Source organism: Alexandromys fortis, unplaced genomic scaffold, assembly GCF_014885135.2.
Source record: "Alexandromys fortis isolate MF-2015 unplaced genomic scaffold, M_Fortis_MF-2015_v1.1 scaffold_38, whole genome shotgun sequence".
Lineage (NCBI taxonomy): Eukaryota > Metazoa > Chordata > Mammalia > Rodentia > Cricetidae > Alexandromys > Alexandromys fortis.
The window spans coordinates 3,984,264-4,128,442 of NW_026067916.1; the positions used below are offsets into that span (position 1 = coordinate 3,984,264).

The 144,179-nt window shown below is 41.1% G+C and overlaps 2 protein-coding genes and 1 non-coding gene across 6 annotated transcripts; 1 reads left to right on the top strand and 2 right to left on the bottom strand.

Moving 5' to 3' along the window:
- Window positions 1-1,874: 1,874 nt before the first annotated feature.
- Tmem243 (transmembrane protein 243) lies at window positions 1,875-19,291 on the top strand. Of its 2 annotated transcripts, XM_050139726.1 has the most exons (5): window positions 1,875-2,016; window positions 2,395-2,575; window positions 16,479-16,529; window positions 17,455-17,559; window positions 18,743-19,291. In XM_050139726.1, the coding sequence occupies exons 2-5, from the start codon at window positions 2,498-2,500 to the stop codon at window positions 18,863-18,865; spliced, it is 357 nt and encodes a 118-aa protein (XP_049995683.1). In that variant the 5' UTR covers window positions 1,875-2,016; window positions 2,395-2,497; the 3' UTR covers window positions 18,866-19,291. The 2 variants fall into 2 exon arrangements, with proteins under 2 accessions (XP_049995683.1, XP_049995684.1); XM_050139727.1 differs by lacking the exon at window positions 1,875-2,016 and having other exon boundaries at window positions 2,290-2,575.
- Window positions 19,116-67,256, bottom strand: Dmtf1 (cyclin D binding myb like transcription factor 1). 3 transcript variants are annotated; one of them, XM_050139722.1, is made up of 18 exons: window positions 67,116-67,256; window positions 57,865-57,987; window positions 56,218-56,334; window positions 54,154-54,276; window positions 47,947-48,041; window positions 39,094-39,208; window positions 38,226-38,302; window positions 34,004-34,161; window positions 32,817-32,849; window positions 31,933-32,042; window positions 30,100-30,328; window positions 28,656-28,807; window positions 27,170-27,379; window positions 25,105-25,190; window positions 22,306-22,461; window positions 21,610-21,984; window positions 20,753-20,897; window positions 19,116-20,376 (listed from the first exon to the last, which is right to left on the bottom strand). In XM_050139722.1, the coding sequence occupies exons 3-18, from the start codon at window positions 56,324-56,326 to the stop codon at window positions 20,267-20,269; spliced, it is 2,283 nt and encodes a 760-aa protein (XP_049995679.1). In that variant the 5' UTR covers window positions 56,327-56,334; window positions 57,865-57,987; window positions 67,116-67,256; the 3' UTR covers window positions 19,116-20,266. The 3 variants fall into 3 exon arrangements, with proteins under 3 accessions (XP_049995679.1, XP_049995680.1, XP_049995681.1); XM_050139723.1 differs by lacking the exon at window positions 67,116-67,256 and adding an exon at window positions 59,303-66,675; XM_050139724.1 differs by lacking the exon at window positions 27,170-27,379.
- Window positions 67,257-142,825: 75,569 nt separating this feature from the next.
- LOC126500180 (U1 spliceosomal RNA) lies at window positions 142,826-142,987 on the bottom strand. Its single transcript, XR_007591266.1, has one exon. It is a non-coding gene; the product is annotated as a U1 spliceosomal RNA (small nuclear RNA).
- Window positions 142,988-144,179: the final 1,192 nt, after the last annotated feature.

A 144,179-nucleotide genomic window follows, 5' to 3' on the forward strand; every position in this document is an offset into this window, starting at 1 on the left:
TCAGTGTCTGGAACTCTTTCTGCCCAACCTGTGCCCCTTAGATGAGTGTATTCTAGACGCCTCCTCCTCCACAGTCCAAGCATCTCAGCGGCATGGCACTGAGGTGAACATTTAATAGCAAATTCTCATGTCCACGGAGTGTATATGATTTCAACATATGAATGTTTTTGTCTATTTTACCATAAAAAGTTGCCTACGAAATGTCTTCTTATGTTTTTGAAACAGATTCTCTTTTAATAATCTGCCGCCCCCTGCTGCTGCGGCGGCATCGAGCGAGTAGGGGCAGGGCTGGAGAGCTCGCCCTGGTGTTGAGGATTGGGGAGAACTGGCCAACTGACCAGCCCTAGCTACTACCAGCTCCAGAATCTGGACTGCGCGTGGTCCCACTCCACCATCCACCCCATCAGTGAACTGCTCGAGCATGTGAAGGGGCCAGTCCTGCAGCTCCAGGGCTGTAGAATCTCCATGACACCGCAACAATAGGGTACCCGAGAGGAGTCCGGTGGGGCCCAGGAGCGACAGTGTAGCCAGAGGCCTTGAACCTCCTGCAATGAACACTTACAGATGTGTGGGCTAAAGGGTGTACTTTAACCCACTACGTCACACAGCTTCCATGATGAGTAATTGTTTTCTCTTTTACATTTTCTTTTTTTATTTTCGGGGTGAGCTTGCATAGGAAGGCATGGGGAGATGAATGGGATTGGGGTGCATGATGTGAAATCCACAAAGATTCAAAAAAAAAGTTCAAGCGTATATATTTACTCATCTAAAGTTTTTAATTTTTCAGACTTGTATTTTCAGAAATTTGACCTTTCAGAATTTTAGACTTTAAGGATTTTGATTGTCCAGTAATTGAAGTTTGGTTTTATCGCCTCAAAGAGTGACTTTTTCCGCGATTGTTGTCCAAGCCTATAACTGTCACAACAGATTTTCGAAGTATTATTGATTTTATTATTATTTTTTGAGACCGGGTCTTGCTATGTAGGCTAGATTGAACTGAAACTAATGTTCCTCCGGCCTTTAAGGGATTGCAGGTGAGAGCCTCCGGAACTGTTTTGTTGACTGTAGCCGAATATTTGTAGGGCCAGTGGAACTTTTTAACAGAATTGGGTGCCAAATTATGTAGTATTGCTGTTAAGGAAAAGTCGTGGGCAAATAGTTAATTTGTAAAACACGTATGGCAGACTGGGACACGCATAATTCTTAAGTGTACTCAGCGCTGGAGATTCTTGGTGGTTGTTATCCCATCCCTTGTTCTAAACTGTTGCGTGGTCTCTGGAACCCGTGTCTACATTCTAAGCGTTGTGTGGCTCTACGGCGTCTACCCCCTCTTCCGCGTGCCAACAGTTTCAGAGCTCCCTTGAATCTAGGGGTCATAGAGTGTCCGGACAATCTCGGGTAGGTGTTTGGTTTTCAGTGTTTGTAAAGGACTCCAGACGTAGAGCGACTCCAACACTTCCATCCAGCTCTCTAAGCCCAGGATGCGAAGCTCCGGCCTGTTTGGCGGCCAACGCGTTTACTCAGCTCCTTCACTGGACCAGTCGAAGAAATAAATATCCAGCACCGTTTCTTCCCGTTTATGTCAACTTGGACCTCTAAAGCTGTATGTAATGCGGAATAAAACGAGCAGACACCGTGCCAGTGCCTCCCGAAAGTGTCAAAGCAGGCCACTTTTAGGGGGACGCCAAATTCGAGGTGTCTTCGGAACCGTGCTTCGGCCACGTGCACCGCGCAGCCGCTCGCGGCCCAGAGGCGGAGAGACCCGCGTGGGGCGGAGGGGAACCCGCACCTCTGCAAATAAAGCTCCGCAGCCGAGGCGGCGCCTCTGCCCGTGGGATTGGCTGCCCGAGTCGTGACGCGGTCTGGGCGGGCCCGACCGGTTTGCGACAGCGGCCGCGGTCCGGGGACCCGAGAGAGCCCAGGGCAGTCGCCGCGCGGTGCGGTGCGGTGCGGTGCGGTGCGGTGCGGTGCGGGGGTCCCGTCGGCGTCTGGGAGCCGTGGCTCGGGGTCGCGGAGGTCTGGCCTGCGGGGAGCGTGGGGGGGACCGGACGGGGGGGACGCGGAGCTGGCGGGTGCCGAGCTCTCCGCGGAGCCGGGGAGGTGTGCGGGGGCGCTCGCTCCGCAACTTCGCCCGCCCGCCCGCCCGCCCGCCGCGCGGGGACTCGGGCCGGGAAAACTTTGCCCCCGCGGAACCGAGCAGAGATTGGGGGGCGGCGGGAGCGGGCGGGGGGCGGCCGGCGGGGCGTCGGCCAAGCGCTGTTTGTTTCTTTTCACTTCCTGCGGCAGCCGCTGGAGATGAGGAGGAGGACGGCGGGGCTGAGGCGGAGCGGCCGCGGCCCCCGGGAGTGACGGTCGCCCCGTCGGGATTTCCCGCTCCCCCCCCCCCCCCCCCAGGGCCCGGGCCCTGCGTGCGCCGTGAGGGGCGGGCGTCCCGACTTGGCGAGCTGATGCGGACTCGCTTTTGAGCGGCTAAGGGACGAGAGGAGCAGCCCTAAACATGGAGGACTTTAGTACCAGGACCTACGGGACCAGCGGCCTGGACAACAGACCTCTGTTCGGGGAGACGTCTGCCAAGGTGAGTGCCGGAGGGGGGGTGCCGAGTCGGGGTGCGCCTGTCCCGCCTCCCTCCATCCCGCTTGGGCCTGGAGTGGACTTGGAAGTGCCAAGAAGCTGGTCCTGCAGTTCCGCCTCCCTCTTGGGTTGTTTTCCCTGCACTCGTCTCCAAGAGCAGGTTGGAGAAAAGTTCAGAAAGTTCCGGGCGGTTTGTGGGAAGCCCTTCACGAGAGTGCGGAAAGAAACCCCGCCTGGAGGGAGAGTCCTGCGAGGGTTGCACAACCGCACTTTGAAGCTGTGCTTCAGGTGTGCGTGCGGCGAGCGTCCGCCCAGAGAGAGGCCCAGGGTTGCACCTGATGATAATTGTGTGCCTAGAGCCCTTAACGGGAGGTTGTGCAGCAGTTGTGTGAGGGGAAATGTAGGTCACCATTCCGGGAGGCGATCAGAGGGGTCTCCGGCCCTCAAGTAAGCAAAGTCTCAGGACAGACAGGTCCTGGAAAAGAGTTTAACACTTTCCAAAGAGCTTGATTGGGTCATTGGTCTGGCCAACAACCGAAGAGAGAGAAGCCTTTCTTTCTCTGTGCTCAGCATGAACTTCCTGAGAGGCCTGGGCAAGATTAACCTGCTGTTGGTTCCCCCACTTGTAAATGGCATTGGTGACCATTGACCCCTGATAAGGGCTGTCAGTCTTTCAGAAGTTACTGCAGTAAGTGCTGAGCTGGGATTTCTTCTTACATTTGGGGAAGAGCCTGTAAGTGCACACAGGGAACTTCTCCACCTGGCCGTCAGGGGCACCGCCCTGAATTTGGAAGCTGCCAGCCTGCCTAAATTCCACATAGATTTTTTTTTTTTTTTTGCTTTATCTTGGAATGTTTTAATAAAACATTTTAAGCTCGATGTCCAGAGCCTTGTGACTTTACATAATCTCAGCTGGCTGTGCTCTGGGAACTCTAGTTCAGTAATGTTCCTATCAGTGCAGACATAACTAAGCGTTCGCTATGAACCAGGTCCTGGGTATTGAAGGGTAGTGGTCAGGAATAGAAGATGTGTATATAGATATATTCAGATCTAGGTGGATGTGGCCTAGGTCACAGCACAGGGGAAATGTGTTTTGGCTACAAAGAGAAACTGGCTGCATTTATATAGAAAATTCATCCAACTGTCCCCAAATCGCTGTCTCCTGCACCACCTCTTTCTTTGAGTACTGATTGGGAATCTGAGCGACTGAGACAACTTTGAACTCCTTGGACCTGGTAATGCAGTGGTACCAGTCTTCCCGATGGACTTGTTGACTCGTGCAGACACACAGAACCTGAGGCCATTCACTGTGTTAGTCTGGGCTGTTGGGAGGCCTTGGCGGAAGGGGAAGGAACACCTGATCTCAGGCGTTCAAGGTCAACCTGGGGTGCGCAGTGCAACTGTGACCCCAAAACTTGAAAAGCAAAACAGCCAAGCCTCCTAACAACTCTGTAGAGAAATGATTGATGATGTTATTGACCAGCCCACTGCCTAATGCTTGCCAGTGTCCTACCGTCCCTCATCCATTTGAAACCCATCCAAGGACATCAGTATCCAAATATAGCCCTATTCATGACACACCTGAGTCCGAGTGTGCAGTGAGTGGAATGGGCCGTGCTGCTTTGGTGACTCAAGGAAAAAGTTGAGACTGATATATAATTATATATGTAATTGCACCTCCCTTTCAGCTGCACCGCTCAGCTTGCCCTGTGAAGTGGGCAGGACCATTGCATATAAATTCCGTGGAATGGAGAAAGGAAAGAAATCCATGGTTTGGCACGGGGCAAAACGTGTCTCAAATAAATCGAGTTGCTTAGCCTGGAGGAAAAACCATCTGTTTTTGTTTAAAGACTTTGCTTGTAGGCCAGAGGGGGCAAGGAACCAGAATGGGACCTCAGTGATGACAGGACACATTGCAGTCCAGCCACTCCCTTGGACAGTAGGACCTGCTGGAACTGATGGAGACTTGGAGATTGTGAGAAGTCTCATTCTCCCCTTTGTATCCGGGCGTCTCTGACTTACCGCCTTTCAGAGGCCAGCAAACTAGACGTAGGAGCCGCAAAGCCACAAGTGGAAACTTGGTAACTGTGAACGACCGTTTACGAGGGAAAAATCTAGAGGACAAAGCCCGCCTTCCTGTGACAGATTCTCAGAGCGTTGTGTGATCTTGTGTCTTTAGAACAACCAAGTGTATAGGTTCGCAGTTACAGGTGCAATCCCTAGTTCTCCAGGTAAAGCTGTGTTCTCAGTGCTGGGCACAGCCGGCCCGTGCTCAGCTTCTCCTGATTTGATCATCAGGCTCCTTTCTAAGATGGAGGTTTTATTTTGGGTGTACAACTAAGGAAGTGAGCTTCGCGGAGTTATTTGTTCAGCCACGCATTACTTCTCTAGGTCTTTTGCCAGTTCCCTTTTGTGAGCCGAACAGTGTGGGGAGTCGTAACTTAATCAGGTAGCCTGCGTGGAATAGTCTCCACACACCAGGACCTGCGCATGCTTGATGGCGTTTCCCAGCATGTAGGGGTCAGGTGGGGAGTTTGTACCCAGGGCCCTGGAATCTGCTGTAGAGGAAGAAATGTGTGACCTGGTGGACTGTGAGCAGCGCGCTAGTGGGCAGGCCCGAAGGATCGTCCGCCCTCTGTACTGAGTGATCCCAGTGATTCCAGTGACTGGAATTAGGAATTTATTCGGTCTTCAGTGTGATACTTAGGGAACAGCTGCATAGATGGAGCCATCCGAACAGTTCTTGTTACATTTGAGGGACGCTGCCAGAGGGAATGGTGGTCACATTTTATAAGACACTATACCTCACTGATACCTTTAAAAATGTTATACATACTGGTGAAGATATCAGAATGTTATTTTCATGTTTTAAACCATTTCTCCCCAGCAAGGAGACAGTAAGATGGCTGTGAGCCTGAGACCAACTTAGGCTGTGTAGTTCCAGGCCAGTCTGAGATGTGAGACCTTGTTTAAAAAAGAACCAAAAACATTTACATTCTGTTCCATAGTACATTTCTTTCAGACAGAGAGCAAAATAATATCTGCTGTTTCTCTGCCCACGTTGTAGTTTTTGATATGCTGATTCTTCTCTCTGATGCTAATTTGAGGAGGGTGGGAGTGGTCCTTCTGCTTTGGTGGTGTGGCCTTTGACCCGAATGGCACCTTACCCAGCTCTCTCCCCACTGTGGCTCTATGGAATGCTGTCTGCTGGACCTAAGCTTCTTTCTTTGCTCCTCCCTCTCCTTCCCTGATGCAGTGTGAACTAAAACCTGGAGACAGTCCCTCTGCTTCTTAGTGCTTGGTTTTAGGAAAAACACCCATCTCACCTGGTGGTAGTGGCACATGCCTTTAAACTCAGCACTAGAGAGGCATGGGAAGGCCTGTGAGTTCCAGGCCAGCCTGGTGTACAAAGTGAGTTCAGGACAGCTAGAGCTATTAAACAGAGAAACCCTGTTTCAAAAAAAATAAAAAAACCACACCCATCTCTACAGGAGACGGGCACGAAATTGTTGCCCAGAGTTGAGTGTCATTTCTTGACTTTGTCGTTGGGTGCAAGGTCTCTGAAATCAGTTTCCATTGTGTAGGCTGGGTGGACCTGGGTGTGAAGACGATGGTGATTCTTCCGGTGGAGGAGAGCAAAGGGTTCCCCACAGCGAAGGCAGATGGCAGAGGACACCGCTTCACTTGATGGGGCTTAACAGAAAATGGTTTCCAGAGGAGTGTGTGCCAGAGATGGCCACTGGTCACAAAGTACGTAGTTAAACACTTCCAAGTGACATTCTGTTACGCATGTTGGAAACTGTGCGTGAGGAGTTGCTTCAGTGGACTCTGTAGCAGACAGCAAGGGGAAGGGAATGCCCTCTGTGGAGGTTAGTAGACTCTGAGGCTTACCTAGCTTCTAAGAGCAAAATCCTCTCCCTACATCTCCCAGTAAAATAAGTAAACAAACAAGTAACACAGCCAAGATCGTTTTCATTACCTGCACTTTTCCTAATCGTTTGCACTGGGAGTATTCAAATGTAGGAGGAGAATTAAGGTCTCCGCGGCCCCTCGGCCTCTTGTCTATTGGCTGCCAAGTGTCCGCGATGCTGTGAGCCCAGCTCTGTCTCCCTCGAAGGAGAGCTAGTTGCCAACAGACTGCAGACAGCTCTCTCTTCTCTTCTCACCCTCCAAATCGCTTTCACTTCCTTGTGCTGGTTGCAGTTCTGAACACACAGCTGCAGTGGCGTTTCCCTTTCTGCTCTGCATGGTTTTCTTCCTCCTTTCTCGGGATCAGAGGACTTGGCATCTCTGGGGATGGGCCTCTGCCAGGCATCGAATGTTTGGAAGGCTCTGCAGAAGACATCCATCCGGAGAAGGTTGGGACAGACGTGCTGGTCATACCCTCCTTGGTGCCACGTCCATCCAAGGTCACATTTCTCCTCTGACCTTTGGAGCTGTCTCCTTTTCCCCTCTCTTCTGGGGATTGAACTCAGGATGTCAGGCTTGTATGGCGAGTGATTTTTTTTTTTTTTTTTACTCAGTGAGCCATCTTGTTGGCCTTGCAGCTAACCGCTTCTCAATATTTGTGATCTTTGTGTAGTGCTGCCTCTGCCCCCACCCAGGAGTCCTGTCCCGTCGCCTAATTTGGAACCTCACAGCTCCACTTTTGTCATTGCTTCTCGTCAACAAACCTGGCTCTTAAGAGGATTACCCTGGCACTGATTTGTGTACCGTGAGGAACTTAGCTAGATGTGGCTTCTTCTAGAGTATGGTCCCTAAGCAAAGGGGCCGTTGACTGATTGTGTATGGTTTTAAGTATATTAAGTTTTAAGTGATCACCTGTATTCTTGGGCGATTCTAAAACAACAGAAGGCAAAGGCTTCTGTTCGGAAGCTCGGGTACACTGGCTGCCCAAGCAGGAAGTGGTGTTTTCAACTCTCAGGCAATTCAATTACTGCCTCTCTTCCTGTTGAGGAATACACAGCAGAGGCTGGTAGAAAATGGATTGTGTAAGAAACAAACGGAGCCCAGCCTCGCAGACACTTTAATGGTTTACTTTCTCTGGGAAGACTGGAGTTCTGCTCAGGTGTGGTAATTGCCTGATTCTCATGAACTGAATCATCATTTTTCTTATGGTCGGGGGCAGGTTGTGGTAATGGTATTTTCTGAGCTCAGATTGTTGACAGTCTTGAATGTCCTTATGGGAGTGAAATGAGCGGAAAGTTGCTGGCGACTTTAGAAATTGTGGCCAAGCATGGAGGAGTCAGCTCAGTTCCTAGTCAGCTCCGAGGAGTCTAATCAATCATTAAAGACTTCCCATTAGACATGGCCACCTGAATAGGCCACCATTTACCATGGGATGACAACTGTTGTCTTCTAAGGACTTTTATTTCCTAATCCTTGCAATAACCTAGCAAGTTGTACACAATTGGAAGGCTGCATTTTAAAAGTGAAGTGATTTATGAAGGTAGTAGTAGGTGCATGCTGAAGAGGTTTGTGAGTCTGATCTGTCAGGCTCCGCCTAGTGTTTCCTCTGCCTGCCATTCTAAGTCTCGGGTGCGCATCATCAGTGTGCTTCTGTGCGTACCAAACATGGAGACTGTTTGTGCTCCACCTTTACTTTGATTTCCACAAATGGTGCTTCAGTGAACCTCATCTATTTCAGTTATCTGTGAGGAGTCTCTGGTTGGATGGATGTACAAAAATAGAACCTAATTATGCTTCAGAGTATGAATATGATGAAATCAGGGGGCATTAATAAATGTCTGTGAAGTAACTTTTTCGTGATCAAAATAGAGAGGGAATTTTGTATTCCTGTTCACGCGTAGCAGTGCAAAACGTGTGAAGGTGTCAGAGGGGTTGCATTTTTATTTTACTCTTTTGAGACAGGATCTGCATAGCTTTGGCTGTGGTCAAACTATGAGGAACAGGCTTGCTCCAAACTCAGAGAGATCAGCCTGCCTCTGCCCCCTGAGCCTGTTAAAGGAATGTCCACCATACCTGGCCATCTGCATTCTTGAAACCCCTCTTCCATCCCCCTTGCTTACAGTTCTGTTCAGAGTTCGCTGTCTCTCTGGGAAGTCTCAGAAAGGCTGCACCAACGGGCAGAGGTCACTATTCCCTGGAGTTAGGAATGAGTTAGAGTGAGGCGGGAAGTCTCATCTTCTCCTGCATGTCCTTTGCCCCTCTGCTTGGCTCTCTGACCATACAAGGGGAAGATCCCACTTAGGTAGAGATCACTGACGGGCACCAGGACTCTTCCACCGTCCTGTAGCAGGAGCCCTCTCCTCAGGGCTTTTCCCCTCAGGGCTGTCTAACCTTGTCTTCGATATCACCCTGCAGCAGGAGCCCTCTCCTCAGGGATTTTCCCCTCAGGGCTGTCTTACCAAGCCCTTTCTAGAGCTTGAGTGACAGGAAGTTTTCCTCAGCAACTGGAAGAAAGCCAAGTAATTTCTGAAAATCCATCTCTAACCTACAGCCTGAAAGTCCTCAAGTTTGAGAACCGTGAAAGGAGGCTGTGGCTTAGGTCTGCCTTCCTCACTCTGGGTAAGCAGTGCAAGGTTCTGCTAGTGGGCTCTGCATGTTGACGCCTTGCTCTGCTTCCTTACTAGAAAGATACCCAGCATTCAGAGGTATTGATGGAGGTGTGGGATAGGCAGCTAAGTACTGATAGGTGTCAGAATGCACCCTTTCCTAGCTGGAGTTCTCAAGGATGTCAGGTCAGACTGTTGAGTCCTGACCTAGAAGCATGAGTAGGGTTTTAACTGGGCGTGGTGATAGCTGATCTCAAGAAGAGTCCAGTGCATATCCGTGAAGTTCACGACTGCGTCCTAGAAAGTGCGCTGGGCCAGGGAAGATCGAATCTTTTCTTCTCTGTTGCTTATTAGACTCTACGAGGTCCTTTTGTTCTTAGTACACGGGTGCTCCTGGAACAAGATGCCACTGGTATGTAATTTGTAAAGGACAGAAACTTATTTTCTCACTGTTCTGAAAGGTTGGGAAATCCCAGACAAAGGCAGCAGTAAGATTGGGGTGCTTCCCCAAGAGGGGAGCAATGCTATGTTCTCAACATAGTGAAGACTTGGAGGGCAAGAGAAAGCTTTGAGGGTTGCTGATCCCATGCAGGATGGCACCTGCACCTTCCCGAAGATGATATCCCCCCTTTTCCTCCCTGCCCCTCTCCTCTTTTCCCCCCAGACAGCGTTTCTCAGTATCCCCGGCTGTCCTGGAACTTGCTCTGTAGTTCTCAGAGATCCACTAGCCTCTGCCTCTCAAGAGCAGGGAGTAAAGGCGTGCACCACCATGCCAGATTCTAAAGAGGATACTTCTTATATCAGCCCTGGGGGTTGTTTCCACCTTAACTTTGAAGAGGATGCTGCTCTCCAAACTTCACAGCTCTTTGGCCATTGCTGCATAGATTTGTTTGCAACACCCCTCTCTGGCTCCTTGCGTTGCCTTGCTTTTCCTTGAAAAGGGCTTTTCACAGCCCACACCCCAGAGTGATGCTCTGCCCCCCAGGGGGGTGCTCATGCCCCCGTACCACACTCCGTTCACTCTCCATTTACTGTTACATATTCTTAGTCAGTAGAAAAAGCAGAACGAGAAATCTGAAAACCCAAGCAGGAAGCATGGTAGAATGAAGGTCCTCTGATGATGGAGGGACTTGAGATTTTAAGGCCAGCAGTGTTCCTCAGTGAGAACAAGTGAACGGATTAAATGGAGGTGATGGGCTAAGGAAGGGAACGGGTTCCGCCACTTCCACTGAGGCAGGAATGGAGGTGGGGGCATTCCTTTCTCTGCAAGCATCTTGTTTTCTGGGGGTGACTGATAACTGGGTTCAAGAATAAGACTGAGAATCTGAGTGGGGGGAGAGCTTCCAGGCACTTTCTGGAGAGGTCAGAAGCAGTCAGCTCAAAAGGCTGGTGGACCACAGTGAAGGACTAGCTGAGGATAGACGACACGAATCTGTAGTCAGCCCAGGGACTGCCTTTAGCATGTAATAGCCATCTTGATAAGTCCTGGGTATTGTGCTTGGCAGAGGAATCCGATGAACTACAAGGAAGGTGCTCTGACCACTGCAGCCCCCTCAGGGACATGGCTTGGTTTGTTTTGAATTAGAAAAAGGTGCTCTTCTCAGAGTGGTGAGTGTGTGCCATGGTACAGACTTGGGCTGGACTTCCGTTCTATAAAGTGGCTCTGTGTCAGAGTGAAAAAGGCTTGGCCTTACCAACTTTGACACGTGGAGGAAGAGATGAGTCTAGTTCTTAGGTAGTTTAGACATATCCAGAGCAAGGCTTAGTGCCAGTGCCCAGTGGTTGGTGGGGGGCGGGTTTGGGTCACATGACCCAGGCTTCCCAAGGTGCATCCTCCAGGGAGTAATCTGTGCATTTTGAAGTTACTAAGCCCACAGTTAGTCTGAAGGAGGTCCTCAAGTCAGTGTTGCAGCAGCAGATTGGTTATGTTCTGGTTAGTGAATGTGGTCCAGTTTCGGGGGCAGGAGGAGGGGGAAAGGATTTGGCACAGCTAGTAGTTGAAATGAGGAAGGGAGGAAGTTGTTATGATTGAAAGCTATGCTACTCCAAATTGGGATCATGGGGACTTTGGGGGAGGGCTGGAGCGGGGAGAGGATAGGCAGGGAGGGGAGCAGAGAAAAGTATAAAGCTCAATAAAAATCAATTAAAAAAAGTTATGCTACTCCAAAAAAACAAAACGTCTGGCCCCGTGAAGCCTTGCCTCTCCGAGTCAAGGATTAGTACACTGAGTAGTGACGTGTTCTGCCGAGGTTTGGAGACCAGCAGCATCTCCGAGAGCCTTGAGTGGTTGGCAGAGAAGTTAGTTTGTATCACACAGTTTTGAGGTGGAGAAAAAGGAAGAGTGTGGAGACACACCCTGGGAAAGCGGGTCACTACAGGGCAACCCCCAGCCCTGCCCGACCTCCAAGAGTGTGTGGAGAATGTGTGTTCTTGTTCTCTTCCTTTCCTGTAGTTTCCTCCCCCACACACTGAGACACTGCATAAGGATGAGCCTGTGGATGCAGCCTTCCTGGTCACTGCCTTTTCCTGCTCCAGCAGACTGACCTTGTAATAAAGCCAGGAGGATGTTGACCCATGTGATCCCCAGAGTTTGTTACTGCTGTTTCCTTGAGAACAATAGCATATTCTGGAAGCACTTGAGAGGATACTGGGCCTGAGGGCAGGACCAGGCCACAGCGTCCGCTGTTCTGCTATATGCTCATCCCACAGGCAAGGAGGCTGCATTTAGTTGTGACAGGTTCGGTCCCAGCCGAGAGAGATGCGCACTCAGGCACTAAGGGAATGGCTGAAGGAGAGGACTTCTCTCCCACTGTTAGTAACTGTCGATCTCGGGGAAGCACACAGGTAGTGTATCTTACTTTGATGTAGGAAGTGTAGAGTCTGGGTGATATGTGGGAGTCTTGAAGTGGGAATCTCTCTCCTGAGAGTTAATAGTGGAAGTGATGCTTGGGGTTTAGCTCTAGAGGACAGGCAGTCGGATGGAGGAGTGGCATTTCACCTCCCAATTTACAGTTCACTAATTTGGGAATGTAGCTGTCACGTCTTTAGCCGACTTTATGGACCAACATGAGAGCTGTTTACGAAATACTGCATCTCCTATGTCCATGTGTTTATCATGCAAAAAATTGGCCTAGGGCCACAAGTCTGCCTCACTCAACGATCTAGCATGATGGCTACTTTGACTAGTGAGAATTAAAACCCCGAACGGCAGAACAATCTCAGAACAGTGTGTCGTTTGTCTTGAAGATACCCGATACCCGAATCAGGTAGCTACTGTGGCTGGACCTTCCCGCTGGAGGTGCAACAGTAAACGAACACCATCTTTCCCCTTTGCAGAGCTTGGCACAGGTGTTTCTACCGTGACGTCACTAATTGTAGTAACCCCCCCCCCCCGGAAGTTCTAGCATCTCTGGCTTTTCTGTGACAGCATCTAAATTGTCAGCTTCGCTCTGTTAAGTAAAAGTGTTGAACACAAATGCTGCAGCTCTGTTGCCGATGTCAGACAGCATGGGTATTATGTGGTCTCAGCACCATGGAAAGTATATATATATATATTCATCCACACACACGGAGCTACATGTGATTCTATCATGTTGCTCAGAATATTCAGTTGAAAAAATAAATTGCTTATTTTGGTATTTCCCTTTTTTTTAATAAATTAACCCATTTCTATTAATCCGCGTTCTGGCACATGGTATTACCTCTCTTCTATCTTTTTTTTAATATTTATTTATTTATTATGTATACAATACTCTGTCTTGTGTGTATGTCTGCTGGCCAGAAGGGGCACCAGACCTCTTTACAGATGGTTGTGAGCCACCATGTGGTTGCCGGGAATTGAACTCAGGACCTTTGGAAGAGCAGACAATGCTCTTAACCACTGAGCCATCTCTCCAGCCCCTCCCTTTTGATATTTTTGGATTGTTGACCACAGGTAACTGCAGCCATGGACAAAAGAGTAAAGGAAGATGATCGCACTAGACTTAAATTTAAACCAGAAACGATCGCACAGGCAATGTCCTTCTCAATTCTCTTGCCCCTTCCCACCTTTTGATGTTCTCTAAGCCCCTTTAGAATTCTTGCCTTCATCTTCTTATTGTTACTTGTCTTTAGGGGTTAGGACCAAATCTGCCTTGGGAGTAGATAAAGCATGATTTACCATGGAAACGAAGACTGAACACAGTGCTTGCCAGCATTCTGAACTCTATAGCAACGGGCAAGGCCAGCCAGAGGGGATGGCAGCCGCTGGCTACTGGTTCCTCAGGATGTGACTGCCAATGTCCTGAGGGCCTTTGCCGTTTTGATCCGTGCGCTTGCTGGACGATGACTGACCAGGCAAGATTGGGGACTTTTCAGTCACAAGGTGACTGGCCCTGCTCTGACCCGAGTGTAGGCTGAAGCGGATTCACAACTGTCAGTTGTGGAAACGATCACTGCCCATGTTGGTCTATCAAACAAGATAGGGCTTTAAGGGGTCTCCATGTAGGGTTACATAGCTAGACAGTGTCAGAGTAAGCTAAGACATAGGATAAAAATAAAACTGGGGGGTGGGGGTGGCGTGGGGGAAAGGTGGTTTCTGGTGAAACTTAATACCCGCTTCAGACCCAGAAAAACTTTTGAGTTTGTTTCTCTTATAAATGACAAAGCTGAAATGCAACGTTCATCTCTCTGTACAATTTAGCTCAATTTGGGGGCATACTCTGCTTTAAATGTCCCGTGACGCCGTAAATCACTAGTGGGTGAATTGTTCTGTCCTTTGAGATTGGAACCTAGAACATGCTGGGCTCTGGAATATCTGTCTCAAGCAATGGATTGGACTCTCAAAATGGTTAGTTCAAGGTTCATACCAGGAGATCTTGTTAAAAATATTTTCTGACTCAGCATATCTGAAGCAGGGTTTGATTTTTGCATTTAAATGGATTCTTACTTAGGGGAGGCTAATGTAGCTGGACCACATTCCATATCAGAGTAGCCAGGGTTTGGATATGGCATTACAGGTGAAAGTTTCAAATGAACTCGGTGGTTCTGACCAGCACCTATAGTTGTCTGTAGCAGGGGACCTGAAGGCCACGTACTGGCTGGGAGAAAGAACACTGTTAAGAAGCCTTTCTGCCACACCCTGAGTAGTTTATCTACTTCTAGGAACAACCGAGAGTACTGCTTTTTAGCTGAGTAATTGTTAATTCAGGGAGATACACAAGATGATGTTGATTGACTATCTAGAAGCCAGGCGGGGAAATTTAGGTGTATTCTCATTACCGTGAACAAAGCAGTTATGCTATTCTTAATAGGCTGATAGGATATGCTACTAATAGGCTTTGTGAGGCGCCATCTGTCACTTGACAGCTTTGTCTACAACAGTAGTGGACTATAGGATATTCTGTGTAGCAAGGAATGTTAAGATCAGTAGAAGCTTTTTGGGGTGTACAGGCTTGACAACCTGTTTCTTTACCTTAGAATTACAGACCTTGGTATTTTGATTTTCCTGAGCCTCCTTCCCCATGTACAAGTCATACTGCAATTTCGTCCTTAGATGTATGTGTGGTGTATGTAGTATGCACACACTGGAGGCCAGATGTTTGATGTTCAATGCTTATCATTCTGTATATTCTTTTGAAATAAGGTCTCTTAATTCAGCTGCTCTGGCTGGCCATTGAACTCTACAGACCCACCTGCCTCTACATCCCAAAAAACTCCTGGGAGAGGACGTACAGATATATTCATTCCATAACAACCAAGTGTGTAATCTGTACCCGTGGGTGACCAGAGGCCAGCAGGGGGTGTCAAATCGCCTGGAGCTACAGTTACAGGTCCTTGTGAGCTCATCTCTCCAGGCAGCTCGTCCAGCTTTTTATGTGAGTGCTGGGGTTTGAGCCAAACTCAGTTCCTCTGGCTTCTACGTCAGGCACTTTACGGACTAAAACATCTCCCCGGTCATCCCTAGTTTCAGAAGCTTTGTGAGAGTCTGGTCAGTTCCCTCCATTGGTTGTTTTTGTTACCCCTGGTTTTGGCAGACAAGCTGCTGTGACAACATTTGGAAACTGTGACTTACCTTGGCTGTTTACACCTCTGTTGGTGACAGCTGTTGGGCGTAAAGACCTAAATGTGTGCAAATCTCTAAGAGCAGATACTCTGAGTAGACAGGTGAAACGTTCACATAGTTGTACGGACACAAGTGTGTGGCAGGAAGGTAAGTGATTAATGAGCTGCTCCCAGGTCTCGTCCTTAAGGAACGGTATTAATTTCTGATGGGCTGCGGTTGTAAGATCTCTTGAGTTCTTAGTGTAGTTAGGGTGTTTGTACTTTAGCTTTCCCTTCCAACCTTTGATCACTGGCCTTCATCTGGAGAGGTGTGGTTTGTCCTTGCATGGGTCAGGCCTACCGCAGACCTGATTTCCCTGCTCTCCAGCTTTGCCTACCACTTTAATTTGTAGTTTTTCAAAAGTAGAGAATTTGGAAGAGAGGTTGTAGTTTGTGGCTGTTTCCGCCTTTTCTGTTAATGCTAAAACAGTCTTTCAAGGGCCAGAGTGAAGGCTGAATCCCAGTAGCCCCTGCTCCATAAATACAAGTTCATGCCTCAGCTTTGGCTAATCACAAATGAGTTGTTCTCAGTGACTATGTTTTCTGGTCAAGTCTTAGCCCCAACCTTGTTTTATATACAATTTCTTTTCTCTTGCAATGGGGGTGTTGGGGAATGAAGCCTAGGGCCCTGTACATGCCAGGCAGGTGTGTGCTACTGAGTGATAAGTCTAGCCCTTTGTTCTGTAATTCTACAAAACTCACGGACCTTATGACTTTGTAACATAGTTACGCTTGGTTTCCGAGTTACCTCTAATTTTTGGCAAGTGGTTTAAAACACACTGGCCCAAGTTTACATTGACCTGTAAAATTTAGGTTCTCCCCGCTTTAGATATTCTATAGAATTGGTTGGCTTAGGGCTGAAAACCACAAGATAACTTAATGGATAGGGCGCTTGGCTCTTCAAACAGTTCTTTGTTTATATTACTGAAGTCTTACTAAGTTCGAGGAAAATAGTAAAAACTGGACTAGATAGCCTTTGTCCAGCATGGCACTCCGTCCTTTCTAACAATACCAAGTATTTTCAGGTAGACAAACCACCTCCTTTGTCACTTACATACGTCTAGACCAGTCTGGTGCCAAGGCTAAGGCTGGCAACCTGAACACCATTCTTCCTGATAGGTTCCCAGTAGTACATGCGCTCCTCAGTTGGCCTCATTGCCCAGAACCTTTTGTACGTTTCTACTAGCACAGCTTTCTTTGGTGGACGTCAGAGGCCCAGCTCTTGGTGTCTTGATTCTATAAGACTCCGGCTTCCATTCTGGCCGCAGCCGAATCCAAGTTATGTGGCTAACAAGCTCTTGTCTCTTTCAGGATCGAATCATCAATTTAGTTGTTGGCAGCTTAACCACCTTATTGATTCTAGTAAGTATCTTCTTTTTGCATTTATACTCCTGGCCAGTTTTGAGACTTTACTATCAATCTTCCCCAAACAAAAGACGTATGAACATATAGATATTCCAATCATAGTTAAGTTCGAAAGAGTAAATTAGTCAATTGAGTTGGCCATGATTTCCTGCCTAAGTAAATCTGTAAAACGGATCGTGGCAATGGCTGACTGTCACCTCTTCCGTTTCTTTTAGTACCTTAGCTTTACTCTGACCAGGTTTGCAAAGATTCATACAGTAGATGTTAATTTTTAAAATTCTGCATAGCACATCTGAGTATGTATGATACACATTCTCTATCTGCCTATCAAAGGAAAAAAGCTACAGTTTACAAAATGTGATAACCAAGACTAAAATTTGCTAAGAGAACAATTTTCCATTGCTTTTTTATACAAGGTAGAAACAAAATGGGGATTAGAAACCTATCTTTTGGTATTTTTTTCATAAAACTAAGTCAAACCAGTGTATATTCACTTTTTTCCTAATTTTGTAATTTAGTTTCCCCTGGCATTTTGGCAATGCTGAAAACAAATACAAAGGTATCAACAGTTTATGCATGAGTGTGTTCCACACTATTTCATCGGGGACATTGTGAACGATTCTCAGATTTGCAGGGGCCATCCTAATTTGCATACTGTCCCAATTTTAGTGTTTGTTCTGCCAAAGCAAGCCCTACTCACTTTAGGTAGGGAAAATTACAATTCCAATATAATCAGATCTTTTCCTAGTTAATTACTAAGCTTGGGAACGGGGTTTATATGACTGCTAATCTCTGTTAATGGAGAGGTTTCTTTTTGAGGCCAGTTTGCCTTCTTCTGTACTTGCTGGGAAAGTGTCGAATACTTGGACCTGCTGCAGTCTGACCACACCTGGGAATTACTCTTACGTGTCTCTCCATACAGGTGACACTGATCAGCGCTTTTGTTTTCCCTCAACTACCTCCCAAACCTCTGAATGTATTTTTTGCTGTCTGCATCTTTTTGAGTAGTATTACTGCCTGCATACTTGTGAGTACCATAGAATTTAAATGTTTGTAAGAGCCGAATATGGTTGTGCTTAGGACAGATTTCTAGCTCCTGGGTCTATATAAAAGGGCATCCCTCCTTTTACCCCACATCTCCAAGGATTTACCAAGGGTAATCAGAATTACCCTTTTCCAGAATTATCCTTTCTCCTCAATCCCAAAGTTAAAAAGCCTGAAGAAAACTGTTTCCTCGATAAGTAGACATGAAAGTTTAAGAATTGCCATAATACTTCAAATTGTGCAAAGTCAGATGGGACTCGCCTGTACACAGCAACTATACATAGGGTTCAACAGTCTTGCACAACACCCTAGATTACTTCTGGTAATATGGGTCCACTTGGATTTGTGTTCTTCCCAAAATGAAGACAATTAACATCACGTTTCCCCGGAAACATGATTATCAAGTTGTAGTTCTATCTGTAATAAGATGGCTATAATACAGACCCAGCATGTACTAAAACACCCACCCCTAAAAGATGGCTATTTGGAGGTATCTGTTGGTTTTGCCTTTCAATTCATGAAACCTCACTTGGGGTGAAGTTGTATTTCAGTGGGAGAGATTCTCTCACAAGCAAGAAGACCCTGGGTTTGAGCTCCAACACTATTTTTTAAAAAGTACGAAGTTTTTAAAGTAAATCCTTAAATTGTTCAAAACCCACGTAACTTTTAAGCCATATCACTTAAGTAGAACTAGTCACAGATGGAATCTACGTGTAAGTGTTCTTATCGCCTGTGTTCTGCAGTCCTGAGCGACCAAGGTTGAGATAATTAAATTATGTATTTACTTACATAAGCTCTCTCCTATCTGAACTGATCACAGAAATCTAAGAACTCTCCTCTCTAGTAATTAAAATATATTAAAAATATATCCAGATAACATGTTTTTACCTAGTGTGATTGGTAAAATACTTTGATCACAGGACCAACCAAATACATCACCAAAAATAGGAATATATACGATCTTGTATCATGGAAACAATACAATACAATGTAGTGTAGTACTATCCGAATCATAAAGAATTATGGATGCATTGGCCTCAGGAATGAGTAACTGAAGACTATGCCAGGACAATAAGTTCTATGATATCCATATAAAAAGAATTAGTTGTATTTTACATTGCAAGAGTTGGTCATTACTTAAATTTGTATTTCGATCCTTCTTTTAGATCTACTGGTATCGGCAAGGAGATTTAGAACCGAAATTTAGAAATCTAATTTACTACATCTTATTTTCTATCGTCATGTTGTGTATATGTGCGAACTTGTACTTCCACAACGTGGGAAGGTGAAGCAGCCCAGAGTACTCACCAGGACTCTATCTATGGGAATCAACGGCTGGACAAGTATGCTGAAAGAATCCTCTCCGAAGTCTGCACATGATTTTCATGTTAACTGTAACTCTGAACTCCCTCTTGCAAAGGAGCTGTATCCTAGATCTCCGCTTTCCTTTAAGAAGCTGAAACATTCCAGCCCTCAAATGACAAAGTATTTTCACTTTGAAAATAATTTTTTTTACACTTTAAGTGCACGGCTCAAATCTTTCATTTTAAGACAAATACTCTTTTATTTCTGTTAAACTGAATATACAATTATTGTTCCCTAGGCAACCAACTTTTGCTTATTACTACAGTTTCACATTAATAAAACAGATAGTGAAAAGACAACTCTGATTGTGAAGATCTAATTACAATAATAAATAAAATAATTTATACAAGGCTCTTTTTTTTTGACTTTTCTGTAAGACCATATCATTAAAGCCCTCTCGGCTTGTTTTGGCGGTGCCCTTAGGAATGACTCTTTTGATACAGAAGCAAATTCTGTTTGTCGAAAGTGCCTGAGGGAGAAGCTATCCTGTACCCCCAACAGGTAATGCACTAAGTGAACATCAAACTCTAATACCCCTCAACTATCTTCTGGGCAGTTGATAGAGTAAACCATGTAGTAAAGTCATGGTTCTCAAACACAGGTGATACCCCTCCCCTCACTGACTTCAAAGTGCTAACTGTAGAGTACTGGCTGTCTCTGAGGGGAGATAACTGCTTTGCTACAGTGGGTTTCGTTACTTCACTACCTTCCCTTTAAGAGTTAAAGATCAAAGACCTGTAGTGAATTTTCTGGACTCTTTAATTAATGCTTTCCTCTTCATCCTGCCTCTCAGCCCCCACTGCCAGCAATGGTAACCAGAGTAACCTTCACAACCACTTCCCATGTTCTCATATAAATGCTGGTCTTGTCTTAAACGCCTAAGACAATCTTCCTGAAGGTCACTGCTGACTAAGCTGGACCATGTTGATAATATAACCTGAACTATAACCAGGCCAAATTGAGTCTGGACAGAATACAGTGTCTAACTGCAGAGATGAGTGTTACTGCGTGTAAAAAACCAGAGCAGGTAAGCTTTGGTGGTTTAAGTAGCTACAGTGAATGCAACTCCCTCTTGATATAAAACTGAACAGATCTGGGCAATTAAAACTTCCTATACTGCATAACACACTGTCATAAATTGGACCTCAGATGATAACCTTAACGGAGGTAAAAAGTAACAGCAGCAACAATGTGCACGGCTTAAGCACAGCAGCTACGTACAAGCCAGAGGAATGGCAACCAAAACTCTTGGGACTGCTCCTGTCTTTGGAGAAAATATAATCAGCAGTGCGGCTTCTTTTACTTGAAGTGCTGTCCCTGATAACCTAGTGACAGTTCACCAAGTCCTCAGCATCCTTGGAGTCTTCAGAGACAGGACTGCCTAAAGACGACCCTATCATATTTGGTTCTTCCTGGTGATGCTGAAATATGGGATCTGAAATAGTTTAAATAAAGTTAGTATTAAATGTATTTGCTTATTATCCAGTCTAAGTCTTTTACTAACATAGCCTGCAAGGAACACCGAGAGATCAAGACATTAACATGACTGGATAAAGCCGTCTGAGTTTTCTCATTATTATTTACCAGGCTCATGATTAAGTCTTAGTACAGGGGCTGGAGAGATGGCTCAGAGGTTAAGAGCATGGCCTGCTCTTCCAAAGGTCCTGAGTTCAATTCCCAGCAACCACATGGTGGCTCACAACCATCTGTAATGAGGTCTGGTGTCCTCTCCTGGCCTGCAGGCATACACACAGAATATTGTATACATAATAAATAAACAAATATTAAAAAAAAAGGTCTTAGTACAGTACCTGTTAGTGTTGTCAAAGGCAAGACAGACTCAGTATCTATGACGTCAGATGCTTGGATAAAGCCATGTGGTGAAGGAACGATAAGTATTGTTTCATCATCAATTGTTTGGTGAACTTGGTGTACTATGGTGGGAGATTCTAAATCCTAAATAATAATTAAAAAAAAAAAAGGAAACAAAAAAGATAAGACTTATATTCCCCAAGTACATCCAGGTCTGTTAGCACTTAGCGCTCAAATGTCCTTCATTTAAAAATTAGAACATCATAAACATCAAGACCCTAAGAAGATGAGGGTCTATGAACCTCAATACTCTCATAATGTAATGAATATTGATAAAAAGGATCTTAAACCAATCAATTGTCCAATGTCACTGACATATAGAGGAAATTATATTGCACTGTGGGATGTATTTGGAATCTATTATTACCCATACCACCCAAAGGTGCTCCAGGAGAGGATGTTAACAAAGGCCGCTCACTCTGTTGCCTGTGGAAAGGGTGCACTCCAGCGAGGAACTATGCTCAGGCACATCCAGCAACAAAAGCTAGTCCACTGATACCTTCTGAGTTTGCACTTTGTGATTTTAAAGAGAAAAGGCTACGGGAGTAGTGGTTCTCAAACTGGGTGGTTGCGAACCCTGTGGGGTCACGTATCAGATATTACATTTAGATTCATAGCAGTAGCAAAATGAGTTATGACGTAGCAATGCAATAATGTTATGGTTGGGGTCACCACAACAGGAGGAACTGTTATTAAAGGGTCGCAGCATGAGGAAGGCCGAGAACCTCTCCTTATAGTACCTGTGAGGGCCAAGGCAAAACTTGTATCATAGGCTGCAGTCACCTACACAGCTTACCTCAGAAACGTAAGCACTGGCTAAGTCAGAAGGCGGTTCTTCCTGCTTGAGGTCAGTGTCGGCCATTTCTTCCTCTGTTCTGACCATAACGCTGTTCATCAGTTCTGTGCTATTCTGGTTGCTGAACTTAGACACGTGAGTATTAAATGATGGCTGTATAGTCATCTTGGGCCGAGGAATTTCATCTGGGAACGTGTCTGCTTCTAGTGCGTCTGGAGGCTCAGGAAAATCGGACGCGTGCAGGTCGCCATCGGCTGTCAGTTCTGCTTGGGGGATGGAAGAAGTGAAGTCTTCAGCAGCAACAGTCTGAATAATAACTCTGGGGGTGTGACACTGCACGGTGACATTGTCACTGGTGTTCAACACATGTTCTGGCTGTAAAATAGTGAAGGACACTGTCAGTGACAGGAGCGAGTAACCTCCCTTCCCACACCTTTCACCTCTGCAACTACTTCCTCACTTTCTACAATCTGTTACTTCCCATGGAGTCCCTTCCTCTTGTAAATTCCCTGCTTGGATGGATGTGCATCTAGTAAGAGACAATCGTGGAGACTCGACATGTACCCAGTGAAGAATTCGGTGCAAAATACTGCATCCAAATCAAACAAGAAGTACTCTGATACCCAACCCCAATGGCTTCAGATTTCTATCAACTAATCCTGACCCACAATAGGCCCTGGAAATCACATGACATACGGATAAAGCATGAACAATGATCTGTTCAGGAGAAGCAGGAGCAGCCGCTGCCAGGGTTACTGTGGGACTTGTGGTCAGAGTTAGGGGAAGGCCTTGGCTTGAGCTTGTCTGAAGAAGGTAGGTGCCCGGAGTACCAGTGGGCTGTAAATGGAAAGACTAAAGAAGAAAAAGAGGCTCAACACAGGTACAAAACCTATGGATTTAGTTTACATCTGCATTTAGAATTAATTTTAATTTAGTAGCTAGCAGCATACTAACCAATCAGGAAGGTACACAAAGAGAATACTCTTCATTATATACTGTTTGAAATATCTGAGTAAAACATTTATCATGTCTTTTGTTCCCTGCATTTCTAGTTCTGGTTTCAACTAAGCACCAACACAGTAGGTTCTACCTAGAACTACCATAGGCAATGCAGGATCTCAATTCTCAATCATCTTTTTAAACTTTCCTCTGTGGTAAATAAAAAAACAGCAAAATGTCTCAGTGGGTCAAGGCACTTGCCACCGAACTTGAGTTGGATCCCCAGGCCCCACAAAGTGGAAGAGAACAAAGTCTCGCAAGCTATCCTTGGACCTCAGTCAGCACTAAGGCATGCACCACCCCACCCAACAGTGAGCTGCACTGACAGACGGACAGCACGGTTTTCAAAAGGAACACTGTGCTGTTTATTTACTTGAAATGTTTTTGTTGTGGAATAATTGTAGGAAACATTCATGTATTAAGGAAAATGAAGATGCCATTTGAATAGGTTGTCAACTAGCAATATATTTATCCTTTGAGATTTTATAGTGATAGAATAGGATTTAAACTGTTTAAGTGTCTCTATTAGTCCAGGTTATCTTAATAAGCTGCAGATTAAGTATTTTGTACTTTAGGGAGGGCTGGGGAAGTCTGTTTTTCAGTTCAATATTATCTTGGCCAAAATGTCTTTCCTGTGTCCTGGATCCCTACAGGATTTCTTACTGCTAACAAGGAAATAATACATGTTTCATGGGAAGGGTTGGTAGAATTAGAAATGACTATTAAAGTGTCCACCACCAATGGGAACTCAGTTTTTCTCTGCTTTCCCCAAAGTGAAAACCAAGCCTTTTTCTAAAGGTTACCAGTATTTATCATAGATAGCTAGGAATCAGTGCTAATACTGTATATAATCACAGACACTTCAAGTGTTTGAATACACTTAAGTCTATATAGTTCAAAATTACGTGTATTGCCTGCTGTTTGTGCATTCAGTCTGTGCCTGGTGCCCACAGAGGGTGCCAAATCCCCTGGAACTTAATTTATAGACGGTTGTGTTGGGAACTGAACTTGGGTCTTTTGGAAGAGCAGCGAGTCCCCTTCTGCTGAGCAATGTCTCCAGCCCCCGGCTATTTGTTGGGACTTTGTAAGTAAACAGCCTTAACAGCCTTTCTCCAAGACAAAATAAACAAGCATAAAGTTGTCCCAATCAGTATTAACACACTGTGTATTCCTACTATGAGGTCACTAATCTCAAGTCCAAAGAAGTTCTATCTGCTATCAGTGTTTAGTATACTGTACATTCCTACTGTGAGATCACCATGGTCTCAAGTCCAAAGATGGAAACAGAATCTTCAAGGGATTTAGCTAAAGGATGTTGACTAAACTATTGTATTAATACATGATTGAAAATAAATCTTGAAGTAACATGAGTGCTTATATTTTCTTAACAAAATAGGAACCAACTCTGGGCTTGCTTTAGGAAGGAGGACACGAACTGGCACTTTTGCTTCTTGAGTTTTCACTGCCCCTAAAAGAAAGCCTGTACATTTAAGTCATGACCCATTTCCCCTACCACTTATAAGCAACCAAAATTTACTTGAATCACATCCAGATATCCCTTTATTTAGGGAATTTCAAGTATGTGAGAACCAAGAGATTTTCTTTCACGTCTGGAGCTACATAAATCCATTGTTCAGCCTTAAAATGTACTGTAATATACTTGACTCATTGAAAAGCAAGTTAGTACACCGTGGATGAATGCTTGTTTATCTACCAACTGTATGGCTGCTTCAGCTTCTGCTACCTCCCAGTACAGTAATCACACCGCTAGCTCCAATCCCAAATTGAGCATTCAGGCATGAGTTCTGTGTTATTTTAGATAAACTTGCAGTTAGAATTTGGTCACTGATAACGAGTACGTAGTGTGTGCACATGTGTGCAAATGCATGTGCAGGCCAGAGGTCGACATAGGTGTCTTCCTCAATCTCTGTCCAGTCTCACTGAAACACAGCTCACTGATTTGGTGGACTCTTGGTCTACCCACAGTGGGGCAATACAGTTACGCTGCCGCTCCCAGATTCTTTACAAGGGTGCTGGGAATCCAAGGTCCTTTGTGCTTACAAAACAAACACTTCATCTACAGAGCCGGCTCCCCAGTTCCTGATAACTGGTAACATTTTTACAGCTAACAAAATTTGCAGAACTATAACCATTAAGGACTGGAACTGAACATTTTGTATACAGTGACTAGCATAAGAGCTATTCAACATACTCAGATATTACCAACAGCTCATGAAGTAAGTGCCCACTAATTTTTCGTAATAATCAGTTTGACTGAGCCAATACAAATCAATACCATTTACCCATTACTGTCATTTTCAGATGAAAAAAACTGCCTTATGTACATACAGAGAAAAAGCATGACAATGACATAAAAGTGGAAGTCCAATTTATGTCCAGTCTGTCCAGTTGGCCTCTGAATTCTAACTCCATCTAGATACCTCATCTTTCTTTTGCATAAAAAGAGCCAATAGCTATTATCTGAAGATTACTCACTGGAAGAATCTCAAATGTCTGTAGTGTTCCACTGTTTAGTGTTATTGTTTCTGAGTCAACAGAAGCAGCAGGGGAGTCTGTGGAAGCTGTAGTAAGAACAAGGACAATAATAAAATGCTGTGTGAAATTTCTCCAATGGAATCAGCTGTCATGAAGGAAATCACATACTGAACAATTTGCCTGCGAACCTGAAGTTATATACTGGGCTCATCTGGGATGGCACAGAGATCAGACAAACACAAGAGCTAACTTCAGCCCACTGTCAGCTCTACTAGACAGTCATGCCCACCCATAGCTTAATATGGTTGCTTTCACACGCCACAGAAAGCAATAATGACACCAGAGGGCTCATAAAGCATAAGAAAGATATTATCAGAACCTACAAGAGGTTTGCTAATAACTCTTGGTGTGTATCTGAAAGTGTTTCAAGAGTTAGGAAGCAAGAAAAATACACCAAGGCTAATCTGGAAAGAGAAAAAGAAACAGAGTAACAAAATTTTCTGGAAATTTTAGTAAGTACTATAGATGTGGACTAGAGGTCTCTAACATTAGGTATTAGTTCTAGAAACACTGCCTCCTCCATGGCCCCTGTAGTGATTTAATTCAAATTAATATTCAAACGTTTTATCTGTACTTCCTATAGAGTTGTTATGAGGAGCAAAAGCAATTTTAAAACCAAAAGAATATATTATAGTAATTCTTTTCAGAAGACCATATTTGATGGGGTCTAACGAGCACAATCAAGAGGCTGGGGTCAGAATGCTAACAAAAATGAATGGGGTGGAGAACTCTTGCTATACTCACACATCTTGTCGGAAGTAATAAAATACTCTTAAGAAGCTATTAAAAAGAGATGGTATGAATGAGTACTAAGGTTCCATTCATGAAATATTTGCTGTTTTCCTAATGGATAGTGTCATCCTAATGGTGGCTAATCTTTTCCATGTACAATTTATACTCATTAACAGCTCATCTATTTAGACTAGGAACTTCTGCTATTTTATAATTCTAAAACTATAAAATAAAAAAAAAAATGGGGGGTCAAATAAAGAGTAAGGCATGTCATTAGTTCAAATGTCTCCAAAACAGCTTTGTTTTGTGGTGCACGTGATCAAATCCAGGGCTTCACCACCCCCACAAAGGTACCTTGGATAGTCGCTGCATATACAGATATATGGTGCTCATGGTATCAACAGGTGCCCAGTGTTGTGTGTGTGCATGTCTGTTTGTCCTACTGACGGAAAGCACTATTAGCATCTTATAGATGAGGTCAAGAAACACTAAGCATATTGTAATAGGAGGGTATTCTGTAAAGACTCAGAATGCCTGGATGTGAACAAAAAAGTGCATACTGTGGGCAACAATCTTTTCACAGGCAAACAGCATCACGTAGGACCACCACCACCACCAAAAAAAGGGGGGAGGGGGCTAATGGTAAATAAAGACAGTTCCAAGAATTGGAACTCATTTCTTTTCTGTCACTAAAAGCAAAGAAATGTCAGAAAGGGGGAGGAAGGTAAACATGGAGCTGAAGTGAGAAACCTTTTCTCTATATCGCTGGGTTACTGAAATCTTCTAAGCATAAATCTGTGACAAGCAAAGATAACTGGGATTAAAAACACTTCCCTAAAGTAAACTGGCCCTTTACTACCTTAATTTTTTTTTTCAATCTTTTATAAAGATCCCATTTTTAAAATATACTACCTCAGAGATCCAAGCCTGTGTTGTTTTCATTCTGGATAAATTACAAATGACACGTCACACTGAAAACAATTTCTCTCCTAATCATTGATTTAGATGCCTATTTGATTAATGTCTATAAAAATCCCTATCATTAATTATAAAATCTAGAAAGATGACTTAGAAATACTTGAAACTGTTAGGTGCTTGAAGTTCCTCCTGTTACACATTCATTCTTGTGCAAATGTTAACTGAGTCAAACATAAAATTCCTTAGATCTCACAATTCATCAATTTTCACCAACACTCTAGAAGACTAAGGCACTGGAGCCGTTAACTAGATGGTAACGCCCAATGGCAAGGAGTCTTGAGGTGCCAACACTTACAGACGTGGGTGATCTGGACTGGAATCTGCAACGCTGCCATGGGGCTTGGAGAGATGGCTGTATTATCTTCCAAGCGGGCGACTCTGATCTGAACATGCTGTACACTGGAATTGCAATTACTGTTTGGAACTCCAGCTCCTGATTTAGTCTCCAAAAGCACTGGGTTGTTTTTTTGGTTCTCATGTAACTGTTTAAGACCTTTTATTAAGACTGAAGGGAGATGGGTAGACAAAAAGAACATGACTCTCCGACAGACCACCAGCTAAGCATCAAGGGAAGTAGGGTGGGAGGAGGGCAAGGAGGGAAAGTATTTGGAGTAAAGAGTTGTACACTGCACATGAGAACTGTCAAAATCATAAAAAAAGATTCCAACTAAAACCTGTCTAAATCTTTGGAAATATCCGTAAGAAATTAAAAAGGGATTAATTTTTTTTTTTTTTTTTGGAGATGGGAGTGGTCTTGCTATGTTGCCCAAGTTGGTCTCCAAATTTAGTCCTGTGATCCTGTAATTCTGCCCCTCAAGCAGCCTGGACTTAGAGACATATGCCACCATGCCTGCCCAGACTTTAAAATCACTAAAGTATACTGTTCTTGTCATCAGAATTGGAACAAAATGCAAGAGTGGGTAGACACTGTTAGGGGCATGGGAATAAACATCTGTGTTCCGGGGCTTCAGGCAGAACGGTGCAGGAGAACTACTTCCTAACGAGGCTAGCACACTGCTTCTATTTTTACACAACAACGCAGTCTTCTACCAATCACAGGTACTCAAGGTCCTCTCGTGGGCTTGCTTACTCTAGAACTTGCTCTCTTTGGCGGGTGTGAGGCGACAGTGTCTCGGTCTGTAGTGATCTGCCTGCCTTTGCTTTCTAAGCGCTGGGATTACAGGTGTGAACCACGATGCCCAGCCTCTGCTCTCACGATAACCAAAACCAACCCTCTGTAACGGGAATTCAAGTCAAGTCCCTCACCACTGAATTCTGCTTTGAAAACTGGAGTTAGAGTGCCATAAGAGAAATGAGTTTGGTAACCTAAAGGAGACTCTGTAACTCAGATTAGCACCTAAATGCAAAAAGGCAGTGAATGACAAACCTCTAAGCAAATCCCATTTAAGATCCCTGGAAACCCTGAGAGCCTAGTTTCTTAAAAAAAGGACAAAGAAAAGAAAAATGTAGGGTACCAGATTTTTCTCTAAATAATAAATATAGCCAAGGTATTTAAAATTAATCAACTTGTTTTTGAGGACAGTTTCTACTAAAGGAAACCATGTACAATTTATTTCCTTTTCGCAGTTGATGTGGAAGATGAACATGTGTAAGTGTGCCCTCCCCTACGGGTTCTGGACTTACAAATCACATGGACTCTCTACAAAAGGAAACAGGGCAGCTGAAATGAAATCTGCCATAATAGCCTACTAGCCTGTACATGAGGCAAAGACTCTAACCACTAACTTTCTAGGAGCAACTATAAGCAAGTAGTACATTACCAGGAAATGAAACATCTTTATGGTTTGCAATTTGCCTTTTGATGGTCCACCATTTACTGCGAAGCCACTGCGGTGAGCGGACACTGCTCCATCCCTCAGCTAGCAGATCCCAGTTGATGTCATTTTCATCGGCTACGTCAAGCTCTGCTATCCTACAGATTACAAAATAAATCGGTTAGACCTTAAATTTATTTACAAATCCTCCTCTTAGTACAGGTAAAGGGAATGGTAGGGAGCGGCAATGAGGGGCCGTGGCAGAGAAAGGACTCAAGCAGTCTAAGTGTGTAAGAGCTAAGGAATGAGACGCTGGCGAGAAGCGGAAGCAGCGCTGAGAAGGGAAGTGAGCAGACCAGAAATCACAACTGGATGGAGAACAGGCTGAGTTGTACAGTGCTGCCATGTTTTACAGTTTGGTTTCCTATTTTTGTTTCAACATAGGGTCTCTCTGTAACCCTGGCTGTCCTGGAACTCGCTCTATGTATCAAGCTGTCCTGAAGTCAGAGATCCAACTCTCAGACTCCCAAGTCCTGGCTATAGTTTGTTTTTAGAGTAAGTTATTTCTTGGCTGGGCTTTCCATTTACAAAGAAATCAACTTGTTTAGAAATTCACCATATATAAAAATAACTTAAGTTGAGAAAAACTTATAGCCGTGTGGTGGCGGCGTACATCTTTAATCCCAGCACTTGGGAGGCAGAGGCAGGCGGATCTCTGTGAGTTCGAGGCCAGCCTGGTCTACAAGAGCTAGTTCCAGAACAGGATCCAAAAGCTACAGAGAAACCCTGTCTCGAAAATCAAAAAAAAAAAAAAAAAAAAAAAAAAAAAAAAAACAAAACAAAAAAACAAACAAACAAAAAAACCCCCCAAAACCTTATAGAACAAAAGAAAAACAATAAATGTGAGGTTTTAATAGTCTGTATTTCCTTGCCTTGACTGATGATTTTGATGTTTAGCATGGACTAGTGTAACTCCTAACTTTAACGTTCTGTTTGTTCATTAGTTTCCATGGCTGAAACAAAGTGAAAACCAACTTGTCCCACCCTCTCCCCAGTGTCTTAAAGCTGCAGAAGTGTTTCCTTTGATGGAAGCCGATGGTGTGTGACTGTTAGACTAAGTCTCCATGGCCACCTCTCGCACAGTACCCAGGGACTGAAGAGACCCTTGCTCTGGCTTTCCCACAGGCCGCTGCTGAGGCACGCTGGTGGGACAATGAGAACCTCACTGCCACTGCCTTTGTCTCTGCACCTTGAGTCTGGCACTCTGCCTGGGCACTAAATCAACCATCAGGAACAAAAAAAGCTCAATAAGGTACTCAGGGTTTTGCACGTAGCTTTCCATGGCAAGGCTGTTTTTCACTAGGCATTCAAGGAAATCAAGAGCGAAGTCCATCAAGACATCTACAGAAATGAAGCAGGCTTTTGTTGTTAAAAGATTTGGAACCCAAACCTTAGGATGAGATTTATTTCATCTTCCTTGGTCCATTCAGTACCCCCACTCTGTTTCCAATTCAGGTAGTTGAGCCACTTAGAACGGCACTGCTTTTCTGAGCGGGTACCCACTCTTTCAGCTACAGCTGCCCAAGACACGCCCTGTGTGACGGTGTCACCTGGCTCCGTGCTTGTTAACTCATGAACCACCTCCGCAAGTCTCTTTTCTTCTTCTTCTGTCCATTTCCCTGAAAAGGAAATCACCCAGATTACAGCGTTATCTTTCAGCCATTACTGAATCTAGCCCTCTATGTCCAAGTTCAAATTCAAAGGATGAAGGAGCTCAGCTGATCGGTTTACTTTGTAACAGAACTCAGTTAGAAACCACATATACTCACTAGAATTATATTCTACTGGCTTTCATTTTATTACCTAAAACAACAACAAAGAATTATATCCTCAAGTTACATCAAGTCCTTTATATCGAAATAATAAAGTGGGAAGAACTTTACTGATGGCCCCACTGATAGGATAATAATTCTCACCACTTGCCAGCAGCACTGGAATAAACTTCAGAGGCTGTCTTATTAAGAGGGAAAGATACCGAATACACGCAGTGACATCTGTGCGCTCATCTACTCCAGAGAAAGTGCGGTTCATACCGCCATTTGTACAGCCCACCCCCAAGCCACTGTGACGATGACACTGACTTCATAGGCATTTTCATTCCATCTTTTCCAAATCTCTGAGCTGATTAACAACTAATGTTTCTCTTGCCTTTTTATGTAATGAAGCTTGAGCAGAAAAACAGAAAGGAACTTTAAAAAGAAGCCATGTTGTAAGGCCAGAGGGAAGCTGGCAGGCCCACCTCTCACGCTGCTCTCACGGAAGGGTACTGTTCCCCCAAACTGTGCTAACAAGTGAGTTCTGTACCCACAGAAGCAAACAGAACCTCTGGAGCTTCAAATAAAGCTTCTGCTTCATTCCGTACGCTAGCCACACCCAAGAATGAATGCCAGTTGGTGAAATTCATGGTCTTGCTGTCTTACTGGTAGCAATGACATCAGGGAGTAGAGGACATGGTCTTGATTTCACTTTAATTTTAAAGTAAGGGGTAAAGAAAAAGATGGTTTAGAATCTTAAGTTAAACTTGAGAACTTTTTTTTTTTTAATTAAAGACCTGAACATGTATTATTGTTTAGGAACATTAAGACCAAAGGAGATTTAGAGTGTCTGCTCTAACCTGTTTTACAGAGGAATTAAAGCTCGTGGAAATATTGGCAGAGTTTCTACAAACCACTGTTTATCACAAACTAGCTTGATACTTATCATCAATACATTTGTATATATTAAGAACTATATGTAGCCTGGCCAAGACACCAAAATACTAATAATCATAAATTTATGAAAAATAAAATTCAAGTTGGAGATCCACAGAAATATTCTTAACCTCTGAAACACACGCAGGTTCTTTCTGAGCTGTCACAAACACAGGCTGATGTTTTAAGTTCAGTTAGATGGGCTTACATCAAAATGACTTCTGTATGTCTTAAACTACAAAGCTTTCCCCAGTGGAGCCGTTCTGAACTGATACAAAACTGCAGCATACTAAACTTAAATGGTCTGAAAACCTAGTGTCGCTATGTCCTTGTTAACAATGTTCAGTGACACTGGATTTAAAAGCACAAATCCCAGTTGGCTTCATCTATCTAACTAGATAGAGAGATAGAAAGATCAGGAAATGACTGTTCAAATAAAGGTGACCGGCACACAGCCCCTGCAGGGCCAGACGGTCCGCGCAGCGCAGCGCAACGCAGCGCAACGCAACGCAACGCAACGCAGCACGCAGTACCTGTGTTGCAGGTGTCCTTCATCAGCCGGCAGCGGTCTTTGACAGAAGAGGCACTTCTTCCTAGGGCCGCCCCTATGGTTGCCCAGTCATTGCCGTGCTTTATCCGGAGCCTAGAACAAGAGTCTGCCAATCAGCAATTGGTTCAACTATTTCCTCCCTTTTAATCTCATCATTTATTCTTCATTCTCCTTCTTCCCTTTTGGAAGTTTGGTGGTTTGGAAGTTGTGGGCAGCAATACTTTTGAGAGCCAAAGTTTGAAAGAATGGCCTTTTATTGGGGTCCACAGTTGTCTGTGGGTGAAAAAAAAAAAAAAAAAACAGGCAGCAATTGCCCTTTTCCTGGGTCAGAGAAGAAATAGGTAACTTGGATATGGGTTTTAAAAAAGACCAAATTTCCCTCCGATTATTAACACTTCCCAGGCAAGTCCCAGAGTTTTTCCTTTGGAGCACATTCCTAACAAGCTCTCCTTAAAATCCCAACACAACTTTATAACAAGGATCTACTTTCAGTCTTCAGACTGTACTAACAGCCTTCAGTCAATGAAGCAACATTCATGCATCTGGAGAGTCACAGCCCTTACCAGACGGAGTCAACACTCACCAGATCCTGGTAATAAATTCCCTAAATTAAGTGTCCAGGCCACCGAAAACATTCATTTAATTCCTTTTGGAATCCCTATTGGTGATCTCAGCAAGCACCTAGTGACTGACAACAGGAAACTAATCTGTCTATTATGGGAATAGCTAATCTATAACTTCTAACAGAAATTCATCTTTTAACTGCCAAATAAAATTATGCCAGTCCGACAAAAAAGTTCAAAATTTCAGATTTAAAAGTTAAAAATAAGACAAAAAGCCAAATAATTATAATCAATAAAAACTTACTCCTTGAGCTTCTCAATTTCTTCAGGAGTGTATCTAGAAATTCAGAACAGTGGAAAAGAAATCAATGAAATATACACTGCTAAAAACATTACCAAAAACCAGTTTTATTTAGTGATCTGAACACGAAACAAAATAGCATATGGGTAATATTTGTCAAGTGTTTTAAAGTGAGTTAAAAGTTAAAATAAATGCTTCTAATTCTTAGAAAAAAAATAGTAATTACTTTTAGCTATAGTACACATATAAGCTATCATTTTCTCATGGAAATCCAACATTTAAAGTATCTACCTGCCTCATTTATTTCAGTTAGGTCTAGGAATTCTGAAATTACAACTGTTCCAAATAGACTTATGGATAACACAGTGCATAGTAAAGAGAAAAAAAAATCTTATTTTCTCTAGCTAGGCATAGAAACTCTAACAATCTTTTTCTTTATTGCCACAGCCAATGCAATGTTCTGTTTTATGTTTAAAAAATACATTTATCTGAAAATTCTATAAGGCTGTTCACTTTTTAACCAGTTGTACTGCATGGAAAGTTTCTGAAAGTTAGCCAAGCCATTCACTCTTGAGCCAACAAGTTCTTTCTGTCCAACTTCCTAACGCCTTCAGTTGATTCCCTTCAGGTTTCGGGTGTATTTTCTCGGGTAGCCTGCTAACAGGCTAGAGGAAACCAGCATTGGGAACTCACCAGTGTCTTTCAGGTCACACTGATGCCACCTGAAATCCCAGCGACAAAGCATCAGCAATATCACAAAATCACTCAACTATTTTGATACCTTTCCATAAATGCTACTGTTAGCAGAAATCTACTCATCATGGCTAAGCTATTTTCTACTCTGGTTTTATTTAAAAATAAATGAAGTCATTAACCTGGCATACTATATTCCTAAATCAAATAGGAAACAAATACTATCCATGAATCTAGAGTTTTTTTTTTTTTAACACTCCCTACATTTTTAACCACCCCAATTCTTAATTTCTACAAGGTAAACCCTGACAGAGTAAATTCAATCAAGTTAATCTACGTAAAGTAGTTCAGCTTTCTAATTTCTAAGGAAGTCCTATTCTGAGGTTTCTCCACATACTAACACTTGTAGGATAAAATTACCAATAAGAATCCACTTCAAGAAATAAATCAAAAAGCGGGGGTTCCCCATCTCCTTCCCCAGCTATGAGCGTTCGTACTTCCCCACGTGGTTCCTGTCGTCATACATGCGCAGCACTCTTCTGTAGACTGCGAACAAAGGCCGGTTCAGCCCCCATGCTATCGTCCTGTAGAAGTCTTTCCTTTCGTCTTTTGACATCTCAAAGATGATTTCTGTAGCATCTTTTATTCCGTGTGCCTGAATGGGTTACAGTTCTTTGGTTTAGGGATTGCTGAGATAATGCATGTGGATACACTCTGCTTGACAGCAGCTTTAACACTACCAGTCCACAGTGACCCTCAGAGAAAGACCACTGCTAGTCAGTCTACACTCTAAATAAACCTTAAGGTACTGCAGTAGTTATTCAAGCGTTACTGAAGGACACCAGAAATAAACTATCCAATTAAAACAACTCAATTTCAGTTTAAATTTTAAACTTCTGTTTAAATTTCATTTTAAATTTATAAAAAAATTAAAAATAAACTCAAAACAAGTACAAGGAAATCAAAACAAAATGAAGGTAAGTTTCAAATGGTTCTTTGAAAGGATGAATTAAAAATAAATTTTGAAATGATACATTTCTGGCAAAAATAAAAGGCACACATACTAGAGATGAAAGAAATGTGGCCTAAGTAGAGACACTACAGAGACTGAACATATGATCAATATGAACAATTTTATAATTCTGAATTTACATAAAGTGACCACACTCCTAAAAACAGTCAACTTACCAAAACGGATTCTGGAAAAGGTAGAAAATCAAAGACACATAAACAGAAAACTTAAAAAAAACCAAAAAACTGGTACCATAATCTCACCATAATAAAAGTTCCAGACCTAGGTGGTATTATGAATAAACACTACCAAACATTTAGGAGAAAGTAACTGGAGATAATTTCTGATTTTATTAGGCTAACATACCCTCAGTAACAAAACCCAATGAGGAACATTTCAGAAAATCATCTGGGGCAACAAGGCTTAAAGCCAACTCATCGTGACAGCCCTGGAGTCCCACTAGTTTAGGGTAGAACTGAGAGCTGATGAGCAGAAGCTGGTGTATGTTTTCAGAAACAATCATTACTGATGACTGATATCAGCACATTTACAGAAAACATGTAAAATTTCAAAATAGGTAAAAATACTCTAAATGATAAAACTCATACTGAATCAGGGTAAGCTGCAGACCTGATAAAAGAACATTTCGGAAATATATACTTAAGAGAATTATTTATAGGGAATATCATATATATAGTTAGCCACAAAGGTTTAGAGAAAAACAAACAAACAAGCACTGTATCAAGTTGCTGAATACCAAATCAATAAATAGACATTTGCATTTCTATACAAAGCTTATGTCTTCTATGGACAATATAGAATTTTAAAAAATATAATTCTTTTACAAAGAGAGTCGGTATAATTCCAATAAAAATTCTCTTAGGATTTCATTCTCTAAAAACTAAGTTTTTAAGAAAAGAGGGCTAAAAATAGCCAAGAAATCCACAAAGGGGCTTGCCCTGTCAGGTATTAGACTGTTCAAGCTTGTGTTAACCTGGTACAGGTTAAGGTAATAACAAGATAAAACTAGAAAGAACTTGGGAGAAGGACTTTCACCCTATACAAAATGCTGGGGAAACTGCCATCCATATATAAAAAGAACTGAAGACCTATTTCATATTAGTTGGGGAGGGAGATATTAAGTATAAAATTATAAAATATAATCAGGACAATAAATAAGAATAGATTCATACCTATGAGATGCTATTTTACACAAGCATGAAAAATCAAGTTTAAAATACTGAAATTAAGAATGTTTGTCCATTATATGTTATTCAAAAGGAAAGAAAAGAAAGACCCTAAATTATGAAAAGGTTTCTGTGATGAATTACCTATAAACCCTTGAGATACACCAAACATCATGAACATCTAGCAGGAGACAAAACAAAACCCATAGCAAAATGGGGAGAAAATACAAAGAGGAATTTAAAAAGGAATACAACGGCCAATAACCATCTAAAATTGTTTTACTTCAAAAATCAACCTAAAAAGAATGAAAATAATAATTCCTGTGTAATGAGCAACCTGAAATATATTTGTATAGTAAAATACAATGAAACAAGTCAATAGCAAAAAAAAAAATCACAATACTGAGCAAGAGAAACAATTTATGAAATACCAGCTTCTTATATAAATGTCAAAATCAAGTAAAACTGCAGTGGTACATCGTTTCCAAAAGTTTAGACTCTTCTCATTCATAGTTTCAGAATCGCAATTAAGCGCAGGTAAAGGCAAGCACTCTGTGCTTGGCACTGCGGGACAGCACGGACCAAGCATGCTGTCCTCGTTTCTGCTGTAGCAGTTTCATTATCATTTTGCCCAGTATTTGGGCTATCTGACACTTACCCAATGAGAATGCCCTGTTAAAATGTGGCTCCTAAGCATCTGATAAGATGAACTAAAAACAATGTTATCTTTCCTCCTTCCCAAGACTCCGGACCCCCCACACTGCCCACTCGTGTCAACCCCACATCAGTCTGCACACGAGCGCGTCAGTGATCCCATCTCCCTTCGCCAGGACTCCCAGCACTTGTCTATCTGCCTCCCCCTAGTCTGCTGTGCCTTGCAGACCATCTACTCAGAGCTGCTAGGTCAGACAGCATTTTTCTAATTCTCCAAATCTGGCCATCCATGCCGTCCCCACCAGGTAAGCACTGAGTCACTGTCTGTAGCATCCTCAGTTCCTCAGTGTATGGAACCAGGGGACAACTGCATTTTTCAACACTTATTGACTTGTTTCTTCAAAACAGCCTTGGTAAAAGAACTTTCGTCCATCATTTGTAGAGAATTTATAATAAAGAATGGAAGGGGTTTTTGTTTTGTTTTTTTGAGACAGGGTTTTGCTGTAGCTTTGGAGTCTGTCCTGGAACTAGCTCTTGTAGACCAAGCTGGACTTGAACACACAGAGATCTGCCTGCCTCTGCCTCCCGAGTGCTGGGATTAAGGGAGTGTGCCACCACCACCCTGTGGAAGTTTTTTTTAAGCTTACAGTTTACAAAGCTTACCTTAGCAAGAAAATTCAGCTTACGAACAAATGTGGTAGGCGACAATGTATTTATTATATATGTCAAATGATGCTAATAGCTAAATAAAGAATGCATACTCCCCTAGCCCAAGCCACGCTAACAATCGACACTTAAAATATCTGAATTATACCGCCTCAAAGGCATGCAGCAAGGCTCTGATGAGGATTCTGTAAGAAGTGTATAGGTCTCCACTACCAATCTACCATCTAACTAAGCTATCAGATTTTCTTTAAGGTTTTATTACTTCCCACTTCCTGTACAATATAGTTCTACTTATCTGACTTGTTCTTTGTGTCAGCTGCGGCAAGGCTACTTTTCTTGTTTCCAGCTATAGGGCTACAGTAATGTCCTGGGCTTGCCACTTAGCATTCATGCACAATGTAAGCTACACTTGGCCACTCTTAGCTCATAGCCTTTCAAGACTCAGCACATACCTTGGTACAGACAGGAACTGTCTGTAGTCATAGCACCACAAGGCTATGAGAAGGACTGCCACAAGCCCAAAGCTGGCCAGGATTGCAAGTCAACCCAGGCAACAGAGTAAGAAAGACCCTGCCTCAAAAAGCAAATCAAGTTCTTATTTTTGCTTAATTGTTCCAATCCTGGGAAACAACTCTTCCCTGAACTCTTAAGGTCCGTCCCTTGCACATCATTTGCAGGGTAGAAACCTTGCGTGTCATTTCTTGTTTCCTTTTTTGCTCAGAGAGATAGTACAATAGTACGGACTGAGAGGATTCCTGTTTCTGTTAACTCCTCAAACATTTAGTGAGGATGACAAGGATCACAAGCCTATGCTAACGAACTTAAAGTTGTTTTTGTTTGTCTGTTTAAAAAGCAATAGCACTAGCATGAGTTAAGCTGGGAAAAGAAGCAAACCCCCAGGCACGGACAAGCTAAACTCACAGCCTGCCTGAAAAGACAAGGGAGGCCTTGCTTACAAGTCGAGAAGCAATGAACATTTTTGTCCTAATTTCAGCAACTAAGGTTACTTTGTGATAAAAATTCAAAATCTGTTTTAAAAATAGAAAAATATAGTCACGGATTTTGAAATTATTAAGGCATCAATCTTCTGTTATGAAAATTAGTGAGACATTCATAGTAATTACACAAACTACTACCTGGCTATCCTTGCAATCACCTGTGAACCAATTACTGAACTGTGAAAACTGTATCATGGGGTACCTTCAGATAGCGCTCGATGTTGTTCATCAAAATATCGATTTCTTCCTTGGACCACATTCCCTGCTTCCATTTATGTCCTTTAAAAGAAATTAGTGTAATACAAATAAAACAACTATTACACAAAATATTACCCTTTGAGAGGAATAAAATATAACATATTTCTCTTTTGATAAAATTGCCACTGAGAACAGAACTGGGTTAAGCGAGTACTCTATTCATCTGAAATGTCCTCGAGTGCAGTAACTATTGTAACCTTACTGAATAAACCGATTTCTAAAGTACTACTTCTCTTGTGGAAGTGTAATATTGCGTAGATAAGAGGAGAGTCAAATCGTACTCAAAAGATTTTGGAAAAGTTTCTTTCATAAAAAATTAATGTTATAGGCCAAAAAAAAAAAAAAAGTACTGAAGATTCTAGAGCTAAACATAAAAAGCCAGCTCCCAGGCAAACTGTCAGGAGTATTTACTGTACTGTGGCTGAGGTTATTCGCTCATCTCTGTGTCTTTGCACTGGAGTAGCACAGTGCATCCCACAGTCCTTTGTTTTGATAACAGCTTCCCCAGATGCGCTGGTGCTCAGCATAGCAATGTAAACGTTCTCATGTCTAAGCTTCTAAGAGACTCTCAAAAACACAAGAAAAGCTCACTCTCTCCTCTTACACCTCTTAAATGCCACCGCAGCGTATCTGTTCAAAAATAACACGTAAAACTGAATCTGTATCAGAAATACAAGGGTAACAGTTACTGTAAAATAAGTGGTATTATGGTATCATCCATGGTGAAATTTAAATCTAACAGAAAGTTCAATCACATTACTTGTTCCACCAAGGACGTCTGATATTAGGATCCAATATTCAACTTATCTTACCTTTGTTAGTGAGAGAATCCTTATCTTCTTTAGTTGTAAACCATGCTTGGCTAACTGCTGAAACTTCCTCAGTGCCCAATGGAGATATTTCATCTAGTTGATCATTCTGTAAAATCTTTAAAAAGAAAAGGGGGAGGGGGGGTTAGAAGCTTGATTAGTGCCCAAGTGGATTTACATTTGTTGAGGCTAGGAATTATAAAATTCTAATATAATTCAATTTCATGTGTACACTGGCTGCAGCTTTTTATACATTAGGTGAATACAATCATTTGGGGAAGCTGGGTGTTGAGGCATATATCTAGAATCCTGGCATCGGGAGGCTGAAGCAGGATGTTGGTTTCCCAGCCTGGGTCATACACCTTCTGTCTCAGAAAATAATAACGAGATATTCCAAGCTGGGCACGCCTTTAACCCCAGCACTTGGGAGGCAGAGGCGGTCAGGCAGATCTCTGGGAGTTCAAGGCCAGTTTGGTCTAAAAGTGAGTTCCAAGACAGCTGGAGTTACATAATAAGACCCTACCTCAAAAGAAAAGGAAAAACAATCAACCTAACAACAACAACAACAAAAATCATTTGGGCATTTTGTATACAAAATGAACTTTTCTATCCAGTTGCTGTGAGCTTTCTTGGTTGGATAGCAGTCTCCATTCCTTGGTTGTTAAGACTGGCTAATGTCCTCAGGGGTGATTTCCTCTCAATATAGTTTCTTCATAAAAGATTATCAGAGTAAATTATATCACCGCAAAATCACTGCTTCACTTAACTGGTAATGTTGCCTTAGCCCTGTGAAGACGATTTGCAGCCTTGAATGGTGCATGCTCCTCTCAAAGAACTAAGACAGTGTTAGCGGTCACCTACAGAGATCCTTCTGCACTCACACTAAGTAGGGAGGAACAAAGCTACACAGAACAGTCTTGACCCTGGGCATGTTTTAAAAGATTTACTACCTGTTGTTAAAAACCACACTGCTCTGGATGTGACCAAAGACAGAATAACTTCTACAGATACAACAAGAAGTGCAGGAGAGATCACAAAACAAGTATTTTGATAAACTGCTATAAATGACCAGAGACCAAAACAAAAAGCATACATAAAAATGGCATTGAAATTGAGGGTTTGGTAGACACAGGTGCAGACATAGTAATTTCACCAAAATCTTGGCATCCACACTAGCCTTTTAGGATGTAAATGTCCAGCTTCTTGGGATTGGAACTTTATCTCAGGTAAAACATGTGCAACATGGATCAAGTATATACAGTCAGAAGGACAGACAGGACATATGGCTAACACAGCAATGAATTTATGGGGATGCATGTTGCAGCGATGTTCCTCCAATCTCGAAAACAAACCACAAAATAATGCTTCTGAGAGAAATATTAGAATGTATTGTAGGGCTGGAGAGGTGGCGCAGAGGTTAAGAGCATGGGCTGCTCTTCCAGAGGTCCTGAGTTCAAGTCCCAGCACCAGCATGGTGCCTCACAGCCCTTCCTACTGAGATCTGGCGCCCTCTGCTGGCCTCCAGGCAGACACACAGGGAGAACAGTGTGCACATAATAAAAGAAATCCTGTCAAGGAAAACCAAAATGGAAAAAAAAGGTACTATAAAGAACAGTCACAAATTCCTGAAAAAATAGGAAGAGAAGACCCTATTAGTCATTTAGGATAAAATATAGGCCTTAAAAAAATTCAACCAGAGAAAGTATAAATCAGGAGAGATTGATGACAATCTCTTAATGATTTTCAAAAATTGTTAGGAGATATTAACTGGCTACAGCCCAACTGGATTGACAACTCAAGTAATTTTTTAAAACCCGACAAGGTGAAAACAACTTAAATAGTCCAAGAAAATTATCAGCTGAGGCCGAGAGAGAACCGGGTTTGTTAGAAATAAAATTACAGGATGTGCATGTGGATCGTCTGGACCCAGAGCTGTATTGTATTCTGGTTCTTTTTACCATCTATCAACACACTCTTCCACAGGAATTCTTATGCAGAAAGAAGACAATATTTTAGAATGGACAGTTTTACCACACAGAGCAAAAAATTAAAGAGCTATGTAGAAAAGGTTTCTAAATTGATTCTAAAGGAAAATTGAGATTTCATAAACTATGGTGCCTTTTACTAATGCTGAAATTGCCTCATGGGCAGAAAATGAACATTTTCTTGCAGTATTTTTTTCAGGGAGAGATTAGCAACAAATATCACAAAAGCAAGAGATTTCATTTTACAGAAAGAACTAATTAGGATTCTCCCTCATATAATAAAAGAAATACCAACTTCTGGAGCCCCTACACTCTATACCGATGCAAATAAATAGGGAAAAACAGGCTCTAAGTCAAAAAAGTCAAGTAAAATAGCTCAAAGCCCTTATGATTCAGTTTAAAAGTCAGAATTACATGGGACTCTGATGGTATCATTAGATTTTTCCAGAACCTCTTAAAATAGTTACTGACTCTCAATATGCTCAAATTTTAAATATTAAAACTGTTGAACTTATTCCAGATGCTTCAGAATTAACTGTAACAAAGTAATCAGAAATAGAAATCTTTCCTTGTACACAACACATTATCAGACCCCATAGGGGTCTACCAGGCTCTCGAGCACAGGTAATGACGGAATGGACCAGCTATTGGTAGGAAATGTACCAGACGGCTCAGAATTTCTGAAGGAACACCATGTTAACAGCAACAAGCCAAGGGAATTATAACGAAGTGCCCTACTTGCTCTGTGTATAATGAAACTCTATTACCTATAGGAAGTAACTAAAAAATACTTCAAGAATTTATATTTCAGGATGGAGAGATGGCTCAGTGGTTAAGAGCACTGACTGCTCTTCCAGAGGTCCTGAGTTCAATTCCCAGCAACCACATGGTGGCTCACAACAGCCTATAATGAGATCTGGTGCCCTCTTCTGGCCTACAGGCAGGATACTGCATAAATAAATAAAAATCTTTTTTAAAAAATTGATATTTGGCAAAAATAAATGTTTTATTTTACAGTTTTGAAAACTAAAATATGTGCACTGCACCATAGCTACATATTTAGGATCTCAATGAGCAACCACTGATTCTATAATTACACGTTTATTAGAAGTCATGGCCATTATGGGTACATCTGTACAAATTAAGACTGGCGATGCTGTAGCACATGTCTCTAGTAAAATGAAAGTTTTCGCATATTGCAATGTAACACATATTACAAGTCTACCACACACTCCTATGGGATAAGCAGTTGTAGAAAGATCAAATTGTACTTTAAAGGATATGCTTAATAAACAGAAAGCAGTAATAAAGATTCCCAGAGATAGATTACATGGTACTTGTTGGGGAAAGATTTTGCTTGTGTTTCCACAGAATCAGAAATGCTATGGATACTATCAAGATTGATAAGAGATTAGATTCATACAGGAGAGACCTCATGATGAGGAGAGGTGACAGTTCATCAAAAGACTTGGTCATTCAATCAAAAAACTACCTTATAAGACTAACAAATGCCTTTCATCTGATCAGATTAGAAAAAAAAGAACCATTTCCAACAGGCTAAAATTTCAGACATCTTCCCAAATCCTTGTTTTTGCTGTAACCTATAGACATGTAAACCAAATGATCTATTTGTAGTCTCAACTCAATCAAAAACTAAGCTGGCTTTGGAGGTGGAGTATTGCTCTCTTTCTATAAACCCAAGCATGCTTGCTAAAGAAAAATCTAAAGTCTCTGTCTCATGTCAGAAGAGCCACCTGGTATGGAACAGAAGAAAAAAAAATTAAGTAACTATTCTATTGTCACTAATCTCATAATCTCTTGGATTTATTTTGATTCTTCAAAACTTTTCTTAAGGCATAAACATCTCAAAGTTTATTATAAATATACTATATATGTAGTATATATAAAATAAACTTTTTGTTGCGATAGTAATGGTTATATAGCATAACTAATTTTAGATCTAGGCTTCTAGCTTCCTGAAAATGATTTTAGACCTAAGTCTAAAGCAAGTAATTAGGAACTAAGCTTGTGTATCCCAGACGTATTTAATAAACTGGGGTCCTTTAACCTCTCCGAGATCTGCTGCATATGACATTTAAAATGTTGAGTTTCCCGCAGTGAACTGTGACCATTTCTAACAGCGACTATTGAATCCAAAAGAATGATGGGGCCCCACAATGACGATTATACCTGGATTGTGGTAAAGCCACTAAGCTGACAAACATTCAAAGATCAGCTTTGGACTGCAAACTGCTCAGGAAATTTCAAGGTGACTGCCAGGCCAGCCTAATAGACTACTCAGTCAAGTCTTCAGATGGGCCCTGCATTATGGACAATAGCAAGATGAACAACAGCTAGTTCTCTCAGGACTTGACCATTATCTTAGTTTCCCCAGACACCAGGAAGTAATTTTAGGAACACAATACCCACATTCCCAATAGGTAGGGTAAGTAGCTTTTGGTCAGTTGATGAGTTTGGGATGTTTGTCATTACAGGGGAATTGATTATAAGTTGCCATTGGTCATAAACAAGGAAAAACTAAACAAAGGAGATCAGATTTAAGGATCTCGTTCTGAAAAGAAAAAAGGGAACATAGATTTGATAAGATAAAAGGGTATATTATTGAATTTTCTTTAAATTAAAAAAGCAGCCGGGCGATGGTGGCGCACACCTTTAATCCCAGCACTCGGGAGGCAGAGGCAGACGGATCTCTGGGAGTTCGAGACCAGCCTGGTCTACAGAGCTAGTTCCAGGACAGACTCCAAAGCCACAGAGAAACCCTGTCTCGAAAAAAAACAAAACAAAAAAGCAAATATTAGTCTCAAACATTTATATTGGTATATTTTTTGTATGTTGATACAAATTTAAGGTTATTGATCTTATACTGTATACATGTTTCTACTCTTGTTTAAGTTATTGTACCTATGCAGCTCACTTAGCAATCTAATATAAATTTCTAGCCATTGAAAGTTATTATTAAAAACTATACAGGATTATTAAGAAATATAGATTAGTAGTTAGTCATCAAGGAATCAAATTGATAACCATGCTAGAAATGTTTTCAAGATCAAACATATATTCTAGATAGACAGATGGTCTTCAAATATTTCAGAGATCTACAGAATATCCATTTAAGATATTTTCATAACATAAGGCCTATTCTTGATAGTGAGACACATCTGCTCCTGGCAGCACCTATTTACTTCAAAAAAGGACTGGGCATCAAAGAACCTCCACTGGAGTTTGTTTTCATTGCTGGCAAAGGAAGTCACTTTTGAAAGAAACTGCCCTTGCCTCAATTGCTGACAAGCATGCTATCCATACTGGACAAGAAGAACACAGGTGACTGCTGAGCTTTGCCAGGACAAGACGAGACAATTCTTCAAAATTTCCTGCTTCACAAAAGTCTGTCAGATAATCTTGGGGTGACTGTCCAGGCAACCAGTTATCTCCATTATTTCTACAGTTTTGGAAGCTGTTTGCTCTGCAGTTCCTGTTTACTCAGGTAATATTGTATACATTTCGGGTTTCTGATGGATGAGGTTGAAGACTACATGATTACAGTAAGTTTTCATTAGTTACTATAGAAAGTAAGTTAGGTACAAAACTTTGGACACACCAAGAGAGGATAGATAACGTATTTTCTCTGAGTTTGCCAAATACAAATGGACTAGACATTGTGAATTTAATTCTTGCTTGAATATTGTTCTTACTGTATATGGTTTTACTTTTTTTTAAGTTAATACCTTTTCTTTTTATTTAGACAATACCTTATTGCATCTAATTTTATTATGTTAAGAGTTAAAACCTTATCTTATTATTTAGACAAAAAGGGGGAAATTTCCCAAGAGAACTTTCCCCTCTGTCCCCTGAAACTGTCAATAAATTGAATCCTAATTCAGAGGACAGAGTTCATGCTCAGGTGACCAGAATAAGCCAGAGTTTTTTTGGCTGACTCAGGTGGAAAGGGGACACAGGGAGGAAAGAGGAGGGGCTTAGGAGTTTTGCAGACCTTCCTGGATCTTGGAAAAGCATAGAGGAAGGTGAACTGGGCTTTTCTCTGTTGCTTTTGGGTTTAAGAGATTCATACTCTACTATCTGACTCCTGGATTTTTATTAATAATAGAATAATTTAGATAACTGTCACAATGAATCCCATTTTTCTTTGAAATAGATAAGCTGTCAAGTGAAAGAGCAGAACACAATGAGAACAGCCATGTCTCCATGGCTATACCTTTTTAAGGGCCTATTTGTGGACAAGATTTTAGTCTAGCTAGAAATCATCAGATAGCTAGTGAGAAGGCTCCGAAGGTAATGACTGACTGCCATCAATCTTGGCGACCTGAATTCAATGCCCAGAATGCATACTGTGGAAGGAGAGAATCCACTTCTTCTGACTTTCACACATATGTTGTAGCATGTACATGTGCACACATGCATACACATACACGGACACACATGAGAAACCACTGGAACAAGTATAACAAGTCTTAATCGTTTCATCTTGTGTTATACATTTAAGACTTTTTAACACGACTAAACGAAATGGTTATGAACTGAGACAAACTAGATGTCATCTAAGGCAATTACAATTCTGTAGGATCTGACATACATATTATATATTAATGAAATACCTATCAAGATGCAGGTAATGCCCAGTTTTAACACTGTCCACGCCTGTAATCCCAGCATGTGAGAGCCTGAGGGAAGAGAGCTCCTCCTACTAGTCTGAAGTCAGCCTAAGCTACGGGATGAGACCCCATCTGAGACAAGAACACAAAACAAAACTCTTACAGCTGATCACTTGAGTTCATCAATTTCATAAGACAGTAAACCCCACTCTAAAAACTAACTGTTGGGCAGAACCCAGTCTCAGCTGCTGATGCTTGGGGCTAGTTCCTGTGCAATGATGTTCTAGTCAAAACCTCTTTCCTACCATACTATCTTGAAAGGCATCTCCTATGTTTTCTTCTAGATTTATCAGGTCTTTTTAAATAGAGTTTTGTAGAAGGTGAAAGAATAGAATTGAATTTCACTCTTTTACCAGCAACATTGATGAGTAAGCTACCTTCTTTTCTAAAGTATACTTTTGGCATCTTTGTGAAACATTAAGTGGGCACAGCTTTGTTACTTAACTAGGTCCCCTATCTGTCTGTTTTTCTGTCAGCAGCAGGCCGTCTTTATCGTTATAGTTGTACAGATTAATTTGAGGTCTGGTATTGTAATGACTCCAGCATTGTTCTTACTCCTTAGGACTGAGGTTCCATAGGAATTCTTGTATTGCTTTTTATGATCCTGTGAAATATGACATCGGAGGTCAGATAGGTATTGCATAATTCTATGAATTGACTGTGGTTATAAAGTCACTTTCATGATATTGAACTATCTTTCCATTGTCTAGCTTCTTTTGTGATTTCCTTTTCTCACATCTTAATGTCTTTTGTTGTAGAAGTCTTCTACTACTTTAGCACTGGAGACACAGTCTACTCATAAGGTCTATAAATGGAGAGTTTGATTTCTTCTCTTCCTATTTTTGTCCTTTTATGTTTTTCTCTTGTCTAACTGCTATAGTTAATGCTTCAAGCATTCTAAGGAAAAATAGAGGGAAATGTACGTCCTTCTTTCATTCCTGACTTCAGAGGAAATGATCTCAGTTTGTCTCCACTTAATATAAAGTTAGCTATAGGACTGTTGTATACAGCCTCTATCTATCTATCTATCTATCTATCTATCTATCTATCTATCTATCTATCTATCTATCTATCTATCTATGTTCCATTTATTTCTAAAGTCTCTAGGACTTTTACCATGGAGGCACACTGGACTTTGTCAAATGCCCTTTTGACATCAACTAAAATAGTCCTAGATAATGAAAATTATAAAATAGATATTGTTCAGCTCTAAAGAAAATGAAGTAACAAAATATGCAGGAAAATGGATAGAACACATGTTAAAGAGAGATCATACAATCTCAGAGAGAAGAAAATTGCCCTTTCTCTCATATATATGCAGTGTTAGTCAGAAATATACATTGAAGACTGGAGGTGGCACACACCTTTAATCCCAGCACTCAGGAGACAGAGGCATGTGGATCTCTGTGTGTTTGAAGCTGGCCTGGTCTACAGAGTGAGTTCCAGGACAGCCAAAGCTATTACACAGAGAAACACTGTCTTAAAAAAACAAAAATAAAATGAAAACCAGGGGAATGATTTGACAATCCCTGTTCAGAAGAAAGGATTTTTCTACTGCTTTAGGAGAACTGAAAAAAGTCCTACCCACTGAAATAGGACACATGTCTGAGGTGTTCTCAGCTCTTGATGCTACATATCAACCTGGAACGCTTGTATTTCTTAAGTGAAAGGCCACTGAGATGTGCTTCATAAAAATGTTCTGATGCTTCTAATTAAAAAAAAAATACCAAGTAGTTTATGAAATGATGACATGAAGCAAAAGGCACAATCGGGCAGACATAAATTTAGAATACACACACATTTGAGATTTGGCCCACAATAAGACAGCACATTAAGAACGCTAAGGCCTGGCCACCAGTCATCCTCACAACACATGTGAAAACTTACCTAGTTCTACAAGCACCAAACAGTAGGACCACAATCACTGCTGTTAACAGCTCAAGTAAGGTCTCTGGACACAGACGAATGCAGACCCACCATTTCCCATTTTAACAGCCATGCACCACTCTACGGCGAACAAATATCTAATTCTGCTTACAGCATGTGGGGACTGGAAACCCGAATGACTTACACTAATTTCATTGCTGCAATGCTGTAGAAGTATACGCTTTTCATTTCTTACATAAGCTGCGCGTAATAACCATGTCCCTCACCGAGGCCAGTTTAAGGATGTACTATACCTGAATTTGTGTCACAGTTCCCTCAGAAAGTTCATCATCTGCCACCTCTGTGGTTGCCGTCATGGTCACCTCAAAGCTCTGCTCATTTTCTGAAACTTCAAGAAAATAATGATTCATCTCCGCAATAATAATCGTAGAAACTAATTATCCTAACGAAATCCACGGGGTGATTGTGATCATCTAATTTCCTAACACGCTTCTTAACAATACAGTGCACATTAATTTGCTTAATAGACACGGATGGCAGGTAGGAAGGTCCTTCCATGGGGCCTATATTCTAATAATAAACAAGATACGATAGTGGGTGAGTCTTATAAGCCAGGGACAAAATAAAGCAGGAAAAGGAATGGGGTGAAGCGAAGCAGTATGTCTGAATTTTAGGTGAGAGCTGGGGGAGGAGACCTGGGACAAAGGAAGAAGGCTGGTCCTGGCGGTGTCTTGCAGGGGGCGTCTGAAGGAACGAAAAGCCGAAGGCTCTGCGATAGGGCATGCGGAGAATGGCACAACACAACCAAGTCTACTGCGACAGCAGATGCGGTAAGAACAGAAGGAGACCGTGAGACCTTGTAGGCAACTGCAGAGATGACAACTTCACCTCGGAGACTAGAAAGCACAGGATGATTCTGAGCAGAGAAATGACAGACACTTTGATTTCAACAGCACTGCTCTTGTTGGGAGGAGAACACCTGAAGGGCAGAAGGGCTAGAGACATCTGAAAGAGGCTAATGCTCTAATGTAAGAGAGAACAGGGGTTTGGACTAGGTGGAACCATAAGTAGATCAAATTCTGAATAGTGATGATAGAACCAATGAGATTTGAAGACACACTAGACGTGTGGGAAACCGAAAAGTCAAGGATGACAGGTGCTTGTCCCCCTTCTTTAAATACAAGCAACAAGAAGAACAGACTACTACTAAGCATTCGTGAATATTCAGGAAGTCAGTTTTAAATAAATAACTGAGATATTTACCAAATATCAAGAATTCAGGAAAACCCTGAAGGTGACTCTACTGTAACAGGCATGTCTAAGATAAGTCTGGTTAAAATAAGTGGGGCTGTCATTACCAGAGAGAAAACCACCAAATAAGATTGCCTAGGTAAGGAGTAAGAACAGAAGAGGCAATCTAAGCGCCAGGTCTGAGTGCTGGAGTGTTCTGTATTTAAGAGTTTGGTGGATGCGCACAAGTCAAACTAAAACATGGACATGTAGAAAGAAAACCAGAGAGAGGTGTTTCTAGAAGCCAGTAACGAGAAAAGCTTTTGACAGATAAGACAAAAATCACAAGATCTCTGGAGACCCAGGAAAAAGTTTTGGTAAAAGATGAAACCCTGGGATGTGTTAAGGAAAAAAAAGACATGGCGGCAAGGACAGGCTATTGGGCTTCAGGGATTCCGTTTACAAACAAATGTGTTTATACTGAGGGGAGTCATCCAGGCAGAGGATGAGCCACTAGTGATTCAGAAATCAGACATAAGAACTACATCTGAGTACGCAAAGATGTGGAGCTGGTACATTGGAAAAGCCGCAGCTGGCCGGTGAAGACCAGGATACACGGACACAGGTAAAGACAGGTGTGGCAATGGGATGTACAGTTAATTTCTCACTAGTTCAATTTCCTCTGAAAGAGAAAGCAAGGATGCCTCTGAGTAAGAAAGGTGAAGTATCAGATTTTGGGACATGAAACACTGATCTCAGAGTGAACAAGAGTTGTTGTGACTTGTCCTGATAAATCACATATCCCATTTGTGAGGGCTACAAAGCCAAGCCAGCTTGTTCATTCTGCCTTTCTCTAAGACCATTTGATTAGCTGTGTTAATCATCAATAGGCTAAACCAAATTTAGATGGGGTTATAGCTTAAGCAAAGAACAACAAAAGAAAAGAAGGGAAAGGCATCTGAAGGTAAACTGCAAGACTGAATATAATAAGCAGTCACAACACCACCACTGGGCGAGGAGAAAGGAAGGACACGGTGCAGAAAGAACAATGAGAAAGTGGCATGACCGTGGGCCCAGAGCTGAACAGGATCACAGAGCACCACTACAGAGGGACTGAGCTGGAGTCGGGGAGCAATAGTAGGACATAGGTCTGAAAGATCACAAATGCACAGCAGCAAGTGACTCAAGAGTGGTGACAATGGTGAACAAAGAGCGAGGGACCGGGGTCTCAAAAGAATCACCGAACACACAGTAATCATCGTGACCATGAGTAAGAAAGGACATACATAGCCTGGCATACATGCACCGGCAGGCTGCACAGAAGCAGTGAGCTAGTGACTAAACTGAGGTGATTTTAGCTTCTGCTTTAGAAGGACGTAAAACTTGCCTCTCTAGTTAGATATAGATCTTAATGCTAATCAACCTATCAACCTGCACGAAGTCTAACACATAAGTATTTGTTTAGTGAGATGTAGCATTTCAGGTTTCTACCCTAGCCTTTATCTCTAAGTTATCCACTCCCCTGCACAGGGAACAGCAGTCTTCCTCATCACAAAACACTGCAGTCTGCCCCCTCCCCACTCCATCCACCACCGCTTTACTCCCTCCCTCCAAAAACTCAATCTCTTCAGTTTCCTGGGCCTGGCTTACTTCACCTAAGACATGCTGTTGCTTTAGCCGCAGCACTTTATTCTTTTACGTCCAGATTAATATTCCACACTGTCCATGAGCCACACCTCCTTCCTCTGTGGGTGGACCCAGGCTAAAGCCACATCCTGGCGACTGTGGACAGTGCTATGCGAAATGCAGGCATTTCCTGATAGATTACCTATCAACTCTACCCCAGGAGCCATCCTCCTGCTGTTTGCTAGAATGGCTGTACTTATACTTCCACCAACAGTGTGCAAGCGGCCTTCTTTTTCTGCACTTTTATAAACATTTTAAGTACAGCCATTCTATTTGGCCTGAGATGATCTATCTCATTACCCATTATTGGTCTGTTCAAATGTTCTGTCTTCAATGCTTCAACTTTGGTATTGATATATGTGTTCATAAAACTTATTCACTTGGAGGTTTTCCCATTTATTAACTAGAGTCCTTTAAAAATATTGGTATCTCTAATTCTTCATATTTCTCTTGTATCAATTATAATTTTTCATTTTGGTCTGATTTTTGAGTGTCTTTTTATGATTACTCTAGTGATTTATCAATTCAAGCCATATATATGCTTTCCCCAAATGAGCTTTTATATTGGCTTTTCAGGATCTTTTTTTTTTTTTTAAAGATTTTTTTAAAGATAGATGGCCTTCTGATTGTGGTGAAGGAGTCTCTCAGCACTACAAAGCTGCAGTGGCCGACAGAAATGGACTGTCTCGTTTATCTTGTTTGGGAAGGCACTTTTCATTTCTGAATGCTAGGACTTTGCTGAACAACGTATTCATGTTGTTACTGATCACACATATTTATTTATTTGTACAATTTAAATGTCTATTCTTTTTCTGGCCTTTAAGAGTTCTGCTGAGAAGTCTGCAGCTAGTTTAGAGAAGATCCCATATACGCTGGCGCTCTCGTCTTGGGCCTTTGTTAGCCTGACATAACATACCTCAAAAAAGATTTTTCTTGAATGAATCTACTAGAGATCTCTGAGGTTCTTGGACCTGGATGTATATACTAATTGAAGACTTGAAAAATATTCAACTATTGCTTTGCCAAATCCATTTGTATATATCCATTTCCTTCTATTATAAAATACTAATAATAATATCATTTGTTTAACCACAAGTCTTACAGCCACTTTCTTCTTTTAATCTAAGTTATTTCTAAACAACTACTATAACTTCAAGCTCAGAAATATGGACTCAGGGGTCCTTCCTCTGTTTGATATAGTTTGTTTAAGTTCTATTATATTCTAAAATTTCATTTATTATATTCTTTAGCTCCAAAGTTTACATATTTTAATAATACACCTTTGCTGAATTTTTTATTTAGAACAAAAGGTACCTTCCTAATTTCATTCTCTTATGTTTTACTGAATTAGGATTATTATTTAAACTATCAAAAAGGCAGTTTTTTTTCTTTGAACTTGCTTTCTTTAGCTATGTTCTTTTGGCAGTAACGTGTTACCTTACTTTTCATGTCTTTGTACCTATATCCATTACATTTGTAAATCTGCACATTAAGTTGTTCTTACCAGAGTTACAGGTAGTGGAAATTTTTCCCCCCTGGAGATGTACCCTAAGGCACTGGATGGGTGGACTACTTTGGTTTGGGTTCCAGGGAGATACAGTAGTTAAATGTTTATGTAACTTCTTCAACTGTAACCAGTATTTGTAATACCTATGGGTGACTTGGTGACCTAGACCACAGGGTATAAGTGGGATTACCCTACCTGCTAACACACAGGTAGTGATAAGTTTGCCAGTGAACCGAGGCACCATGAGCTGCTCTCAGTTTTTGTGGGTGGATGCAGTCAACTATGATGAAGACACTACGGTCCCTTCTAAGCAAGATGCAGCCAGAGTGGTTATGGAGGGAAAGCACCTGCTAATTTCTAAAGGTCACACGGAAACACATCTACTCCTGTAGGCCAACATAGACTTGGTGGTGTGGCAGAGTGCTCACTGATGACAGATAAGTGTACCCTGGCGAGCACAAGGAAAAGAATGCCCATCATTGTATACAAACTACAGTTACCTTCACAAAACTACAGGGGGCGACCTGCTTGCTTTCTGGGATGGTGGGTAGGACCAGCTGGCTGCTTTTGTGCCTCAGCTTCTTAGGACAGGCAGCTTAGCTACTCTCAGAGCCAAAGGCTGAGGGGCCAATGGCTAAACTTTGTGACTTTACTGTAGCTCTTACTATTTTTCTTTTAAAGAGAAACCTTCCTAAATTAACTTTATCAACGATTCTTACAAATATGGAGAACATATACTCAGAGACCAGCTTATTAAGTTCTCCTATTAGACTCCCAATTATGTTCCATGAGAGGAACAAATTGAGTATCACATGCATGATAGTGTCAACATCTCCATGTTTATCAGGTGATGAACAAAGACGTAATATCACAAAAATGGAACACAGTGCCAAGTACAGAGTGAACTTATGATTATGAACAAAGTATTTAAATAATGAACTAACTAGTCATAATTTCGCACAAAAGATTGTTCAAAAACTTTGCCTTATAAAATATCCACATAGGATTGTATCTGTGTAGATAGGCCAACTAAGCTTTAAAATCCAGTGACAGACACAGTAGGAGCTATTTAAAAACACGAATCGACAGGAAGAAACTTCATTTAGTTCCAAATTTTAGTCATGTTATACTTAAAAACTAATACTAGCCTTAACAGTTTTTTAATCCATAGTAAACTGAAATAAAATGATTTATTTTCTGTTCAATTCAAGAAATGATTAGCTCTGTGCATACAACTTGCTAAGATATAATTTTCCATGCTAAAACCTAGTCTTAATTTAAATCTAGGTAAAGATACTTCATTTGATGCTGATATGTAAAATCAGAAATCTCAATAATGGCAATTTGTGTTAAAAGTGGCATCAACAGATGAAGGCATCGCTCTGGCTTTATAGGGACAGGACTCCGATTCTTTCCTAGGCAAATCAGAAACATGATCTAGTGCTGTTGCTGGTATGCCTCTGCCAATGGCACTCCGTCTGGAATATAGCCTGCCTTAAAGGCTGTTAAGACTCTAACCATACTAAACCACACTAGGATTAAGTAAATGAGGTACCTACCAAACTTCTGTGCAGGTGGGCAAGAGGCTAAAGCATGTGCTAGAGGAAGCAGACTATCTGCAAATGTCTGACCGTGCTCTCTCTGAGCCTCGCTTTCTGCATCCCCATGTGTGAGTGAATGGTAAGAGTATCTGTTGTACAGCATGATGGCTGGGGGAAGATGCCGTTTAAAACACCTTATACTCTTGAACAAAGCAGGGAAACATACATATTCATGGCCGTTTAAAAATGAAGAGACTCTCAGGATAGTTAAGACAGAATACTCCGTAAAATTATTTCTTTAAAAGGCTCATTATAAAGCCTACAGCAGCAGGTTGAGAGGAAAGAAGTGTTGAAAAGATTGGACAATAGGTAAAGGCATCTACTTAGCGGTTGGTATATAATGAACACTCTTTAAGCATTTGTTTAAAAATAGATTTTTTTTGACTAAGTAGAGTTCAAGTCTCCCTAGAGATGCCAACTGACTGGTGCAAGTTAATATCTAATTCAGAAGGTACCTCTGTTATTAGCAGACTTACGTGGGAGTGCAACAACTGATATGCAAGGCGTAGAGTCGTCAATGCTCTGGTCATCCTCAGAGGACAGACAGAGCCTCTTCTGCGGAGGTTCAGTACTATCTTCTGAGTCTATTTCATCGGGGTCTAGCGGAAGGGGAAAAGAAACCAGACAAAATGCTCAGAAACCTCAAATAGACAAAATCTGTACTTAGTATAGAAATCTCTGCAGCAATTTTCTTATCTACTAAAATCCTTCTATCCTATCCACCGGCTCACTTAAATTCACTTAGCTACACAAGGACTCAAAGATCGTCGCTTTCTCCTTGCTTACAGTAGTACCCAGTCCCTGCTCTTGTGAAGGACAAAGTGCCACCTTCTAACTTGGTTTTCCGAAGACTTAACACACAAAGAGAAGGACTGGGTTTGGGTTCATTCAAATATTTACTAAATGCCTAACGTCTAAGTGCCTGGAACAGGAAAATGAAGGATACCCTATGTAAGAAGGATACTTCATAAAGGAAGGCTACGCCGTGAAGGAAGGCTACCCCGTGAAGGAAGGGTACTCTATGAAGGAAGGGTACTCTATGAAGGAAGGCTACCCTGTGAAGGAAGGGTACTCTATGAAGAAAGGGTACTCACTCTATGAAGGAAGGATACTCTATGAAGGAAGGATACTCTCTCTATGAAGAAAGGATACCCCATGAAGGAAGGATACTTACTTTATGAAGAAAGAATACTCTCTCTATGAAGAAAGGATACTCTATGAAGGAAGGGTACTCTATGAAGAAAGGGTACTCTATGAAGGAAGGATACTCTATGAAGGAAGGATACTCTATGAAGGAAGGATACTCTCTCTATGAAGGAAGGATACTCACTCTATGAAGGAAGGATACCCTATGAAAAAAGGATAGTCTATGAAGGACGGATACTCTATGAAGGAAGGGTACCCCATGAAGAAAGGATACCCTATCAGGAAGTTACGGGGTGGTAGCATCTAGTGAACAATTTAAAAACGGGGTACTCAGAGCTGTGACACTGGAATAGAGAGGCCACGAGAGCACAGAGGAATACATTTCGAATGAAAGTGAAGCGAGGGTTCTTGAGGAGGCATCATGAACTTGAAAGAACAGAAAGAAAGCAAGGAAGCATGTTTGCTTCTCCTGGCAGTAGCACAAAGTGCAGTGGAACTGGAACTGAAGATATCAAAAGATGCTAAGAAAATAAAACAGTGAACTATTAGGACATAATCACATGACCAGGGACAACTGTGGCAGGAGAGAAGGCTAGTGGAAGAAAATGAAGTAAGTAGCAAAAGTGCCCAAACTATGTTCTAAAGAAATCATTGTAAGCTTTCAAAACAGCACTAAGAAAAGGAAAAACTGGACAAAAGGCCAGACTTAGGCAGATGAGAAAGAGAATCAGATCTAACAAAGGGGGGCCCACAACAGGGATAAACCAAGTTTACAGCAGCATACTAACAGCATAGTAGCGCATTCTGAACCACGACCAGACTGTAAGTAAGAAGTAATGTGCAGTCTGGGAAGTGTGTGGAAAGAACTGCTTGGGACATGTAAAATTTAGTTATAAAGACAGAAATATGAACTATCAAAATAGTAGATGATAGCTAAAATGACTGAGTGAAATAATAGACTACAGAGTAATAAGACAGAAAGTAGATTAGTAAAGAATGAACAGACACACAGACATGTACAAAATTCATGTTTCACTGACTTTTGAATCTTAATTCACCAGAAGGATTATACAAATCTTAATCAGTCACATAAAATCCTGTTTCCTATATCAGCATCAATCACTCGCAGAACTACTTCTCAGTGTTCTTTCTAATGTGTCAAATATACCTCTGGTAACAAATGATATAAAAATGTATTATAGCTGTTCCACTATCTTCAGAGACTTACATCCCATGTAAAAATGGCTACTAGAATAAAAAAAATTAAGGTATTTATAAAACACAACATATAAATGATTAATGTATAATCCAGAGATACCAGAACTATGTGTGTAGGTGACAGACAATGGAATTGAGACACCCCAGTTTCAATTATAGCCAGCAAAGTCTCCTACCGTTCTGAGGGCAATGAAGAATGAGGTTCCCGTCTGTGTCCTGAGTAAACGTCACAGAGTTCACAGTTTCTACTGTTACTGTGTCAGAATCCTCTTCAACTGTGCTCATACTCAAATCTGCATGACAAGAGGCTACTTAAGGACTTAAAATAAAACAATCTTTCCAGACAGTACATGAAATCGATCTAGGTATCTGCTTAGTCTTCATAAGAAACTGCAAAGGAGTTCAGATTTCAGAAACCACCTTTCAATAACCACTATTTAGAACAAGGTTCAATAACCTACAAGAATCTGACCAACCCAGATTAACTCCCAACAACTTTCTTACAATATTAACTGTCTGTGATGACTAACCTTGAAATTTAGAACCGCCACAGAGAAGCCTGTAGGCATGGCTATAAGGAGTTGGGAAAACTGACGTAACCCCATGGGCAGGGGCTCAGACTAAGAGGAGAGAAAGGTGCTCAGCAGCCTATGGTGTTTCTCTCTTCCCACTTAAGACAGAATGCGGATGCATGTGACCAGATGTCACACACTCTGACTTCAGGCAAAAAGCCCTTCAAATCGATTTCGTTGCAGCAATACCCTTTCTTTGCTTTTACAGTTATTTTTTTCCCTTTCTTCGCTTTTACAGTTATTTTTTTACTACAGCCAAAAAAAAAAAAAAAAAAAAAGTTGAGGCTGTTAATCAGCAGAACTCTTAGCAATTTTTAATATTTTTACCGGTAGCTTTTGTACTATGTTCTCACAAGCTTTCTGCCATCTGAATCTTGTGTTTGTTAAGGAGGACACCATAGTGATTGAACCCAGACCTTCCTATTTATATTCGGCCAATGATCTGCCACTGAACTAGATTCCAAATCTGCTATCTTTAGCAAATTAAGCAAAACTTCCATCTTGATCTAATAATCATTATTCGTAAGACCCTATTATGAGTATTTAAGCCGTTACCTGAAAAATAAGAACACCAACCAAACATTTCTGTAGTTAGTAGTAATGGGGTTGGGACCTACTTTTTTGTTTTTGTTTGTTGAGACAGGGTTTCTTGTGTACAGCCCGGGCTTTCCTGGAATTTTCGCTGTAGACCAGGCTGATCTCATACTCACAAAAGACCTGCCTGCCTCTGCCTCTCAAGTATTGGGATCAAAGGCATCACCACCCCCGAGCTTTTTTTTTTTTTTTTTTTTTGATGTGTGTAAAGTGTCCTTACTTGCTGCTTTATATTTATCACAGACTGAAGAATTGGAGTATTAGAACACAGTCACTATCTTGTGGCTGGATAAATATACTGCTACCAATGACATGGTTGACATCTTTAGCATTTTACAAATCAGTTTGTGTCTCAAAAGTGTTTTTCTCACATACCTTTACCAATTAATATAGACAAAAGCCTTATGTGTTTAATTAATCATTCAGTATTTGATATAGGTATTAGTCCACTTACACACCGGTTACTATTTAAACAAGCATTTGGTAAAAAATACTTTGGCGACACAGACAACTACATTCATATTTACATGGTAAAGATCCAATGAGTAGTATGGGTGTACTATACAAAAGAACACACTTTTCAAGATAAAGAAGAATGGGAATCATGAGGCAGCATGGCTAACCACTGGGTGGGTTTTCGCAGTAAAGCAGGCTTACCTAGACCACGGATGGATTAGCTACAGCCCTTCCCATAGAATCACGTCTCCGTGCTCTGGCCAGCAGCATCACTCCCAGGTCATCCAGACTGCTTCTCCTCCATGCCTGTGCATCTGCAGCACTCTGAAACAGTACAGCATCACAAAAGGCTTAATACGAACAAGAACATGTAGTGTCTGGGCACTGGAAACAAAGACCTCCGATGCCTGACCCTGAGGAGTCAAACAGAAGCACAACTTTCTTCTGAGTACATTTTATGGAAGTCAGCTTCAAAACCAGTCCAGCGCGATAATGTAAGGCTCACAGGAAGTTTCTCAACCCAAGCTGTCACTCCCCAGTCAGGTGTCCTCTGAAAACACAGACTGAGGTGGACAGTGGTTATGGCAGACCTTGGAACCATCGCGCAAACTTATGTCCTATGAAAAACTAACATTTTCCAGCTCACATGCTCTTTCATAATGACTTATTCACATCTCTAAAATACCCAATTTTATCTTAAAAATAGGTATGCAAGTTGTTTTTAAAGACACCAAGAAATTGGAGAACAAGGCTGAGATCCTAATTCGAGAGCACCCTTACTATGGAGGTCAAGAGGCAGACAAAGTGCTGGCTTAGGTGAAGAGCATCTGATGCTCTTCGAGAGGACCTGGGTTCAGTTCCCAGCAACCACATGGCGCCTCACAACCATCTGTAATCAGATCTAGGATCCAGCTCTTTCTATTGGCCTAGTAGTATACAGACATACATGCAGGAAAAGACTCATAAAATAAATCAATCTTTAAAAAAAAATAGCAAACAGGAAGAAAAACAGAGGAGACTGAGGACTAGCTGGTGATACAGAAGGAAAACTGAGACATGCCCAATGGGCATTAAAATGATTAACTGTCAGTAAGATGACATTTATTTGGTCTGGCAATATGGAGAACACGCATGACCTTAACAAGTAATTTCAGTGGACTGGGAGCATATGGCAAACAGAGAAACCAAAATGCAGAAGACAAGACTCACTTTGAGGATAAAGAGAATAGGAGAAGAAGTGGGCTCAACACAGTGTTAGAAGATTATTTATGGCTTTACAAAGACAAATGTTGATGAATAAATCAAACTAACTAGTCATTTAGTGCTTTTATTCAAACTCATTAGACGAAAAATCATGTTTGACATTGGAACCCTTTCACACCAACACTACTTGGAACCTGCTCTGACCCTTACAAAATCATCGGTGGTCTCACTTTTATAACAATTAAAAATGAAAGAGCACGATGAAGGAAAGACGGACAACATTTTAACTGGCAAACTGACATTCTGCTATATTCCCATCAATTGATGGATTAGCTTGAAACAACAAATACCTTAATGAACCCAAGAAAAAAGAACCCGTAAATGGTATAAAGCATTTATAATCATTCTTCCATATGCTCGCATTTGAAAGACAAACCTTTCACTTATAGTTCCAAATAGAGATGACTGGGGGAGGGAGGCACGTAGCAGGGTCTCATGATGGAGCCCAGACTGCCCTGGCTCTGCCTTCCTAGTACTGGCATGTTTCTGTCACCATGCTGACCCAAGGTAACCCGACTTATTAGGCTACAATAACCTGGTGGAACAAGAAGGGAGAAGTACGACAAAGTAACATTTGATTTCTAAAGTCAAAATGAAAAAAGAATTAAGTTGCTCATGCTCCTCTTCATTTCAGTATTGACCTAAAGTTCTGAGGGTCACATGTCCATCGGGTATATATTTTGGGGCAGTTAAGTGTCAAGAATCTTAAAAGAAAAAGGAAAAAAATATCAAAAAAAATGTCATTTCTTCCTATTTTAGAAGTCAACTCTATCTAAGCACACACTACTGGTGGTGATCATGAGAAGCTGGAGGCAACATAGTCTGTCTGACCCTACATGACAGAGATTGTTTAGCTTCAAAACTGGAAAATGGAGTGCAGTTATATGGCATAGGAAAACTCACTAAGAGGATATTCTTAAAATGGGAAATACAGAACACCACAGAGAGTTGTAACTTAATGCAGCAAGAACGTATTTAATTTTTGCGATTTCCTGAATCAATATAGTATTAACAATCATCCACTTCTCTTTAACATTTTAATAATTACCTTCCAGATTTTTAGTTTACATACACGCACACACATATCCGTGTCTTAGTTTGGTTTCTATTGTTGTGAAAAGACACCATGACCATGGCAACTCTTATGAAGAACACATATAATCGGGGTGGCTAGCTCACGGTTTCAGAGGTTCAATGCATTACCATCATGGTGGGAACATGGCGGCACGCAGGCAGATGTGGTACTGGAGAAATAACTGAGTCTTACATCCTGCAGGCGACAGGAAGTTGACTGACAATAACACTTGATGTAAGTGTGAGCAAAAGAGACCTCAAAGCCTGTCCCCACAGTGACACACTTCCTCCAACAAGGCCACCCCTCCTAATAGTACCACTACCTTTGGGAGTCATTTTTTTTTCTAACCACTACATTCCACTTCGTGGCCCCAAATGCTTATTGATATATTACAATGCAAAAATGCATTCAATCCAACTTCAAAAATCCCCATAGGCTATCCCAATCTCAAACTTGTTTCAAAGTCCAAAGTCTCTTTTGAGACACACGGCAATCTCTTAACTGTAATTCCCCTATAAAGATCAAAACCAAGAAGCAGATCATATACTTCAATCATACAATGGCACAGGATACGTATTACCATTCTGAAACACAAGGAAGGGAGCACAGTGAAGAAATACTGGTGAAAAGCAAGACCAAAATCCAGCCAAGTAAACTCCCAACTCTGCAGCCCCGTGTCTGGTGTAAAATGTTCTTTAGATCTCCAACTCTTCCAGCTCTGTTAAGCTTTATTGACTCTAACACACTTCCTTCTCTGGGCTGGTTCCATTCCCTGCTAGCAGCTCTCCTCGACAGGTAACCCATGTTTGACTTAATATCTTGGGGTCCAAGGCAATCCAGGCTGCACCTTTCAGAGACACCCTGACACATGCCTGGCCTCAGGGCTTTATTTTCTAACTCCTTCCTCTTATCCTTAACTCTAAAATCAGAACCAAGTGGCTGAAGCTGTCAAGATCTGCTGCTGGCTGGGGTTGGAACATGGCATGCTTGTTCAATTACATCTTCACCAGCTGTCTTTCACCTAGGCTTGCTTGTCCTGAAACTTGCTCTGTAGACAAAAAAGACCTCAAACTGCCTTCCTAGAACTGGGATTAAAGGTGTGCCCTAGCACACTTAGCTCCCAAGCTTTTCTTCAGTCCCTTTTCACAAATTGGAAACTAAGCTGGGCTGAGATCTTGCCTTGAGATCACCACTCCCTTTATAACATCTCTTAATCCAATTCCCTCCTCAAACAGAGGATTTAGCTCCATCCCACATCTTGGTGTCCTTTTTCTCAAGTATTTTTCCTTGTTCGGCTCTCTCCTTCTCTTTATCTTCATCATAGTTACCACCAGTATCCAGAAGTCTATACTAGGCTGTCTTGAGATTTCTTACAGCGGTATATTGTGTTTTAATAAATAGAAGATCGAGGGCAAAGCCATACAGGCCAGGGAATGGTGCCACACACCTTTAATCCTTGGATTTAGAAGACAAAGGCAGGTAGATCTCTGTGTGTTCAAAGCCACCCTGGGTTATACAAGATTTAATCTGTCTAAAAGAGGAACAGAGCTCACAGAAAGGTGCACCCAGCACTAGGGATCACACATCTTTAATCCCAGCACTAGAGAGCTGGAGACAGGAGCTATAAAGCTGGGCAGAGAAGAATATAAATGGGAAGAGACAGGGAACTCAGTAGTGTGTGAATCTGAGGTTGGTGGAGAGCATTGCAGGATTGCCCCATTGTCCGAGCCTTGGTAGAGGTAAGAAATCTCAATGGCTGGCTATTTTGCTTTTCTGATCTTCAGCTTGAACCCCAGTATGTCTCTGGGTTTTTATAATTCGTACTACAATTTCTTCCAAGCAATCAATCCTAAACTCTTCACTTTAGCCTCAGGCAGACTCTTTAGATAAGGGCAAAAAGTAGCCAGCCACCTCCTTCACCAAATTATGGCAAGAGTAACATCTTCAGGAGTACTGACTGTAACACTCTGCACTTGAAGAATGCTTTGGAAATGGTTCTGAAGTGAATCAGATGGCAGCACCTCGCCTTGGGGCATAGGGTTAAGAGTTAAGCATTGTGAAACACCATTAATTGTAAGGGTAAATGTACACTGTAAGCATCCTTTTCAATGGTTATTTTTCCTTCAACTAACTCAAGATGTAGGCAGTGGGAACAATTTGACTCTCCAATTAGACAAATGTTAGACCTGTCTTCTAGTGCCCCTATTACTCGGAGCAAAGGCCTGCCAACCACATATCCAGCTAAATGAGTTATGGCACCAACCGCTTCAACATTCTACAGATAGGTGCTTTCAGAAACCAACCTGCTTGCTCAAGTACAAGCTCCAAACTTTTGGCCATCACAAGCTTTGATGAACTCCCCGTGTCCCCACAGCGTTCCTATCCAGGCCACAAGGGGAGCACCTCCCCTGGTGGTCCAGCTAGAGGCCTGTTCTGGCTATCAGCAGAGTTCCGTCATTTGTATAAGGGGCTTTGCCCTGCCTAGCACAGACATTTCTGTGTTTGCATGGGCTCCTTTGCTACCACCTGTATGAATCATTAGGTCCAATAAAATGCTTCTCCAGTGTCCTTCTCTTACTTTTTATGTTAATTAGGACAAGCTCAGTTGGTTACACACAAAAAAGGGAAAAGTCCAGGCACAGTGGAGTCAGAAGTAAGGAGACCTGAAGGGTTCCAGAGTTAATGACAGAAATAACAGGGAGCAGAAATGAGAGCCACCAAGGGCCATGAAGACATGAGGAGAGTCCCAGGAAGCTGCTAAGGGTCTCAAACTTTCTGGGCATTGAGAACTGTCAACACTAGTAGTCACTGTCATCAGGATGAAGATCTCATTCATCTTTGCTCTAGTCAAAGATCTCAGTAACCAAAATCTGTAAGTGAGCTCTACTATTAAGAGCATCACCTGCCTCTGCCGTTTAAGGCTGCCCAAACCTACAGATTACAAAAGCTGCTCTGTTCTGGGGCTACTGATAGTTAATGCCAGGAGCAATGAACTTCTAACCTGATGACCCAGTAGAGCTTCAGTCTTGTGTTAAAATAAAAGCCTGGAGCAATAGAACTATATTGTTCGGGGCTCATAACTGTTATACATGTGGTGTGTCAGCCCAGACCCTAGGTCTTGGTGACTCCAGGACCAGCATTGCTGGCAATGGAAGAGTCTCCTTGCCTACCCAGGACTCATATGCAGGCAGAGCAAAAGATCCCCTGCTAGCAGTAACAGCTCTGAACCCCTGGGAACACTTTTTTTTTGTAACTTCATGGGAAAGTTTGTAAAGTAGATTAAGATAAAGAGTATTAAATTAAGGTACATGATTAACGGCTTCACTAAACAATGGTAAACAGCCAGATGGTGGTGGTGTATGTCTTTAATCCTAGTACTCTGGAAGCAGAGGCAGGTGATCTCTGTGAGGTTGGAACCAGCCTAATCTACAGAGCGAGTTCCAGGACAGTCAGGATGGTTATACAGAGAAACAGCTTTGAAAAACAAAACCAACAAAAAGATAGTAAACAAATACTACACATCATAAAGTATCAGTAAATTTGTTAATGGAGTTTAATGTAATGCTTCAATTATCAATGATGCTGTATTGAATAAAGTGAATTACATGGTAATACAGATCATCTGGAGGGTCAAGATTTCATACCTGGCAATAAAACTGTACTGCCTATCTGATCTAAGAGCTTATGTGTTTAGTTTCACTGTAAGATAGTATCCTTTCAAAACACCATCTGATTTTTAAATACAAATTATCACCAAGTTCTTTAGTTTATTGAAAAATCACATTTTCTTAACAAATACTAAAACACATCAGGCAGCGAATAGACCTAATATACATTTCCTCTGCACAAAACCTTACAGTGAGGGAAGAGTAGCTCTAGACACTAAGGCTGGAAGGAGTGGCCTGACTGAATACACAACCAAAACGATCCTTTAATAAAGATGATGTAGGAAGTTTACACAGGCCCTTCCAATATGCTTCTTCTTGACAGCTTCTTTCTGGATAATCATGGACTGGGCTACCTCCCCATAAACTTGAAAAATGCAGACACAATGGGTTCCTTTTATTGAAACTGAACCAATTTACCTTTATGGTATCAAAGCAAACAAACCTTGTGATTTTATTAATTTTTATTACAAGAATTCTCTTCACAAAACAAAAACCACCATTAAGATAAACGGAGACAGGACAACAACTTCACGTGCCTCTGGGCTTCAGAGTAAGCATTTGGCTTAGTTACAGACTACCTTTGCTAAACTGCATAGCATTTATGTTTATGAATTCCCAGTCTTTTCAAGCAGAGAACACTCTAACACCTATGGCAGAAAGAGAATGTAATCACAGTAAAATGAGAACCCAGACTGAGGAAGGCAGTACTAAGCAGATGGCCTCTACAAAGGCTCTATGTGAAGTTCAGTTACGTGGAGTAGATGCTGATCTGTGGGCTAAGGTGGGACACCACTGAACCCTCCCCAACACCAATGCTTATCTAAAGCTTTGATGTGTTTGCAACACAGATAAAAGCTTCAAGTAAGTCACCCAGTTCTCTAATACTTTCAAAAGCACCAGGCTCTATCCTTAGTCTAATATCTACAGTCAAGATATACATACTTAGAGATGTTTGTTTTTTGTTAGGTATGTATCCTCAGAGATGTTAATTTAAGTCACTGCATCAAAACACTAAGACAAAATCTGTGGAGCTTTCTGAAAATATCCAGGCTTTGAAGAGACTAAACTTCTGCCAGACCTTGATGCCAAGCTAATAACATGCCCTGAGATCATTTAAGACTATGTACTTAGTCTGTTGTCCTACTGTGTGCTCAGTCTGCTTAATCCTGCCTTTATGAGAACAAAGTAACCAACTTTATGAAGCCTTGGATTAACCATGCGATTAGCTTTTACAACCTAAACTAAATGCATAACTTTAATCTTGAATTAGGCACTTGTCCATGCCCCTGACCCAGAAAAATTTGTGTATGCTGTGATAATAATCTGCTGAAAACAATCAACAGGTCAAAACTAACCCTAAACAAAAATAGTCACCATAAATGTTAGATGCTAAACGTAGATATAGTTTGATAACAAAGTTTGGTTTTGTTATTCTGGGTCAGTAAAGCAACTTCTTCCCTTGTGAAACGGTTTCTATAAAAAGGTATCCTTCATTCTTTCCCTTATACCACATTTTCTGTGCTCTTTAATAAACACAAAGCAAAGTCCTTTGTTAGGGACAGACACAGAATGTCACAGAATGGCACAGGCAAGCACAACTTTAAAAAAGGAAACACAGGAGGACATTAGGAACTATTTCCCTGACACATTTTACGGTCAGGCTCAAACTGTAAACCCCAAACTTTGATATCCTCATTTAAAAATATTAAAACCTGAATACTCAGAGAAAAAGATTAATGCTGTATGTAGTCTCTAAACTGCTAAAGATACAGATTTAAATTCTTAAGAAGCATGCAAGGCTCAGAACTTTCTGAATAAATGCTGAAGACAAAGGGAAAAAAAGTAACATTTTTTTTTCTAAAAGCAGCAGGTGGCTCTACTATTTATCTCAATGGCAATCAACAAAACAGATTCAGAACAGGTAGTAGAATTTCTAGATAATTCCCCCAATACTTTGTGACAAGCCTATCAAGTAAAATAATGAAGAACATTAGCTTGTTTGGTGGTACACAAAAACATCTGGGGAAAGAGGTAAAGTAATGGGATAAAATCATCATAAAGACCCTCCTAACCGTAACAATTTTTTCCATATAGTACTAAACTGTTATATGTAACTCCTGACTGGAGTGGAGTGGTACTGTTAGCCTCTCACCAACTTGTAAGTGTAAAATTTTTTTAAGTGCAATTAAAAAATTTTCTAATCTTAGCCAAATATACGTAATTTATCACTAGTTTATCACAGTAAAATCATACTTTGTTTTGTTATTATAGTTGCTGTCTTAAATGTTACAATAGTAGTCATTTGAAACTAGCTTAAAGAAATCTTAAGTACAAGAAAAAGAAAATGGACTTTATATTTAGAAAACTTTCAACATAATCAAAGGTTCTTCTTCCTTGATTTGCAGCCTTAAAGGCAAAACTTAATTACAAAATAAAACCAGTTCTAATTAAAAGTCTCAAATTGCACTGTATCTATCTTAAGACATGAAATATTACAAACTGTACTGAAATGCTTTTTTCTTTCTATAAAGTCTCAAATGGGAAGTCTTGCTGTCAGAAAGGGGTACAAGATCTGACAAAAGCAATCGCGAAAATTCAGCTTTGGAAAGGGAGAAGTGGATTTCTCACCCTTTCCTTAGCTACACGGAGTCTTTTACTACGAAAACATATGCTGTATCATTCAACAGCACAGGATGGCACTGGACCACTTCTCTCGGAGTTAAACTGTAAGGTTCCCGAGAAGATGCTCAAGACCAAAAAAAAAAAAAAAAAATTCCTAAAACAGGCTTTACCCCTAAGGCTTGCTCGACACGATCTGGTCAATGACTTCTCGGCTGGGCTAGGTAGGGTTCCCCCCGTACCCCAGGCCACGTCCCGCGGTCTTTACAGAGAAGGTCCGGCCAGTACCCACGACTCCCTCGCGGATTACAGTCGAGCCCTACAACTGGCGAGAGCCACACGGGCTAACCGAGCCCCAGGGCCACGAGTGGGCTCGGGCGACCCCCGCCCCCACGGCCAACCCCACCCACGCCCAGGCCGCCCAGGGGGCCTCCCCGCCGGCGGACCCAGCTGAGCCAGGCTTGAAGCTCCGCGGCCTCACACGTAGACTCCCGCGGGCGCCCGGCGCCGTCCGCTGCGGCTCGGGCCCACCCCCAGGGGTCCCGGCGCCATTTGGTTCCTCTAGCCCGCCGCCATTTTCCGCCGCCGCCGGCTCGCCGCGGCGCCCGGGCGCCTGCCCGGCGGTCCCGACCGCCAGCGCCCGCACGGGCCGGCGAAGGAGGTGGCGGGCGCGGCGTGCCGCCGGGGCCATTGGGCGAAGGCCGAGCTCCGACCCCGCCCGCGGCGCCCGGCCGGCGGCAGCCAAGGCCTGCGAAGGGGCCGGCCCGGTCTCACTGGGCGGAGCGGCTGCGCCAGAGGCCCGGACCTGTAGGTTCCACCGCACTTACTTCCTGTTTTGGGTCCGGGCACTTTGGAAGAACCAGGATGGAGGCTCCAAAAAATACCAGGATGGAGGAAGCAGCCACGGGAGAGAGTGGCTGCAGCTGGGGTGAGCGAGCGCAAGCAGCCACCGGAAACGGAGCCGCGGCCGCGCCCCGCCCCCCGCCTCCCAGCAACCCCCCCTTCTGCCCGCCTCTCCCGTGGGGCGGCCCCGCGCGCCACCCGCGACGTCACTTCCGGCCGCGGCGCCGCGCTGCTAGGGCTTGGTCGCCATTCCGTTAGTGAGCGGTTGTGCGGCTCTCGCCGTCAAGCTGTTGCCGGTGCGGCAAAGCCAGGCGCAGGTCTCTGCTCCATCTGCCTCTGGCCCCTTCCCGGAGCTCCGAAGCGGAGAGGAGGGAGCGCTGTGGGCCGGCTTGAGGGGGCCTGGGGGTGCAGACGCGAGCAGTGTCGTCTCGGCTCCTTGGAGCCTGGGTGGGTGCTATAATTCTTGGGGAAAGGTGGTCTCCGTTGACTGTGATCTCGCTTTTTAGGAAACGAAGGTTCTGGATGCATTTCAAGTTCCGTGCTGGTGCTCTACGCCGGCTGCAGCCCTGTAATCTGGAGCCTTAGAAATGAACAAAACAGAAACCCTCTCGCGGTGCCTTTAAAAAAAAAAAATATTTGTTTGTTTTGTTTTTTGAGACAGGATTTTTCTGTGTAGCTTTGGAGCCTGTCCAGGTACTCTCTTGTGTAGCCCAGGCTGGCCTCGAACTCAAAGAGATCTGTCTGTCTCCCGAGTGCCGGGATTAAAGCCGTGTGACACCCATGCAAATCTTTAGGAATCGGATTCCTTAAGGGAGTTGCATCTTTGGTTTTGAGATTTTCATACATGATCAAATGCATTTTTGATCGTATTCACTCTTCCCTGCCCACTCCCAACACCTCTCGTGTTCCCCCGACATTCCCCGCTCAAATCACATTCATGTCCTGTTATTCTATTAAGTGTTTGTGTATTCGTGAGTATTTGTGTAGCTCAAATGTCCTTGTGTGTAGGCCTGAGCTCTTGAACATGGGAAACCAATTCGGAAGCCTTTACCCCATCCATGCTGGAATGTTGACTGGAGCAGTGATGTGCTTCTGGGTGATGGGTGTTACACCCGTCTCCCCATTCCCCTGGCTGTTTCAGTTTCTCTGCCCCCCATCTTCAGTGATACTCCCTTGGCCTTGGTTTAGGGATTCCACTATAAATGTCCCATTTGGGGATGGGCACTTCACAGTCACTTAACTCTGCACGCTGACCATTTGTGGTTCTGTCTTAACCTCCATCCTCTGCAAAAAGTGCAGACTGATGAGAACACCAAAGAAGCCCCCTTTTTTTGCTGTGTTTAAGGCACTGGACACTAATTTCGTCAGTGAAGAGGCTGTAGCAGAAGGCTTTGGAATCTGAGGTAGCATAGGCTATATAGACCCCATCTCAAAACAAAATCAGGTTCTAGACAGTAGAAATCTTTTATGATTTCAATGGCATCTAACTTGTTTATAAAGCCAAGATATGTTATGTTCTGCGTTCTTTTCGCTATTGTTGATAGAAAATTTAAAGTTGGTCTTTCAAGTCTAAGCAAGAAGGAGGGGGACATAGACACAAAGTCCCACCCTGTTTGCAAATGACAGCTCTTGGGAAAGGGAAACTCAGCTTTTCCAGTGGAGTGAAATTGGATGTGTGAGCCATACTCTAAGACAGACCTGGTCCACAGGAGTAGATGGCCAACAATTTGGACTATACCTTTCTTTTGAGGGTGTTTTTCTTTTTAAGAGAAAGAACGAACACGACATTGGGTGGGTTAAAAAAGTAGAGGATCAAGAAAGAAGGGGGACAAGAAATATGACAAGATATGTAAAAATATACTATATGACGTTGTGTGGCATTTTGTGTTTTGACAATAAAACTTGCTTGGAGATCAGAGGATAGAGCTAGCTGCTAGGTCTGGAGGTCTGTACAGACAGGAGACAGAAAGTGGTAAGGTGGGGCATAGACAGGATCTTGGCCCCTTCTTGGTCTGAGGTTGCAGAGAGGTAAGAAGTGACTTTGGTCATTCTTTGCTTCTCTGATCTTTCAGCTTTTGCCCCAATATCTGACTCCAGGTTTTTATTGATAATACTAGTTAGGATCTTGTTTCAACATGAAACTATCATAAATAGAAGAAAAATCCTGGCTTTCACTTATATTCTCATATCCGAGGACTTTGTGGAAACTGGTAACAATGAGTTTCAGGTAACTAATAAGGTTACCAAAATTTAGAGATTTCCTCTAATAAAGCACACTGGCAATTGGCATTTAATTAGAAAAATGTTATATATCCTTAGGTTTTTAGCTAAATGTATGTAGTTTTTACCAGTAGAAAGCATTATTTGCTTACCCATTTCTCAGAATTAAAGGGAATATAGAAGTAGTGGGATACCCACCATACATCTGTTAGAACGGCCCCAAGCAAAGCCACAACGCCGACTACCATCAGGGCTGCGGAGAAACAATGCTCGTTCTCTGCTGGGGCTAACACAGTGGTGTAGCCTCTTGGAAGACAGGTTAGCACTTTGTCTTATTTTGTACAAAATAACATTTTCCTCATATGATAAAGGCAATCTTTCCTTGTTCTGTTGCCCAAATAAAGTGTAAACTTAACTTCACGCAAAGCCTGGACACTATATTTACAGCAGCCATATTCACAGTTTACAAACAGAATGCCACCAAAATTTGTTTCAGCAGGTAAACCAGAAGTGACTCTCAGCCTTCCTAAGGATATGGCCCGTTATACAGTTCCTCATGTTGTGGTGACCCACCAACCATAAAACTATTTCTTTGCTACTTCATAACTAATCATGAATAATTTGGTATGTAGAATATCTGATATGTGACCCCCCCTCCAAAAAAAAGGGTCATGACTCACAGGTTGAGAACTGCTGAGGTGAATGACTAAACAAAGAGGCACATCCTTAAATGGAATTTTTGTTGTTTTTGTTTTGTTTTTATATAGCTCTGGCTGTACTGTAACTTGTTTTGTAGACCAGACTGAACTCAAATCCTCGGCCTCTCAAGTGTTGGAATTAAAGGTGCGCACCACTACTGTGTGAACTCATACAATGGAATTGTATTTGGTGTAAAGTAGGGAAGAATCAAGATATTACATGCAGATATTATTACATGCAGAAAACCATCTACAGTATGCGTGGTAAGACTATGCCATTGCGATTGTCTTGCTTTCCTATTGCTGTGAAGAGACACCATAACCAAGGCAACTTATAAAACAAGAGAATTTGATTGGAGGCTTGCTTCCAGTTTTAAAGGATGTGTCCATAGTTATCAGGGAAGGGAGCACGGCAGGAGGCAGACAGGCGGGCATGGCACTGGAGCAGTAGCTGAGAACTTACATCCTTATCCTCAAGTTGAAGGCAGAAGGCCAATTATGTTTTGGGCTTTTGAAACTTGAAGCCTGCCCCCAGTGACATACCATCTCCAACAAGGCCACCCCTAACCCTTCTCAAATAGTTCACTAAGTGGAGAGCAGGCCTTCAAATAGAAGAACCTACAGGGACCGCTCTCATTCATCCACCACAGTGATATTCTGTAAAGGGCAAGGTTTTGGAGACAGTAAGACTAGTGTTACCAGGGGTGGGAAAAATGAATAGAGTTCAGGGGTTCCTATAGCGGCAAAGACTCTGTGGTACTGAAATAGAAACATGCCTTTACAGTTATAGCAAACCCCCGAGTCTGATAAAGACAATACTCCAAATGAACTCTAACATAAACCATGTACTGTCTTTGTTAATAGTGTGTCAGTGCAGGTTCATCCATTATGGCAAATGCTCACTCTGATTGTGTGTGTGTGCACGCATGCCTGCGCCTGTGAAGCCATGAGGTATGCAGGAATTCTCTGTACTTTCTGCTTAACTTTGTGGTAAATGTTTGTTGCTCTTAAGAAACTGAAACCTAGATCTGGTTGTAAAATGAGGGACGTTTAGACCTCTCATTAGGGGTCTTATTCTTTACTATCAGATGAAGTAGATAAAGAATATGGAAGGCAAATGAGAGAAGATAGGTATTTTTATCACCTGCTGTTGGGAAGACAAATTCTAGCTTTTACCAACTACCTTGCATTGGGAGTTTTAAGGAAGCATAAAAAACAAAAAAAAAGTAATAATATTGATATTTTAAATATGTAAATCTATTATCACAGTAACACCTCTACACCCTTAACCTGAATAATTATTATAAAGATTGTCTAGAATGCGACTTGAATCCCAGAATATCTGTCTGTAGTTACACCTACTTCTCTTCTTAGTGTGTTCTCAGTTTATGCATGAAAATTTAAATAATTGGGATTTAAACATCTTGTAGAAAAATAAACGTGAGAAGTATCGTCTCTAACAGAAGTTATGACAGAAAAACATCTACACCACGTTAATGGTATTTGCTCTATGTGCTATTTTGATTTCTTCTGTTTAGGCTCCATGTTTTTATCAGACTCATGAACAGCATCATAGAGTCAGTATTAATGAAATTTCCTCCTTCCCTCCTTATTTCCCCTTTCCTTCATTATCTGCCCCAGCCCTTCCTTGAGTCAGGGTCTTTTGCTGAGCCTAGGCTGCACTTAAACTAATAATCCTCTTGCCTCAGCCTCCTAAATGCTAGTATTACAGGCATGCACCCCCATGTTCAGCTAAAATTAATTTCCTTTTTTGAAAAGCTAATGTATTAATATAAAAATATTTGAAATCTAAGGTGTTGATTCTGTTTCATGGAAGTAGTTGGTATGCTTCAGAAAAAAAGACATTTTTTTAAAGTAAAAGAAAAATACTATGTAATTTGTCTTTCCCCACAGTGTATGGATGCTGTTAATATAACCGTTGGCTTTCTGAAAGTTTGGGAGAGTGGATAGGGACCCTAAGGCTAGTGGAGGAGTGAGTGACCTGTTCTATCCAGTCTCCACCTCACTCCTGATTCAAGTTCATCTCGTTTCTTCCTGAGGCTTTCCTCTGGGCTGCAGGTCCAGCTCTAAACCCTTTCCCTCAAAGTCTACTTTCTGTCTGTGCCTCATTTCTCCACTGCTTAATCCTTCAACCTGGACATCTCCTCTCTGTACTTTTTGGCTCTTTTTCATTGCTGAGACTGATTGGAAAATTGGCAGGAGGACATTCCAGTTGCTCTCAGGGGAATGGCGGTCTAAGGTTTCACACACTTCTGTCCAGTAAGGATCAGAGCAGGGATGCTATGAAAGTGGCCTTTACACGGAGAACTCACAGCAGGCATTACTGAGAAAGTATTTAAGCAGAGCCTTAAAAAGTGAGCACAAAACCACTCTGGAAAGCAGTGTGGAGGTTTCTCAGGAAATTTGGGATCAACCTACCCATGGACCCAGCAATACCACTCTTGGGAATATACCCAAGAGAGGCCTTATCACACAACAAAAGTATATGCTCTACTATGTTTATAGCAGCATTGTTTGTAATAGCCAGAACCTGGAAACAACCTAGATGCCCTTCAATTGAAGAATGGATGAAGAAAGTATGGAATATATACATATTAGAGTACTACTCAGCAGTAAAAAACAAGGACTTCTTGAAGTTTGCAGGCAAATGGATGGAAATAGAAAACACCATCCTGAGTGAGGTAAGCCAGACCCAAAAAGAGGAACATGGGATGTTCTCACTCATATTTGGTTTCTAGCCATAAATAAAGGACATTGAACCTATAATTCGGGTTCTTAGAGAAGCTAAATAAGAAGGAGAACCCAAAGAAAATCATATAGGCATCCTCCTGAATATTAAACTTCATCAGGCGATGAAAGGAGACAGAGACAGAGACCCACATTGGAGCACCGGACTGAAATCTCAAGGTCCAAATCAGGAGCAGAAGGAGAGAGAGCACAAGCAAGGAACTCAGGACCGCGAGGGGTGCACCCATACACTGAGACAATGGGGATGTTCTATCAGGAACTCACCAAGGCCAGCTGGCCTGGGTCTGAAAAAGCCTGGGTCAAAACTGGTCTCGGTGAACATAGCGGACAAGGAGGACTACTGAGACCTCAAGAACAATGGCAATGGGTTTTTAATTCTACTGGACCTATTGGTTTCGTGGGAGCCTAGGCAGTTTCGTGGATGCTCACCTTACTAGACCTGGATGAAGGTGGGTGGTCCTTGGACTTCCCACAGGGCAGAGAACCCTGATTACTTTTTGGGCTGACGAGGGAGGGGGATTTGATTGGGGGAGGGGGAGGGAAAGGGGAGGCGGCGGTGGGGAAGAGACAGAAATCTTTAATAAATAAATAAATTAAAAAAAAAAGAAAAAGAAAAAAAAAGTGAGCACAAACAGCGTGGTCTGAATGGTGGGAGGTGTTTGTCCAGACTAGTGCAATAAAGAACTTATTCGTAGGGAGTGACTGTCCTATATAGCATAAAATAGTAAGAACACAGCTCAGGCAAATGGTAGACCATGTCATGTTCAGATGTTAATTGACTTTTCTAAAAAGATTTATGTGTGAGTGCTCTTATCTGCATGTACACCTTTGTGCCAGAAGAGGGCATCAGATTCCACTAGAAATGGTTGTGAACTACCTCATAGTTGCTGGGAATTGAACTTTTGACTTCTGGAAGAGCAGCCATTGCTCTTAACTGCCGAGCCATCTTCCCAGTCCTGTTAAATAACTTTTGTTTTTTTTTTCTTTTTCTTTTTGGTTTAGTTTTTGTTTTGTTTTGTTTTGGAGACAGGGTTTCTCTGTAGCTTTGGAGCCTGTCTTAGAACTAGCTCTCCGGGCAGTGGTGGCGCATGCCTTTAATCCCAGCACTCGGGAGGCAGAGGCAGGCGGATCTCTGTGAGTTCGAGGCCAGCCTGGTCTGCAAGAGCTAGTGCCAGGACAGGCTCCAAAGCTACAGAGAAACCCTGTCTCGAAAAAAAAAGAAGAAAAAGAAAAACAAACAAACAAAAAAAAAGAACTAGCTCTTGTAGACCAGGCTGGCCTCGAACTTACAGAGATCCACCCGCCTCTGCCTCCTGAGTGCTGGAATTAAAGACATGCGCCACCACTGCCGGCTCTGCTAACTAATTTTTTAAAAGTTTATTTCCTTTACTAAATTTTAAGTGTGTGAAGCACTATAATTCACACACACACACACACACACACACACACACACACACACACTCGCATGTGCGAGCACACACATTATTTGTGTGCAACACTGTCCAGAAAGTGTCTGGAGATTCATCATCTATCTGGAGACTTTCTGCCCATGAATAAGTATTTCCCACTTCCTCCTCCCCTCGGTCCCTGGTAACCACCAGTCTGCTCTTTGATTTCATGAATCTTTGGTTTTACAAATTTAAATATTTTAGATACCTCATTTACGTAGAATAATGTGTTTTTTTTTCTGTGACTGACATTTCATTTTGCATCATATCTTCGAAATTTATTTATATTATTGGATTCCTTCTTTTTAAGAACTTTGAACAGCATTCCTCTCTAAGACTGGAGCTGAGCACATGCCCAGACAGGGCCAAGATGATCATCTGTAACCCACCTTTACCATGTCAGAGATTTAGGTTGCCAGCATATGGCACAGCCTCTCTGATTAGTAGATTCTTAAATGTTTGTCAATATCAAACATAATCGATTTACTTTAACCAAAAGAATTGGAAGCGGAACATGTTTTGCAGTGGCTTCTGTCTGTAGGAGCACAGCCTTTTCTCAGATATCACTCCATGGGCAATTAAGAAAGGAACACATGCTGGCATTTATTATTCTTCCAACACATGGTGGTCAGTTTGAACACTATGTCACCTTTGCTGTTCCTCTAAAGTCCACTGCTCAGTTCTTGTGGATGTAGAGGCAACACCTTAAGGCCTACCATTCAACCAGCAGGTGTCTCTATTGCTCAGCAAGATTTTCTTTTTAGAGTAGTAGCTTCACCAGTAGACGGAAATTTGGGGACTTGAATTGCTAAGGATATGATACAGCAGATCACAGACAAGAACTCAGATCCAGACTCAATGATGAAGCTTACCAGAAGGGACTATGCTTTGAATTCAGATATGGGAACCCTTTCTAGCATTTAAAGACGAGGTGCAGACTGCTGCTCGTTTCTTTCCGTGTGCATCAAGTTTCCTTCACTGGATGTGCAGCAGAAGAGAGAAACAAAGGCCGTCACCATTCAGGAGTCCACGCCTTTGTAATCCGTTTACTCATTTTATTCAGCAGGCATTCCTCAGAAGCTACTCTGCTGTGAGCACTATTTTACACACAGAGGATATGGTTCTAATCAAGAGAGACAAAAGTTCTGCTTTCATATGATCTATTTTCTAGGGGAACAGCTCACATTGTGGCATATCTACCTCACACCATGTACAATCCTGTGATTACGATGTTAGTTTGCTATATGCCTAACAACTGTCCATGGACTTTCTCATAACTAGCAATAAGAGATGATAATATATGAATTAAATCACTTGCATTCACAGTAAACCAAACTGCAAATATTAGGAAAGTTGTCCCATGTCCATTGCTTTTGCTTAGTCTGGCAATATCAAGTTTTCTAAGGCGTTAGAGATCCTTTGTCTTCACACACAACATCAATTATAGGTCAAGAGAATTGTCATGTTTGATGTATACACGCATGTGCACGAGCATGTGAAATGTGCTGCAGGTGGGCGCTTGTGAAGGCCAAAGGTCAAATGTGGTCCTCAGTCATTCTCTACTTTGTTTTTGAGACAGACTCCTTCACTGAACCGGTGCTCACCAATTTGACCAGACTGGCTTGCCAGTGAGATCAAAGTTCTTCCTGTTTCTGCTTTCCTCACACAAGGATATTAGGTTCCCTGCCTTAACTCCCTGGGTTTTTTTTTTTACATAATAGTGACAATAAAATTCATATCTTCTTACTTATGGGCAAGCACCTTATCAACTAAGCCATCTCCCCAACCCTCAACCTGTTTTTAAATATTTCTGTGATAATTTCTGAGTGTCTACATAGTACTAAATATAACCATGTTAAATTAAACTTCAACACATAATACTTTTGTTATACTTCATCTTAAGTAGGTAGGGCTAGTGAAGACAAGTAATATATAGATATTTAATTGAATGAAATTCTACTAACAGGATTAGAAATGCAGAGTTTCAATGGGACATCTGTTCAGCCTGGTGTGGAAAGATAGAAGACTCACAGGCACCGTCTGAGAGGAGGGGAAGTTCCTTTCTCTAGTACAGCACTACCAGCTGTTGGTCATTTTTACATACCCTCTTTTTACATGATGCTTCAGTTCTTTTTTTCCTTGCCAAAGAACTGTATGTGGTGATATCGTTCTTTATTAAGAACATTTTTAATCTTGATTAATTTTTTGACTCTCTTCTGAGAAGAAACCCATTCCACCTTACTACTGCTAACCAACTGAAACATATCTATGAATACAACAGTGCTCCAAATCCAATGCTATGAACAGCTATGTTGTTGGACGTCGTGACAGTAAATAGAATACTCTCAAATGACTAACTCCTGCAATGTGTTCCTGCCTTTTTACCATGAGAACATTTTGATAAAGTAAAGAATTTCAGAATTGTATTTTTTTATTCTTGCACTCTGTTGATAGGTACTGTGGGACAATGGTCTTGTATCCTGTAAAGATTTGTCATTTGTATTGGTTTAATAAAACACTGATTGGCCAGTGACCAGGTAGGAAGTATAGTCAGGATGACCAGAATAGGGGAATTCTGGGAAGAGGAAAGGCTCAGTTTGCAGTCTTCATCCAGATACAGAGGAAGAAACATGAGAATGCCTCACTGATAAAAGGAATCAAGCCATGTGGCTAACACAGACAAGAATTGTGGGTTAATTTAAGATGTAAGAGTTAGTTAATAAGAAGGCTAAGCTAATAGGACAACCAGTTTATAATTAAAGTAGGCATTTGTGTGTTTCTTTGGGACTGAACAGCTGCGGGACCGGGTGGGACAGAAACTTCTGCCTACAGATAGGGGTATAAATTAGGTTATATGTTATGAGAACAGAAGAGACCAAGCACTCCTACTACATGTATACAAAGGGAAAGAAATCAGCATGTCAGAGGGACATTGTTGCTTCATATTTACTGTACCACTGTACATGATAGCCAAGAAATAGAAACCACCCAAATATCCATGGAGCAAAGTAAAAATTGTGACGATATAGATGGAACTGGAAATCATTGTGTTAAGTGAAATAAGGCACAGAAAGACAATGACCACATGATCTTTGTCGCAAGTGGAACTGGAAATAGTCACAAGGAATAGCTACATAGTAATTATAGATATTTATGGAGTATACTGTGATGTGTGATAATGTAATAATCATGTCAGGGTAGATGGCATATCTATCACCTCCTATATGCAACATTTTTGCATGGAATTATACTCAGTATTGGAGTTCTAGTTTTCAACATTATATCATAGAAGTGGATGCTGGAAGAAATGTGTACCTGAGAGTTACTGGTGTTTTAAGAAGATAAGCAATATATAGAGTATCCCAGACTATAGTGATGCCTCTGAGTTCACCTTTCCGTGGTTGAAGAGACCAGATCAGAGTGGTCATAGCCATAATTCATTGGCTTTGAGTCCTCTTACAGGGATGTGGTAAATGTCTGATAGGCTTAAAATTATTTCATATGTTTTGATCATAATTGAAACAAGCCCCTGCAAAAGCCATAGTATGTGCAGAAAATGAATACTTGGAACATACTAGTAATACCTATGTCTATTATGTCTCTAAAAGTCAAGGGCTCACAAAGTTAACCTGAAGTCTATATGCTCATAATTAGTAGACATAAATTATGAGAATATCTAGGCAGAAGAATGAAGAGCCATTTGTAATAGGCTTTCTCTTTGAGCCACCAACTAGCTCCCAAATCAGGAATAGAGACTTATTATTAGTTATGAATGCTTGGCTTTATCTTAGTGCTTATTTTAATTTGTTTCTCTTTATCTATGTTTTGCCTTGGGGCTTTTTTCCTTCCTTCCTTCCTTCCTTCCTTCCTTCCTTCCTTCCTTCCTTCCTTCCTTCCTTCCTTCCTTCCTTCCTTCCTTCCTTCCTTCCCTTTCCTGTTGTCTCCATGGCAGACTGACTGGGAGCGGCCTGGCTTCTGGCCCTCTCTTTCTCTCTCATTCTCGTCTCCTGCTCCTCCTTCTCTTTCTCTCCCTCCCTCCCCTCTCAGATTTCACCTCCTGCTTATTCTCTCAGCCTGCCAGCCCCACCTATTCTTCTCCCTCAGGTGCCTTAGGCAGGCGAGGTGAAACAAACGCAACACATCTTTACATAATTAAACAAATACAGCACAAACAAATGGAACACACCTTTACATCATTAACCAAGGCAGCAGAAACAGATGTAACACACCTTTACATAGTTAAAGTAGTTAGTATTCCACAACAGTTATAACAGCTCAGACAGGGCGGAATGGTGTTCTTCTTTAATAGTTGACAATACATTCTCAGTTTCTCTTCTACAGTGCACTTAGTCAAGACTGAACCAACTTGTCTGAATCAGAGCTTCCAAGGGAATGGCCTTGTCTGATCTACATACCAAGATCACTTTCTATCACAGGGAGATTTACCTAGGGTTTCCTGATCAAGCTTGGTCTTTGAGTCTAGCTAAGCTTTCTCCTTGAGAGCTTCTAGGGGTAATGAGGCCCATTAGGCAATGAATTATTTTGTAATGAGGCATGTCTCAGCGTGTCAGAAGTGCGTCGTCATCCATCTGTTGTGTAATTTTCACTAAAAAGGATAAACTGCAGTCTACCCAGGCTCTTTTGGAATGGATAGAAATTGGCCAATTCATTTTGTTTTCCCCATCGATGAATTATGGTCAGAATACAAAATCCAGTAGTGAGGAAATTTTGGAAGCGTTCTTAAACTCTCACAACATTTACTCTACATTTCTGTCGAGAGAGTCGTGCTTGATACCTCTTTTCAGTGGCTGAAACTAATCCTTTGCTAATCCGAACCAAAGTGCTTCTCAATTGCTGTCTTTATGACTGCTGTAAGAAGTATAATTAAGACTTTGTGCCTACTTCCCCTTCAATTATACGTCTTACTTAACTGCTGGGAGAGGGAAATTCATCAGTTCTCTTCAATGGAGTGACACTGGGCATCTCAGCCACACTCTGGCGCGGGCTATGTGCACAACCCGCAGTGGGCCAGCACGAAACAGGCTCCATGGTATTTTGTGTGCTCTTTGTTAGTGTTTGGTGGATTTTTTTCTCCTTTTGGTTTTTGTTTTGTTCTCTTGGCTTTTTTTTTTTTTTTTGAGAGAAAGGAGCATGAGGTTGGGTGGGCAGAAGTAGGGAGGATTTGGGAGGATGTAGCGGAGAGGAAAGAATATGAACAAAATATATTGTATGAAAATTTTAAAAAAATGAAAATATAAAAAGTATAATAGGAATCCTATACTATGTTTTAAAGAAATTATAAACTTTATTTGTATTTAATCCCACTTTTAGTGCTGTTGCTTGATTCAGTGCTGTTAATTTAGATGATATTCGGTGTCAATCAGTGCCTCACATCTCTTATCCATGGAAATCAATGTGAGATTTTCTTAATATCTAAGTCCAAAGTCCCGAGACACTTGGCGATTTTCACAATTCTTTGTTGGTTTTTATGGCTTGATAGGATCATAGCAGTCTCTCCCTCTAATTTTTGCACTAAGGCATAAATGTTATCTTAACTTGAAGAATTGAGCCTTTTTTATTTTTGTTATGAAGCTACTCATTGAAAGAATTTACAATGAATTTATAAGAAATCAAACTCCACGCCCTGACTGAACAGGGGGTGCATCTACTACGTCACACTGGCCCCCAAGGCAGGGTGAGCCAGCCAAGCACGTGGCTACCAGAGCCCCGCCCAGTTGTGCCCTGTAGGGGCCAGGATGATGTCTGTGACACCTGTTTCTAACTAGAGCCAAACAAGTGACCCTAGTTTGGGCTGCAGCCTGGGGCCATTTTGAGGCCTGTGGGCCCTGCTGACCATGGTGAGGTTTGGGCCCTCACTGCCACTGAGGGCCTCATCTGGGTCCAAGGCCCGGCAGCACCTGTGGTCTTGTTAATGTCTGTAGTCCGGGTTGTCACCAGGGGGTGATGAAGATGTCCCTGGCCTGTGGTACATATGAAGCCATTTGAATGTCTGTAGGCTGTGGCCACCAGGGGCCATACTGAAGGGAGTGGCCTGCACTGCCACCTGAGGCCATGTTGGTGCCCGTGGTCTGGGCAGCCTTGGAGAGACTTGTCTGGGTCCATGGTCTTGCTGCAGCAAGGGGCTATGTTCATGGTCTGTGCTGTCATCAGAAACCATAGGGAGGCCCATGACGCATGCTCCCGCCTGCTGCAAAGGGACCATTTTTTGCCATGATATTAATGACTGACTGCAGATGCACAGTTGAGAAGGAAAGACATGGAAGACCCCTGCAACAGCACCCTCTGACCTACCCTCCCCCCCCGCAAGTAACAGCCTAGACAGGAAGTCACTGAAAAACCTAAAACTGTGTGATGGAGATGCTGAAGAGTAACCCTCCATGATCGAAGGCTTCTGGTGGAAGTGTGGGGGAGAGAAGGGCTCGGTTCTATCTCAAGGGCAGGCCACGTGACCATGCCGTGCACCGGCGAATATAGAGATAACACAGAGGGGACTTTTTAAAAATCCTTTTACTTCTTTTAGGGGCGGGAGCAATGGGGAAAGGGGACATGAAAGGACTGGGAAAAGATTATGTTCAGGGTGCATGATGTGAAATTCCCAGAGAATCAGTAAAAACATTGTGTGTGTGTGTGTGTGTGTGTGTGAGAGAGAGAGAGAGAGAGAGAGAGAGAGAGAGAAAGACAGAGACAGAGAGAGACAGAGAGAGAGAGACAGAGAGGGAGACAGAGAGAGAAACAGAGAGAATCAAACTCTTTACAGCGGGATCATCGGCTCCCGCCATTTGTCTGGCTTCTTCCTTGATGATCCTGCTCTCCTATCTCAAGAGCAAGGTCAGATCATCTTTCCTTGTACACAGTGTTTTAACAAACCAGCATACTGGGTAGAGTAATGACTAAATTGATCCCCACATTTTACTCCCTTCCATAGTAAGAGAATATTTGAGTGCCAGATGCTGATTATATTATGTAGCCCCCCTGTGAGTCCAAGTACAGCAGTCTGCCCAATTTGTTTTAGTTAGGCAAAAGTGATTTTCTCCTGAAGACTCGTGCCTGCCCTTCATTCACCTTCCCCTCACCTTTCTGGCTGCGATGTGGATGTGGCTATCATAAACCATCTTGTACTTTATAGATAATGGCACCAGGAATAGGGAAAACTGTCTAAATCTCTGGCGTCCTCATACCATCCCTGGGTGATTATATCTTGCATGCTTTGTAAGACGAAAGTAACATTCTGTCTTGTCTGTATTTTCCTGTCTTGAGTGTCAGTGACTGAGTTTATATCCTATCAACGCAGTGACCATCAGATGCTCTCTCTTCATATCAGCACATCTCTTAAAAACAGGGTTTTCCTTCTAAGAGGAAGTCAAGGAAACCAAGCCTTCTCCTCCTTTCTATATTTATGTGCAACTTTCTGTAAGCAGGGAAGATGAATACGGACACTTTCTTTAAAGAAAGTTGGATATAAAGACACTTCCTAAAGAAGTTTGTTGAGTGAGCATCTAGGAAGTTCAAAGTATTTTCAAGGGAAGAGGGAGAATGGGATCATAAAGTCCTGCCACTTTCTGGGGGAGACAATGTACAGAAAATTACCAAGCTGCTTTTAAATGTTTGGGGAGAGAGTCAGTTTTCTTCAGGGAAGCAGACCCTGAGAGGCTCCTCATACTCCAGCTGATGGTTGCCCATCCATGTACAAACCGGCAGCACTAAATGGACTCATGAGTATTAAAAAGCGAGACCATGAAGTTGGAGGGAAAATGGAGGGGGGGGGGATAGGGGCAGAATTAAAAGGGGTGTATGCCATCAAAACTCATGATTGTGTGAATATCATATACTTTCAAAAGGAAATGGAATAAATGGAATAAAACAAATGGAATAAAAATCCATTCAGTTTGGATAGAACCCTGGGAAATTGTGGAACACAAAGACACATTGGTGGAGGTAAAGTGATAGAAAGATATCTGTTAATTTGATGCTTACTGTATAACAAAATACAGCAACATTTAGTCCCCCCAAGTCATTGTTATGATCACTTGGAAGATAAACTGGGATTGGATGGCCACAGTCACGTGTGTGCTTGAGAAAGGGGTGACTGGGTTGCTTCAGTGCTCTCCCATAATTCCCCACTGTACTGTCTGGCGTGTTTGTTGGCAGCAACATTCGAAGAGCGGCAGAGAAGTCAGGTTTTTATGCACAAGTATTTTTTTTTTTCCAGGGAGGAAAGGATTTATTCCATCTTACAGATTACCTTCCACCATCAAGGGAAACCAAGGCAAGACGCTTGAAGAAAAGAAAACCACAAAGACAAAAATACTGCTTGCTAGCTCGTTCCTTCGCTCACGTTCAGCTACCTTTCTTATATAATCAAGGTCCACCTGCATAGGGATGACACTGCCCACATTGGGATGGGCCATCCTATGACAATTAATACTCAAGGAAACACTACATAGATATGTCTTAGCCAGTCTGACTTAGTTCCTTAACTGAGATTTCCCCAGATAATTCTGTACAATTGACAGTTGAAGCTAACTATATTATGTTCTTATTTATGAACTCAGGAACCACGAGTCACAGATTTATTATAGAAAATGGATTCCATTCAGTACACAGTCATAGAATAAGTCATAGAAGAAGATACATTTCTTTTGCCTGCTCGTTTGTTTTGTGGCAATTGACTGAGTAATTAATGTTTAAATTCAAATACCCCAAATAGTCATTCTTTTTTTTTTCTTTTTAAAATTGTTTTTGTTGCAATATATATTTTTTTCTCCACTTCCCTCCCTTCTTCTCCCTCAGCTTCTACCCTCTCCTGTGAGCCCCATGCTCCCAATTTACTCAGGAGTTCTTGGCCTTTTCTCTTTCCTATGTAGATCCATGTATGTCTCTCTTAGGGTCCTCTTTGTTGTCTAGGTTCTCTGGGGTTGATGCACAAGTGTTTTAAAAATCTGTATGGTTTTACATTGACAGTTAATTGACCAGGCTCATAGACAAGAACTGGAAGAAAGCCGTCACTGTCCTACAGGAAACCTTGAAAATCATCAAGCGACAATATTTTTAGACTTCAAGGTTTCAGATATCAAAAAAAAAAAAAAGGTGGACTTTTTAGTTGGTTTTCAGTGAAAAAAGTAGATCACAGACTTGGAGATCAACCACAGATACTGCTCCACCATTGTCCTTTCACATGAAAGAATTAATTTGTTAGGACAGTTTGAGATTTTTAGGGCTTGGCTCAGTCAGTGGGTAAGGGCACTTGCTCTGCTTGAGGACCTGAGCTTCGATCCACAGCATCCAGGTAAACAAACAAACAAAAAACAAACAAAAAAAAAACCCCAACCCCCCCAAAACCAACAAAAAAACAAGCATTACTGTTCATGCACAGAGGTCTCACTGGCCAGCTGGCCTACCTGAAGGGTGAACTTCTGATCCAGGGAGGGACCCTGGGTTAAGGCAATAGGGTGGAGGAAGCCGTAGATGATGGCGTCCATCCTCCTCCTCTGACCTCCACATGCTCCTGTATAGGAACAGATTCCTTCACACTTACGTGCTTAACACACACACATACACACACACACACACACACACACACACACACACACACACGAGCATGCACATGAAGAGTTTGCGATTTTAGAAAACTGAAGAAGGTAGCATAGTTCCCACATCTGATATCACTTACTCTGAATATTTTTTTTTTTTTTGGATTTTCGAGACAGGGTTTCTCTGTAGCTTTTGGTTCCTGTCCTGGAACTAACTCAGACCGGCCTCGAACTCACAGAGATCCACCTGCCTCTGCCTCCTGAGTGCCGGGATGAAAGGCGTGCCGGGCTTACTCTAAATATTTTAAAAATTGGTATGTTTGTTATAATTAATGAATCATTGATGACAGAATTAATATCGAGTCCATGTGTTTAGATTATTTTTTATATTTCTACATAGTGACCTTTCAACTTTAGAATCCTACCCAGGACCCACACTCCCCTCAGTTATCTCATCCGCTCAGGCTGCTCTTGGCTGTGACAATTTCTGAGACTTTCGGTATTGTTGATAACTTCGACTGTTTTCAGGAATGCGGACAAGACGTTTTGTAGGCTTTTGCTTTGTTGGGATTTCTCAGAGGCTCTCCTTGTGATTAGATGGATTGATAGTAAGAAGGAAGAGTGCCAAGGTCAGTAGCTAGCCACACGTATTAAATGGAGATCCTCTCCACACGACTTCCCACTTACAAGCCTTGTGGGTGTGACTCTTGCTCCCTTGGTCCAGTGAGTTTCAGTAAAGTTTCTCCTCTTCCCTTTCCTGCACTTTTTAGAAGGGCCGTCTCTCTAGTCAGTAACAAGTATTAAGTTACTCTACACTTTCCTCCTTGAGAGTGCAGAACCTGTATTTATTATTAAGAATTAGTCTATACTGAAGATTTATTTATTCTTGCTAATTTATTAATGTACTCATTTGTTTATATCATGCAAATTCATGGTTATTTATTACATACATTAGGCTCTAGTCTCTTACTACATTATTTTGATTGTTTTGTTCCAATTGTTCCAGGTGTGTAATATATCAGCTTAGCTGATATGAAATGCGTGCACGCACGCGCGCTTACACACACACACACACACACACACACAATTTTGCTTTCAGTTTTTCATTTTCTGTCATTCTTTCCTCTGTCGGGTCTCATGGCTCTGTTTACTTTCCCCTGAATTACTAACGCACTTCACGTTACATCACCCAACTAAAGCCAGCTTCTCTTCCAAATGCTCTTTGATTAATTCTGATCATAAGATAGGTTACATGGTAGACATCCAGGTGCTACTGCTTAAACAGTGCTTAAAATATTGAAATAATCTTAAGAAGAGGGGAAAAGAGGGAACATTTTTACAGGAAGATATTGCTTCCCATCCTTCCCTGATCTATACATATCCAATCACTATTTGTCTAAATTGTGTGTGTTTGTGTGTGTGTGCGCACACGCACAGAACACATAACAAACTTGTCAGTACTATCTAGTGTTTAGTAATTCAGAATTGTCCTTTTATTCACCTAACATTTGCGATTTTTATGCTAAGTATCTTTCAAAGAGAAAGAGCAGATACCAAGATGAAAAACAACTTGTATAGTTTCTATCCTTGGAGGTTTTAGCATGATAGAAAAATTAAGCAATACTATGATCTTAAGTTTGGGGCTTCATAATCTATAATTCAGTATTTTGCTGGGATATGAGATACTGTGGAGAGTATATGATAGGATGAAATAGAGGAAATTGAAGGGGTGGTGTAATGAAATTCAGAACCAGAGATTTTATCAATGGAGATGTTCCACTAGATAAATGCTTTTATAATAGGATTATGCTGGAGAGAAATTTTGGGGGAGTCAATATATCAGTCCATAAAATTAAAATAATCAAGATGGATGTCAAAAGATAATACTGTTGGGGGTTGGTGTGTGAGAAAAAGTCTAAATCTTGGGATAGAATAATCATTGAATGATGAGGGACTTCCCTCTGGATGCTGTGAATACCACTGGTTAATAAACTGTCTTGAGCCTGTGATAGGGTTGAATATAGATAGGCAGGGAAAACTAAACTGAATTCTGGAAGAAAGGAGGCGGAGTCAGGAAGAAGCCATGTAGCCCCCCCACCCCCACCCCTGAGACAAACACAGGAACCCGGTAAGCCACAATCTTGTGGCAATACGCATATTAATGGAGATGGGTTAATTTAAGATATGAGTTAGACAGAAATACACTTAAGCTATTGGCCAAACAGTATTGCAAATAATACAGTTTCTGTGTCATTATTTTGGGAGTCTGGGTGGCTGGGAAACGAGCAAGCAGCCTCATACAATAATTGAAGACAGGCCATGTTGGAATTTAGTAAACTGTAAATGCGTTAAAGTGCTCCTCTACTGTCTCTTGGTTCCTAAGATTGTTCTCCTAGGAATTTTATAGTCAGAACTGAGAGATAAGTTCATCTTAGGCATTTCCAGGATGGTATATCACCTGGATTGAACTAGAAGGGAAGCAGAGCCATATGGAAGATACCATGTGATAATTGTAATACACAGGATAATTGGAAGCCAAATACGAAATCACCAAGTGGAGTCACAGTACGAGAGAAAGTGAAATCTAGTAACCAGTTAACCGTGTTATTCAGAAATAGCCCGAGTTCTCATTATGTCATAGGAGTAGAAGTGATGGAGATCATTTTGATCTCATGCGTAGATAACACAGCTTAAAAGCTCGGGTAAGAAACAGGAACACGAGCATCAAGGAAGTCGTAGGAAGACAGCTCAAGAGTAGACCACTCAAGACCAGTGTTAGAGAAAGGCTTTGCTCTTTTACACGAATCGGTGAAACTAAGCAGAGTAGAGCATCTTTCAAGGCTAAATGTATCTGCAGGGAGAAAGCAGATTTTAAGCATTATTATAATTGAAAGAATGATTTTTTTTTTAAGACAAGCCTGAAAGTTTGGCAGAAACAGGGAATGGTGAAGGGGGGAAAGTGGAGGAGGCAGTGAGAGAGGAAGAGAAGGTCAAAACTCAGTACCATGAACCAAAAGCATACCTGTAAGACGTTCCACTCAAGAGAATTAAACACAGGAATAAAAATATCTTCTCGCCAATGGCAAATCGGTGACTAATAATTGCTCAAATAATCGAGTGAAGAGTGAATGAAGAGCCTATGCTCTTTGTTTATTTGAGCTGTCGGCGCTTAGATGAGCTGTGAACAAGAGTAGGATGTTAAGACAAAGATTGTACAGACCGCGTCCAGAGAATACTGTGAAAACCCTGGCGCGTTATATATCAATCTGGTCAAGTCGTAATGCAAACTACTTTCCCCTTCCGTTAAACATGGATTCCTTTCACATACGATATAATATGAATACAGTTTCTTCTTCCTCTCCTCCTCCCAGTTTCTCTCCACACCCTCCCCTCCTTTACTAATATATAAAATGTGTGGAACAACACAGCTGGGCTAAGATCATTGTCATTTTCGGGAAGAAATGCAGCGGTTCTTTCTTCTGCGGTTTTCTACAATCCCCATACATTTTGATGTTCATCCTCCTACCCGAGGGGTTTTCATTTGGGGAGAACAACAGAAAGTGGGATGTGGGGACTGTGTTGTGAAAAACATAGAGTTAAGCTGGAAAGAAAGAGCATCTTCCCTTGCTTGCTGTTCCTCATCTCTCAGCGTTTCCTGCTATGGCTGAAGAACTAGATGGGTGAGCTCCACCCAGAGGAATGAAGCTTCCCTTGTGTCTGTTCGAGCAACACAATGAGCCGAGAATCTGAAGCTCAATTTAGACTCAGATGTGAAGAACGAAACGGCTGAAAGGTTTGAGATGAAGACACAGCAACTTTAGATGACCCCACAACATGACAGGATTATCACCTGCAGTGAAGTAGCTTACAGATCCCGTTTAGAGGCTTCCAATAGGTATTTGATATTCCATTCTGCCACACAACGATTTGCCTGTCCTTACCTACTAATGTGTGTCACCAGTTACCTACCTTTATTAATTCAGTTCAAGTCAGTTTCCAATTCCATATTGCACTGGAGACTTAAGAAAAATCTATGTACCTCAATTTCTCCATTTAAAAGTCAAAATAGAATCCACAGCATCTCGTAAAAGCGTTGCCAGTGTAGTATAATGAACTTTCCCCCAACTCATTTGAGACCAAGCTGCTGATTGACTTCCCCTCCTCCCACGAGTACTCATCCCTTACAGCGATGTTTTCCTACGCAATTTTAATTGATACATTACTATTCATTTCTCAGACCTCATTAAGGCGTCACTAATTATTCTGCATGTCTTCTACTTAAGATTTTGGTGCAGAATCACAGATGTTAATTGTTACACCTCTTTAGTCCACATCAATAAAGCAAGAGTTCTTTGACTCTTACATCCTTGACATGAAAATTACAAACCTTGTTTTGGAAAATGCCCATCGATTTGCGTATATTTAGGTATTGGGCCTTTGCCAGAATTCTCTAAGATCTGTCCTTGTACCCTGTCAGGTTGTGCAAGAATTTGGTGTATCCCCTTGTGCTCATTTCTCTCATTGCCATATATTTTTTAAACAGATACTTGTGTGGCAAGTTATGCAGCTTTGTTCAAAGAATTTCAGAGCTGACGTCATCACTGTTTTCACCAGGAGAATGCATGAATATTGTGATGCACTCATACAGTGAAACAATGGAATACTGATTAGTATTAAAAGGAAAATGGTGCATGCCGAAGAGATGGCTCCGTGGGTAAAGCGTTAGCTATGCATCCCTGAGGCTCTGAGTTCTAGACTTCAACCCCACATAAAAGGCAGGTGTGGCTACGCATGTCTGAAGCTATAGCTCTGGGAGGAAGGTGGATCCTGAGGCTCACTGACCAGCCCACCTAAACAAGTTGATTGGCTCCAAGTTTAATGAGAAACTATATCTCAAAAAATAAATGCGGAATGACAGAAAGAGACTGATGACATCGTTCTCTGGCCTCCATATGGGTATTCATGGGTGAACCAACCCTGTCCCTAAAATAAACATGGAAAATATAATGTGTATCACCATACAAATACCTTTCAAAATGTTGATTTTGAAAGGAGTGGCTCCAGATATGAAAACTGTATGAATCCATTTATATGAAACTAGAATAGACGAATTTAAACTGGTAACAGATCATAACAGTGGCTGTCCGAGGATTGCAACAGAGTGAAAGGAGATAATAACTTTATTGCCAGTATCAAAATATTTTGTTCCTTAATTAAGGTGTTGATTGTATAAGTATACTCATGTAAAATTTGTGAAGCTTATCGTATAAAATACACATTTTAATCCAATTGAAATAAACCTGTGATAGATTGTTTCACCTTGGAAGACCACTTTTGTACCTCACTGCACCCTTTCTTCTTTACTTCACTATGTGTCTCTGGGTGCAGTATTAAGGCTTCCAGAAAAGCAGGCTCACTGAATGTTTGCCTGTTTATTATAGCAAAGAATTGACTTTCGAGGTGATGGGAGTTGAGAAGTCCCATTGTCTACTATTTCTACAGAAAACTAGCAGTACAATTCCGTCTGTGTTGGAAGACCTGGAAACCGGGGCGGATGGTGTAAATTCCGTTCTTTCCACAAACGGAATGAATGGCGCCTGTTCATAGTGTGAGAGAGCGTTAGTTTACTGAGTCTTCTTGCTGAAATGTTAACTTCTTTCTAAAACACTCTCATAGACATACCTAAAAAATAATGCTTTATTAAGTGTTAATTTCTTACAAAAACACTCATAGACATACCTAGAAATACTGCTTCATTTGGGGACTCGATGACCTGGGTAGGTTCACAGATAAAATTAATCAGCAAAGTCTGGATCCTGTAAGAATGGTGAGATTTTTCCATCTTCCCCTCCCTCCCCGCCTATGGGTAAAGAAAGGCTTGGCCATGGGAGCAAGGGCAATACAAACTTCCATTTGTAGATCATTGTACATGTATTGGAGTTTATATGTCAGTCTTGGTGAACATCATTAGTACGGGGCAGTGGGGTGCTGTGCACACCACACTGGTGAGCACTGAGGGAGTCAAGTGTGTCAGAGTTGAACGCAATACCATGATGATGGGAGCAGAAGAGGCAGCTCACCGCAGCTCTCTCCAGACCATGCAGTGGTGGTAACCCAGTTCTTTTATATTTCTTGCCTGTAACAGATGGATCAAGTAAGTCAGTAGCACACACTTTATAATCTCCCTGCTTCCACTATAGGCTAAAAGTTGCAGAAAACGGACGTCATGACATCACATGGGAAATAACACAAAAGAAAAGATTGCCCAAAACAAAGCCACCCTTTAAAGTTGCTTCATACTGAAAATATATTCTGAACAAAAGTTTCTGCCAGTTATTGCTTAGGCGGTGAGGTGTATTTTCTGCTCACAAAAGGAAGGAAAGCATCCCTGGGAAATAGAAATTGAGCTAGCAAGCCCTTGTACTAATGTGTATGGCTGCCTGGGTCTTGACAAAAAGACATTTGGCAGCATGTTCTGAAAGTGCTCCAAAGGCGAGGCAGTGGGCTGATGATAAAGTTTGGAAGTGTCCCTGAGCACAGCACTTAGATCAACACATGTCTGTTGCAGAACACACATACAGTCTGCCTCGGGTTCAGCCAGTCATATCTCATTCTTATGACCATAATTACTTCGTATAGTGGTACATAACCAAAGCAGAATAACAATACTTAAATGGCCCCTGCTGAGCTCACAGAAAGGTAACAAAAATGCAATGTGGGGAAAATGTCAGAAGAGACCTCTTTTCTCTTCTGGATGCTGAGCTATAGAATAAATTTGGTTTTATGGCATTCATCTTACTGTTACCAGTAGGGAAAGCTCTTAGACAGATTTGAGATTGAAGCCTATTTTATGTAGGGCAGAATGAATAGTTGGGGGGATTGGGGTTTTGATAACATAGACGTCTTTATTATTTAAGCCAAATTGAGTTGGTGTCGTTCTTATATGAAATAAGTGTTAATGAATTTAAAAATTAAATTATTTTAGAAGGTGAATGTAGTAGAGTTCTACTTGCTGTCACCTGTGTATTACTGTTGGTATAGGGAAGAGCCACTTTAAATGACTGGCCTGAATAGATCTGCTGTTCGTACATGTACCTCTTCTGTTTGATTTTGAAGACCTTCCTGAGATTATGGTCCTTCTATCTAATGTGTTCTTGTGTGAGAAACCCTACAGACCCATTCCATAGAGTCTAATGTGAAATCGGATTAAGAGAGTGTTTGTTGAATATTATTTATTTGTAAAGTAGAATTTGGATTCTTTTTTAAGGACAAAAAGATTACATCGTGGCCACTTCCTAAGCAACCTAATTTGGAAGGCTTTCGTCATGTGCATGAAGAGAGGCCGTGGGAGATGGTTTTGCTGAGCACTGTGGAAATCATTAACGATCTGGCTTGTCTCCATTTTTTTTCAGCCACTCTCATACCCCTCCCCACTCTACTTCCAGTATGTTCATGTTTTCCCAGAATAGCTATGAAATCATGTCATTAGCCTCCAAATCAGCCATGCTGACAGAGTACAGAAAAATTGATCAACTTATTTCTAAGAAAACACTCCAAAACAGCCAGGAGTGCTTCCAAACAGAAGGGAGGGTCTCGGGTGCACTTTTACATCTCGTTTCTCTTTTCAGTATGGGAAAGGGCCACGGAACTCTGTCCTCACAATGACTCCTCCATGCGGTAAGCACCCCATCTACTCTCATTTCTGCACATGGCACAGGGTTGGTTCACTAGTTAGCCAAAGTAGGTGGACCCAGGGGAGCTTCCAGACTCAGAAAAAAAAATCTATAAAATATTTTAAAGGGAAAGTAGTGAATGAGGAGATGTGAGGGTGACAGATGAAAGGTAAAATATAAGAAATGGGATTTTTTTTCCCTTTTAGGTCAACCTATAAAATCAGTGAGTAGTGACTCGGGGTTGGATGTTGCAGAGGTTGTGCAAGAAAACAGAGAGGTTCACAAATAAAAACAGGATACAATAATTACCTAATTGGTGGGCTGTACAGTAAGTCAATTCAATTTTTATGAAAATAATATCAGTACTTATTTCATAGTTTTTGGAGGGCTGAGTGGAAGGAGCTCCTATTGTATCAGAGGGGTTTATTCTCCCTTTGATTAGAGGAGCGGGGCCGGGGAGCAGCTGTGGAAGAGCACACAGATGATGCTATCCACTGCTTTCCTTTCTGCAGAGTCCACTCTCTCCAGGAACTTCAGAAGTGCTTAGGGAGCTGTAGCTCCCCTATCCTCCCAGAAATCCTATGCCATGGGTACCGCTGTATTTCCATTCTGCAAATGAATAAGCTGGCACCAACAAGGTACTTTGGATACTGCCAAGATTACAGAGTTAACAGGTGATAGAAGTTGGACCCAGAGGGGGCTCAGTCTTCCAGGCAACTGCGTCCGGATGTCTAGTCACTGTCTTCCTTATCTGTACAGTGTGAGCTGCCTGAGCGGACTCCCCCCTGGCTCCCCCCTTCTGCTAAGAGCTTTCCTCTTACGAATTTGTAATCTTGTGTTTTTGTCTGCAAGTATGTTTATGTATAATCAGATACACTTGCATAGATGTAGCTTAATAGACCACATTACTTGTTTATTTTAATGCTTATTTCATGCGTTTGTGCACCATATGTGCACAGTGTCTACGGATGTCAGAAGGTTATGAGACGCCATATGGATTGCTAAGTTCCAGTTCCCTTTATGGAGATAACTTGGGATTCCACCCAGGGAGTGTTTTGCCTACAGAATGTTTTGGTCCAGAGTGTGAGCATGCCTTGTTTTGTTCTAGCAACAGAATGTTTAACTATGACTGTAGCTTGCGACCTTCAGTTGGTATGTTCACTTCCTTGTATCGTGTTAATACAGTCTTTTGTCTTTCTCCTACCTTTTGAGGTCAGGGGTATATTAAGCTGTTGGAAATTAAATGCGGGTGAATTTTCAGTACTCACTGGAATTCCCTCCCAATACTATCCTATATGTTTCTCCATTTTATTGTCTTCATTCGTGTCTTCGCAGTCTTTACTATATTTCTAAATCCCCATGCCTCTACCCTGGCGAGAGGTATTTTTGTCGAGGCTGGTCCCTGACAATGGATGATGGGAAACAAAGCCAGGTCCTCCACAAGAGCAGTAAGTGCTCATAACTGCTGAATTATCTCTCCAGCCCCAGAACACATCTGAAAAATCTTTACACATTCCTCAAGGGAAACTTAAAGAGTTTTTCATAAATGAGATTTTATTTTTCCCAAAATTTTGTAAAATTATTTTTTTTTTTACTTTTCGAGGACACCATATATGTTTTCCCCCTCTATTTTAGTAAGGCTGTGAGTTATGTTGGTTGACTTTCAATGTTTATAGCATTTTTGCATTTCTGAGGTAAGCTACATTTGCTAAATGGCATGCTTTTTATGTATAGCTAGATTCTTATTGCATGGAAGACAGAATTGTACTAGATTATAGAGTGAATTGTTAACATCAATGTCTTTATTGTTTTTAAAGGTATCTATTAAGAGCTGTAGTAATATTTCTTCTCTTATTCTCAATATTTATTAAACTGTCAAGTCAGGAATTTTGCTTACAAAAAGTTTGCTTAGACACTTTAGGCCCCTGGACCAGAGGTAGACAGTGTAACCTGGGAGCTCAGAATCTGAAGTAGACAAATACATTTCTTGGCTTTAATAACTGTATTCAAGTATCTGTCTAATCATTCAACTCAGGCATCTTAAGGTTGGCATTTGGTGATGCTCTCTCTTCAATATTAAACATATTTTGATATTTTTGTATAGAAAGATCTTTTAGTACAGCACCTGAAAATTTTGAGTACTGTGTTAGAGTCTCTTAGTCTTAGAAAAACGTTCTGGAATGAGTGAGCATTGTAGTCGTTTTAGCAGACAGTTAACCTGGTGAGGCTGCCTCTATGCCAGGGGTCCAGCTTTTGAAACCTTTATAGTTGCCCGGATCCATCCCTGAGTGCCCCTGAGCATCAGGCTGGTACCTGGATGTGTCTACACTGTCCTTCAGCCACCGAGAAGAAGGAGGCCAGCAGTGACAGCTGATACTCAGGCAGCTCTCTTCTGTTTCTAAGCTTATTGCTTTTTATTTGATTTTAATTCTCTACAATGATTGATATTTTATTTCCTAAATATATGCCCTCTGAACCCAAGTCAACTTAAACCTCTGAGCACTGATGTGAAGAATATAAATAAACGGGTGAACAAGTAAGTACTCCACCAGTGTTTTTCCAATTATGAAGCTATGTAATTCTTACAGGAGATGTAATATTTATCTTTTCTCCACCAACATGCTCATTTTTTAGTTTGAAGAAATTACTAGGAAGATTTATGTACGTATTTATACTTACATTTTTGCTTGTATATCCCCTTTTTAATTTCACATCATGTCACAGAGTGTCCCCCTCTATCTTTGTGGCTGTGATGTCACACAGTGTTCCCCTCTGTCTTAGTGGCTGTGATGTCACACAGTGTCCCCTCTGTCTTAGTGGCTGTGATGTCACACAGTGTTCCCCTCTGTCTTAGTGGCTGTGATGTCACAGAGTGTCCCCTTCTGTCTTAGTGGCTGTGATGTCACACAGTGTCCCCTCTGTCTTAGTGGCTGTGTTATGTCACATCAGCCTTACTTGTAGACACTCATTGCAATGAGCCATTGATCTGGTCAAGGTCCCTGGTTTTTAGGACACCATCATCACTGGAGCCTCACTGAAACTCCTCTGGGATGCCCTATGGCTGCCCTGAGTCTGAAGACGCTGCGGGTACCCTTCCACAGAACCTGTCCCTTCATGTACATATGTGGTAGATTTTAGTGTGGGCCTGGGTGGCAGCTGAGCTGCTCAGTCTTGGCCACTGGGGCACCCCATCAGGCAAGGGGCAGAGTCAGCTCTTCTACACCCATGTCTCCAAGGCCTATGAAGGAATATGTGGCATGAACCTTAACACAGGTCCTGGCTGAGACAGGACCACAGGCACAGACAGCGTTTAGCCACAGTCCAGGCCCAGGGGTCATCCCCACATGGCAGAGCGGGCCACTCAGGTCAGTATGACACAGCTTCAGCGTGGCTCTTAGACACCAACATGGCCTCAGGTGGCAGGCCAGACCCCAGGCATCCCCACAGCCTTTGCTGGTAACATAAGCCAAGGACATCAACTTAGAGTCTTAGCTGCCGTCGGGCTATGGACCCAGACATGGGCCTTAGCCACAGTTTTGTCCCAGGCGTTACCATGGCACTGGGTGGTGGCATAGCCTCTGTGGTGGCAGGTCTCTGGAGCACCTACCTGGCCACACGTGGCCACCTGGTCATCGGTCATCCTTGTGGCCTTTGGTGACAACATGAACTGCGAATGTCAACACAGACCTTGCAGTAGGACTACACGATTCTTTTCTAATACAACATAATATGAACACACCTTCTTCAAAGTGGCCAGGAGATCACGTTTTCTATTTAGCTTCAAGGATTGTAAACAGGAAAGTTAAGGTGTGAACCCACCGGCTCACACCATTTTAAGTGGAACCAGGACATCCTTCACTGTCTCTTGAACTGATCAGTCCTCCTGGGTGATCTGAGGGACTCAGTATGCTGCTGCGGTGTAAGGAACCCTAATCCATTGGTTTAGCCATTCATTTATTGACTGGCTGCGTGCTTCAGCGACAGCTGTGGGTTAGAATACATGTGTAAACACACAGGCTGTTGACTCAGAAGCTGATAAACCAGTGACTGCAGCACAGAGTAAATGCTGTAGTGGATCCCAGATTTATTTATTTGACAAATACTAAATGGCAGATTTTCTTTCTTGAAGACTAAACTCTCCAGAACATGTCTTATTAATATCCCCTTTTTTCATATAATCCCCCATTTCCTCTGTCTTTTCAATCATTTCATATTTTATTTGACTATCATTTATTAACAAATTGTTGCTAAAACTACTTAAACAAGAAACATCAGAGCATGCTTTCTATGACTCAAATGCTAGGTGCTCGGGCTTCAGCGTTCTTTTACTTTTTTGAAAGTTGTGTACATTTATGCATAGTATGTTAATCTGAATCATCCCCCCTTTGCCTTTTGGTCTCTTCAACTCCCCTGCAATCCCTAAAACATATCTACCTGCCAGCTTCATGCCTTTCTTTTTTATAACCTACTGAGTCCCATTAGTGCTGCCTATACATGCATGGTTTGGGATCATCCAACGGAGCATGGGCAGCCTGCCAGAACCACTCTCTCTCCCTTACCAGCCATCAACTGCTGATAGCTTCTCAGTCAGAGGTGGGTACTTGGGAGACCCCCTGCTCCCATGCTGGTGTTTTAAACTACTGTTCCATCATCATAGCTGCTGTGAGTTCCTAGGTACAACAGCCACGTCACGTCCTGAAGATATTTCATAGTGGTCATCCCTGCTCTCCAGTTCCTGCATTCTTCCTGCTTGCCCACTCTCAGTGTTGATGGAGCCTTGGGGAGAGGAGGCACAGATGTCAGATGCCTTATCTCTAGCCGAGCACTCTAGTTCTCCTCTCTTTGAACACTTACTAGTCTCTGCATTAACTGCAGCAGTAAGAAGCCTCCCTGAGAAAAGTTGGGAGCAACTCTATGAACGTACAGAAGGCAGTTTGATTCACATGACCTTTTACTAAGACAACATCAGTAGATCCTCACCTTGGGCCCACGACTTCTTTAGCCATGTGTTTTGGCCATGTTTATAGGACCAGGCATGCATTTCCTCCTGCAGAGCAGGCCTTGCATCCAGTCAAGAGAGCAGTTGGCCACCCCCATAGATAGTCTTGTCACTGTCGTACCATGCACATCTGTCTACTAAGTCAGCACTGTAGCGCGAAGGGTCTAGGGCTGGTTAAGACCACTGATGTCTTTCCTTCCCCAGCAACCTGCACTGCACCTTGCAGTGCTATAAACTGTAGTCAGCTTGGAGAGAATTTTCAAATCAGTCCCAGACTGAATTATGGCTTGGAATGAAAGAGCGTGGTGTCTTCAACAACAGGCGGTTACCATGCAGTTATGGGAGGCTGTATGTGAAGACCAGTAAGATGATTCCATGGGCAAAGGCATTTGCTGCTACCCCTGAATTCAGACCCCAGAACACTCACAGCGGCCAGAAAGAACTGATTTCTACAAGTTGTCCTGTGATCTTCATATGTGTGACACTCTCTTTTCCTATGTATGTATGTATGTATGTATGTATGTATGTATGTGTTCACTTATATTTTATTACAGTCTGTTTTATTTGCTTCTTGTTTGATTGAAACATCCTTAGATATCAGGTAAATGGAAATTATTTTCTACTTTGGTGGGAGTCGGATTTTTTGCCTCTCAGAATCACTTTAGATATAATTTTTAAATACGTAAGACTTTTTTCAGGAGAACTCTATGAATTCAAAATTATGTAATCATATATGCATTCGCACATAGCTAGGCAGCGTTCATCAGAGTCACAGCAGGGCATTGCTGCCATGGAAAACAAGTACATTACATTTCCATTATGGCCTCTGCACCACTGGGATTATCTCTAATAGAAGGAATTAGTAGCTGAGTATTTCAGCATTATGCAAATTAGAATGAGAAAACTACTTCGAGCCTTCTACTTACTAAATTTGTGCCTACTCCTGATTTTAATGGATAAGCATATTTCGTATAAGAAATATACAAAACGCATTAGTTCCCTTGATCATCTGAGCCTGTGTTTTCTCTATTTCCTACAAGTTCTTAGTGGAACAGGATTAAACGTGGAGTCCCTCTTGTGTTTGTTCAGGCAGTAATAAATTTGTCCTGAAGATAATGAATATAATTGTTCCAGTGTCTTCAGTGATTCAGGAGCACACGGCCCTTCTGCTGAGAGCCGTGTGAGACAAGGCGTGCACATTTTCAGCTGAGGAGTTTAAGGATTTGGAGACCAACTAAAGACAAGAAAATTGTGCATAGAAATACAGAAATGCTAAGTTCAATCTTGCTTCAGTCCTGGAATGATACAGTATCCTTCATTTGCTGAATAAAATCCTGTCTGTCTGTCTGTCTGTCTGTCTATCATATAGCTACCATTTCAGTACTGAACCAAGTAGTAATTTCTTTCAGAGGTTATAGTACAATAGAGAAAACAGAACTAAACGCTAGAAATGCCTCTCTGCTCCCACTGCTGCTTTTTTGAGACAGTCACAGCCAACGCTGATGTTGATCTCTCAACCCTGCTCCCTCAGCGTCCTGAAACTGGAATTACAGGCATGCCCACCACACACAGTATAATATCCTCTTAAAACCTACTTATTTTCTTCTTCTAAGGCTCAAAATACAGCACACTTTCTTTAAGAACTCTTTCTATCTGCTCAAAAACTGTTTTGCTTGTTTTTAAAATGTTATATAGATTTACTTCTCTAAATCTCAAATATGCCACCCGCAATAAAGGAGCAATAATTACAGCTTTAGCAGAGACTGGCTTGTTAAAACAAAGCATTAGTTAGCCAGCATTCTCAAGATGGGTGTGCAAATAAGTTGAATGGAGAGGTGGAGTGACTGTTATTGCTTAGTGCTTTACTGGTCCACCTGTGTGTGCGTATGGCTTCATCTTCAGCAAGGGGAATGAATTGTGTTGATTCATAATTAATGTGCCCAATACAGTACATTTCTCTTGGGCACACAGCTTTACTCCAAACTGCTCAAAGGATTAGGTCTTTCTAACGTCCAGCTTACCACGACTGCTTTAGGATACATAATATTTTGTTCAGTCTTCTGTGGCCAGAGTGACAGGGATGGCTGTACATGATGTGTATTCGAATAAATCACCGTAACTTTGTGCAACAATATCAGGGGACTGCGTTCCATGCAACAGTACAAATGGTGGTTTACAAAATATCACACACACACACACACACACACCCACCCACACACACACACCCCACACACACACACGCCAGAGGAGAGAGCCAAATGCTCTGGAGCTGCAGTTATGGGCAGCTGTGAGTCACATGATATGGATGCAGGCACCTGAACCATTGTCACCTGGAAAAGCTCTCAACCACTAAGCCACCTTTCCAACCCAAATTTATATTTAAAAAATTAGCAAATGAGAGTTTCTTTGAAGAAAACTAGAGCAATTTCTAGACATTATATATTTGGAATTTTATAGGCATCACAAAATCAAGGCTGAGTAATTTAAAATGCATACCACATTCTTGGATAAAAAATTTAACAGAGCTCAGTGGCAAGGAACACTTGTTATTCTAGCAGAGGACCTGAGTTCGGTTCCCAGGACCTTCGTATCGGCTCACAACCATTTTTAACTCCAGTTCCACGAGTTTAGAACCCTCTTCTGGACTCTAGAGGCATTTCCCGCAGATGGTGCACACATATTCATGCAGGCAAAACATATAAACATAAAATAAATATGTATAAGATTTAGCTATCAAAAAACTAATCTCAAATCAATTTATACATTTCATGCAGTCCCAATTAGTATACAATCTTGAATTTGCTTTTGGAACTGGATAAGATGATTTCAAATTTCAAATGGAAAAAAATGAAACATAAGTAAGGTTCTTTGCAAGAACAGCAAGTGTTCTTGACCACTGAACCCTGTTAAGTAAGTCAGGTACAGAACTAAAAGAAGGGCATTGGGGAGATTTCCTGGTCCAGGACACGGTGTGAAATGAACTCTGTGCAAGCCATATTGAACTGGTACAGGAGTAGATAAATGGTTCATCTAGTTCAGGAAATATAAGACTGTAGCACATGACAAGATATGTCAGCACAGGGACATTAACTGTAAAACAACATTTAACAGTTGGTGATGGCACAAATCTCCATCTGTAGGACAATAAAACAATCCCTACATGTCATTCAGAGAAAATCAATTATAGTTAACAAGTGTATACAGTGGTAATGAGTCTAGAAAAACATCTATGAGACAATATAGATATAATTAATGGGGAAGCTAAAATAATAATAATAAATATTATAATATATTTTAAAAAGACATACCCGATAAAAAAAACATTAAAAAGTTTATAAGATGAAAGACTCTCCAAGCAATGTCTGCAGATACTCATTAGACTTGAAAGAAATCTTTACAAAGCAGAAGATGAGCCTACTCGGGTTGTGACTATGACAGAGATGAAGCTCTTATACCTTAATAATCCCCAAACTCAACACAAAACAACACGTGCATATGTAGATCACAAAGAAGCATATCTCAATAACCAGCAAGTATATTAAAAAAATCCCTTCAACGTGTTAAACAGGTACAAATTGCAAACCAATTTAGCATTGTTATATAGCTCTATACCTCTTGGATTATCAAACATCAAGAAGTGTAACAGCTTTTTTAAGAAAGGCAGCTATTTCAAGAAAGGGTATAGAAAATAAGGGTATGCTCCTAACACACTTCCCACCCTCTTAAAGGCCAAACTCTCCATTCGTTTCTTGCTATCAAGCTTCCTGGCACTCCCAAGTTCCAGTGACATATAAACTTAAAGATAGGTTCCGCTCCCAGCACAATCACATACAATGTTGAAGAAGCAGGAAATGTGCTTGAATTTGAAAAGAGACAGTAAAAAAAAAAAGCATTTAAATGTCACCAGTTTATAGTAAACAGCAAATCCTAATAGACAGGAGTGGCAAGGACTTTTGTATAGTGAATTCACTGCCAGTTTCATAGACACAGTCTTTGTGCTCATAGGAATGTCTCTGTGAGCTCCGTTCAGCTACTTCTGGTGCCTCTTAGTGTGGGCGTAGAGGATACTTCTTGTTAGTGATGTTTTATAAGCCTGGATTAGGTTGGCTTTCTCGGTTTGACAGCTCATTTCTGGCTGGCATGGGTTTGGAGACTTGGGAATGGCCTTAGGAAATGACTCACGGACATCGATCTGGTACATCAGTGTGACTTGGGGACAGGGAGGTGGGAAGGTAGCCAGCGATCCCCGAAGAGCAGGAAGTTTATCTTTATGATGTAACTGCGGTCCCTAGACCATATGTATATAGTCTGAGCAGATATGGGGCAAGCCAGAGATTTAGTGGCTTATGTCAGTTTTACAGAGACATGGGAACTGTAGTGGATTTGATATAATGGGCAAAGTGGCCACCATGCCAGAGACTGCCCTTTACTTTGGGGAGATTGAGTCTGGCATTGGTACTGGGGAATGCTACTAATAACATGAATTGCTTTGGACATAAATCTGTTACTATTTTACGCTGGGGATGGACCAGGATGCTGGAACAAGTCTGGCACCATTAACTGCCACTCATTGAGAGGGCAAGATCTTAATAATACCTGTAAAACCATGTATAAACAAATTGTGAAGATGGCTGTAAAATAGCTATATAACCCTGGGGCACAATATTTAACATTTGTACATGTGTGTATTCTCTTTTGAAAACAGTAATGGAAGATCTCGTGTTTTACCTTCACTAATTTTAATTTTGTTCATTTTCCAAAAAGAGTCGCTGGGATAGAGAGCAGGTAGGAAGCTAGCCTGTCCACGGTGCAGGGAAGAGAGGGGAAGGCGAGGCTCAAACTTTTTTCTTGCAGTTCTCACATGCTAAGAATTGCAACAAGCTGAATAATACTAAAGTAGCGGTTCTCAACCTCAGACGGCTATCAGTGGAGAGTCGGTTTTCTTAAGGGTGTGGCCTCTGGTAGGTCTACCACGATCAGGTGGATAGGCCCACACTCAAGAGTATATGGATAGCACAGGCTGTACTTGGCAGGTTACTTATGAAAAAAAAAAAAGAGTTGAAGTTGGGAGTTCCTGGGGACTTGGTAGTGGGAGAGCAAGTTAGAGTAGTGAGGGGTGTGTGTGAATATGATCCAAATAAATTATGTGAAATTCTAAAATAATAAAATATATCAAAAGATTATACATTAGAAAGAAGACACGATACTTGTCTTTCTGAGTCTGGCTTGCTTAGTTAGATTGGCGGCTCCAAATCCACATATTTTCCAGAAAATAACCTTCTTACTGGTTGATAATATTTCATTGTGTATACAAGCCACATTTTCTATAGCCACTCATCTGTTGGTGTGTACCTAGGCTGGGCCTATGTCTGACCTATTATTAATAAAGCCATAGTTACCACGGGTACATGGGTATCTCTTTCTATGCTGCCTTTGAATCCGTTAGGTATGTCACAGGCATGATGCAGTAGCAGTATATGGCAGCTCCACTTTTGTTTCTTGAGGGATCTCGATGCCGACTTCCACTGTGACTGGATCAACTTATAACCCTACCAGCAGCATCACAGCATGTGAAGGCTTCCTCCACTGCCGTGCTTCCAATATATTCCCCTTTCTCAGTGCTCGCCGTTCTGACGGGGGTGAGATGGATTCTCAATGCCATTTTGATTTGTATTTTCCTGGTGCCTAAAGATGTTGAACGTTTATTTATGCATTTATTGGGCCATTTTAAGTATTTACTTAAAACGTGTTTGTTTGGCTCTGTTGGCCATTCCTTGCTTGGACTATTTGATCTTCTGTTATTAATATTTCTGATGTATCCTGTGGCCTGACATGAGAGTCTTGTGATTCTGGGCCCTGTCCTGTGCCCGTGCTCATCAGCTCCTTACTCCCACACAATATCAGCTGCAGCCCTTGATCAGATCTAAGGGATGCATTATGAGCTGGGCCCTCCTGCTTCTTTAACGTCTGTCATCTCTGCTGGCTGTATTTCACTTCACCAGCTTCAGGCTGGCAGAGCCCTGAAAGCTTTCCGCTCTGAAATGAGTCTGGCTTTCAAGGCTCACCTAAATCTGCAGCCTGAGGTTTGTCTGTTGACACAATTTAGTTTCTTCCTAGCATTAACTGTTGCATGGAAGTATATGATTTACTTTGTGTTGTTGTTTTCTGAGCTCACAAGTGCGCCCTGTGAGAAGAATAACTTCGCCATAATCCCTAGAGTTTCCAAGATCTCTAGACCGCGACACTACTTGGGCCACAACAGGGAGTAACACATGTCTGCAGACTGAGTATAGCAAACAGCTCCCTCCCCCACATTAAGAAGGCCATGGCCGTTCTCTTATTAAAAATTAATGTCTCATGAGAAACTTCCTAGAGACATACACACAGTTATACACGGGCTGTTGGTGTTTTTAATGGCTTTTGCTGTTGATCTCTCTGTATTAGAAATTTCCAATTAAAAACTCAGCCCACCCATATTTTAGTAAACTTCTGTTGGTTTCCTATTTATCCTATTACCATTTGCATTCACATATATTTAAATGGCATTTTTGTCTCTCAGCTGATTGGAGGAAGAACGTGCCTTGACTGAAATGAATGCCCGGGTGTTTCAGGGACCACTGGTTGGTTATTATATTATTATTCTTGCCCCTCCTTAGTTCTCAACTTCCCCAAAGTGATATTATTTGTGAAATGCCAATTTGATGGTGAATTTCGTCAACAAAGGAGGAAGTATTTTTCTCATTACTGAGCTTCTGAACTAAAGTCAAGACGGAGTCGACTTCTTGGATATAAAATTCTACAGAGCCTCTGCCTACTGATCCTTAAAGATTTTCAAGAGCCTGTATAATGTGTTCTTGATTGTGCCTGTTCTAATTAGTTCTAGGAAGCAGGCAGTCTTTGGTGCAGGACGAGGGCAAATTATATTATGGGTCCCTTCTCTCTTCCACAAACCGAGTTATAGGGCCATCGGGTCACCGGAAGTTCTCGGAGTGGCGTGGTGGCCTGAGGATGGTACAGGCATGTGAGGCCACGGCGACTCCCTCTAGTTGTTGTGGGTAAGGATAAAAACCACTGATGAATTCAATGTTCGTATAGAAGACATGCTTGCGCCTGACCAGCCAAGAGAACCCACTTCTGGCCCACGCGCGGCGTACCACCACCTTGCCGTTCAACTCAATTTTCAGTAATGGGGGTGGAGAATGAGGAGCTGTTAGCTGGGGACAGTTTATCTGCTCTACATAGCCTCGGTCAGTGTATCTCAGAGGATCACCTTCCTCTGAGACACACTCCAATGTACGATTATTTATTGTACAAGTGTTCGTGTAAACCTGTTGCTTCCAACCCGGGCTATGGATTGGTACGCTGGAACGCTCTGGACAGCCATATCTTTAATAGCTAAGGCCTGGCAGCACCTTCTTTTCCTTGCTGGTAATTCAGGTTGATTTATACTCAGCCCCAAGAAGCAAGAATTGGCAAGAGAGAAGGTTTTCCCCTTACAACTTATGTATTTTAAATGTGCTGTGAATTTTATATTTTTAAGCGTGACCGACCGGATGTTTTCGGTTTACTAATCTGGCTAGAGATTCTTTTCCCTCAAGGGGTAGCAAACGGTGTATAGAGTGGTGTCTGCGGGGGTTGCCTCTATATAATGGATTAAGCTTTTTAGAAAAGATTTACTTTTTAATTTTAGGGTGTATTTGTGTGTGTGACTTTGTGGCAGTATATGCAAGTCAATGCAAGTGTCTGTGGAGGCCGAAATCAATGGGTGCCCTGGATCAAACTTGGGGCCTCTGTTATGCCCACTTAGTTTAAAGCAATGATCAGAAAAAGATTGCAGATACACAGTAAAGACAGATTCAGAAAAAAAGGAAACCTCTAAACGGGTGACAGTGTGTTTTAAAAGAATGTATGTAGACTTGGGAAGGAGAGGGGGAAGTATAGGCAGGTACAGAAAGAAAGAAATAGTTTTAAAAAATAAAGTCTTTACATACATAGATCTAATATACATGGGAAGTAGAAAAAAAAAAAAACAACAAGATCGCCTGAGTCAATTGAGAGCATGGGGACCTTGGGAGAGAGTTGAAGGGGAGAGACAGGGAGGGGAGCAGAGAAAAATGTAGAGCTCAATAAAAATCAATAAAATTAAAACAAATAAAATATACAAAAATAAAGTCTTTAAAGGGACAATAAAAGTCATATAAAGGAATTAAGCCACATAAAGATGAAAAATACACACAGAGTCTGGATTATGTATATTATTGTGTTTTCTTTGAATTTTTGAGTGTTAATGAGATAACTGCTCATGATAATGAGAGACATTTGATTGTGGGGGGGGCTACTAAGTTAAACCAACATATGTACTTTAAAGTCATCTTGACTTCAAAATTTAAGTCTAAAGATATGTTTCTTTGAAAAACAGTTTTCTGCTTTTGTTTCCACAGAAGATGAGAAGCTGTGGGTTCCTTCTGGGTTAATAGGCTTTGATTGAGCAAGACCTCCTGAAGGTCTCCAAAGGAAACAATGGCCCTGGTGATCCAACATCCACAACAGGTTCAAGGCTACTGGCTGAGATGAACCAACCACATAAAACACCCCAGTCATAACTTGACAATAATTCTAAATTTTCTCAGGGTCTCCCTAAGATTACCAGTGCCTCCAGTCAGTAGGAAGTGGAATAAAAAACTATGCTCAAATTCCCAAAATGTTGATATGAATTTTTTTTCATTTAAAATAGTTGGTTATAAATGGTTAATGGTCCTAGTCAATCTCTTTCTAAATTTAAAAGGGGGATATGATATAGAAATGATAAAAGGTAGATTATTGAACCCACTTTAATCCAAAAAGCAACTGTTAACCTTAAAATACTTTACATTAGTATGGATTTTGGTTTATTGATAAAAATTTAAGGTCAATTTTGTTATACTATATGTATATTTCTACTCTTACTTAAGGTATTATGTTTATGCAGTTCATTTAAAATGTAACATATAGTTAAGAAATACAAATTAGTAGTCATCTATATATAATATATAATATTATAACAGTCAAAATTATAGTCATGCTAGTTATGTTTTCTAGATATATGGAGATATATTTCAAATGGATAGGTAATCTTCAGACACTTCAAAGACTTACAGAATATGGCATTTAAAGTGTTTTAAGAACGTAAACTCTCTTGGCCAGGAGCACACCAGTTGTTTCAAGAGGATGATATGCATCAAGGAAACTCCTTATGGAGTTTGATTTCAATGTGGCAAGGCCAGTCATTTGGGCAAGAAACTGTTCTTGCCTGTACTGCTTGACAATATGCTATATAAACTGGACATGCAGGACCCACAAGAAAATGGACACTGAACTTGCCAAAAGAAGGTGGGACAGTCCTTCATGGTTCCTGCTTCATGAATGAGTCTACTAGATATTCTATAAAACACAGAAGAAAGCAGATGACAAATTTTGCCAAAATAGGAAGGGCAGTCCTTCAAATTTCCTTCTTCACTGAGAAATCTGCCAGACACTCTAGGCCTGTAGGCTAAAGATGGATGCCCCAACCTAACAGAAGAACTTTAAGTGATTGTCCAGGCAGTTAGATGTCTCTGCTATTTCTGGAATTTTGGAAGTTGCTTACAATGCTCTTCCTGTTTACTCAGGTAATATATCATTCTAGGGTCTTTAATGGAGTTGAAGACTAGATAGTTATAGTTTTCCATAGTAAAAAAAATAAATTAGATATGAAACTTTAAACTCCCAAAGGTAGGATAGTGATGTAGTATTTTCTTTAATTTTGCCAAGTGCAAATAGACTAAATATTGTAACTGTGATTCTTACTTGATACCTGTTCTGTTTTATGTAATTTTACAATTTAAAGTTAAAACATTCTTTTTAAATTAGACATAAAAGGGCAAATGATGTGGGCTGTCCTTATGTGTCGCTCTCATTAGCTGATAAATAAAGATGATTTGGCCTATAGCTGAGTAGAATAAGCCTGGGTGGGAAAGCCAAATGGAGATACAGGGAGAAGGTAGGCAGAGTTGGGCAGATTCCTGCAATTGCCGAAGGAGCAAGATGCCAGGACACTGGTAAGCCACAGGCCATGTGGAGATAAGGAGATTAATAGAAATGAATTCATTTAAATGTAAGAGCTAGCTAGAAATAAGCCTGAGCCATCAGCCAAACATTTGTATGTAATATTAAGCTTCTGAGTGGTTTTTCAGGAACTCGCAGGCAGGAGAACAACCTCTGAGTACAGAAGAACTACAGAATTCTTCCCATAGAGTTAATATTAGCAATTTGTAAGTCACTGTTTTGCCTGTTTCTGATGCAGCAGTGCCTGAAGGTCCTAGAAGTCACCTCCGTAATTATAAATACATTGCATGTAATAATAACAAAAAGTTTGTAAATATGATTTTAAAAGACGAATAGTAAAGATTTAAGGTTGTCAATTTTTTTATTGCATGGAAATTTATGTATTTATTATCCATAAGGCTTTTTTTTTTAAATCCAGAATACTTAGTTTCTTCTTGAGAAGTTTCTTCTTTGGTGATAGCCCTGTTTCAGTTACCCAGAAAGGAGGGCATACAGAAGTGGAAATGATTCAAAATGGGAGACTGAGTTATACAGCTTTCTTTGTATGCAATGAAGAGAGCTTAGTGATTACAGCTCAGGAACAAATTCGCTTTCCCAAGAAAGAGGCTATTTCTTTAGTCTGATTGTAGATATCCCATCGAAAATAATACAGCGAGGAAGGACGAACACAATACAGACTGGGAATTTGACTCCTTTGTAAGAGCAAAATTTTAAGATTTTTTTTCATGCTTAATTTTCATTCCTTATTCTATTTCAAAACTCTGAAATGGCTGTAACTTTTTATTTGCTTAAAACAAAAACTTTAAAGGCAATGTTTGGGAGGTTATGACCATAGATCCTGACAATAAATGGCGTAATGTAAGGTAAGAGTGGGTATTGTGAGACCATAAAGACATGACAGGGACAGGAAAAGAGAGCCTTTTAAATGGGGGTATTTTACTTGCCTCTCCTGAAAATAGCAGAGAATTATTTCTCTAGGGAATTCAGAAGCAAGGTCTTTAAAAAATGACAATATTAAGACTTCAGTGATGACAACTGAATTAATTCAGAATGGAATGGATCACTGAAGAGATGAAGGATAGCCCTTATTTTATTAGTCATGGTTTTTCCTGAGAGCTACCGTGTCTAATTACACATTTTCATGAAAAATAAAAACAGCAGCCTAATAAATGAACAAGAGGCAGGTCCATGTGCTTTCCCTAGTTAGTTTTATTGCTGTTTCTTCCCGCAAGAACAATCAAAAAGAAAATGAACGATGCCACGGTGTGGTTTGGAATTTTCACGCTTTGCATGTCCCTCTCATTTGTCTTTTTTTCCTTCTGCTCAGCCCTAGGACATCATTATTCAATGCTCCAGATGTTTACTCCTTGAATAATTATGTTATAGAGATACAAGGCCTTCTATCTGCTGCACTTCATTGAGTGGTTTCATTAAAGCATTAATTATATTGGAATGAAAAATACTTGTGAATATTACTTATTTATATATCACCCATCTAATCTCTCCTTTAGACTAACTATCTGAACAAAGGTATTGATGAGAGATGAGACAAAACCCTGCATACTCCATAGCCTCTGTGCAAACACTCTTTCTCTCTTTATAGTTCCTTTGCATATATATTATACCTACCAGTTTAGTATTTTTGTAGGATTCCTGAGTGTGTGAATAAGTGGATCTCTGCTTCTTGTGCCTTCTCGTGGGCTCTTTTCCTTCTGTTTGTTCGTTTTTGTGCAATTATGATGTGTTAGTTTTTATCTTATTTTATTTTATTAATTTTTTATCCTATCCTATTTTATTTTAATTATCCCTTATAATTTCATTTGATTTCTAATGAGAGACAGAAAGGAGGTAGAGCTGGAAGGGAGGGGAGGAGGGAAGGAACTGGAGAAGTAGAGAGAGGGAAGAGAAACGATAACAAGGATATAGTATGCGAGAAAAGATTCTATTTTTAATAAAAGGAAACATTCAAATGGATGTGCAGTAACATCCCAGATGTGGGTTATTAAGCAACATTTGCAGTGTCATGAATGGGCTTTGGATTTTAGAAGATCCTCTTCCCATCTTTTTCTTCTGTCTATAGAGCTGGAGTTCTCTATGTCTCTTTCTACTTGCAGGCAGACAAAAGGTCCTTTGACCTGCAATTACCTCTTCTACATCTAAGCCAATAGAACACAAGGTGTGTGTATGTGGGAAACCTATATTTAATAATATTTGCAAGAAATAAGAAGTTAGGAAGCACCCTTTCAGAATTGTGGAAGCAAGAGAAATGGAGCAAGGAATGAAAGAGGAAGGTGTGTAGAAATTGTATGAAAGAAGGAATGGAGCACAGGAAGGCAGAACCTTCTACTTCATCCCTTCTCCAAAATACCAGGTTAGGGAGGTAGCCACTCATCAAAGTAGTATAAAGGAAGATGGAAGAAAGGAAGGAAGGAAGGAAGGAAGGAAGGAAGGAAGGAAGGAAGGAAGGAAGGAAGAAAGGAAGCTAAGAAGGAAGGAAGAAAAGAAGGAATGAAAAAAGGAAGGAAGAAATGACGGATGAAGGAAGGAAAGACAGAAGAAAGGAAGGAAGGAAGCTAAGAAGGAAGGAAGGAAGGAAAAAGAAAAGNGAAGGAAGGAAAGACAGAAGAAAGGAAGGAAGGAAGCTAAGAAGGAAGGAAGGAAGGAAAAAGAAAAGAAGGAATGAAAAAAGGAAGGAAGGAATGACGGATGGAAGGAAGGAAAGACGGAAGGAAGGAAGGAAGGAATGGAAAAAGGAAGGAAGGAAGGAAGGAAGGAAGGAAGGAAGGAAGGAAGGAAGGGAGGGGCAGGTTACCAGGCACTGGGGTTTCAGCTAACCCTATGATCCCACACTTCAGTTTTCTATGATGGGTGACTTTTACACTAACAAACCGAATTTTAAACCTGGTTAAACCAACCTGGGGGTTCCAGTGTACATATATCTTGTTGAGAGTGGACAGATGAGATGGCTAGAGAGAGCAGATGGTTACTAAGCCTCCAGAGAAGATCCTGGAAACAGCAGGCGAGAATGATAGAGCAGGCTAGCTCCATCTCTCTCCTATCCCAGCAGCTTAATGGGGGATTATTTCACATCACATATACATGCTGATGAGTTTGCATGAGTTACAACAGTCTACTCTTTAGTTTAAACCAAATTTAGTTTGTAATCAGGAAGATTGCTATATATATAAAACTTAAGAAAATGGTGTTTCTTTCCACATAAATGCGAAGAGATTTTCAAGAAATTGGAAAACTGAAGAATTAATTTTATTTTCCGGATTTTATAGGGTATAACAGAGGTAATATTCTATAAGGTATTATTAAAATAACAAGGTAAATCATGATTTTGGCACTGGCGCTATTGAAGAAATTTAGTACACACACACAATTACAAAGCTCAAACTGATGGTCAAAACTTCTTTTTCTCTCCCTGGAAGATCTGCCACTAGAAAGAGAACGCACTGATCACACTGACTTTAGGTATTCTTGGAAGATGACAATTATTTTTATTCTATAACAGAAAGCTGGTACTCATATTTTGTGCTTCAATCTCCTGAGCTAGTTAATGCGCATTGTGTTTGGGAGATGTTTGTACTGCCTGCATGATGACCATGCAGGAGGCACAGGACCAGAATTACAGCTGGAGCAAATCTATCCATGGGATTGATTTCCTGCTTTTCCCACTTAGTGGAGACACAAAGTTATTGCTAGGTAAAATATATGCCCACACAGTTGTATTTTGTTCCATTTTTCCCAGATATTTTGTAAAATATTTGTTATAATATTTTATAACTATTATAACTCAGATATATTTTTCACAGAAAGAATTGTAAATTATCTTTTGGGCTTTTGTTCTATAAAAACACTTAACTGTATGTTTTAATTTTAGAAATAAAATATGCTAATTATAAAAGAAATACACAAAAAAAGAACAATGTGGCAAGCATTAACCATAATTTTTTGTTATTTCTCAGAGACAGTTTAAATTTTTGTTATTTCTCAGAGACGGTTTAAATTTGCTTGGGAAGAAATGAATTTTTATTGAAGGGTCTTTAGGTTTATGTTCAGTGCAAGGCCTTGGTTCCTGTCACCATTGCTCTTGAATGGAGTCCTAGAACACGCCTTCTTCTGTGTGCAAGTGATTTTCTATTCTCACCATTGTTGAATGCATGGTGTAGTGTGCTTTACGAGCTAGCGTTTGCACACATCTAGGCTGCATTCCAATGTGTTAATACAGACGCAACCTCTTCTGATGCTGAACGTGCCTGGCTCTTATGAACAGGACTTCTTTGTGCATTCTTTGACAATCTTTTTGTGGGCGCATGCTTTTATTTCATTTGTGTGATTTCTCAGGAGAGTAGATGCTGTGCCGCAGTCTAAGTGTGCAGGAGAAACCGTCAGTTTCCTCTGTGGTTGTGCTATTTTACACCGCCTGCAGCAAAGTCCGAAGGGTCCTGTTTTTGTTACAATTTTAGCAGGAGTCAGTGCTCACTGTGGTTTTCTAATGGGGTTCTCTTGATGATTCGGCATGACTGTACCCTATAATGATCAAACCAGGTACCTAGCATTTCCATCTCCCCGCCACTTCCTTGTGCTTGGAGCCTTTTATCCCTTCTGTTCTAGCTCTTCGCAAAGCATGTACGTTCTTGTGAACTGTGCTCATGCTGCGGAACACCGGAACTCAGTCCTATTCAGTTGAGTTTTGTTTTCACGTTTCTCACCTTAGTTTCCTCTCCCATTTCTGGACTCTGTTCAGAATATTTTACTCTCTCCTTCTTTAAGATCAACTCGTTTAGTTGATACATGAGTGAGAATTTGCAGTATTTGCTGTTCTGTGCCTGCCTATTCCACCTGACATAACGTTGCTCATTCTGTCCATTTTTGCCTTTTATATGACTGAACAAAGTTGCGCCTTATAATTTGCAGCACACACCTCCCCCCCTCCGCTGAGACAGGGTTTTTCTGTATAGTCCCGGCTGTCCTGGAGTTCAGTCTGTAGACCAGGCTAGCCTTGAGCTCACAGACATCTGTCTGCCTCTGACTCCCAAGCTCTGGGATTAAGACGTGTGCCACCACTGCCTGGCACACTTTATCTATTCGTCCACTAAGGGATGCCTGGATTGATTCTGAATCTTGGGTGTTGTGAATAAAGTTGCAGTTAGGCATGGGAGTGAATGTGTATCTTTGAATGCTGATTCATCTCTGCTAGAAACAGAAGAAGAATCGGTGGAAAATATTATAGACCTATTAAGTTACATGCTGTTATTTATAACAGCTATACAAATTTATATCCCTACTTATATTATATTAATAGATTTTTTATATTCCTTTCTCTACATCTTCATCAGTGTTTGCTATGTTTTTCCTTTTTTTTTTAAATCGAAGGGTTTTTGAGTATGATGGGACTCATCTCAGCCCACTTGTGCTTGGCACAGGGTCTTGAGGTGCTGGACACGTAATGGTCACCAAAGATCAACCTGAGACGGTGGTTCTCTGTTGTCTCGTGGCAATGACGATTAAAGACAGGGACTCTAATGCGTGTATGCAACGTAGAATACATTAAGAGACACTAAGGAAAAGTGAGAAATGAAAAAAAAATGAGAGAAAAGGTGGAAGGGATTTTCTGGGGGAGGAAGAAGTGTTTGACCTCCTTTGCCTGGTGATTTTTATAAGGCCACGACAGAAACTGGATAGGACTGAAACACTCTATTTCGATTGGTTAATTATCTGGGCTGTCATGGGTGGAGCCAATGGAGGACCCACCTGCTCTACCCATGTTCCCTTGGCCCAAGAGGGGAGAGGTGATGTGCTGTGGATGTGATGGCTACCCACTTAGGGGTGGGAGAAGCCCTCCTTTGTCTCTCTGCAACTCCAGGTTTGCCCATTGTTAACCTTGACTGAGAGCTGTTAGTCACAAAGCCAACAACCACCACTCTCCACCTCAGCAGCTGTCTCAAGTAATTATGCTAATCTCTCTTTGTCCTTACATTTACATAAAAATCTAGTCGCTTGGCCATGGCAGAGAGTTAATTCTAATTACAGTCACCAAGGGATACCTACAGTCTTTCTTGGTTACCTCATATTTAGCTCCTTGTCTATGGGGAGTTCTGAGATGGCTTCCGTCCTAGGCAGAAGCTCCTTGTTACTCACATTTTAGTAACATTTAGTTTGCTATGACTAACTTCATTAAAAGCAAGGATTTATGGAAGGACAATGCCTTATATATGTTCCTCGAAGGTTTCAGTGAGGAAACAATGACCTGCTTCACTATCCCAGTGCTCCGTTCTTCCTTTCTCTGTTTAGCTCAGCTATCTTGTGCCTAGCTACATGCCATCTTCCTCACTGCCTCAGACACTGCTGTTTTAACTCTTAACCTTCCTTTTAACCCCAGCCTCTGTTCTTATTGCATCGTATGAGAGCAACTTGCAGTGTTTGCCATGGGCACCCTTTCCTTAATCGCCACAGAAAGCTGACTTCTGTGTCAACAGCCATTACCACTCTCCTGAAAGCCACACAGCCTAGAACTTGGGTAATTGCTTTTAATAGTAATGGAGAGCTTAGAATGGGAAATGACAATATTAGGTTTTCAAATGTTGAGTTCAAGACACTATCAGATACTGGGAGTTTCTATAAAACTGCTAGAAGAGAAAGTTCCAGGTTTGTTTTCCTTTTTAAAATTTATTTATTTATTTTATGTATGAATGCCCCAGCTGCATGTATGCCTGCTTGCCAGGAGAGGGCATCAGACCTGATGTAGATGGTAATAAGCTGCCAGGTGGTTGCTGGGAATCGAATTCAGGACCTCTGGAAGAGCATCCAGTGCTCTTACTATTGAACCATCTCTCCAGCCCCAGAAGTTTTGGTTTTTAAAAGTAGTCACTGAGCTGATTTTGCAGGGGAATACAAAATCTGATTGTGTTGATTGAGGAATTACACATGGAGTGTAGAGAGATGAGAATCTGTTACTTGAAAGTCAACCAATGTTTGGGAGGGACACTTGCAATATGATATCTGGGTAGACTCACAGTGGACGCCCTTGAACCCTGGCTTGTGGTGAGCCTCACTTACAGCAGAATGAATTCTGCCTTTGAGGAGCTTGGCCTCCCCTTCCTTGAAGGCCTTTCATTGTCCTTGTCTGAAGGAGATAGCTGATTAAAGAAAGTCTGGTCTTATCAAAACCCACTAGCTCCACTTCTTTTGGTTTGTAGTTTCTTAAGTTGAGTCAGGTTTAGTAAAAAGAAGGCTCAGTGTAGTATGATTTATACTCAAAAGAACTGCAAATTCACCAGGAACTAGGTTAGTTTGTATGGCAATAGTGGTTTTGTTTGTCTTGTTTTTTTTTTTTTTTCTTTTTTATTTTATTTTATTTTTTTTTTTTTTTTTGAGATAGGGTTTCTTTGTATAGCCCTGGCTGTCTTGGAACTTCCTCTGTACATCAGGCTGGCCTTGAACTCAGATCTGTCTGCCTCTGTCTCCCAAGTACTGGGATTATAGGTGTGGGCCACCACTGCCTGGCTGGGAATAGATTTTTAGTTGCCAGATCAAGGCAGAAGACAACATTGAGCTAGGCTAACTTTATTGATATTGATCTATACGGAGTTGGGATGTCATACACTGGCATGTTCAGTTAGAAGTAGCTCTAATGATCTGCTTGGTGTGTTCAAATGGGATCCATTGGTGCTGACGTTCCATAAAGCTGAGGATCTAGAACTTTTAGAAATCCTATCAAGGCAGGAACTCAAAGGTTCAGAGAGCTAGGTATGCTTCACTGGATTGATCATGTTATTTTCCCTCTAGCCCAGAGGTTCTCTACCTGTGGGCTTTGACCCCTTTGTTGGTCACCTATCAGATATCTGCATATCTGATATTTATATTATGATTCATAATAGTAGCTTAGTTACGGTTATGAAGTGACAATGGAGCAATTTTATGTTTGGGGTGGGGGAATTCACAACATGAGGAAGTGCATTATTGCAGCACTAGGAAGGGTGAGAACGTTAACCCAACCTCCATCATGATCCTGGAGAAGACTCCGTGATTATCATCTTTGCAAGGCTTTGAGAAACACGCTGTGAGCGGAGCTCCAGAGCCCATGAAATAACAGGGGGTGGCTGTCATCTATAGGTGAATAATGGTGGCTGAAGAGTCTACCGCTGAAATGGTGGAGAGAGTGGCCTTCCACAAAGGCCAGGAAGTAATGCCTGACCCCTAGAGACAAAACAAAACAAAACCCCCAAACACAGTTGCTATAATTGGCAGCAAGACTAAGGCAGAATGTTGTAGAATATTTATTTACACTGTTAAGATGTGTCTCTGCCTACAGCACCTTCTGATTGGTTTAATAAAGAGCTAAATGATCAATAGGCAGGCAGGAGAGACTAGACAGGACTTCTGTGCAGAGATAGAGAAACTGGGAAGAGGAACCTAGGTGTGCAGTTTCACCAACCGACTGGGAACAAGTTGAACGTGCTGTACTAAGAAGAGGTAACCAAGCCACATGGTAGAATGTAGATTAAATAAATATGGGTTAATTGATTTATAAAAGCTAGTTTGGAAAAAACCTAAACCGAGGCCAACCTTTCATAATTAATAATAAGTCTCTGGGTCATTATTTGTGAGTCAGTGGTCCAAAGACAGCCCAACAAGAAAGTCTGCTACAGCAGAATCAGGAAGCTTTGATGTACTTTACACAGGAAGGCTCCGTGCTTTCCCAGCTTTGAGTTTTCTGGGAGGGAGCAATCAGAAACTGTGTGTTACAGTGCAACACAACCCTTCATTTGTCCTAAAACTTAGGGCAGATTCATCAGATTCTGTTCTGCAACTCTCAAGGTCACTTTGACTCCACAGTTAATTATTCTTTCATGCTTGTTCCTCATTTACACAGGGTTCATGGACAGAAAATCATGAGACAACTCTATAGTATAGAAATTAAGAAATGTGATTCATTATAGTTACAGCATGTGTGTCTGGCTTTTGAATTACGAAGGCAGAATAGAATAATTTCAACAGAGATTTTGTGCCTTTTGAAGCTTAAAAATTTATTATCTGATCTCTACAGAGAAAGTTTATCTGCTGTACTGTAAAAATGTAGAACTTGAGTCCTTATGATCTCCCCCTTTTTTTTGCTAGTTTAAATTCAAGAATATTATGTTTACCTGTCTGTAGATTATTTTTAGATTCGATTAATTTATCCAATCTAATAATTTATCTGGTCTTTAGAGATGACAGTCAAATTTCCTGAAAGGCAGACTGGAATGGATTGCCCCCTAAAGCAGGTGGACTGTTTGACTTCCCTTTTATAAAGTATATTTTGAAGCGTTTACTCATCAGTAAGGATCACAGGTCACTGATATAAGATGTAACCTCATGTTTTAAATCAATGTCATTAATTTTATAAAGACTTCCTTAATATTTAAAAAGGGTATTCATTTGTCAAATTTTAAAATAACACACATTTGAAGAAGCCATCCAAATGCTCAAAAATAAATGAAAAATGCTAAATAGTACTAATCACCAAGAATTATCAATAGATAATATAATGAATATTCTCTCTCTTAATAAATTATTTATGTTTCTAACATACACACTACAGGGAGACATTCCTTTGCATCTGTTAGTATGACCATTATACAAACCAAACAAATGACTAGATTTGGGGAGCATACAGAGAAATTAGAACTCTGAACACTGCTAGAAGAAATACAAAACGGTAGAGATGTTTGAGAAAATAGTATGGAGAATTCTTAAAAATTGAAAGTATAAAAGTAGAACTGTCTACATTGTCAAGCCATTGAAGGCTCTTGTATTCAAACCTGACTCCCTGACTTTGATCCCTAGGGTCCACTTAGTGAAAGAAGAGAACCAACTCCTGTAGTGGTCATTGGGCCTCTACATGCCTGTTCTAGAATTTGTCCCCATAATGAATGAACATATAAATATAATAAGTATACATAAAAATATAGCAATCACGTGATCCAATAATCCCATCCAAAATAATTGAAATCAGCATTTACAAGAAGTCTTAATACTGTTGTGTTCATTGTAGCACATTCAGAAAAGCCAAAATATATGATCAACCTGATGCATGGATGAAGATAAATGGTTTTTAAAAAGGTGTGATATGTGTGTTTGGTGCAATATCACACAACCGGTCTGTACCATGTCAAGACATAAATGAACTTAGAGCATATTGTGCAGAGTATAATATACCTAACACACAAATAAAAATATTGCACAATTTCATTTAGATGAATTATTTAAAAAATAATGAAATCTTTTTTAAAAAAAATAATGAAATCTTAATAATCAAAAAGAAATATGTTACTTGGGGCTAGGGAGAGGGGAGGTTCAGGGTTACTAAATGAATGCATTCTAGAGATTGACATCTGCTGTACAGCACAGTACCTATACCCAACAACAATGAATTGCGCTTCTAAAAGTCTATGAAGATGTAGACCTCATGTTAGGTATTCTGATCACAGCAGGTATCAGGAAGTAATGGCAATGGGGCACGGTGGTCCATTCCTTTTAGTCCCAGCATTCAGGACCCACAGAAGCTGGTAGGTTCTATGAGTTTGAGGACAGCCTGGTCTAAATAATTAGTTCCAGACCAGCCACTGATACAAAATCCAAAAAAGAAAAAAAGTAATGTAATTCGCTATATAAAAGTAGATTGGAAATATCCCCTAACAATCTGAAAATCATTACAAGTTCACAATCAATTTCTCCCAATTTATACTTCTTAGGGTCTAATTATAAACATATTTTATAGACTAAGTAATTAATAGAATGTCATTTTTGTATTTTTTCAGAAGCAATTTGTATTCCCAACATTGCAAAATTTTCTTTATTTCTTCAAGCATTCTTTCTAAAGTACCTATATTTGAATCAGTTAGTAAAATGTCATCCATGTGATGGCAAACTATAGACAGAGGAAATTGCTTAGGTATTATTTCCAACAGCTGTCATATAAAATATCGGCACAGGCTGAGGCTATTTAACAGTCCCTGTGGGAGTACTGTCTATAGATATTACTTAAAAGATTGAGAATTATTATAAGTAGACACTGTAAAGGCAAATTTTCCAAAGGTATAGTGAAGAAACAATCCTTTAAATCAATAACTCTAAGAGGCCTTCCTTTAAGTAATAGAGAAGGCAAAGGAATTCCAGACTGTAGAATGCCCATTGGCTGAATCACCTTATTAACAGCTCTTAGATCTGTTATCGTTTTCCATTTTCCAGATTTCTTTTTAATAACAACACGGGAGAATTCCGAAGGCTGATTGATACTTTTGTAGGCTGCTCCTGTACCAACTGTTCTAAGTCCTATAGTTTCTCTGATATTAAAGGCCATTGCTCAACTCAGACAGGTTTGTCCATCAATTATTTTAAAGGTAGGGCTGTTGGTGCCTTTGAAAGATCAGCAGCTTTTGTGTCCTGCTGTTGTAGAACCTGAATGGTCAGTAACTGTTCTTTATAATACCTTCTAATATTTTTTTCCCAGAAACATACATTAATTTATGGTTGGTTCCTGAGATTGGAGGAAAGTTAATCTGAGTATTCCATTGCTGTAACAAATTACATTCCCATAAATTCATTGCTATGTTAGGAACATATGGTTTTAATTTTCCTCTTTGTCCCTCAGGCCCTATACATTCAACCCATCTTGTGCTCTGTTTTCCTAAGATAACATTCCAGTCACTAAGAGCTGAACATTTATCTTCTGAAGAGGCCAATTTTGTTCCAAGATACTTGTGTAATTATTGTTACATCCACACCTAAGTCTGAAAGATCTTCAATGACAATGTCATTTATTCATATTTTAATTTTGGTCTTAGTTCACTTATAGAAGTTTGCAAAAATATCTTTTGTATGGTTTCTCAAGAATTTTTTGTTCTTTCTTCTATAGCTGTTCTATCATCCAGAGCAGTATGGTTTTCTTCAATAGGCATTAGGTACTTTAATTGCTCTGGGAAAGAGTTTTCTCCATGGTGACAGGAAACAGCTGAACTGAACTTGACATGGAAGTCTGTGAGTGACCTCTCAAGGTATCTCGTCATGGCAAAGGGTTACCTTGACTGTCCCTTGTTGATCTATATTCATTAGTTCAATGCCTGCCTTTGCCACATCTCCAGCACAATCCAGAAAGGAGGGGTTTTCTGTTTGGCTTATGATTAGACAAAACATTGTTTTTAGGGACACCCTGTTTAAAATCCCTTTTTAGGTGACCTTGTTTATCACAATTGAAGTATTTGAGATTTTGATTTTTCTTCAAACCTCTGGAAATCACCTCTCCTATCCAAACATCAACATGGTTATGAGATTCAATACTGATTATATCTGGAATCCATTCCTCAAGGGGTGCTGATCTTGCCTTTAATGGCCTAATTACCCTTTTATATTTGCATTTTCAAAAACCAGAGATTTAATTATAATATTATTTGTCTAGCTTCTAAATTTGCTATCGTTTTATTTACTGCTGAAGTTGATCTTTGTAAGGAAATCAGTGAAGTTTTCTTTCAGGTCCTGTATGACTTTAGTAAATGACTCAATTTTCTTTCCTACTTTTTTATTCTATCCCAAGCATTCAAAGCTCCTGCACAGCATAAATTCAGGGAGTGGTCACCATATATAGACTGTCTTTGTACATCTGCATAATCTCATTTTCCAAGAAGATGGTCTTGGGAGAGTTCCATACCTCTAGTCCTACTTCAGTTTTCAATAGTCTTAGCCTCATCTTTCCACCAGGTGCTCCATTGTAATTGAGGACCAGTCTCCCAGACTGTTATAACTAAGTCTTCCAGTCTTGAGGGATAATTTTGTTACAAATTGACTATGAGTTTAACACCTGTCTCACAAAAGGTGAATGCATGTCATATGAGACTATTGCTTCCTTAAATCTCCTAAATATAAAATTTCCATAGGAGCCCATTCAATTCTTACACAGCCTTGGGGATATCTATCACTTGGCAGTTCATGTAATGTTCCTGGATAAATTAAAGTTGGTTGTTTGAAAACCTTAGGCTGTTCCTCTCTAACCTTATACTGCAATGCTGAAACAGATTCATCTTTGTAGTATGAAAGAGTGGCCGGGCTGCATTCTGCCACCCGGCTAGCTTTACCCCGAAATAATGACACAGAAACTGTATTCTTTTAAACACTGCCTGGCCCATTAGTTTCAGCCTCTTATTGGCTAGCTCTTACATATTGATCTAACCCATTTCTAATATTCTGTGTAGTCCACGAGCTGGCTTACCAGGAAAGATCTTAACCTGCGTCTGTCTGGAGTGGGAGAATCATGGTGACTGCCTGACTCAGCTTCTTTCTCCCAGCATTCTGTTCTGTTTACTCCGCCCACCTAAGGGTTGGCCTATCAAATGGGCCTAGGCAGTTTCTTTATTAATTAACCAATGAAAGCAACAGATTAGAAAGAAATCACTCCCACATCCACTTCTTTAAGTCCCTCTGTGTGGATCTGAATATCTCTATGACATTTTAATAAGTTTTTCTAAAACCCGTATCTTGGCACTCACATTAACCAACTTTTTAGTGATAAACAAAAATGATAAAACTGATAATGTTTATAATTGACATTACATAAATTCCATCTGAATTAACTATCCTCTCATTTAATGGTTCCATTTTCAAACCATCCAGCATATTATCACATAGAGACCTAACTGCCTTCATTGTAATAGTATTTTCCATTTTTTTAAAGCAGGGAAAACCTCTTTCTTTTACCTGATTCCTCCATTTAAGAATTCCCAATTATCTCACCAAATTTTCCAGTGATGACAATTCAGATGATGGAGAAGTGTAAGGCTGACAACAGTAGATATCCAAGTGGGTTTCAAGGCAGTAGCCTGAGTAGGTGGTCCAGGGGTAGCCTACAACCTACTGGGAGAGAAGAAGCCAGAGAGCCAGCCATCTGAATGGGGGAATGTGTGAAAGTGGCTAACTCCCGTGCTGTTTGGAGCCGAAATGCCTATGGAGTTTGCTGCAGAGAGGCTGCAAAAAATAATTTCGAACTCGCTCAGAGGCTTGGGGAGAAATGAGAGAAAAATGTAGCTAGTGATTCAGTGGCTGCCGCCGCGTGCAGCTCTGGCCTGTGATGGTGGCTGCAAAGCCACATGCAAGTTGCTTTTTCGTAAATTCGTGCCCCCAAAATTGGATACCATATGTAGTATGAATCTAATTAGTCTTAATCATAAAATCCTAGAGACAGATATTAGAGGGTGAATGCAGAAAGATTAGAGAAGTAAAAGAACCAGCCATTAGAGAGACTTCTTACCTCTACTGAATCCTCATACTGAAGGGGCTGAGCTCCTGTCTCCTTGCGCCTATGTTTCTCTATCTACCCAGCCATATCACTTCCTGTCTCTGCTTTCCTAGTGCTGGAATTAAATGCATTTGCCTCCCAAGTACTGGGATCAAAGGCATGAGATCCAAAGTGCTGGGACCAAAAGTGTGAGTCATCACCACTCTGTTTCCTTTTATTTTATTTTATTTTTCTTGTCTGATTGCTGTTTTGACTTTATTGTACTTTATAATCAATATACCTAGTTTACCTTGATCAGTTAGTATGGCCACGTAGTCTCTATCATCCATCACTGTTGGGTATTTATTTATTTATTTATTTATTTATTTAATTATTTATTTAAGATTTCTGTCTCTTCCCCACCACCGCCTCCCATTTCCCTCCCCCTAACCGGATCATGTCCCCCTCCCTAGTCAGCCCAAAGAGCCATCAGGGTTCCCTTCCCTGTGGGAAGTCCAAGGACCACCCACCTCCATCCAGGTCTAGTAAGGTGAGCATCCAAACTGCCTAGGCTCCCACAAAGCCAATACGTGCAGTAGGATCAAAGAGCCTATAATTCATGATCTTAGAGAAGCTAAATAAGAAGGAGAACCCAAAGAAAAACATATAGGCATCCTCCTGAATATTAACCTTCATCAGGTGATAAAAGGAGACAGAGACAGAGACACACATTGGAGCACCGGACTGAAATCTCAAGGTCCAAATAAGGAGAAGAAGGAGAGAGAGCACGAGCAAGGAACTCAGGACCGCGAGGGGTGCACCCACACACTGAGACAGTGGGGATGTTCTATCAGGAACTCACCAAGGCCAGCTGACCTGGGTCTGAAAAAGCCTGGGATAAAACCGGTCTTGCTGAACATAGCGGACAATGAGGACTACTGAGAACTCAAGAACAATGGCAATGGGTTTCTGTTTCCTTTTAGACTGGATTGATCTCACTTTGCCCAGGATGACCTTGAACTCAGAGAGATCTGCCTGCCTCTGCTTCCTGAGTACTGGGATTCAAGGTGTGTGCCACACTGCCTGGCCTCTGTGCCTAGCTAGTGGCTAGCTCCACCCTCTGATCTTCAGGCAAGCTTTACTTGTTAGAGCACAAACAAAATACTACTACAGGAAGAGGCCTGGAGATATGGCTTAGTGGGTAAGAGTGCTTGCTAAAAGAGGATGAGGATACAAATTCATTTCCCCAGCACTGACTTACAGAGTTAACCATGGTCACATGTAGCTAAACTTTAGCACTGGAGTTGGCTGAGATAGGAGAGTCATGGGGGATTGCTGGCTTCCAGCCTAGTGAAAAAATGGTGATCTCCAGATTCAGTGAGAGACCCTGTCTCAGGAGAAGAGGGTTGACACCTGACATCTTCCCCTGATTTCCTCCAATGTACACACACACACACACACACACACACACACACACACACACACACAGAGAGAGAGAGACATGTATACTCTTGTACATATACCACAGACACACACATACACACACAGATACATGAATACACACACACACACACACATATATATATACCACATACACACACTAATACACATGTACATATACAACACACACAAATAAAAAACAGAAAAATATTTTAAAAATAGAAGAAAAGATACAACTCTTTAGATCTTCACCAATGGAAAACCATTGTTAATAATACTGTCCTTTTTCAGCTGTGATTTTAATCTTAAAATACTAAATAAATAAAGCATTGATGCATTCATTTTTTTATTATCTCTAGATTATCCTCAAATGTGCTATTTATAGAATATTTAGCCAATAAATAGTTATTTATCACCTGCCCTTTTTTTCTTAAGAAACATAGGTAATATATATTTTCTGAAAATCAATAAACATATCTAGGACAGGTTATTATATTTCCTGAATTATTGAAGTCATCCTGGAGATAAAATTGTTTTGAAATGACTGATTCTTTTCATTACCCTGCAAGCCTGAATATTTACTACTTTGTTCTTTCCTTCACTGTTCCTATTTTGAAAACGTCTCAGGGAAGCAGAAACAACAACTCTTACTATTATAATACATCTCCAGGGTCACACGCCATTTCAGCACAGCAGCCATCCCAAGCTCTTATGTAGGTCATCTTTCTCATGGAACTCGACTGTGGCTTCTTCGAGAGGGCATTTCATGTTAGAATACTTCCCTGGGTGTGCGGTAGGGGTAGCGATGGTTCATCCTCACTGGCGACCGGACTGGATCTAGAAGCACCTTGGAAACACTCCTTTGGGTGTGTCTGTGTTTCCAGAAGAATTGACTGAGACAGAATCTCTCCCTGAACGCAGAGCTTGCTGAGTTAGCTAGACAGGGATTACAGCACATACTGCAACCAAGACTGACTTTTTAAAAATGAGTTCTGGGGATTGAATTTGGGTATCTCAGGCCTGTCTGAGAAGCGCTTTACCAAAACTCAGTCATCTTCACAATCTCTGTACTTATGATAACAAGTATCAGCAGTACTTATGATAATAACTTGGAACGTAGTATTTATTGTATTAGTAGCATGAAAGTAGAAAGAAAAAAATATGTTCCCAACTATGGATATAGAAAGTGGAATAAAGCAAGAAAAGCTTTGGAGTCATTATGCTTAAGAAATTTACTGCTTAATCTGGAGTCTTATTTTGAGTTAGCTGTCTAGAAGCCGGGAGCTCCGTGGTGTCAACAGAAGATAGCATATCTTCTGGGTTCAGATTTTGGCTTTCAGACCTTCGTAATGTTTTCAGAGAGTTCTGCACATTCAGCAGCTGAAATAACAGAAGGAGGTGGCATGAGCAATGTCAAACTCAACCGTAGTAATAACAGTTCAGATTTTTTTTCACAAGCTTAAAAAGACATGCTGTGTATCAAGGAGAAGGTGACAATCAAATATGGGATTGAGTCTGAGCAATGAGAGAGCTAAACTTTATTGTAAAATGAAAGCAAATGACAAAACATGGAGATTGTCATCAAGAAGGACACACAATTGGATATTCGAAGCTGTATTAGGGGTTTCTGTTGCTGCAATGAAACACCATGAACAAAAAGCAAGTTAGGGAGGAAAGGGTTTTTTTGGTTTACACTCCCATATTGCTGGGTTTTTTTTGTTTGTTTTTCTGTTTTCTTTTCTTTTTTTTCTTCATTTCATTTTTTATTTATTATTGAAGGAAGTCAGGACAGGAACTCAAACAGGGCAGGATCCGTGAGGCAGGAGCTGATGCAGAGGCCGTGGAGGCCTGCTTTGTACTGGTTTGCTTCCCCTGGCTTGCTCAGCCTGTTTTCTTATTGAACCAGGAACACCTGCCAAGAAGAGGCACCACCCACCACGGGCTAGACCTTCCCCCGTTGATCACTAATTGAAAGATGCTTAGAGCTGGATCTCGTGGAGGCATTTCCTGAGCCGAGGCTCCTTCCTCTCTGATGACGCTAGCTTGTGTCAAGTTGACAAACAAAACCAGCTCTAAGGAAGCTAAGATCCACCACCTATGAGGGAGATCACATGCCACTCGTTTCTCTGTGTTGGGGTTACCCCATTTCGCATAATTCCCCTCCCAGTTCCAGCCACTTACTTTCAAATTCATTTTTTTTCTTTGCTGCTGAATAAAATTCTACTGTGCGTGTGTACCATATTTTCATTATCCATCCATTAGCTGATAAACATCCAGGCCGATTCCATCTTCTAGTCATATAGAACGACAGTGAGCGTGCATGAGCAGTATCTCTGTAGCGGGATGTAGAGTCCTTTGTGCATGCATACATCCACACATCCAGGCATGGAACAGCTGAGCATTGGAGTCATTCTCTTTCTAGCTTTTTGAGGGCTCTTCACACTGATTTTCAGTTTGTGCTCCCACCAACAGTGAATAAGTGTTGCCCTTTATTCGCATCCATATCAGAATTTATTTTCTTGGTGATAACAATTCTGACTGCCATGAGATGATTTTTTTTCTTTTTCTTTCTTTCTTTCTTTTTTTTTTTTTGGAAAGATTTATTTACAACATTCTGCCTGCATGTATGCCCATGTGCCAGAAGAGGGCGACAGATCTCATTACAGATGGTTGTGAGCCACCATGTGTTTGCTGGGAATTGGACTCAGGACCTCTGAAAGAGCAGCCGGTGCTCTTAACCACTGAGCCATCTCTCCAGCCCCTGAATTATTTTTATCTTTCTGTCTCTTTCTTTCTATCTCTTTCATCCTCTCTCGACAGGATTTCTCTGTCTAGCTTTGGCGCCTGCCCTGGAACTTGCTCTGCAGACCAAACTAACCTGGAACTCACAGAGATTTGCCCGCCTTTGCCTTCCAGAGTGCTGCTATTAAAGGTGTGTGCCGCCACTGCTGGACAAGACGGATTCTTAAAATACCTTCAGTTTACGATTTCCTGATGAATAATGGTGCTGAATACTTTGAAGCATTATTTATTATCCATTTCTATTTCCTCTCTTGAGGGTTCTTTATTCAGATCTATGGCCTATTCTTGGTTGGCTTGTTTTCTTGATATTTTGGTTTTTGAGTTGTGTATTGTAGGTATTAATCCTATGTCAGGTACGTTGTTAGCATTCAGGCGTGTATGCTGGCTTGCTCTCAGGGTCCTGACAGAATGTGTCATCAGCTGCAGTCACTGTGCAGGGCTCTCCCTTTGCACATGCGCTATATCCCCTCATATAAGGCAAGCCCTTCTCACCTTCCCCCATAAATTTCCCGCACGAGTTCTGCTGCATGGTACAGTTTTACATCACTTCTGCCACCTTTAAACATGTAACCCATGGTACACCTTAAATGCCGGCACCAAGACTTCTGCCTGTGGGGTTAAGGGTCCTTTCTCCAAATGCTTAAGCTTGGTCCTAATGCCAGGGAAGCTTTGGGAAAAGAAACAGGTCATCAGGAGTTGTTTGGCCTCTAGGTTTTAGGGGTCTAGATGGCTGTACTGTAAGAGGGCCTTTGTGATGCATTCTGGGAACTGAGATATGCTTTCCTGTTTGTCCTGGATGACTTCTTAGAGTTTTTCATAGTGAACTTGTTCAAGGCCAGCCAGGAGGTAGGCTGTAAACTGTAAACCCTAGGTAGAATGTTACCTGGGGTACTATAGTCCCATTGGGAATACCAGTCAGGGACTACCTCAGCCCTGGCAGGGTGTGCTGCAAGAGTTTGGTGGATTTCATCTGCATGTGCTCTAGCCTGATCCCAAACTTGCCTGCATTCCTTGGGAAGAAGGTTGTTAGCTAGAATCACACACACACACACACACACACACACACACACACACACACACACACACTGTCTTGCTGTGTGAGTGAACTCTGTTCCCAAGGAGCTTTCTTTACTCCCCTGGAAGTAAGCCTCTGCCTGCCCTAGGAATGCTGCAGGCAAGATGTCTTCCCTTCCGCTCCTCAGCAGCAATCAGATTCTGGGCCTTCTGCAAACAGTCTCCATTTGGTCTCGAAACCTTCTGTCTTCTGAGCACATCTGGAGATGCTAGGAAGAAATAGTCTGTGTGGTTTTCATTGTTCCTCTGCCCCTGCTTTGAACCCTGAACTATCCAAATAAAAATTTAACAGAATGCCAGTCAAGGGCTCTGGAGCAGAAGAGACCTGAGACCCCCTGGTTCTGCTGAACCTCAAATTTAACTTCAGGTCCTAGGCACCAGTCATTGTCAGATATGGAAACAAAGGACTCCTCCTCCTTTGAGACAGGTTCGCACTGTGTAGCCCCTGGCTTGCCTGGAACTCTCTTCTCAGAGCAGGATGGCATTTAACTCACAGAGATCTGCTGGTCTCTGTCTCTCACATGCTGGCATTAGGAGCGTGTGCCACCATGCCCAGCTGAGATTCATTTTGGCTTTGGGACTGCAGGAAGACAGTGGCGCTCCCTCATTCTGACGGTCACACTTCAGTCTCTTTTTCTTTCTTTCAATTTATGCCTCAACAGTTTTTGAAAAAAAGGATTAATGAAAGCATCTAGAATGACTCTCAGGAAAGTAACAATGTACTAAAATGATTTTCAAATTTCCAGCCAGGTATATTTCTTGCCTTCAGACTGTAAAGTAACAGTATCATTAAATGAGAAAAAAAAATGCACATAAGCAATAGATGCATTTGGGTCAAATGTGAATAGAACTTGATTAATATGCATTTTCTTTAGCTTGAGTTTTATTTAACAGCACGGCCTGGGCATTTACCCACAGCTGCTCTGTGTAGCTGCCCCTTGATTTTCACTGTTAGATGTGAAATTCCATCGTGAATACTGCACTTTGCTTTTCCTTTGTATTGGTGACAGATGTGCGGATTGTTTCCAGATTTTTTTGTTGTAATTGAAAAATGCCAGTATCAACTCTTTTGACAGGTATTGTGGTATATATATATGAAAACATTTTGGAAAGAGGCATATATTCCTGGGATTGTAATTCCCAGATCCTAGTATAAATGCAAATTGTGTGATGGCAGAGCATGTTTTCTTGAGTGTTGTACTGATGGGCACTTCCAACAGCCGTGTCAAAGGTTTCATTTGCTCCACAACCACGCTTTGCATTATCAACTGTTTCATTTGGATTCTCCGCAGTCTGATAGCTCACTGTAATTTAATTTGTATGCCCCTGAGTTCTTCTGTATTTAGGTCATTGATGTTTTCGGTTACTTCCCTTTCTGGAACCTTTATCATTATCTACTATGCAGTCTTTTTGTAATTGTCATAAATATTTTTAATTAAACATGTATTCTGGTAACTTGACAGAAATTTGCTATATAAATCTTTCATTCAATTTTGGCTTATTTTTCACTTTTAAAATTTATTCCTTTTGTATACAGTTTTTCATTTTTACCTTTTATTGGAAGTAGATTATTTTGTCATATAATATATCCTGATTATATTTCCCCGCCCTGTGTATACACAGATATTAAAGTTTAGCGAAAATCTATCACCCCTTCTTATATGTTTTATTCTTATCATGACCTAGTTGAGAGCTTTTGTCTTGAGATATTAAGGATACCCTTGTGTTTTCTTCAACCTTATTTTATTTTTAGCCACTTCCTCATGCACTTTAAAAAATATGTTTTATCTTGAGAACACAATTTTACTTTTTATATCATTGCCCAATTAGAGTATGTATGAAGTCACATATCATAGATTTGCTTTCATGCCCTGTATAACCAAAGACCATTCTCCTGGGTCAGGCTCGGCAGTGTTCTGCTATATGGTTATTGTTCATATATACCCGTGGAACAGGACATTTGAGATGGAGAGACCAGATGTATTACTGATTTTAAAATGTTAGGCTCAGAAGCTTAACTTTTTAATAATAGCAACAATTAAAATGACAACAGAAAATATGAGAAGCTTTGCCGAGAACCTACTTTTTGTGAATATTAAAGGCAGGAGCAAAGTAAACTCCAAATATGACTGACTGACTTTAGAGAGACAGGTATTTTCAAAGTTAATTTTACTGAAAGTGACGTTGCTCTAAGGCTTCAGAATAGACATTTCAGACCTATTTATGTATATTCAGTAAGTTAAATCTGTGGGCAGGGTGTTTGAAAGGTTTCTCTATACTTAAGGCTCATAAGAATTCTCTACACATCCTAGACACTATCTCTCCTCCTAAGGATGTCTCCTAGTTCATGTTCTTTGGTTTGCTTGTTTTAATATTTTCATGGTGTCCCCTGAAGAAGAGAAGTTGTAAGTCTTATGTAGCCAATGTTATCAATAATTTCCTTAATGTTTGAGTATCTTATTGAAGAAATTTCTGCACTGTGAGGTCGTGAGAGGGTTTTCTTATGTCTAATTATAGTTTCAGTAGATGTTTACAGACATTTGGCCTGACTGAAATTGATGATTGTTCAGGGCATTGGGTGTTGATCACCGCTCCTCCCCTTCTATCTATTTCCTCCTTCCGTCTGTCTTCCCTCTCTATCTCAAAATCACTTCATCTTTTTAGTAACCTTTTCCTTTTCCTTAATATTTTTAGGCATATTAAAATGTTTAATGTTTGTTCTTCATTTTAAAATTTCAATATCTGAAGTCATAGTTCTGCTATCTGTGGCTCCTGGTGGTTTTCCTTCAGGTAATTTGTGTCCTTGCGGATGCTCCGCGGTTTGGCTGTATGTTCTGAATTTTATCTGAGGTCTGTGAGACCCATATTGACGAGTTACAATTGTAGTGAATGTTTAGTTACATTTGCTTCTGCTCAACACGGGGCACAGGCAGTGGCTGGTGCCGCAGGAAACAGAACTTTCCTCATTGGCTGTTTCTTCTGTCATAATCACCTTAGTTGTCAGTGCAGGCTCAGGTGAGGAGCGGCCTGAGGATGGGGATTCCAAGGGGCCACTTTGTATTTTCCCTACACAGTGCTGTGTGCTATAACAATACATTTCCAAGATGTCTCCTGAATTAACTTCTGGTTTCCTCGAATATTGCTTCCAAGATCAGGCCTTTGTCATTCCTGACTTACTAAGAATTCTTCGAGTCTTGCCTTGGGGAGTGTTCCTGTCATGATTTGTCTTGTGTGTGATGTAGAAGCTTGGGTTTGCCATCATGGGCCTGCATCCTTCTGGGAGAGGCAGATTCAAAGCTCAGAAGATCACCATCACTCAGTGTTTCGATAAGTTTTCTTCCTAACGCATCAGAGCACTCTAAAACAGCCGACCTGTTCTAACCATGGTCACTGTGACAGTGGTCATGACATGAAGTGTGACCCCTCACTGGAGAATAGTTTTAGAGCCTTCAAAGGCTGCTTACAATAAATTGAAGAGTTGATGCCAGGCGTGCTGGCACACACTTATAAATTATAGCACTCAGGAGGCAACAGAAGGAAGATGAAGAATTCCAGGTTCCGACAAAAGTCCCATGTCTTGGTCTGAGCAGTGGGGCAGTGACTGTGGAACCACAGTTAGTAGCTGAAACAGCAGTAGATTAGGTGCAGCCACTGCACCAATTGTCAAACAACTTTCTCTCTCTCTCTCTCTCTCTCTCTCTCTCTCTCTCTCTCTCTCTCACACACACACACACACACACACAGACAGACAGATATATATACACACTCAAACACACACACTCACACACATGCACACACACTCACAGAGACATATATATACACACTCACACAGACATATATACACACACACTCACACACATATATACACACATTCGCACACATACACACAGAGACATATACACACACACGCGCGCACACACACACTCACACACACATATATACACACACACACTCACACACATACACATTCACACTCACACACATGTACACACACACACAGGAAGGGGGAGAGGACAGCATACACCTGGGAAATAACATTGAGAACCTGGAATGAGCATAGTAAAAAATGGCCTTTTGACACCTAAAAACAGCTCAGGCAGGATCCCCATTACACCCAAGGCTGCACCTGGTAAACAGAAGTCAGTGACATCACTCACTCAAGATAACCAGACAGTCCTAGAGCCCACAATGCCCATGGGACTGTATATAGGCATATCTGAAGAGACATCACCTTGATCTGTGACTGGAGAGCGTCCCCAGGATCCTGACCCTTGAATCAGAGACTTCTGTTAGAGAGTGGACGTGATCTTCAGCTAAGGTACATCACACAGACGAGCAGCCTTGGGGAGACAGGCTTAGGGCCAGAGCCCTAAACTTTGTGTGATGACCCTCAGCACAGTAAAACATAGCTTAGGTTTACTAACTCCATGGATCTACCTTCTTGCTTGCAACAGGCATACAAGACTAACTACATAGACACAAGACCAGGTTCCTGTTCATTCGCCCACTCTTGTAAATTTACTGGGTACTTTTCCGCTATGCCACCCTGAAGGTAAGACCAGGAGGTTTATTTAAGGAATTTTAAAGACTTCAACAATCAGCCTAATAAATGGTGATTTGGGGGAAATGGTGAGTGGTGATACCTAGAAGCCAGTTCAAGACTTCAGCGATATTTAGAAATTTTGTTTCCTTCCCATTTTTTTAGAGAGCAGAGCTGGTTCTCGGCCAAATAGTTTGTCCATTTTATTTACTGTGCTATAATGTTCATTTGACAGGGCATCCCTAAAATTTTCTCTCTCCATTTCTTATTTCATTACTGGAAGAAAAACATCATCAAATGTCAATCAGGATTGTGGTGTCAAAATTCAAGCTCTGCTATATAAATGCCGAGGATCAGAGTTATCGAAAGAGCCTTCATAGGCATTCTATAAGTGACCAATGCGATTTTATTTCTGCGCGGCCATGACAAATGAGAACTGAGTCTTTCTCCACCCCATTACCAGAGCCTCATTAGGACCTGAGGAACACGTGGGGAACTGACCCAGCCCAGACATTCACAGGCAAAATACATTAGAATAACAAATACCGATTGCTCTGAATCTCTCCGAAGGAGCATTTTCTCTCTGAGGTACAGTAAGAATTGCATTACCTGTACAGCTGATCAGCTCTGTTGAATAATTCTTCATTTTAGAAATGGAAAGTGACCTTCTGTCGATTCCAGGGGGATAGTAGCATTGCAGATTCATTCAAAATATAGCCAATTGGAACGAGATGCAGATTCATTCAAAATATAGCCAATTGGAACGAGATGCAGATTCATTCAAAATATAGCCAATTGGAACGAGACAAGAGTAACACTGGCTTTACAAAAAAAAAAAAAAAAAAAAAACAAATCTGAGGGAGGTTTGTTACACAGTTAAAGCATAACCTAAAATATTTAGGACAAAAATATATCCTGAAATTAGATTTAGACATTTGGCTTTTATTTCCCCTTAATTAAACACCTAATGTTTTAGGTTGTAACTGGGTAGTGGAGAACAGAAATACAGTTTTGAGACTTCTCAATTTTGAACTGCTTTGAAATATGGACATAATTATCCTCAATAATGATGATATTCTTCAGCTGTCGGAGTTTTGTGTTTTTCACATTTCACTGCACCTTAAATCTGAGACCCAAAGCAATGTCAAGAGAAACAAGCCCCAGGTTTTAGCCTTTTCAGAGGCTATTGTCTTTGTGAGTAACAACAGTGGTAACATTCAAATGCTTGAATTCTAGGTTAGAAGGTGGTATCCTCAATGAACTGAAAGAAAAGTTTGTTTTATACAGATAAAGGTTTTTAAAATAAATGCTAACCAATGAAATCAAGCACAACAAAAAATTGCTAAATATATTGACTTTATTATGGTGTCTCAAAGCCGTGACAGATAATGGGATAGATTTGTAGGTGGAAACGGGGAGGAGGCGGAATTTTTTTTCAACAACAACAACAACAAAAAATCTGCTGATGACAAAGCTTATATATGATTCACAATAGAAAGTAACTAATTTACAGGGTTGGGTAATGATGGAAGAATGATGTTCTCTCAATATAAGACTGTGGGGGAGAAAACTCTCTGAGGACCCTGGAGTGAGAACTATGACCATGGAGGATACAGTCTTGGTAATCTGGAAGATGTTCATATTGTGTGAGCTGTCCAAAGATAGGATGCTTTCCTCTGAAGACATTGGCTTCTTGACTTATTTGTCTAGTTATTTAGCTGAGAAGTCTTTTGAGGAAATGATTAGAGGTGATGGAGAGAAGATATAAGAATCTGAGTTTGGATTTTCTTAGGGAACTTTAAAGCCTAATTCTTCTCCAAGGCTCTGTGGTTTCATGGGTCTTGACTTCTATACAGCGATTACAGTTTTAAACAATGTGGAGCACTTGTGCCGAGTCAACCAGTCTTTTCCTCTGGATTATGATCACATCCCACTGCACATCCTGATCTGCACAGTGAAACTCTATTTCCTACGCTGCTCTCACCCGAGACATCTGGGGAAGAGAGCTGGAGGAATTTGCATGCCTATCACACTTGCGTTTATCTTAAAATAGGAAAGTTGAAAAATGATTAAAACCTGTCCTGCCACATGAATTTTTTTCATTTTTTTTAATTCTCTGACAGTTTCATGCATATATATGAATTTTTGTTTTATAACTTCTTTAATATCTTGTAATGTTCCTGTCCATAGCAAGGTCAGTATTAGTTAATAGATACATACATTAATATACATACATATGGTCCACAGTTGATCTTGTTACCTTTGAATAATGTGTCTCACAGGAATAATTGTGTCAGCATTTAGTGCAACATTCTGCTTGTAAGAGGTTTAGGTGTTTTCTTGGTTTTTAGTTTATTATTTCTAATCTTATAATTTTATTTTTTTTTAAAAAAAAACTTAAGGGCCAGCTTTACAAATAAATCCTTGAAGGAAGTTTGAAAATGGGTCTCCAGCTTCTCCAATGTATACAGCTTGGTATATTTTGCCCATACAATGGTGTTATAAGATCTACACAATTTATGGATAAGTGAAGAGGTTTGGCTATATAGTGAAGAACCTGGAAGAAAGCAGAACCAGAAGTATGGTGGTAAGGAAGACTGGAGAGTAGTGGAGAATGAACCTTTTGAGATAGATGCAGTATATGATAATACTATTAATGTCCCATATGAATGTTGGTTTTAATCAAAGGCACTATGACCAAGTGAGTTAGCTGACTCACCATGTTGATATCAACCAACTTTGATCCACTGCGAGTGATGCCAGTGAAGTAATAAACAATGAAGGGGCCTAGCATAGCAATAATGACGACTGCACTTGTCTCAATAAAGAACGAATAGCCTGGATGTGGGATTCCCCTCTGTATGCTGTGAACACCATTGGTTTTAAAGAAACTATCTTAGGCCTGTTGATAGGGTAGAGTAGAGCTAGGCGGGGAAAACTAAACTGAATGCTGGGAGAAAGGAGGTGGAGTCAGGGAGAAGCCATGCAGCTGCTGCCAGAGTCAGACACACTGAAACTTTGTTGGTAGGCCACGGGCCGTGAGGTGATGCACAAATTAATGGAGATGGGTTAAATTAAGATATAAGAGTTAGCCAATAAGAAGCTAGAACTAATGGGCCAAGCAGTGATTTAAATAATATAATTTCTGTGTGATTATTTTGGGGCTGAGCACCCAGGAACAAACAAGCAGGCTCCTACAACACTAATAGCCTGGATACTACCATGGGCAAATGATCAATTGTGAATTTTCTACACTGATATTACAGTAAGGGCCAAACCTGTCTTCTGTTGACGGCGTTGTGTTTCTTCCATTATGGAACAAATAGTGCCTTTGTCCTTACTGGAACAACAGTCTGGATAATTTGGGGGCTTCTGTGCTGTTTCTGTTAACTTAGTGAATGCCTTTATTTAATCACGCCATCTCACGCAGTATTGCTTGTGATCAATAAAATCAATTTATAGCAAAATAATTAAGGCTGCTATTCTTGGAGTCCAGTACCATCATTACGAAGAAGCTGACTTCTGGCACAGCAGAGTTTAAGGAAGACTTAGGACCCCTGTGAGTGGAGAGCAATACCTTCTAACATTGGGGCTGTATCCTTCAGAATGAAATATGTTCTCTGAGCAATTACTGCATAATGCTATTTCTCCCAATGTGGTAAGGAGTATGGGGAGGACATTTCTCATTATTATATTTAGTGATCAAGGCACAAATCTTTTGTATCCTAAATCCATTATTTGGCTTCTTGCAAGCTTAAAAGTCTTAGTGTTGATTAGCAGAGTATTCCTCCAGAGGACAAAGTTGATTTGGAATTTGAAATTAAGACATGTTATTTTGGGACTTTCTTTTGCAGTGGACTGAGAAGTTAAAAATATGATGCTATTGCCCATGAATTTATAAGACAGAGCCTAGAGGATCCTCTGGAGTGCCTCTTAGCGCAGTAGTATCTAGTGGTCAAAGTCAAAGACTACAGTATCTGTACATAGGTAGGCTCACTAGGCCAACCATTCCATAGCTAAGATTTCAATGACCCCAGTCATGACTGGATGAGATGGTGGGTGAACACAGAAGGAACGTGAAGGAAGGAAGTCAACAGTAATAGGGAATTCAAAGTTAATAACAAAATTGATCTTTTTGGTGTACAGTTCTATGAATTATAACAAGTATAGACTTTTAATATTCATAGCAGCCACTTCTGAAGATACAAAACACATCACCACTCCTACATATCTGCTTTGTGTTATCCCTTTGTAATTATCGGTCCCTTCCACTTCAGTCACTAAGAAGCAGAAATTTCTGTAACTATATTTTTTTTGGGTGATTCCATATAGATGAAATGATAACAGCATGTATTTTTTGAGATTAGCTTCTTTTTTAATGTAACGGTTTTAAAATTCATCCAAGTATAAACGCACGTACGTAGTCGACTTCCTTTTATGGCTAAGTAGTGCTCCCTAGTGTGCCGCGTGCGGGAGATCTCAGGTGGTTACCTCCAAAATCTACTCAATGTATTTCAGGATGCGGAGATGGGATTGTCACCAAACTAGACCAGAAATGAACAGTGCCAACATATGAAAGTTCTAGTGCAGGAATAAGACTGCTTAGAGATTGGGAGCGGTAAGAGAGGAAGTGCTACAGAAATTTGCTCATTTCATATCCATTCTGCCTTAATTTTAGCATGCCTTTTTGAACCATAAAGGTTAAATAGTTAATCAAGAGCAGAAGGAGAGAGAGAGCACGAGCAAGGAACTCAGGACCGCGAGGGGTGCACCCACACACTGAGACAATGGGGATGTTCTATCGGGAACTCACCAAGGCCAGCTGGCCTGGATCTGAAAAAGCATGGGATAAAACCGGACTCGCTGAACATAGCGGACAATGAGGACTACTGAGACCTCAAGAACAATGGCACTGGGTTTTTGATCCTACTGCACGTATTGGCTTTGTGGTAGCCTAGGCAGTTTGGATGCTCACCTTACTAGACCTGGATGGAGGTGGGTGGTCCTTGGACTTCCCACAGGGCAGGGAACCCTGATTGCTCTTTGGGCTGACGAGGGGGACTTGATTTGGAGAGGGAGAGGGAAATGGGAAGCGGCGGTGGGGAAGAGACAGAAATCTTTAATAGATAAATAAATAAAAAATCAGAAAAAAAGATATTCCAATTTAACTCTATTACATTTAAAAGTTAAATTTTTAGAAAAACAAGAAATCCTAATGAAACTATACTTATTTACAGTACAATATTAAGTCTTATAGATATGAAGTATTTGTTAATTTTTAAAAGACAGATCTAAGCAAGGAAAACATTAATGTGCAGTAATGACAACAGAAAAACCTCAGGCAGCTGCAGGAAGCTTTTGTTTGTTGTTACACTTGGGATTCTCTGGTCTTGTTGACATTCTCCCTCCATATTCCCAAGACTCCGTTGGGACTCGAGTCTACATTGAAAGCAGGTTAAAGAAACACTCTCAGATGAGATGTAGGAGACAGGGAACAACAAGAAGCAGCAGCATGATCACAGATAAATTCCTAGGGCAATGACAGCCCCAGTGGAATTTGGTTCCTCTGCGCTAGATGGCACAGAGCATTGAGTACTCTATGAAGCCCACAGGAGAATTTGTACCTGTTGCCTTGTCGCCTGGTTGCCTGGTTGCCTGGTTGCCTGGTAGAGCATTGTTCTTTGTTTCATTTGGTTTTACAGATCCAAACTTTGTTTACTTTCTCTCTAGGAAATTCTGCAAGGCAACTATATACCACATGATATAATGGAAGTAAATGTATAATAGATTTTTCTCTATAAACCAAAAGGGAGTAGCATCCATTACGTGCAGTTAATTTTTTGTTTCTTAAATTGAGAATTGGGGATCCATTCGAAATTCATCGCTGCATAATTTTTTTAGAAACGACTAAATTAATTACAGTGTCACTGTGATGATGCATATTAGTGATCAAAATACCAGGTGCCCTCATTGATAGTGCAGGAGAAATTTTGGAAACTTCAAATAATTGCAGTGTGTCTGAAGTAGTTCGTGTTATCAAAAAATCAATTCTCTCATTTATGGTGCTCACGTAACACATTGATTCATGCTACACATACTTATTGATGCTTGTATATTAGATCTGGGAATATAGCAATTAAAAACAAACAAAATCCTGTGTTTGCGGAGCTTAGACTTTGGGTAGAAGAAGCAGGCAATAGGCAAAATATGCAGCTGGCAGTGATAGTTCCAGGGAGCAAAGTAAAGCAAAGACAGGGAGATAGGGAAATGCAGGAATTTTAGGGGGGAGACCCACTAGGAAAGGACACTTGAGGAAAGACTTGCAGAGGAACACCGCAGGCAGAGGAAGCAAACATTCCAGGCCTTAAGGCAAAGGAAAGCCCAAGTGGATCCAATTAGTTGAAGGAACAACCAGGGGGTCAGAGTAGCAGGCACTCAGGAATGAAGAGCTTTTAAGATCATACACTCAAGAACAAAGGTGCAAATATCCACACCAAAGATCAGCACACAGTACAAGAATCTATATGTAATTCTTTTTATTGGTTTATTATTATTATTATTACAAATTTTCTCCTCCCCCCTCCTCCCATTTTCTTCCCCGTCCCCCATTCCCCCTCCCTCTCTAGTCCAAAGAGCAGTCAGGGTTCCCTGCCCTGTGGGAAGTCCAAGGTCCTCCCCTCTTCATCCAGGTCTAGGAAGGTGGGGATCCAAATAGACTAGATTCCCACAAAGCCAGTACATGGAGTAGAATCAAAACCCAGTGCCATTGTCCTTGGCTTCTCAGTCAGCCCTCCTTGTCAGCCACGTTCAGACAGTCTGGTTTGATGCTCCATTAGTCCCAGTCCAGCTGGCCTTGGTGAGTTCCCATTAGATGTTTTAATTACTGCAGTACCTATGCTTGGTTGTCAACTTGGCTAAGTCTGGAATGAACTGAGCCCAAAATGGAGGGGCATACGTTTGGGCGATTTTTGCTTAACTTAAGGTGAGAAGATCTACTTCTAATCTTTCCGATAGGAACACAGACCTTTAATCTTGATCTTGAGACAGAAACACACACCTTTAATCCAGAATTATTGAGCTGGGAAAAATCTCCATCTAATCTGTGCCATGCCTTCTGCTGGAAGCCTGTTTCAGGACATGGAAGAAGGAAGCTTTTGCTCTTTGCTTGCTTGCTTTTGCCTTGCTTGCACGTCCATTCCTTCACTGGCACAAGAGCCTACTTCATAGAGCCGACTTCTTTGGGATTCCAGTAATACCAAAGACCAGCTGAGACAACCAGCCTCATGGACTGGACAACTACTGGATTCTTGGGCTTTCCATTCATAGGCAGCCACTGTTGGATTAGTTTAAACAGCCCGTAAGCCATTCTAATAAATACCCTTTCTGTTTATATATACAGAGATTCATTCTAAAAGCTCTGTTACTCTAGAGAACCCTGACTAATACAATTTCCAACTGTTATCCCCAGATCATAGAGTCCCCCAAAAGCAACTAAGAAACCGAGTCCTGTATCTAAAAGCAGCGAGCCTTTCTTCTTCTTCTTCTTCTTCTTCTTCTTCTTCTTCTTCTTCTTCTTCTTCTTCTTCTTCTTCTTCTTCTTCTTCTTCTTCTTCTTCTTCTTCTTCTTCTTCTTCTTTTTAAAGGTTTATTTATTGTGTTTATAGTATTCTGCCTGCACGCATGCCTACAGGCCAGAAGGGAGCACCAGATCTCATTATGGAAGGTTGTGAGCCACCATGTGGTTGCTGGGAATTGAACTCAGGACCTTTAGGAAAGCAAGCAGTGCTCTTAACCACTGTGCCATCTCTCCAGCCCAAGAGCCTTTATTCTTATGCAAGTCTGCAAACTTGGACTTTCTGTGTGTCCAACATTTGGAGTAATCGAAGAGTCCCGAGTTCAGTTAGGGTTGGGTTTTTATAGTCGCAAAGATTGGGGTGAGGGATTTCTCAGGTTCAGGACCCCTGATTGGCTGACATTTGTCTAGGGATGGCCTGGTAAAAAAAGCGGCAGGTGTGTGCTGACAGGTGACCTTATCTATGATGGTCAGAACGTTAGGAATTTTCTTTGGATGGTCTGTTCCTAAGTAGTGCCTGGGTAATCTCAGTTTGTGGTCTTTCTTGGAACCAGGTATTGTCTTAGAGTAAACTACTGAGACTCTGGCCTCTATTGAGCTTCTCATGGCTGGGTTCTACACCAAAAAAGATGCAAAACTTCTGACTTAAGAGGACATTGGAGGCATCTCCCTTCCTGGGGACTTTCAGACTGCAGGCAAATACAGCACAAGCAATTTAGGGAAGGAATTATAGCTTCCCTATGAAAGGAACAAACTATAGCTATATCAATACCAATGGCAGACACTTCAGAGTCATCAACTCATTAGATACACTAATTTATTGCGCACCAATCCTACAATGTCAGGTATTGTCAGATGAAAGCACTGAGACTAAAGGTTTAGGCAATGCTCACACAGCCAGGAAGGAGGAGAGCTTCCATTTAAAGCAGGTTTGCCAGCTTGCGCATCTGTGATGGTTAATTTCATGGGTCAATGTGACTGGGCTAAGGGACATCCACGGATAACTTGTAAAACCTTATTTCGGGTGTGTATGAGGGTGTTTCTGAAATAAATTAGCGTATTGACCAGCAATGAGTAAATCCACTCACCACGTTGGACTATCAGCATCTAGTTAATCTCTTGCACCACGAAGGGAATGAAGGTGGTGAACCACTGTCTCTCTTTGAGCTGAGCCATATACCTTTTCCTTCTCTCAAAAATCGAAACGTTCAGGCCTTGGCCTTGGCCTAGGCCCAAGTTTCCTGACTCTCCAGCTGGTATAAAACAGATCCAGGGTCATCTTGGCCTCCATAATCATATAGCTTGTTCTGACTTCCTTCTGCATGTGTGTCCCTCTGTACCTTACTTTTCTACTGTCTGAAGAGCTCTAATTTATTATTCTTTAGTGTTTCCACAACCTCTCACAGTAGGTTCAACTTTCTATCCAAGAAAAGTTTTTGTTCTTTAATACAAATAGTTTTCTTTTGATCTTTTAAGGTCTCAGGCATGCAAAAGAAAAGTGTTCCATTGGTAAATGGGTTTATAGAAGTAAATTAAGACATTCTTTAAAAAAAAATCAAGACATTTGAAGTTCACTTTTATTCAAATGACCTCCATAAAAAAACCAAAACAAAGCAAACATACAAAAACAAACAAAAAAAAACTACCCCCTTTTTCTCCTTTAGAAATTCATCTATTAATTTTTCTGGATTCCTCATCCCTCCTTTACTGAAACTTAAAATAATGAATAAATTATATATAAAATGTAGAATGTGAGAGAGAAAAATAGCTTACGAACTGTGGTGATTTGAATGGAAATGACCCTATAGGCTTATTATTTAAATGTTTGATTTCCAGTTGGTGGAAATGTTTGAGAAGGATTAGGAGGTGTGGCCTTGCTGGAGAAGGTATGTCACTGGGGAGTGGGCTTTGAGGTTTCAAAAGCCCACACCAGGCTCAGGCTCTCTCTCTCTCTCTCTCTCTCTCTCTCTCTCTCTCTCTCTCTCTCTCTCTCCTTGTGGACGAGATCTAAGATCTCAGCTATTCTTCCAGCACCATACCTATCTATAAGTTTCCTTGATTATGGTGTCTATACATAGCAATAAAAAAGTAACCAAGATAAGTAGCATATTTTTTGCTTCAGTTTTGTTTTTATAAAATTGAATTAATGTATACTTTATGTAAAATAAACAACCGATAACAAACGTTGAGGAGGATGTGGAGAAAGGGGAACTCTCGTTCACTCATTCACTGCTGGTGGAATTGCAAAGTGGTAAAACCATTATGGAAATTGGGGTGGAGAATCCTCAAAAAGTTAAAAATCAAGCTACCATATGACCCAGCTGTTCCACTCCTCAGCACTGGCCCAAAGGACTTTACATTCTATTCCACAGATGCTTGCTCAGCTAGGTTCGTTGCCATTCTCAATTGCCAGAAAATGGAAGCAATTTAAATGTCCTTCAGCTGATAAATTGATAATTAAAATGTGGTACTTATACATAATGGAATACTATTCAGCTCTAAGGAAAAATGAAATGATTAAATTTGTAGGCATTTGGATGGAACTAGAAAATATCATATCGAGTACATACACACATATATAACATTATTTATAAGTTTGTATATGTATGTTATATATAAACATATACACACATATGTTTAGATGATGTCATGCTACTTGGGGTGACTATGTTCCCCCAAAAGCCATAGAGTATCTAACATTAAAATGCAGTGCCAAGCGTGGGAAACCACAGCATTAGTTACTAGTATATTGCTGTGATAAAATACCAGGACGACTTATAGGAAGAAGAGTTTATTTGGGTTTCTGGTTCCAGAGAGATGAGTCCATCATGGAAAAGAAGTGGCAGGTGGAGTAACAACCTGAGAGCTAGCATCTTGAGCCTCAAGTAGGGAGAAGAGAGAATGAAATAGGAATGATTGGAAGGTTTTGTAACCTCAAAACCCATCTCCAGTGACATACTTCTTCCAATAAGGACATACTTTTTCAACCTACCCAAACAGTGCAGCCAACTGAGAACTGAGTATTCAAATGTTTGATGTTATGGGGTATATTCTCATTCACATCACCATAACTACCCTTTGAACTTCAGAAGTGTCCAAGACCTGCCTTCTCTACTGCTGTGGCCCTTGATTGTCTACTAGAAATTGAAGGTAAGACCCTATTGACTGATTATACCACATACTTTGGAGAGAGGACTTGGAGGAACTGGAATCGATCTGGAAGCCTCATCTCTGAAGACTGTACCAGAAGGACCTATGAATGCTGCCAAAGGAGAAAAGCAATCAGTAGTCCTATTCATCTCTGAGACTCATGAACCACAATCACTAAAATAGCAAGCTATTCGGAAAGGTGCAATAGTGATATTTACATCCTGATGGCAAATCACAGCTTTCTTGTTGGACTCAAGACCTATTCAATAGGAGGGAATTCCATAGCTTTATTCTAAATACTTATCCTTATGCCACAGATAAGTATAGTTCTCACCCCTCACCAAAAAAGCTTTATTTTGCAGCAAATGGTGAACACTGCAGAAAGACAAGGCTTGTCAAGATAGAGAAAACAACTGACCATGGAATGCCCAATCCCAGTTGATAACATCCATAACATAAGCCCTATACTGAAGATTTAGGGCACAGGAGGCAAAAGCATAACAGAAGCTACTACAAGATAATGTCTTCTATGTATGACAGCGATACTGCACCCATAAGATGTCAACAATATGGCTGACAAAATAAAACCTGAAAATGACAGTAACAATTGATACGTCAATGTGAATGGGTGACCTCACATGGCCCATGCCTAGACTAAGAGTTGTAGGCAATCGATTGCCTGGAGAGGGAGAATCAATCTTCTGCAGGGACACGCTCCGAGGGGGTTAGCTAATCTTAAGTAGTCAATCCTAAACACATGTATTTATGGAGCACTAAATAAACCTAGCAGGTTGTATTTATAAATTTACACATATAACACTAATGAAAAAATAAGAGGACATGAATTTGAGGACAGGGGAGTGGAGGAAGAGAGGAGTTGGAGGGGAAATGGTGTAAATATAATGCTCATATATGAGATTCTCATAAAACAAATGAAGGTGAAAATAATCAAATCAAATGAAAGTTATTTTGCAAATAATTGTCTTTTTTTCAACTAGTAAAATGAAGTCCAAGAGTTAAGACGTTTAGCATAACCAGCTAGAAATAGCTATGTGCTTTGTGTTATCCAGAAAACACTCTTATTAATCTATCCTCTCAAAATTTTTGATTTTTGAGGTGGGTCTAAACATTGAACTCAAGGCCTCAGATAGCATCATATAAGTTATTTTTAAGTTGCATCTCTTTTGTCTCCTGATATATATTTTTTAATATGAGTGTTTAGATCTAGTTAAGATGGATTCCATGCAATAATTTCAATGCTTAGGTATTTCAAAAGCTTAGAAAAGTACAGAGGATAACAAAATTAGCTCCCCAAGGAGGGAAACAAATCTGCCAGTGTCTGAAATCCTGGGCTGTTTCCTGCTGAGGAAATTATGACTTTCTTTCTTTCTTTTTTTTTTTTCCTTTTTTCTTCCTTTCCAGGGGAGAGCACGAACACAGTCCCTACTACCACAAATTATGCAGTCGAGTTTCCTGCATTTGGGGAAATCACAGCAGTTAGCACCTCAGGAGTGCAATAGACAAGCCTAACCCTGGGAAAACCATTTTCGTGATCATAGTTTCTCCCCCGCCAGGTAAGTATGACTTTAAGTATGACTTCTTTTCTTTATCAGGAAAATAGGTGGATAATGGGACACTCATGTCACAGTGATTTTGAAGATTAAATAAAGTACTTGATTTTAGAATATTCCTAATATTCATCTATTAAATGCCCAGTATATGCTGGTTATTAGCATAATTGCTACCCAATACTTACCAATACAAAAAACTTTACATTTTATATTTACTTCAGATATTTCCTTTCTCCTTTTCTAGTCCCCTTTCTGCCTTCTTTGCTTTGAAAAATAAAATCCTGGGGCTGGAGAGATGACTCAGCAGGTGAGATCAAGTGCCACTCTTGCGGAGGAACTGAGTTTGGTTATGGTTGACCCACACTCAGCTTTACTTTAGCTACAAGGGATCCAACAGTCACTTTTGGCCTTTTTAGACATGTGCACACACGTAGCATGCACAAATGAGCACACATGCATACACAGAAATAAAAATGAATCTTAGAAAACGAAACAGAAACTAAAAATATGTTCAAAGTTCAGGTCTATGGAGATAGCTCAGCGGGTAAGTGCTGTTTGTGTAAGCACAAGACACTTGAAGTGAGACACCCAGAATCCAGATAAAAGCTGGGCATGTTGGCGTGTGCCTGGGAGGGGCGCAGAGATGGAGAAAGGACCGGCGGATCAAAGGGACTTCTTTCTGTACAACTACACAAGCTGAATCCTTGAGCTCCACATTTGGTGACAGATCTTCTCTCAAAACACAGGGTGGAGAGTTGAGCATTGACCTCCATGTGGGCACGAACACTTGTGAGTGTGTGCACGCACCCCTTCCTCAGAATTAACGCTCAGGTGAAGTCCTCTATACTTCTTCCCAAGCTTGCTTTTTTCCTAGGCAATCATTACCATGAAATCTGCTCATATTTTAATAAATAAAATATATTGAACGTCTACTGTGCATAAATTTCCTCACTGAATGGGAAAAACGTTTCTCAAGGGTTTTCTATGTCAGGTACCTTTCATGAAGCCATTGGTAGTTGGGTAATATGGCGCTGAGTATGTCAAATGCGATTAGGATAAAGGTGCCTCCATCTGGAGCAGACTGCAACCTAAGCTACTATATAAGGGAACTGTGACCTAATTTAGGAGTATATTCCTTTAACAAATATCTGAGACTTGCTAGTCTTTCCAACCAATCACAGGATGCAAGGTAAATATGGCAAA

What these genes read in the sequence shown, in the direction of transcription:
- Tmem243 (XM_050139726.1), top strand. Translation starts at nt 2,498, where the DNA reads ATGGAGGACTTTAGTACCAGGACCTACGGGACCAGCGGCCTGGACAAC. An exon ending in TCGGGGAGACGTCTGCCAAG is followed by an intron (nt 2,576 to 16,478) that starts GTGAGTGCCGGA and finishes TGTCTCTTTCAG; the next exon opens with GATCGAATCATCAATTTAGT. An exon ending in TAACCACCTTATTGATTCTA is followed by an intron (nt 16,530 to 17,454) that starts GTAAGTATCTTC and finishes CTCTCCATACAG; the next exon opens with GTGACACTGATCAGCGCTTT.
- Dmtf1 (XM_050139722.1), bottom strand. Translation starts at nt 56,326, where the DNA reads ATGAGCACAGTTGAAGAGGATTCTGACACAGTAACAGTAGAAACTGTG. An exon ending in GAAATAAATCTCATCCTAAG is followed by an intron (nt 28,808 to 30,099) that starts GTTTGGGTTCCA and finishes TGTAATCTGTAG; the next exon opens with GATAGCAGAGCTTGACGTAG. An exon ending in TAAAGATGTTTCATTTCCTG is followed by an intron (nt 27,380 to 28,655) that starts GTAATGTACTAC and finishes ATCTCCCTTCAG; the next exon opens with TCTTAATAAAAGGTCTTAAA.